This window comes from Salvelinus alpinus, chromosome 28 (genome assembly GCF_045679555.1).
Source record: "Salvelinus alpinus chromosome 28, SLU_Salpinus.1, whole genome shotgun sequence".
Lineage (NCBI taxonomy): Eukaryota > Metazoa > Chordata > Actinopteri > Salmoniformes > Salmonidae > Salvelinus > Salvelinus alpinus.
Genome location: NC_092113.1, coordinates 10,590,868 through 10,706,191, shown reverse-complemented (window position 1 = coordinate 10,706,191; position 115,324 = coordinate 10,590,868). Strand labels below are relative to the sequence as shown.

General features: G+C 43.6%; 3 protein-coding genes across 8 annotated transcripts; all 3 read left to right on the top strand.

The window, feature by feature from the left end:
• Positions 1 to 2,500: 2,500 nt before the first annotated feature.
• Positions 2,501 to 15,535, top strand: brpf3b (bromodomain and PHD finger containing, 3b). Of its 2 annotated transcripts, none has more exons than XM_071371587.1 (13): positions 2,501 to 3,095; positions 4,182 to 5,768; positions 6,057 to 6,213; positions 6,693 to 6,824; positions 7,071 to 7,199; positions 8,684 to 8,996; positions 9,721 to 9,987; positions 10,569 to 11,117; positions 11,374 to 11,455; positions 11,610 to 11,701; positions 12,641 to 12,738; positions 13,159 to 13,313; positions 14,088 to 15,535. In XM_071371587.1, exons 2-13 carry the CDS (start codon positions 4,216 to 4,218, stop codon positions 14,269 to 14,271), a joined length of 3,711 nt encoding a protein of 1,236 aa, XP_071227688.1. In that variant the 5' UTR covers positions 2,501 to 3,095; positions 4,182 to 4,215; the 3' UTR covers positions 14,272 to 15,535. The 2 variants fall into 2 exon arrangements, with proteins under 2 accessions (XP_071227688.1, XP_071227687.1); XM_071371586.1 differs by having other exon boundaries at positions 2,502 to 3,095; positions 11,607 to 11,701.
• Positions 15,536 to 23,466: 7,931 nt separating this feature from the next.
• plod1a (procollagen-lysine, 2-oxoglutarate 5-dioxygenase 1a) lies at positions 23,467 to 40,899 on the top strand. Of its 3 annotated transcripts, XM_071371583.1 has the most exons (20): positions 23,497 to 23,663; positions 24,481 to 24,572; positions 24,758 to 24,888; positions 25,440 to 25,603; positions 26,416 to 26,528; positions 26,728 to 26,791; positions 28,631 to 28,728; positions 28,916 to 29,017; positions 29,906 to 30,037; positions 31,167 to 31,288; positions 31,543 to 31,647; positions 31,826 to 31,951; positions 32,231 to 32,372; positions 33,301 to 33,414; positions 35,258 to 35,323; positions 35,765 to 35,869; positions 35,986 to 36,132; positions 36,788 to 36,913; positions 37,211 to 37,336; positions 39,902 to 40,899. In XM_071371583.1, exons 1-20 carry the CDS (start codon positions 23,570 to 23,572, stop codon positions 40,055 to 40,057), a joined length of 2,325 nt encoding a protein of 774 aa, XP_071227684.1. In that variant the 5' UTR covers positions 23,497 to 23,569; the 3' UTR covers positions 40,058 to 40,899. The 3 variants fall into 3 exon arrangements, with proteins under 3 accessions (XP_071227686.1, XP_071227684.1, XP_071227685.1); XM_071371585.1 differs by lacking the exon at positions 37,211 to 37,336 and having other exon boundaries at positions 23,467 to 23,663; XM_071371584.1 differs by lacking the exon at positions 36,788 to 36,913.
• Positions 40,900 to 41,647: 748 nt separating this feature from the next.
• Positions 41,648 to 65,576, top strand: mfn2 (mitofusin 2). 3 transcript variants are annotated; one of them, XM_071371581.1, is made up of 19 exons: positions 42,545 to 42,672; positions 42,831 to 42,926; positions 46,303 to 46,481; positions 48,182 to 48,317; positions 48,527 to 48,689; positions 51,150 to 51,274; positions 52,659 to 52,767; positions 52,892 to 52,999; positions 56,362 to 56,515; positions 57,574 to 57,641; positions 57,870 to 57,991; positions 58,155 to 58,281; positions 58,377 to 58,481; positions 59,087 to 59,189; positions 59,337 to 59,560; positions 61,229 to 61,384; positions 61,605 to 61,801; positions 62,630 to 62,764; positions 63,852 to 65,576. In XM_071371581.1, exons 3-19 carry the CDS (start codon positions 46,307 to 46,309, stop codon positions 63,919 to 63,921), a joined length of 2,277 nt encoding a protein of 758 aa, XP_071227682.1. In that variant the 5' UTR covers positions 42,545 to 42,672; positions 42,831 to 42,926; positions 46,303 to 46,306; the 3' UTR covers positions 63,922 to 65,576. The 3 variants fall into 3 exon arrangements, with proteins under 3 accessions (XP_071227681.1, XP_071227682.1, XP_071227683.1); XM_071371580.1 differs by lacking the exons at positions 42,545 to 42,672; positions 42,831 to 42,926 and adding an exon at positions 41,648 to 41,852; XM_071371582.1 differs by lacking the exon at positions 42,831 to 42,926 and having other exon boundaries at positions 42,556 to 42,672.
• Positions 65,577 to 115,324: the final 49,748 nt, after the last annotated feature.

The following is a 115,324-nucleotide window of genomic DNA, read 5'->3' as shown; positions in this document are numbered from 1 at the left end:
GCTGTTTGGACCTAGACTGGGCCCTACAGTACCGCTTGCCGTTGCTGTAGCATAGAGAACAGTCTATGACTAGGGTGGGTGGAGTCTTTGACCATTTTTTAGGGCCTTCCGCCTGGTATAGAGGTCCTGGATGGCAGGAAGGGTGGCTCCAGCGATGTCCTGGGCCGTTCGCACTACCCTCTGTAGTGCCTTGTGGTCGGAGGCAGAGTAGTTGCCATACCAGGCAGTGATGCAACCTGTCAGGATGCTCTCGATGGTGCAGCTGTAGAACCTTTTGAGGATCTGAGGACCCATGCCAAATCTTCCTGAGGGGGAATAGGTTTTGTTGTGCCCTCTTCATGACTGTCTTGGTGTGCTTGGACCATGATAGTTTGTTGGTGATGTGGACACCAAGGAACTTGAAGCTCTCAATCTGCTCCACTGCAGCACCGTCGATGAGAATGGGGGCGTACTTGGCCATCTTTTTCCTGTAGTCCACAATCACTCTCTTTATCTTGATCACTTTGAGGGAGAGGTTGTTGTCCTGGCACCACACGGCCAGGTCTCTGACGGCCTATAGGCTGTCTCGTCATTGTCGGTGATCAGGCCTACCACTGTTGTGTCATCGACAAACTTAATGATGGCGTTGGAGTCGTGCCTGGCCGTGCAGTCATGAGTGAACAGGGAGTACAGGAGGGGACTGAGCACGCACGCTGAGGGGCCCATGTGTTGAGGATCAGAGTGGCAGATGTGTTGTTACCTACCCTTACCACCTGGGGGTGGCCCGTCAGGAAGTCCAGGATCCAGTTGCAGAGGGAGGTGTTTAGTCCCAGAGTCCTTAGCTTATTGATGAGCTTTGAGGGCACTATGGTGTTGAATGCTGAGCTTTAGTCAATGAATAGCATTCTCACATAGGTGTTCCTTTTGTCCAGGTGGGAAAGGGCAGTGTGGAGTGCAATAGAGATTGCATCATCTGTGGATCTGTTGGGGAAGTATGCAAATTGGAGTGTGGCTAGGATTTCTGGAATAATGGTGTTGATGTGAGCCATGACCAGCCTTTCAAAGCACTTCATGGCTACAGACGTTAGTGCTATGGGTCAGTAGTCATTTAGGCAGGTTAACTTAGTGTTCTTGGGCACAGGCACTATGGTAGTCTGCTTAAAACATGTTGGTATTTCGGACAGGGAGAGGTTGAAATTGTCATTGAAGACACTTGCCAGTTGGTCACCGCATGCTCGCAGTACACGTCCTGGTAATCTGTCTGGACCTGCGGCCTTGTGAATGTTGACCTGTTTAAAGGTCTTACTCACATCGGCTGCATAGAGCATGATCACACAGTCTTCCAGAACAGCTGGTGCTCTCATGCATGTTTCAATGTTATTTGCCTCAAAGCGAGCATAGAAGTAGTTTAGGTCGTCTGGTAGGCTCGCGTCACTGGGCAGCTCTCGGCTGTGCTTCCCTTTGTAGTCTGTAATGGTTTGCAAGCCCTGCCACAGCCGATGAGTGCCAGAGCCGGTGTACTACGATTCGATCTTAGTCCTGTATTGAAACTTTGCCTGTTTGATGGTTCGTCAGAGGGCATAGCGGGATTTCTTTTAAACTTCCGGGTTAGAGTCCTGCACCTTGAAAGCAGCAGCTCTAGCCTTAGCTCAGTGCGGATGTTGCCTGTAATCCATGGCTTCTGGTTGGGGTGTATATGGTCACTGTGGGGACGACATCATCGATGCACTTATTGATGAAGCCAATGACTGATGTGGTGTATCCTCAATGGGAGGAATCTCGTAACATATTCCAGTCTGTGCTAGAAAAACAGTCCTGTAGCTTAGCATCTGCTTCATCTGACTACTTTTTTATTGATCTAGTCACTTGTGCTTCCTGCTTAAATTTTTGCTTGTAAGCAGGAATCAGGATGATAGAATTATGGTCAGATTTGCCAAATGGGGGGCGAGGGAGAGCTTTGTATGCGTCTCTGTGTGTGGGGTAAAGGTGGTCCAGAGTTTTTTTCCCACTCAGGTTGCACATTTAACATGCTAATAGAAATTTGGTAAAAACGGATTTAAGTTTCCCTGCATTAATTAAAGTCCCCGGCTACTAGGAGCGCCGCCTCTGGGTGAGCGTTTTCTTGTTTGCTTATGGCAGAATAATGCTGTCACAGCCTCAGTCTGTGGTGGTATGTAAACAGTTACGAGAAATACAGAAACTTTATGTAGATAGTATTCTCTAACTAAGAATCAGTTGAAATAGAAGTAGGCTAATTCAAAGAGGACTATTCAAACAGGCTAAAATAATTTATTTGCCCATTATTGTTTCTGTTTATTGTTCATGTTTAAATCTCGGCCAGCTAAACTGTTAATTTTCCATTCCATGTTTGTTTGAAAAGCAAGCAAATATTTCATTTACTAAACTTTAAACGAATTTGTTTGCACATCATGCTCATTGCCCTGTCATACTTTTTAGGCTCATTATTTTGCATAGGTTTTAGGCCTGGCTGCTACCGTATGTTATTTTGCGTCAAACTGCTCAAAGTGTTTCCGAGACTCGTTTGTGTAGCGCGCTGTTGCAACCGGATCTGCAATGATATATTACTATTAGCTCTTTCGTACCATGTTGCACTTGCGGGGCAAAGTTGGGGCATTGCAACGACTGTTTCAATTGTATTGATACATATCAATACACATTATTAGCTAAATCAAAAGCCATAAGTGTCGCTTCAAAGTGTTAAATTCTTAAATTAAATGTGTAGCCGGCGCGCGAAACCATAACCTCCGGATGGCCTGCTTTGGTCAAGGGGCGTGTTTTAGCCTCGCTTTCCCTACTCGGTACCGCACATCCGAGGTTGCGGCTAGCTAGGAAATGCTATTCTCCTTGTCAAAACTGGGTCGACAACTTACTCGCTTCTATACTAGGATAATAAATTAGCTAGCTATGTTTAATGTCAGTATTTGGAAACGATTGGGCGTGTATTTAAGGGAGGACTGAGGCAACAGACGTTTTATCAACGAAATATACTGTACTGGCTTTTGGTGTAGGTGTTGCAGGGTGAGCTAACGTTAGCTAGCTAAACTAGCCAACGATAAACCTGTGTTTCATTCCCGGTTGCCGAACTGCCAGTGAAGGTAAGATACCATCGTTGTTACAGTTTTCAACGACGAGGATTAGCTGGTTCATATCATACACATCTATATGTTAGGGACTGCATTTGTCTTCCCAGTAACGTTAGCTAGCCTGTAGTAGCGGCTACACATTAGTAGGTTGGTAAAAGAAGCGCGAGCTAAAGAGCTAAGGTAACTTAGCTAGCTATCCTGTAAGCCAAAGCCAGCTCATTTGGAGCAACTAGTTAGCTACCAGCGCTATCTAAAGTTGTTCCATTAGCTAGTTAATGTTAGTTCGTGCACTTAGCTAACTTAGTTAGCAAGTGTTGCACTTTTTGGGTCAGATCTCATATAGCTTCATTTTGTCTAACAGTCGTAACTAGCTAGCTAACGTTAGATAGCACGTTCAATTTACGTTCGTCAGCTCTATAATGTTTAATGATTTGGGTTTGTGTGTTGTATTCAATTTGTTTAAAACAAATGGCGGACATTTTTATCTGGAAAAGGGCACTTGTCATAAGTTCGCTGAGGCACACTAGGCACTTGATTGGCTTTGAGGTTGCTTGATCCAAATAACGGGGGAAATGATTGGCTGTGTAGCTATTGTAGGGCTGACAAAACGCTGCTGTTGGTAGTTTCTGTCTGTGTAATGACATAACGCAAAGGATAACGTACAGAAACATCTACTCGTGATTTACTGGCTGTGGAGAGTACTGTAGTAGACCACAGCTAGTTTATTATGTGTTGACTGCGGTGTGCAATCCACTATTTGACACTAGGGCACCTTTCAACCCATTTGAGTATAGCCATAGCTCCTATACTATCAGTTATGCCGTAACTCCTCCCCAATGACCTGCCAAAATAAAAATGCTGCATGGTTACTTTGTTCAGATTCAGTCTGTGTGTCACTGTCAATGATGGTTGAAATGTTGTGTACATGTGGTTAGATGGCTATTGTTGGCCAACTAAACATAATTTGTGCACACATTGAGTGGCATAACATTTAGAAGGCAATGTTTGGCCTTTGCTGTCCATCTGTTAAAAATTCTTAGCTAGCCATTTCCAGTTTTGAGTTAATGACGGTATGTTCTTGCCTTCATCTGATTGCAGCAGTGGGTGTCGGGCGCTGCGTGGTAGGAGGCCCATGAGGAAGCCACGGCGGAGGGGCCACCTGGCCGGGGGAGGGGATGCAGGTGGGAGAAAGTCTTACCAAGCTGGTAGGGGACGAGGTGGGGCCCGGCAGCGCTCCCCTTCACCCTACAGCCTCAAGGTGTCCCCAACCAGAGAGACACTGACTTATTCCCAGGCCCAGAAAGTGGTGGAAGTAGACTTGGATGGCAGGCTCCACCGGATCTCCATCGTGGACCCTCTGACGGTCATCACAGAGAACGAGATGACGGCCCAGGACATCACTGAGTGCAACAGCAACAAAGAGAACAGCGAACAGCCCGTCGCACCCGCCAGTGCCAACCCCGGACGCAAGCCGCCCGCCATGCCCAGAGGCCGAAAGAAAGACTCCAAACATTCCTGCTCCACATCATCGTCCTCTTCCTCCACACCTCAGAACCACTGCCCCAACTCTCACTCACAACCTCACAACAACAAGACTAACTCCTCACACAACCATCATCAGACCCCCCTTCCCGAGCCCACCTTCCGGATGCTGGAGTCCTTCAGCCCCTGTGCGGCGCCCTCTCTGCCCACGGCCTACTACCGCTACATAGAGCGCTCGGCAGAGGAGCAGGAGGCGGAGGCAGAGTATGACATGGACGAGGAGGACACGGCCTGGCTGGAGATGGTGAACGCCAGGCGGGCGTCAGACGGCCACGCCACAGTCTCCCCTGACACTTTCGAGCTGCTGGTGGACCGCCTGGAGGAGGAGTCTTACCGGGAGGCTCGCAGCCGGGCGCCCTCTCAGAGCGCCATTGACGACGATGCCTTCTGCTGCGTGTGCCTGGACGACGAGTGCCTCAACAGCAACGTCATCCTCTTCTGTGACGCCTGCAACCTGGCTGTGCACCAGGAGTGCTACGGCGTGCCCTACATCCCAGAGGGCCAGTGGCTGTGCCGCTGCTGCCTGCAGTCGCCCCAGCGGCCTGTGGATTGTGTGCTATGCCCCAACCGGGGTGGCGCCTTCAAGCAGACCAGTGACGGGCGCTGGGCCCACGTGGTGTGTGCCATCTGGATCCCCGAGGTGTGCTTCGCCAACACTGTTTTCCTGGAACCCGTGGAAGGGGTGGACAACATCCCGCCTGCCCGCTGGAAGCTCACCTGCTACCTTTGCAAGCAGAAGGGTCGTGGCGCTGCCATCCAGTGCCACAAGGCCAACTGCTACACAGCCTTCCATGTTACGTGCGCCCAGCGCGCCGGGCTCTTCATGAAGATTGACCCTGTGCGGGAGACCAACGTCAACGGCACCACCTTCTCGGTGAAGAAGACAGCCTTCTGTGAGGCGCACTCGCCGCCGGGCCAGGAGGGGGGAGCGGGGGGGTCGGACGAGGAGGATCCCACAGGGAGGGCCGTGGGGGGCCGGGCCAGCCGGGGGCGCAGTGCATACACAGAGGCCCCACAGGTGCAGAAGCGGAGCAAGAAGGAGGGCAAGCACGGGAAGAGGAAGGGGAAGAAGGGTCCGGATGTGGCTGCCAACCGCGCCACCACTACGCCGATGGTCGCAGTTCCACAGATCCCCACTCAAAGGTCTGTGTTCACCAGCCTCCTCTTGTTGTTAGTGGCGCTTTAGCCGGCAGGATTCTACCTATACTGTCATGCTGCATTTGGCTCATAGGTATATATTAGTGTGTAAGATGCTTAAACGTCCATGGGGCCTCATCCTAACTCCAGATGCACGTTGACAATGTGCAAAGTTTCTTGTAGCCCATACGGAATCTTAATTTAGGATCTGGCCCATTGTGTGAACGACAAGAATACCTTTCAAATGATGTAGTAATGAATAGTGTGTGTTAAACTCCTCCCGATGCCACACAGGTTGAACACCATCTGCAAAGGGATTCTGGTCCAGAGGAAGAACCAGTTCATGCAAAGGCTGCACAACTATTGGCTCCTGAAACGCCAGTCACGGAACGGTGTCGCGCTCATTCGTCGTCTGCACTCCCATGTCCAATCACAGAGGCACATTGAACAGGTCAGAGGTCATTGGGCACTCTAAGTTCTAAGGGACTGTTAACATCAGGGGGTTATTCTGTCGAATGCCACAATAGAGTGCAGATGTCTGTAGAAATATACAATCTGAAGAAATATCATCGGAAGTGCTGGCTGGCTCAATTTAAAATGGCATGTTTTTGGAATCGTGTATAATACATTTCTATGTGTTATATTGAATATTCTCCTCGGAGTATCCTATAACAATGATGTTCAGTAATTCAAATCCCCGGGTGCATCTCTACAATATTATGTAGAGTCCTCTTCTCCCTCCATCTTCACTGTATAAATAGTACAAAATGGACAGGTGAAAGCAAAATGGTGGATCTTTACCAGGAGTTTCCCATCATGGCAGATGAAGGGAATGAGAAGACAAGTGGAAGCCACACCTCATACAATTGAAGCACCCCCTACATTGTGTGTTGGGGAGTTGTTTGAATTAATATCTCTGTGTGTTTGCAGCCGGAGCCCGATGAGAAGGTGTGTGCTGTGAGGGAGGAGCTGAAGTACTGGCAGAAGTTGCGACAGGACCTGGAAAGAGCCCGGCTGTTGGTGGAGCTCATCCGCAAGCGGGAGAAACTGAAGAGAGAGCAGGTATGGAGACTAGACTGTCTGTTTATGCATTTTCTCCATATCACGGTCTGTCCATGCTTTGACAATTCAGGTTGTTACTGAAAAAAGACAACTTATTCTGTGTTTTCCCCACTTAAATAAGAGGTTAAGATACTTAATTAAAAATATCATACAGTACCTTCATTTAGTCTGCTGAGAAATTTAGATTTATTTGTGAGTTGCTGGCCTCCCGAACTCCATCCCATCTCTCTCTCACCCTCCCCAAAGGTCAAGGTTCACCAGGCGGCCCTGGAGCTACAGCTGACCCCAATGCAGGTGCTGCTGCGCTCCACACTGGACCAGCTGCAGGAGAAAGATGCAGGCCAGATCTTTGTACAGCCCGTCAACCTCAAGGAGGTCAGTCACCATGCTAATACTGTAGAACCTCAGGGATACGGACCTCGGAGTAACTGACCAGTCAACCGAATGAGAAATATCAAACCTGTTATTAAATGCAAAAAACGTAACTTGTGTATGCTACAGACAAATGTAAATGTTGCTTACATGTGTTAAAAACATATTTACAGTACCTGGCTAAATGGTTTGAAAATCCATGGTGATTTACTTTTTATTTATTTTTTATTAAGGGTAGAAGCTGTTTTTACTTGATTTTTAAAGTCACTGACTTTTTTCTTCTTTTTTCGAATGACCTCCAGTACTGACGTGTCCGTGTCTCTGAGGATCAGGGAAAATGATGCATAGCCTGCACAGTACTGAGATCTGTTTTGCCCAATACTGGGGATTTGATTCTTTCACATGGTTTATGTCGTGTTGTAGTGGTGTAGGGACGTGTCCTGCTGCATCTGTCATGAGACTACCACGTGTTCTGTTCATCTTTGTTGGTTACTGCCGACAAGTCAATGTTAGACCCGTTGCCCGTTCATAGTCTGTTTCCCCTGCTTAGCTTAGGGTGCTTATCTTTTTTACTCGCTCCCAAATCACCCCTCATCCCAACTCCTTTGATATACAACCGATTAATGTAATAAATATGATCATGATGGCTTGGCTTTAGTCCGGGGATCTCCAACAGGTTGATCACAGGCTAGCAGTAGCTCGCAGCCCGCATTTGAGTAGCTCGCCAAATGATTTTGAAAGTACATGCCATTTTCACGCTTTCCATCGCAAACTGTCATAAATAAATCTCACAAGTATCAGCCACCGCAAGCTCCCAGCTACTATCTAACCAACGGAACGTTGACAACCCTTCTCCTGGTAAACCTAACACAATATCTGCCAATTAATTTCCAGCAATCTTGCCTGTCTGTATGTGTAGTGCGCCCGTTTGTCTATCATTCTGTGATGTGATAACGGTCTTGTTGGTTGACAGAAATAGTTTCCAAAGAACCTTTTCAATTAAATGGTAACCGCAAAGTACACTTACCTGGCAGAAGTATATCATGAGTAAGTATAACATTTGTATCTATTATTTGAAAACTTTGCCATTAAATGAACAGCAGCAGTACAGAACTATCATTAGACGGCACATTCCTCACTCATTAGATGCGCAATTAAAGGGAACACTCAAAATAAAATTGTTGGTTTTGATGTGATTATTTAAGCATTGACATGAACTCAGAACATCCAATTTTGTTTCTCTATGAACAATTGTGATTTTGAGTGGAACGACTCTAAAACCAGGAAAGCATAATGATTTTACAGGGCCCCCTTAGTTGTTTATTAACCATTATTTTACCAGGTATATTGATAGAAAACTGTGCCCTTCTTTCTATTGTACACTAAGGATCTCTCATGGGGGAAAAGGTTGAAGACCCCTGCTTTAGACTCTGTATGTGTCTGTCTCCCTGACTGTCTTTCTGCTCTTCCTCCTCTGTCCCCCCCAGGTCCCAGACTACCTGGAGTTTATCAGCCAGCCCATGGACTTCTCCACCATGCGCTCCAAGCTGGAAGCCCACAGTTACAACTCGCTGGCCCACCTGGAGGTAGACTTCAACCTGATGGTGGCCAACTGCCTGCTGTACAACGCCAAGGATACACTGTTCCACCGTGCTGCCCTGCGTCTCCGTGACCTGGGGGGTGCAATCCTCCGTCACGCCCAGCGACAGGCCCACAACACTGGCCTGGACCCGGCCACGGGCATGCATCTTGCAGAGTCGCCCCAGAAACACGACTACTACCGCTGCACCTGGGAGGACGGTGAGTGACGCTGTGGCACGGATGTTGGCTTGTTTCTGATTCTGAACCTGGGGTCACGCTCTGTAGGCGAATGTTGTGGAGCGTCATTATTAGAGCTGCCGTGATTCCTTATTCTACACATCAGAGGTACGTTTGCTCTTGTTCCATGTTGAACGTCGCCCAGGTCCCAAGTAAACCTCTAGCAACACATGTCTCTATGCTAGGCAAGTCTCTACTGCTGCTTCCTTTCTCACCCCCCCCCCCCCCCCCCTTAAAAAAACAGATCAAGGTCAAATACAAACAAATCTAACCCAGTTCTTTGTCCTTAAAAAAGGCACCAGAGATGGTCTCTCTTTTGGGGGTGATTTTCACAACAAAGCCTGGAAATGGAATTGGATATACATACTTAGTTGCTGGAATTCAAGTGAGACAGGGGAAATAAAAGTGGAATGAAAGGAGACTCGAAGCAGCGTACTCAGTGTGTGTGTCATAGAAACCGTGGCAGTTTTAAATTTAGATGAACTTCAAACCTGTGTTTGTGTAGCCTACCTGTTCTGTCCTCTGTTTGTAGCCCAGATACTTTGTTCTCATTTCTTTTGGAGTGAGCTCCAGCCTGTGGTGATATTTAGGGTAACACTTTCCCTGAGCTATTTTGAGTTGCTTTATTGTGTTGAGGAGTTTGCCGTCTTATGGGCAATGATATAGAGTCGTAAACCCATCTATGTGGCGTTCCGTCCCTGTGTAGTGGACACCCTGCTGGACCCCGAGAACCGTCTGCACATGTCTCCTGAGGAGCAGCTGAAGGAGCTGCTGGACAAGCTGGACGTGGTGGCCACCATGCGCTCCAGCGGCGCCCGCACCCGCCGCATCCGCCTCCTGCGCCGCGAGATCAACAGCATCCGGTACCGACAGGGCCAGCACCACCGCAACTCGCTCCTCAACGGAGATGTCAAAGATGAAGAGGAGGAGGGGAAAGACGCGGAGGCTGACAATGGCCTGTCTTCAGATAAAGGTGAGTGATCGAAACGTTGGCAATGTGTCGTTGTATGATAGTGACGTTTAATTACCTATAGAAACCGCCTATTTAATGATCTGCTCTGCTGAAACGAGACCGGTTGCAATCATGAGCTAACAGCAAATTATCCTCAGGTAATTGAGCCAGGGTCCCCCCACGCACCAACCCAAAGCACTTCACTGTCTGCAGTCTAGTAAGTAGGGTCCCACGTAGTGGCCTCACAACCCTCTCCAGGCGCACTCTGCGTTTCTTCTCGTCCTCTGCACCGCCACCTCATGGACTCGCCTCCATTGGCCTCATACAGTCATGTCATCCCACCTCTGACACCAATGTAGTACATTTCAGGGGGGGAACCGAGAATACTAGGCAATCGAACCTTGGTCAAGCATGCTAGTGTTTTTGCCATTTAATTAAGAAGTTGTGCTAATTCACCTATCCATTTGTTTTGCTGAGTTGTGAACTTTTGACTTTGTATTGGACGCCCTAACTAATCACAACATGATGAAAGCCAAGACTCAATCATCGAAGTATTATTTAAATGAACTGTCAGTTTGATCAGTCCCTTTCTCCGCTTTCAGAGGACCTCAAATGTACCCCTCCCCCAACGCTGGAGCCAACGTGCCTGGCACCACCCCCTCTGCAGGGAGATGCACCCCTGGAGCCTCCCACGCTGCGCCCCATGACGGGGGAGCTAAGGACCCTGGGCCATCCCAAAAAGCGCCTGAAATTGGACAGCGAGAGCTCAGATAGTGGTACTCCCACCCTTGACGCTACAAGAAACAAGAATTGCACTAAAGCAGAAGAGGCGCCCAGTTTATACTGTGGCGGGCTGGTGGTCAACGGTCTTTCCGACACCTTGTCCCCACGCCCTGCCACCGCGGGAGTAGGGCGCCGGACTTCTGTGCTTTTCAAAAAAGCAAAGAACGGAGCAAAGTTGCTTAGAGAGAAAGACAGTCTTGGCGGTAGTGTCCCCCCGACCCCCAATTCCGCTTTAAGTACCCCTTTATCTACCCCGTCTAAGATCCCCCAGCAGAGCTCATTCAGCACACCTGAACGGGGGAGCCCTAGTCAAGGTGCCATCTCAGAGGGGGAGCTGGACAAGACCCCTAACCATACACTGGAGACTAGTAAGTGGCTGAATATGCGCTTCTTTTGATTTAAGCCTAATTTATACATTTTGTATTTCAAGAACGCAATTAGCTATGCAAAATGGCTGTTGTACGTATTTGGGTAGCAGGAAAACATAAACGTGTGCGGCCCTGAAACTTGAAACTACTCAGGATTGCCATTTTGCGTAGTTAATTGTGTTGCGTACTTGCATAAGTTGTAAATTAGGCTTTATACTCAGCAAGTGTCTGACAATTGGTTTCTGTCTTCTTTCAGGACTCACCAATGGGTTCAAAAGGGACAACGATGGTGGTTCTGACTCAGACTGTAGCCCTCCACCAATCCTTCACAAAGAAATGTAAGACATACGCTAACTCCTGAGTGTTATGAATTTGTGTAGTATCATGTTATTTGGGCTGATCTCAGGTTATCATCCGATTTTCACTGGCTGCATTAACGTATCTGCAGTACAACAGCACAGCCTACTGAAATACTGTGTACCCCAACAGCAGCGCACCACCCAAACGAAGCCTTGGAAAACCTGCACTTTCCAAAGTACCTTTCTTGGAGACTGTTACCGGGGATGCAGATTACACCGCTACAGGTATGAGAATCACAGTATCATCGTTGAACAATATAAAATAATAGTCCACTTTTTAAATATATACATATAAAACTTTCTCCTCTGAACAGTTGATGTTGAGATGTGCATGTTACATGAACTTTAATGCATTTATTTGGGCTGCAATCTGAGGCTGGTAACTCTAATGAACTTCATCCTTTGCAGCAGAGGTAACTCTGGGTCTTCCTTTCCTGTGGCGGTCCTCATGAGAGCCAGTTTCATCATAGCGCTTGATGGTTTTTGCAACTACAGTTGTAGAAACTTTCCAAGTTCTTAATTTTCCCGATTGACTTACCTTCATGTCTTAAAGTAATGATGGATTGTCGTTTCTCTTTGCTTATTTGAGCTGTTCTTGCCATAATATAGACTTGGTCTTTTACCAAATAGGGCTGTCTTCTGTATACCATCCCTACCTTGTCACAACTGACTGGCTCAAACGCAGTAAGGAAAGAAATTCCACAAATGTAACTTTGAACAAGGCACACCTGTTAATTGAAATGCATTCTAGGTGACGACCTCATGAAGCTGGTTGAGAGAATGCCAGGAGTGTGCAGAGCTGTCATCAATGGCTGCTTTGAAAAATCTCACCTAAAATATATTTTGATTTGTGTAACACTTTTTTGGTTACAATATAGAGAATAGTAAAAAATTAAGAAAAATCCTGGAATGAGTAAGTGTCAACATTTGACTGGTACTGTGTTCACACAGCTTTGAGAGACTGTTGAAAAATGTTCAGCGTCTTGATTTGAACAATATGAAATTGGTCTATCCTGTTGCAGACTACTTTTTCTTGGGTGTTGATAACCACTTTCCTTTTTGGATGACAGAACTCTACCGTGTCTACCGTCCAAGATACACACCCCATTTACTGCGTATTTGTATTTAGAATCGACATTTGTCTTTTCCTGTCTGTCTCCGCAGGCAGTGGTATCCTGATGCCTTTTGAAAATGTAGTGGTGCTGGAGCCCCTGGACTTGGTCTGGGCCAAGTGTCGGGGATACCCCTCCTACCCTGCATTGGTGAGGGAATGCATTGGGCAAATATCTGCTTGCCTACACTGATACAGGTCCCAAATGAAGAGATTAGCGGTTACCTGGGCTTAGTATCATAGGGTTAACACTTGGAAATGTATTTATGGTCTGAAATGGCAGGAGATCTAAAGTTATGCCACTCTAAAAATCCACTAACACAAAGCATATTGCATTTTAGGACATATTTACTGTTCAATAGACTAACAATCTCCAAAGGTTAGTTCAGAATCACAGAAACGTCCCATATTGCTCAGTGTCTGCCTTTTTACTGTAAATTGTTTTTGTAATGTTAAGCCACCCTAAAATCCAGTGTAACACTTAATTTGGCACATATTTGCTGTATCTAATGTTAAGGGGTTTTGAATTGTCAAAATAAAACCAGTCCAATTAATCTTTTCCATTGGCCAGATCATTGACCCTGAGATGCCCCAGGAGGGCTTGTTTCACAACGGGGTCCCCATCCCCGTGCCCCCACTGGACGTCCTGCAGCTGGGGGAGCAGAGGACAGAGGAGGCTGGGGAGAAGCTCTTTCTGGTGCTCTTCTTTGACAACAAGAGGACATGGTGAGAGGAGGGTGGGGGTGTTTGGCTAGCACTTAAGTGACCACAAGCTGCTCTCTAACCTCACATTCTAGGGCTGCTTTATATCTTTGGGTTCCTAGCTTCCTTGTAGGGCAAGGGGTGTCAAACTCATTTTGTCCGGGGGCCGCATTCAGTCTTCAATGGGGTACAGAGGGCCGCACTGAGTGTGTTATTTCCTTGCCGTCAACATCGGAACAAAATTGTCCTCTATCCATCGTTTTGGGAATTTTCTATGCTCACTGACTGGTTCGGTGATTATTAGTGAGCTGGACACAGTCAAGAAACTGTATAAATGTATGTCCATTATCATTTATACACAGTTTTGATTTTGTTTTTAGTCATTTTAAAGTATACATAATTTTTTTGTATGTTTGACACCTCTGTTGTAGGGTGTACTGAAGAACATGCCCAAAAAGTTTTGCTTTTGCGTTGTCGAATGGCAATTAAATACATATATTGGAGCTCATAGGGGTCAATATCGGTTAGACAGAAATATTCCTCCGTTTATAGTGCACCTGACTTAAAAAATCTGTAAGTAGGAAGTCTGGTCTGTGAAAAAAAGAAAATGTGATTCATGTAAGAGAAAGAAGTTCACTGTATAAAAATGTGGGACTTCATTAGGTAATTTAACCTTTATCCTGAACATACACTTTAATGTCCAGTGTCTGCTCAAAGCCATTGGATGTGCATGCGTACGTCCCTCAGCTATAGATGTATTCGCTTCAACGGCCCTCCCCTCTCTTCTCCCACCTGCAGGCAGTGGCTCCCGCAGGACAAAGTGACTCCTCTGGGTGTGGATGACACGGGTGACAAGCTGCGTATGATGGAGGGCAGGAAGACCACCATCCGCAAGTCTGTGCAGGTGGCCTATGACCGCGCCATGGTCCACCAGAGCCGTGTGCGCCGGGACCAAGCTTTTGTCCCCTCAAACTACCTGTAGCGGTTGGGACCCAAATCAGCCCCTAGCCTTAAACAGTCGTCATTGGTCAGAAAGATCTGGATGGCTTTAAGCTTATCTGGACACTTCTCATAGGTCTGAACGGGTGTATTGCAAGCAGTATCCCTACTGGTTACACCTTTCTTAGTCCTTTCAGATCTATGCGGTGTCTGGGGGGGGTCAATGCACCTCATTTCCCCCCTATACCAATCTGTCAGTCTGATTTCAGGCTGTATAAGGCGGTATGGAGAGGTATCTATCCCACTTGGGGGGGAGGAGAGCATAAGGCAGCAATCCTCAATCCTGCTTCTGGGGTGCTGTAGTTCTGCAGTTTAATCCAGGTTAGTGCCACCATGACACCCGAGTCATCTAATCAACTGATCTTCAAGCCCTTGGTGAGTTGAATCAGGTGTTTCACTGCTGAGCTTGGACCTGCAATACTGTATCTCTCCTGGAGCGGGATTGGAGGTATTTATTTGTGAGCCATCTTGATGCCACCGAGAACAGATGGAGCTGCAGTAGCTGGATCAAAGTTCAATGAACACCTCCCTTTTTGTATAATGCTACTGCCAAGGAATCAAATGGTTGGAAAAGAGATTTATCATATTTATATGAACTTGAAACTGTATGAATGGATCACTGCCATTTCTTACAAACACTTTTTACATTTTAATGTTTTACAAACCACTTGTTATATATTGTAAAGACACATGTGTGTGTGTGTATATATATGTGTGCATATCATACTAAGCCTAATTTTATGTTGCTACTTTTAAATGCGAATTCAATCACCAATGGGGATGAAGAAAGGCCGTACATACTTATTGCCTTGCTACAGAGTGTATTCAGCTTCTCTTTGTGGATCTGCATAAAGGCACACAATGCAATGGCCAGTTCTTTATCAATTCTTTTTGATACAAAGAAATGTAATTTATTTATGGAAATTGGAAAGTATTGAAATGAAGTTTATATATTGGTTATAGATGGCAAATGGAATCTGTTTAAGATTATAAGATTTGCAACCAAGGTGAGTTACTGATGCAGAGGTGTTTAGATATTGCATTCAGGGGCTGATCAATCCTTAGCCCATCGTAAAGAACAGAATGTTATATTTATTATAGAATATTCATAGTATTCCAGACCGGTTTATAAAATGCAGACAAACATTGTAAGCTTGTACAAAATTGCAGATTTGACCTACTCACCAAATAACCTGTCTGAATCAGTATTTTCTCATGTGGGTAAATAAATTGTTCTATCCAATAAACTTTTGCAATTCTTTTTTTGATTGGTTGGAATCTAGGTGTGACAATAAGGTTGACACTTGGGAAAGACATCATTTTGGATGTTATCTGGTAAAAAAAATAATCCACTGAATGGTAAATAACATGCTTACTCAAACACAGTAAAACCTGTGGACAGCAGACCAGGTTTATTTCATCATGTACAATGAGGAAAATCTAAATGAGGAGCTCCAGAACCTCAAAGCGTCTATGGCCACAGTCAATGTACAGGGTATGTACGGTACAGTTGATTTTAAACTGAAAATATTGACAAATCTGAAAGGGACAATTTAATTTCAGTTAGTAATGGACATGGAGCAAAGAAGCCCTGCGCTTCTGGTAACCTCATTTTCTATATAGCTAATATCTTCTCCAGATTTGTTCACTCAATATAACAACAACCCAACAATATACAGTATGCTAATCATTTAAGCCCATTATAATCCACTGAATACCCTGTAAACTTAATACATAATGTTGTGGCAGGTGAACTGTCAGTTCTACACAGCAAATTATAAAATGCTAATCGAATTGTGTACCCTCACCCTTCCTCCAAAATTCATCTTTGAGTTTGGCTTGTTTAATGTTTGTGTTTAGGCTCCTCCATTACCCCCGCTGTATCTTGCTCTTCATCTTCGCCACAGAGACCTAATATTGATCTTAATAATTCTGCAGGTAGCCTAGTGGTTAGTGTTGGGCCAGAAAACGAAAGGTTACTGGATCGAATCCCAGAGCTGACAAGGTAAAAATCTGTCGTTCTGCTCCTGAGCAAGGCAGTTAACCCACTGTTCCCAGGGTGCCGAAGACGTGGATGTTGATTATGGCAGCCCCCCGCACCTCTGATTCAGAGGGGTTGGGTTAAATGTGGAAGACACATTTCAGCTGTACAACTGACTTGGTATCCCACTTTCCCTTTTTCTGCTTGTGCCAATGTCTTCCATTCATCAAATTCCTTCTGTTTTGCTTCTTGGTGTCTTTAATGAGGCTTCTGCCTCTTCCTGCTTGGCCATTGCCGCGTCCAGGACTTTAAGATGTTTTTGTTTCCCTTTCTCTTCTTGATTAGATTTGTATTGGTCTCTTTTCTTTTTCAGCTTGTCAAGTGTAGTTTCTGATTTACACTGCTAGTCAGTGCTCAGTTTCTGGTGTGCCAAAAAGCCCCAGTTGTCAAAGTTGTAAAGCATGTCCTGACTGATAAAGAGCTCTAAATCGGTCTTCAGCATCTCCTCTTGGTCTTCTTGTCAGTCTCTTCTTTTACTTGTGTGTCTACCTTTTGTATCATATCCACTTGCATTTAGTTTCTTTTTTATTTTCTTTCATGACTTTTCTTTGCTTGTCCCATTTACCATCTGCTCTCCTGTGCTTCATTCCCCCATCCATCCCACTTCCCAGTAGCTCTAGCTCTTGCATGAACAAATCCTCGTTGCACTCTTCTTTTGCTTGTCTACAGTCGTGGCCAAAAGTTGAGAAAGACACAAATATTAATTTTCCAAATCGATCCAAATCGATATTTTGGATCCATGGCCAGGAAACTCCCAGACCTTAATCCCATTGAAAATTTGTGGTCAATCCTCAAGAGGCGGGTGGACAAACAAAACCCCACAAATTCTGACAAACTCCAAGCATTGATTATGCAAGAATGGGCTGCCATCAGTCAGGATGTGGCCCAGAAGTTAATTGACAGCATGCCAGGGCGGAATGGAGAGTTCTTGAAAAAGAAGGGTCAACACTGCAAATAATGACTCTTTGCATCAACTTCATGTAATTGTCAATAAAAGCCTTTGACACTTATGAAATGCTTGTTATTATACTTCAGTATTCCATAGTAACATCTGACAAAAATATCTAAAGACACTGAAGCAGCAAACTTTGTGGAAATTAATATTTGTTTCATTCTCAACTTTTGGCCACGACTGTACTTTAACAACGTCTACTTTGACATTCTGTTCCTTTGGACTTTCTTGTGTGATTTTCTTTTGTTTGTCGTCCTTTTTAACTCTCACGAATTCCTTGTTCAGATCTTCAGTGTCACTTTTTCTTTTAGACATTTAAAATGTTTCATCCATCTCCCTGACCCTTTCCTGGAGGCTCTCTTCTCTCATTCTCTGCTTACTCTCCATTTTCCTCTTCTCTCTCCCTCCCCCAAAGTCTCTCTTTCATCCTCTGCTCATTTTCAATAGTTTCTCCTCTATTTTTCTCCTGTCTCCACCTCTCTTCCTCTCCCGAAGGCTCTTTCATTTTGTCATTTTCAATGGTGTTGCCTTTGTTCTCCATTTTCCTCCTCTCCGTCTTAGTTTTTATTTTCCTTCTGAACTTCCTATTTTCTCAAGATGATTTCCTCTTCATTTCTCTCACCCATCCCTTCCTTCTCTTTTTTCATAACTTCACTGTCACTTGACAAGTCTTTCCTCCATTTTATTGCTCTCACTTTTCTGTCCCATCTCTTCCTTGTGCCTTTCCAGATCTTCCATGACACTTTTCATGTCTTTTCCGGTCTGTGTGTTTTTTGGTCTTCCCTTTTCTTTTAGACATTTAGATCTCCCACTCCTGCAAGCTCTCCTTAGTCATCCTCTATCCATTCTTCATTTTCCTACTTTTTACCTTATTTTCCTTCTGAACATCTCTTTTTCCTTCTCTTTTTCCAAAATGATCTCCCGAATCTCAGAAAATGTCTCTTTCTCCCATTATCACTGATTATGACCCCTTCTGTTTGAGGTTTTTGCTTTTCTGCACCGTTTCTCTCAATCAGTTCTCTTCCTCCCTCCATTCCTTTTGTAATCTATTGACTCTTTTATCCAGTTCACTCATTACAAGAAGCTGGAGGTTATCAATTCGCTCGTCAACCCAAATCCTCTCCTGGAAAAACCTTGTCACTCATACTAGGCCTTTATTATCAGTGATAGAGGGAAACTCTAGTGATGTGCGGGTTAACTCATGACCCCGCGGGTCAAGTGGGTTAAGGTCAGAAAATATCATATTTAAGATCGGGTAGGGGGCCAGTAAAACCTTAGGTTAAAGGAAAGCAAATATATAGCCTATTCTTCAATAAATCAAATGTTATTTGTCACATGCGCCGAATAGAACAGGTGTGACCTTACTGTGAAATGCTTACTTACAAGCCCTTAACTAACAATGCAGAGTTGTTTTAAAGTAATGAAAATATATGCTAAAAGAAATTAGAAATAATAAACTAAAGTTTTTTTTAAAGTAACACAAAATAATGAGGCTATATACAGGGGGTACCGAGTCAATGTGGGATAGTAAAGGTTAGTCGAGATAATTGAGGTACGGGAACATGAAGTGTGGTAGGTAGGGGTAACGTGACTATTCATAGATAATAAACAGCGAGTAGCAGCAGAATTAAAAAGTGGGTCAATGCAAATAGTCCGGGTAGCCATTTGATTAACTGTTTAGCAGTCTTACGCCTTGGGGGTAGAAGCTGTTAATGAGCCTTTCGGACCTTAACTTCGTGTTCCGGTACCGCTTGCCGTGCGGTAGCAGAGAGAATAGTATGACTTGGGTGGCTGGAGTCTTTCATAATTTTTAGAGCCTTCCTCTGACCCCGCCTGGTATAGAGCTCATGGGTGGCAGGAAGCTTGGCCACAGTGATGTACTGGGCCGTACGCACTACCCTCTGTAGCGCCTTTTGGTCGGATGCCCAGCAGTTGCCCTACCAAGCGGTGATGCAACCAGTCAGGATGCTCTCGATGGTGCAGCTGTAGGACATTTTGAGGATCTAAGGACCCATGCCAAATCTTTTCAGTCTCTTGAGGGGGAATAGGCATTGTCGAGCCCTCTTCATGACTGTCTTGGTGTGTTTGGACCATGATAGTTTGTTAGTGATGTGGACACCAAGGCACTTGAAGCTCTCGACCCACTCCACTACAGCCGTGTCAATGTGAATGGGGGCATGCTCGGCCCTCCTTTTCCTGTAGTCCACGATCAGCTTCTTTGTCTTGCTCATATTGAGGGAGAGGTTATTTTCCTGGCCCCACACTGCCAGGTCTCTGACCTCATCACTATAGACTGTCTCATCGTTGTCGGTGATCAGGCCTACCACCGTTGTGTCGTCGGCAAACTTAATGATGGTGTTGGAGACTAGTGTGGCCACGCAGTTGTGGGTGAACAGGGAGTACTGGAAGGGATCATGGAGCAAAGAACCCTGGTGTGGCAGATGTGTTGTTGTCTACCCTTACCACCTGGGGGCGGCCTATCAGGTAGTCCAGGATCCAGTTGCAGAGGGAGGTGTGAGCTTAGTGATGCGCTTTGAGGGCACTATGGTGTTGAACACTGAGCTGTAGTCAACAAACAGCATTCTTACGTAGGTGTTCCTTTGTCCAGGTGGGAAAGGGCTGTCAATTACCCATTGGATATTTTGACAGTATGAACATCGCAACATTAAGTTGATTGTCTTTAGAATTCTACCTTACTGACATATCAAAGAGGGGAAAAAAGTCAAATATGAACAGCTATGAGAACTGTGAGTGTCCTCTGCCAGGTCCAATGGTCTGAATCAGCATCTGGGATCCCAACCACCCGTGGAATGTTTGATGTCATAGATCAACAAAGCTCTACAATGCACCCGTATTTGTAATGTCATAGACAAACAAAGATCCCCAATTAAATGTCATCCTTTTATGACATAATGCCACCTCCATCTGTCCCTCTGTCATTATTTTCCACCCCGTCCTCTGTTTATTGTTTTATTTTTTTTTACTGTTCTTTAATTTCCTCTGTATATACAGTGCCTTCAGAAATTACTCACATCCCTTGACTTTTTCCACATTATTTTGCGTTACAGCCTGAATTTAAAATTGATTAAATTGAGATTTTGTGCCAATGATCTACACACAATTTCCCACCATGTCAAAGTAGAATTACATTTTTAGAAATGTTTACAAACTAATTACATTTTTAGATTTTTTTTAAAAATGGAGTCAATTCAACCCCTTTGTTATGGCAAGCCTAAACACGTTCAGGAGTAAAAATGTGCTTAACAAGTCACATAAGTTGCAATAATAGTGGTTAATGTGGTTTTTGAATGATTACCCTATCTCTGTACCCCACACATACAATGACCTTACACAGCCTGAAGGTGTGTTTTGGGTCATTGTCCTGTTGAAAAACAAAGGATAGTCCCACTAAGCGCAAACCAGATGGTATGGCATACCGCTGCAGAATGCTGTGGTAGCCATGCTGGTTAAGTGTGCTTTGAATTCTAAATAAATTACAGACATTGTCACCACCAAAGCACCCCAACACCATCACACCTCCTCCTTCATGCTTCACAGTGGGAACCACATATGCGGAGATCATCCATTCACCTACTCTGCGTCTCACAAAGACACGGTGGTTGGAACCAAAAATCTCTCATTTGGATTCATCAGACCAAAAGACAGATTTCCCCTGGTCTAATGTCCATTGCTCGTGTTGTTTGGCCGAAGCAAGTCTCTTCTTATTATTGGTGTCCTTTAGAAGTGGTTTCTTTGCAGCAATTTGATCATCTGTACAGTTGATGTTGTCGGTTATTTGAACTCTGTGAAGCCTTTATTTGGGCTGCAAGCTGAGGTACAGTTAAATCTAATGAACTTATCCTCTGCAGCAGAGGTAACTCTGGGTCTTCCTTTCATATGGCGGTCCTCATGAGAGCCAGTTTCATCATAGCACTTGATGTTTTTTGCGACTGCAAAAAAAATTCAAAGTTCTTAATTTTCCCGATTGACTGACCTTCATATCTTAAAGTAATGTTGAACTGTCGTTTCTCTTTGCTTATTTGAGCTGTTCTTGCCATAATATGGACTTGTTTTTTTTACCAAATAGGGCTATCTTCTGTATACCACCCCTACCTTGTCACAGCACAACTGATTGGCTCAAATGCATTAAGAAGGAAAAACATTCCACAAATTAACAAGATACACCTGTCACGCCCTGGCCATAGAGAGGCTTTTATTCTCTATTTTGGTTAGGCCAGGGTGTGACTAGGGTGGGCATTCTAGTTTCTTTATTTCTATGTTTTGTATTTGGTTCTCAATCAGGGACAGCTGTCTATTGTTGTCTCTGATTGGGAATCATACTTAGGCAGCCTTTTTTCCTTTGGTGTTTGTGGGTAGTTATCTTTGTTAGTGTTTTGTTTTGTTTTGTTGGCGACATTTACAATAATAAAAGATAATATACGCTTACAACGCTGCACCTTGGTCTCCTTCTGACGACGGCTGTGACAACACCTGTCAATTGAAATGCATTCCAGGTGACTACCTCATGAAGCTGGTTGAGGGAATGCCAAGAGTGTGCAAAGCTGTCATCAAGTCAAAGGGTGGCTACTTTGAAGTATCTCAAATATAAAATATATTTTGATTTGTTTAACACTTTTTTTGGTTACGACATGATTCCATATGTGTTATTTCATAGTTTTGATGTCTTCACTATTATTCTACAATGTAGAAAATTGTAAAAAGTTAAGAAAAATCCTGGAATGAGTAGGTGCGTCCAAACTTTTGACTGGTACTGTATATACTAAGCGGTGTCAGAGGAAGGCCCAAAAAATTGTCATGTTCTCCAGTCACCCAAGTCATTCTCTCTGCTCTCTCTGCTACCGCAAGGCAAGCGATACAGAGCGCCAAGTCTAGGTCCAAGAGGCTCCTTAACAGCTTCTACCCCCAAGCCATAAAACTGCTGAACAATTAATCAAATGGCCACCCAGACTATTTACATTGACACCCCCCCCCCCCCCCCCCCCTTTGTTTTTACACTGCTGCTAGTCGCTGTTTATTATCTATGCATAGTCACTTTAACACTACCTACATGTACAAATTACCTCAACTAACCTATACCCCCGCACCCCCTGTATATAGCCTCGTCATTGTTATTTTATTTTTTACTTTAGTTTATTTAGTAAATACTTTCTTAACTCTATTTCTTGAACTGAATTTTTGGTTAAGGGCTCCTAAGTAAGCGTTTCACGGTAAGGTGTTGTATTCGGCGCATGTGACAAATGCAATTTTATTTGATTTTAATAAAAATATTCAAAAACATGCATCCTGTTTGCAATAAGGCACTAAAGTAACAATGAAAAAAATGTGACAAAGAAATTCGATTTTGTCCTGAATAGAAAGCATTATGTTTGGGGCAAATCCAATACAACACATCATTAAGTAAGGTTACCATATTTTCAAGCATTGTGGTGGCTGCATCATGTTATGGACATGCTCGTCATGTCATCAGCAAGAGAGTATTTTGGGGGGAATAACATTTTACGGAATAAGGCTAAACACTGGCAAAATCCTAGAGCAAATCTTGGTTCAGTCTGCTTTCCAACAGACATTGGGAGACAAATGTACATTTCAGCAGGACAATAAGCTAAAACTCAAGGCAAAATAGACACTGGAGTTGCATCCCAATATGACATTGTATGTTCCTGAGTGGCCTGGTTAGTTTCGACTTAAATCGGCTTTAAAATCTATGGCAAGACATGAAAATGGTTGTCTAGCAATGTTCTACTAACAACTTGACAGAGCTTGAAGAATACAAAATACAAAAAAGTGCCAATATTGTACAATCCAGGTGTCCACAGCTCTTCGTGACATACCCCTAAAGACTCGCCGGTGTAATGGCTGCCAAAGATGATTCTTAACATGTATTGACTCGGGGTTGAATACTTATCTAATCAAGATAGTGTTTTATTTTTACAGAGTAGTTTGAGTAGATCTTTTTGCTTAGCCTATTTCTTTTATTTTCATGTTTGCCTGTGCCTGGTCGGCGGAGGTCTCACTTTAAAGACTAATGGTGCAGTAAGAATCGTGCACTTGATGCAGCTGTTCTGGCATACAGTGTCAACTAAAAACCAAATCAAGCATCTCCAAAGTGGGCTTATTTTACTGGGTTGGGCGGGGTTTTGTGTCTGATTGGTCTACTAAGTGTCAATCAAATCTGGAAACACTTTAAGTACACAACTTTTTGACTAAAATCATATGATATCGCCAAGGAAGTGTTAGGCTGATGGTTGGTGAAGATTTAAACCGAAAATGAGAGCTTTTTCCTTATTAATATTGGCCTGGATGTCCTTGCTTGTGGTTTTACCAGTGATACGTTGTAAAGAACAGCGAGAACTATCCGAAGGTAGGACAGCTCAAATAGCAACTAAACTTGCATTCCAACTTTCCATTTTAAATGTTGCTGAGTAATTAGCAATCCCGCTAGATATAAAGTTGGAGTCATGGAAGTCGCTATTCAAACGTTATTACATTGTAATTTGCATGTAACTCTCTCGGACTGATAAAAAGCAATTGCATTGCAGATACAAAGTTCCACCGGGTGTTCTCGAGAGTTCCATGCCGCTGACGTGGACTGGATCGCGTCTGATTTAATTCAGACTTGTGCCTAATGTTCTATTGAAAAAAAATACATGTCAAGAAAGATGCAATATAGGCCTACAATGCTTGATAGTATATTATGGTATGTTATGCGCAAGTGGCAGAGATCAGTTAACATTAGGTTACTTAATTTTAGCCTAGTCTAATATTTTTTTTCTTGTAAGAATTTTCTAGCTACTGTACACATCCTAATGTTTTTTCTCCTTCAGTTTAGCATAATGTTTACTGAGCTATAAATCAACATTGCATGTGTGCTGGAAATCTTTTTTTATTGATAGAGATTGATGGAAAGTATCACTTCACAGTTTTAAGAAAATACTCATTAAACATACACTAATGACATACTATACAGTATGCTATCAAAAGAGAGAAGGGGGAACATTTCAATGGTCAAGTAGACACATTTATACATTCTCAGAGACCACCTCTGGATATATTATCCAATTGAGCATGGTTGGTACAGACATTTACTTCAAGTTTTATGTGATTTTACATTGCACACACACTACACGGGCCAATTCTCGCATCAATTACATACTTCTATTGTTTTTAATTTCTTTCAGGCAACCTTTTAGTTGTGACTGTTGCGACCAAAGAGACAGATGGCTTCAGGCGTTTCATGAGGTCTGCCCGGCACTTTAACTACACCATCAAGGTATGGAAAGTTCTGACAAGATAAAACTAATCCAACATTTGTGTCCAGACAATGACTGGCAACCATTCACTCTCTCCCTCTGGAAAATATCAATACCTTAGTGAGGAAACAAGCCTTTTTCAAGAAGGTATCTATCTTTTTGTTGTGGAGAATGTGGTTTGCAGTTGTTCTCTTTGGGTTTGAAGGTGCTTGGCAGAGGGGAGCCATGGAAAGGTGGGGACTATATGACCGCGCCAGGAGGGGGTCAGAAAGTGCGCCTTCTTAAAGCTGGTTTGCAGGAGATGGAGGTAGACAAGGTTGTCCTCTTCATTGACAGGTAGCCTTCAATCTGCCTTCACTCTTATCAGCATTATTGAATATATTCACACACAAAATTCAGTGTACATCAAAATTCAGCTTGCCCAACGACTGGTTCAGCACTGGTCTTACCCCACCAGACATGCCACCAGAAGTCTTTTCACAGTCCCAAGGTCCAGAACAAATTCAAGAAAACGTACAGTATTATACAGAGCTAAAGTTTTCATGGAACTCCCTTCCATCTCATTATAGGGAAAGTGAACAGCAAATTTGGTTTCAAAAAACATATAAAGCAACACCTCACGGCACACGGCCTCTTCCCCATGTGACCTACTTGTTGTGTGTACTGACATGTATGTGTAATAGATAGATGCACACACACACACTAAATGTTAATGTTTTTAAAAACATGTCAATTGTAAAGTATTTAGTCTGTAATGTCTTTTTCGTTATGTGTCGGACCCCAGGAAGACTAGCTGTCGCCATTGGCGTCGGCTAATGGGGATCCCAATAAATCCCCCCCTGAACAATGAGGCTCATAAAGGTTCTCTTTTCGCTCACTCTGACCAGCTATGATGTTGTCTTCGCCTCCGGTCCCAAAGAGCTGCTGAAGAAGTTCCAGCAGACAAGACACAAGGTGGTCTTCTCCGCAGAGACCCTCATCTGGCCCGACAGACACTTGGAGGACAAGCACCCCCACTTCCGAGAGGGAAAGAGGTTCTTGGGCTCAGGGGGTATGTAAACACACTCCTCTTGATAACCTAGCAATGGAAGGGAGCCGTTTTGTTAACCGTCAACAGCAAGTTGTTGTCAGTTTAACACTAATACTAACAAACACAGCTTTGCTTTTTAAACGTTGACATGCAACAGTCCAGTTCGAAGGTGTCTCAAGTCTCAGTCATTTTTATAAAAAGGAGGACATTGGGCCTAAGACATAGGAACTGGGCATGAATTCACCTGGCAGTTTATCCACTAAGGTTTGAGACTGTGAATGGCAGTTTTATAATCTTAATGTTTAAGTCAGCTGCTGAAAACCAGAGGGACCGAAGTCCAAACACGAATATGAAATCACACGAATTGGACCTCTATTACATTGACCATTTGTTTTAGAAATTCCGGTTCTACTGTTCAAACTTCTTTGTCAAATCAAATCAACTTTTATTTGTCACATGTGCCGAATACAACAGGTGTAGAACACACAAGCTCTTAACTAACAATGCAGTTTTAAGAAAAATAAGTGTTGAGTAAAAAATGTAAATAATTAAAGAGCAGCAGTAAAATAACATTAGCGAGGCTATATACAGGGGGTACCGGTACAGAGTCAATGTGCTGGGGCACAGGTTAGTCGAGGTAATTGAGGTAATATGTACATGTAGGTAGAGTTAAAGTGACTATCCATAGATAATAAACAGAGGAGCAACAGTGTAAAAGAGAGGGGGGAGGACAATGCAAATAGTCTGGGTAGCCATTTGATTAGCTGTTCAGGAGTCTTATGGCTTGAGGTTAGAACCCGTATCGTTCACACACGTGCTATCTTTGTCCCTAGGATTCATTGGCTATGTTCCTAACCTCAAAGAGATGGTTGCTGACTGGACAGGGGAGGACAATGACAGTGATCAACTTTTCTTCACCAAGATTTATATCAACCCAGAGAAAAGAGTAGGAATCTACCTCTATACTGATCTTGCTATGGTTCTTTAAGTGGTCTCTCTCAGAACTACCTTAGCACTTTACTATCTATGCATTTCTTCTTGGTATGAGTACTGTATGTGTATTATACTGTAACATTATATCTATGTAGTATGTTTCCTTATGCTGCTTTTGTGTTCTTAAGAAGTCATATGTTGTTTTTCTCCAGAAATCCATCAATATAACACTGGACAACAGATGCAGAATGTTTCAGAATCTTCATGGATCCCTTGGTGAGTTTTTAACAAATTGCACATCTCTTTTGGTCTTCGGGCATGTCTCGCCATTGTCTCCCACTTCACCTCTAGCCAACAAGTATACACATGTACTTCAACATTTTCGAATGAAAAGAGCACTGCACCACTGAAACCTGCTGACATCAGCTTTTAAATTCTTGATCCTCCCCCCTCCTGGGACATCAAAACGTCTGTTTCAGTTTACACTTTTTCCCGTTCTGTAAAGAGATGCTTGGAGAAGAAAAGAGGAAAGTGTGACCTCCCTCTGGTTTCACTTCCTGTCTGTGTTAGTCGTGATTGGCTGACTGAGGCTTTGATGAAGGTGTATGGGTGTGATGCAGGTTGTCATATCCTTAGGCTTTCTGGTTCAGCCGACAGACTGCTTTGAGCCTTTCTTCCCTCTCTTTTACTCTCTTTCTCGCTCCTCTCCCCCCCTCTCTTTTTCCTGTATGCCGCTGGCTGAGGCTGAGCTTGCGTTAGGAATTTATGAGTTTGTTGTGAGAGAGGGATGTGTCTGAGCTCACGTAGACCAGAGAGGGAAGGGGGAGGGGTCGGGCACAGCTCCTCCATGCTTTTTCCAGATGCTCCCAAAGCACAGGGCTGGATGTGTATAAACTTTTTAAGCAGCTGCAGTTAGGTGGGCGTGCTGAGTAAACGCTACATCCTACCAACTCTACAGCAACGGCTTCCTGTTAATAGCTATAGACTTCCCTATATTAGTCAGCTTCTTGAGAGGGACAGCAAGATCATGCTTGTTTGTGTTCATGTCTTAAAACCTACTTGAGGTGAAAAGGAGAGAGCCAAAATTGTCACAGCATCATTGTAGAACCCAGCCTCCCAGAGAGAGACATGCATTCATTCGCAAAATGTAGTGAGTGGTGACGTCACCGGTGGTTTGCCGGTTTCAACTGCAACGCCCCGCAGTTGCTAAATGTTTCTTTGGTGCAGGTCAGATTTGATTTTTTTGTTGTTGTATTTTTAACCTTCATTTAAACAGGTAAATTACATTGAGACCTAGGTGTTGTTTATAAGTGAGCCCTGAACACATTAAATACAGAGTTTGTTAGTTTTGTAACAAAATCTGTTGAATTACTGTGTAGTGGAATCCATCTCCAATACATGATGTCCTGGGTGTATTGTATGTTTCAGTACTGTGGATTGATTAGCCACTGACTAGCATTCAGTGGCATGCTTCAAGTCTCTCTTGGAAGACCCGTGGCCGGCCAACAATTGGCAGGCTTTACTGACTTTATTGTCCCCATGTGGAAAATTTGTTGCAGTGTCATGTACACGGTAATTTTTTAAAATTTAACCTTTATTTACCCAGGTAGGCCAGTTGAGAACAAGTTCTCAATTACAACTGTGACCTGGCCAAGATAAAGCAAAGCAGTGTGACAAAAACAACAACACAGAGCTATACATGGGATAAACAAAAGTACAGTCAATAACACAATCGAAAAATCTATGTAAAAATCTACACTGTGTGTAAATGTAGTAAGATTAGGGAGGTAAGGCAATAAATAGGCCATAGTGGTGAAGTAATTACAATTTAGCATTAACACTGGAGTGATAGATGTGCAGATGATGATGTGCAAGTAGAGATACTGGGGTGCAAAAGAGCATAAAAATAAAAATAACAATATGGGGATGAGGTAGTTGGGTGGGGTATTTACAGATGGGCTGTGTACAGGTACAGTGATCGGTAAGCTGCTCTGACAGCTGATGCTTAATGTTAGAGAGGGAGATATAAGTCTCCAGCTTCAGGGATTTTTGCAATTCGTTCCAGTTTTGTCGCAGGACTGGTACTGATGTTACGGTTTGTGTGTTTGCGTACAGATGAGGTGGTGTTGAAGTTTGAGGACGGGCAAGTGCGGGCCAGAAACGTGTTGTATGATACATTACCCGTCGTTGTTCATGGCAACGGGCCCACCAAGGTAACCTTCCAAACTTTTGACCCTTTGACCCCTATTGACCATTGAAATGCTATTGACCATTGAAATTCAGACACAATAAATAGAATGTAAATGTAAGACCAAAAAATCATCCAAATATTTGGACAAAAGTAGGTAAGCAACAGTATCAGGAAGTGGTAAAAATAAAATAAATGTTTTTTTGTTTTAGCTCCAGATCAACTACTTGAGCAACTACATCCCCACAGTGTGGACGTTTGAGACGGGTTGCAGTGTGTGTCTTGAGGACCTGCGGCCACTCTCAGGACTCAAGGTAGGTTGCCTGTCTGTTTATGTAAAGTATTCTGGTAATACACTCTTAGGGCGTATTCTCATTGAAGAGAGTTGTAGCAGAGGTATCGTGATGAAATTTCAATTGACCTAATATGTACATAAACTTTTCAATTGACATGAGCAACGGAATTTCATGTGCCTAGAGAACGTTCGGGGGATTGGCGATGGACATTCTTGCTTCGCAGCTTAAATTTACCGTAAATATCCCAGTATAGCCACCAGCCAGTAAGCATCCTTTTAACAAACTATTCAACTATGTAAGCAACTTCATCTTAACCAACTTTTCATCTTAAGCATATTACACTCTTGTATAATGCAACAATTCACAACCACGTGCAGAGTATTAAAGGGTTTATTTTCTTGTCTGTACACTCATTACATTTCAGGTAAAAAAAAGTCTTAAATATAAGGAACACATTTCAGCTGTTGCATTGCTCTGCCATTTAGATTTTTACTGTAGGAGCATTTAGCTTGAAGAGACCATTCTGTTGACATCTGACTGCTCAGATAGGGGTGACTTTCGAGCAAGGCTCGCCTGCGACCTCCGTAGCAGAAGTGACAAGTTTACATTACACTAAAAGGTCTAGCCGAGGTTATTTTCTCGAAACCTCTGTATCTCTCGTAGTGAGAATACACACTTAAGATGAATTGTAATACACCTGCGTCGGAAACGACACACACGGCCGACACGCAATTTATACCGGTGCGATTAATGTCGCTTGATTGCAGGTTGGGTGACAAGATTCTCTGGGGGAATTGGATGAAAAGGCATTTGATTTTTATATGCAAGGTTTTCAAGTCGACTGCAATGTACATGACAATGACATTACATGATTATTTTTAATATGAGGTCTGTTTGTCTGTACAGGAGAGCGAATACCCACGGGTGGTTATTGGGATCTTCATCCAGCAGCCCACCCCCTTTGTCAGTGTGTTCTTTGAGAGCTTGCTCAAACTGGAATACCCAAAACACCGACTCAAACTCTTCATCTACAACCAGGTGAGAGAAACACATTTTATTACATAATACCATCGATCTAACATTTAAAGGGATACTTTGGGGTTTTGTCAATGAAGCCTTTTATCTACTCCCCCCCCCCCCCCCCAGAGTCAGGTGAACCCAGGGATACCATTTTGATGTCTCTGCATCCAGTATGAAGGAAGTTACAGGTAGTTTAGCGATTGTTAGCGCAGCTAGCTGTTACCTTACCAACTTCCTTCAAACTGCACGCAGAGACATAACAATTGTATCCACGAGTTCATCAGGCTCTGGGGAAGTAGATCATTGTAAGTAGATACAAGTATCCCTTTAATAAATGTGTATAATTAAATATTTTCCCTTTTGATTTGAGTAACCGTTTGGTGCTTGTATGAATGGAACACAGTGTTAGTTACACCGTTATCTCTTGTGCATTTCTCCCTCCGAATTGTTGCCAATCCACACATGTGCTCACATGCCTCTGTGTATAGTATAACGATGACGAGGAATGTGTCGGATCTGTGCAAGTACCAGTCAAGGGTCAACCGACTTAACTTCAGGGTCCGTGCATGAGATATGTTGACATGAATCAAAGTTGTATTACAACACTTGAAATTTGTTGTTGTTAAAAGTTGATGCTTTCATAAGTTATATTCTTCCAGAATTAATGGGAATATATCAAGAATTGAAGTAGAGAGGAGATTCAGCAACTCTTAGTGGACAATGGCAGTTTGGGAAAACCCTGAAGAAGGCCAAAAGCTGGAACGCGTTGGTTTTACTTTCATTAAAAAAATACGTGTTTTTATTCACTTCCAATTTCCATCAAGAGTTGCTGAATCTCTACTTCAGTTTTGCTCCTCAATTCATAAAACCTTGGTTGGAGAGCGAGGTAGCGTCAGTATTCCCAGTGCTCCCTTCCATATTTATCAAGAATTGAAATGACAGATTTCAATGAACAGATTCCCATATCCCACATTGTAGCTCAATGGTAAGCACAAAAGGATTTGTTTAATTTCAACCTCAAACATCTGGTGGGCTGTAATGCTCTCATTGTAACTCTTTATTTTTCCTATGTGTGAATGTGACTAAGACTGTTACAGAAGCACAACAACTCTTGTCTTTGCTACTGTCCCACAATGTCCTCTTACAGGAGCAGCACCACAAGGTAGAGGTCAGCTCTTTTCTGAAGGACCATGAGAAAGAGTACCAGGATGTAAAGGTCATTGGGCCTGAGGAGAACATGGACAGGGTGGCTTCCCGCAACCTCGGCCTGTGAGTTCACCTTGGCTTTCTCTCTCACACTAGCTTTGGATGCGCACATACAACCTAGCTTGACATCATTCCCAAGTTTTTCAAAGATGTTCAGCATGTGACCTGGGGTAATTTACTGATTAGGGCCGCTGCCTTCAGCGCATACATGCACTGTATCAATCTGGGTTCAAATCCCTATGAAGAAAAAAACATGTTAGGTTTGGGACTGCCCCATAAATGTGTGTTTACTATGTTTCCTATTTTCTGGTTCCCAGTGATATGTGCCGACAGGACAAGGATTGCGAGTATTTCTTCAGCATGGATATCGAAGTGGTTCTGAAGAACAAGGACACCCTAAAGATTCTCATCGAGCAAAATGAGTAAGCAGCAATAAAATGAGCCTGTCGATTATGCCTGACCAGATTCCCGATCTTTGATGACGCATGCTATAAATGCTCTCCTAAAAATACTGGACACACGTGTATTTGGGTGGATACACTTTCGAAGCTCAGCTGGTTTTCAGTGCGACGTGATTAATCATCCCCTGTCACCCTTCAGGCCTATAATTGCACCCATGATAACCCGAGAAGGCCGCCTATGGACCAACTTCTGGGGAGCACTCAGTGCTGATGGTTACTACGCTAGGTCGGAGGACTATGTGGACATTGTGCAAGGACGCAGAGTGTAAGTTACACACACATTATTTCCCATAACTGAATATACCAATATGGTCATTATGGAACAAATGTGTGTTTTATAGAGAGCTGATGTCTGATGGGTTTTTGTTATGACTCTCCCTGGGGGGGGGGGGAGAAATGCTTGTTTCCTGCTGTAGGATCATATTTTGCTAAACTCTGCAACACTACTACAGCTTCCATGCCAGTACCATAGTCTTGTTTTAGAGAGCGCTTTCAGCACAATGTATGGGAAGCCTGTTCTAAATATCGTTTCTTGTCACTACAGTGGTGTGTGGAATGTCCCCTACCTGACCAAGGTGTACCTGGTGAAGGCCAGCCTCCTTCATGAGGAGCTCTCTGACTACGACCTCTTCAGCTCGGGCACCCTGGACCTCGACATGGCCTTCTGTCACAACGCCAGAAACAAAGTCAGTGTTGGAAAGCTATGATTGATTGGTCAAATGCTCCATTTCATTTTGGGTATAAAAAATACATGACAGGCCTCCAAGTGGCGCAGTGGTCTAAGGCACTGCATCGCGGTGCTAGCTGTGCCACTAGAGATTCTGGGTTCCAATCCAGGCTTTGTCGCAGCCGGCCGCGACCGGGAGACCAATGAGGCGGTGCACAATTGGCCCATCGTCGTTCGGGTTAGGGGAGTGTTTGGCTGGCAGGGATGTCCTTGTCCCATCGCGCACTAGCGACTCCTGTTGCGGGCCGGGCGCAGTGCACACTGACACGGTGTTTCCTCCAACACATTGGTGCGGCTGGCTTCCGGGTTAAGTGGGCATTGTGTCAAGAAGCAGTGCGGCTTGGTTGGGTTTCAGAGGACGCACGGCTCTCGACCTTTGCCTCACCCGAGTCCATACGGGAGTTGCAGCGATGAGACAAGACTGTAACTACCAATTGGATCCCACGAAATTGGGCAGAAAAAGGGGTAAAATAAAAATATAAAAAATTACTTAAGAATACTTTACTGTCCATTATCTTGCAGAGAACTTAAATGTGTCTTTATGCTCACAACATAAAGCAATGGGTCAGCTGCAGTGCAGCACCCCTTGGAGAAATTGTAGGAATTAAGTGCCTTGCTCCAGGGCGCACCGGCAGGCAATGGCATGTAGGATTCCATCGGAATTTATTCTGAAGTCTCGTCTTGCTCTCAGTCCTTCAGTGTCCAGTATCAGTCACGGGTGCTTAGGTTTCAAAAGATAGCAAAACTCTGATTAGAAGTGAGACACCCAAACAGTGTCGAACCCTTAGAAGTCCCCAAACTTAGGCCAGGTATCAAATATTTTAAAGTTATAGCTTCAAACTATATTATTTAAAAAAAAGTTAACGCCCTTTGCTTCAATTTCTCAGGGAGTCTTCATGTATGTTACGAATATGCACACCTTTGGTCGGATGCTGTCGACAGAAAACTACCAGATGAGCCATCTCCACAACGATCTGTGGCAGATCTTCGAAAACCCTAAGGTGAGAATTGGGTTGTCAAGTAGTCATTGGGGGGAAAAAACAAAGGCTCCTCTAGACTCAATTCAGGCCTAGACAGCATCATGTACCTCACAACTTTTAATGAGTTTGTTTGAAGACTAATTGCAGCACTCAGCTGCAGAAGAGCTTATTGCATGTCATTACATGCAAGTGTATGTTCTGCAGTGCTTTGCAACAGTAAGAATGCCATTGTCTTTTATATAAATCTGCTTATGTGGACACTTTGTATCTGTTCATGTGTTAACTTGTCTAATCACAATAAATATAGTAATGCATCTCTACACTGAGTATACCAAACATTAGGAGCACCTTCCTAATATTTAGTTGCACCCCCCTTTGCCCTCAGAACAGCCACAATTCGTTGAGGCATGGACTCTACAAGGTGTCGAAAGCGTTCCACAGGGATGCTGGCCCATGCTGACTCCAGTCTGATCGCCTTGAGATAGAAGCTGTTTTTCAGTCTCTCTGTCCCAGCTTTGATGCACCTGTACTGACCTCGCCTTCTGGATGATAGTGGGGTGAACAGGCAGTGGCTCGGGTGGTTGATGTCCTTGATTATCTTTTTGGCCTTCCTGTGACATTGGGTGCTGTAGGTGTCCTGGAGGGTAGGTAGTTTGCCCCCGGTGATGCATTGGGCAGACCGCACTACCCTCTGGAGAGCCCTGCGGTTGCGGGCGGTGCAGTTGCCGTACATGGCGGTGATACAGCCCGACAAGATGCTCTCAATTGTGCATCTGTAAAAGTTTGAGGGTTTTAGTGGCCAAGCCAACCTTCTTCACCACACTGTTTGTGTGGGTGGACCATTTCAAATCATCAGTGATGTGTACACCGAGGAACTCGACGCTTTCCACCTTCTCCACTGCGGTCCCGTCAATGTGGATAGGGGGGTACTTCCTCTGCTGTTTCCTGAAGTCCACGATCAGCTCCTTTGTTTTGTTGACATTGAGTAAGAGGTTATTTTCGTGGCACCACTCCCAGGGCCCTCACCCCTCCCTGTAGGCTGTCTCGTCATTGTTGGTAATCAGGCCTACTACTGTTGTGTCTTCTGCAAACTTGATGATTGAGTTGGAGGCGTGTGTGTCCCGTGGTTGTGGGTGAACAGGGAGTACAGGAGGGGGCTGAGCACGCACCCTTCTGGGGCCCCTGTGTTGAGGATCAGCGTAGTGGAGATGTTGTTTCCTACCTTCACCACTTGGGGGCGGCCCGTCAGGAAGTCCAGGACCCAGTTGCACAGGGCGGGGTTCAGACCCATGGACCTGAGCTTAATGATGAGCTTGGAGGGTACTATGGTGTTGAATGCTGGGATAGGGTGAGATTGAATATGTCTGTAAACATTCCAGCCAGCTGGTCTGCACATGCTCTGATGACGTGGCTAGGGATGCCGTCTGGGCCGGCAGCCTTGCGAGGATTAACACGCTTAAATGTCTTACTCACGTCGGCCACGGAGGATAGCCCACAGTCCTTGGTAGCGGGCCACGTCGGTGGCAATGTTTTATCCTCAAAGCTGTCGGTGTCCGCTACGTGGCTGGTTTTCCCTTTGTAGTCTGTGATTGGAGACCCTGCCACATGTGTCTCGTGTCTGAGCCGTTGAATTGCGACTCCATTTCGTCTCTGTACTGACGTTTTGCCTGTGATTGCCTTACGGAGGGAATAACTACACTGTTTGTATTCGGCCATATTCCCAGTCACCTTGCCATGGTTAAATGCGGTGGTTTGCGCTTTCAGTTTAGCTTTCACCTGGATTCAGCTGGTCAGTCCGTGTCATGGAAAGAGCAGGTGTTCTTAATGTTTTGTACACTCACTGTATATTCTTCATTTTCCTCAGGATTGGGAGGAGCGTTACATCCATGAGAACTACACAAAGATAATGAGAGACAAACTGATTGAAACAGTAAGTACTTGTTTTTCTATCAAAGTATAATATTTCAATGCTCACTCAAGATCACTGACATTGCCTATTGCTACATATAAAATGATTATGATAATGGCTAATAAAGGTGATAACCGAAGTTTATTAATATATAATAATATATACCATGTAGCAGACCCTTTTATCCTAAGCGACTTACAAATCATGTGTGCATACATTTTACGTACGGGTGGCCTCGGAAATCGAACCCACTATTTCAAGTGTCATGCTCTACCAAATTAGCTACAGAAGACTATTTCCGGGTGGTCAAAGTCCAGTTGGCTACAAATGAAGACCACAATCTGCATGCTCAAAATATTTCTAGAATTTACTGTTTATGGAGAGAGTAGAAATTCCATGCCTATCTGCTACTCTTTGAAAATGCAAGGTCACTCAATTGTACTTTTTTTTTTTTTCTTCCAGCCTTGCCCTGATGTATACTGGTTCCCGCTATTCTCTGATATCGGATGTGACCACATTGTTCAAGAAATGGAAAACTTTGGACAGTGGTCAGGTGGCCGAAATACGGTATGTATTTATACTCCTAAACCAATGTTGCCTACAATATTATCTTACCTAACAAACCTGTAAATGTAGTAACTTGAGCATTGTATCATGTTTTTATATTTTCTTATTTACTGAAGGACACAAGGATCCAGGGCGGCTATGAGAATGTCCCCACCGTTGATATCCACATGACTCAAATCAATTATGAGAAAGAGTGGCAGAAGCTTCTGTTGGATTACATAGCCCCAATCACAGAGACAATGTATCCTGGATACTACACCAAGGTATGGTTTAAAAAAAACACATTTGTACTCATTTTAGATGGATTTATGCACAGCTCAACAGAAATTCATATTTTCATTACTCTACACATTTTTCATGGATTTTAACTCCTGAATTATATCATTTGAACGTGAAGAACAATAGAGAAAATGCATAAATGATAAAGTAAAGTTTTATTTTACAATCCACGTTCAGCTGGTGGGTTGTTTGTGTGGTTATAATGGTACATCGTGGTTCTTGCTTTAGTAAGTCCCACAAAATGTAAATATTTCTGCAAATTTGTGCACCATTCTGTTACCTATCGCCACCTTGTGGCCTGATATCCGTTGATTTAGCCAAGTAGAGTTATGTTTGTTTATCTAAATATGTTTAAATGCACATCTCTCCTGTTATTTGATTAACTTTTGAATATTACTTTGTTCACAGGTTAACAATATTAATATTCTTATTTATGTTTTCAAAATGTAGAATTATACGGTATGCTGCTGATTTACAGTAGAATAGTCTACATTTATACAATTCATCATTCATTTAAGTCAAATGCAACAGACGTGTTTAGTTATATTGCAAATATTTTTTTGAATAGAATCTTATTTATAGAACGGGGTCCCTCTGTGCTACCATGTTGACCCTGACATGCGTCTCTTCTCTTATCAGTGTATCTCTTACCTCAACTTCGTAGTGAGGTACAAACCTGACGAGCAGCCCCTGCTCACCCCTCACCACGATGCATCTACTTTCACTATTAATGTAGCACTCAACAGCAAAGAAATTGACTATCAGGTAAATTGGTATTAGGTGTCCAGTCCAGTAAGACACACTAAACTGGCAGGTAACCTAGACAAATACCCCTTAAGCCCTTGTTTTAGGACAGGATGCAGGTGTTCTGTCCTCTTTCCTGTCTCTTCTCTGGGAATGTATGCAGGAATCGGAACTCGCTCTTTCTTTTTCTTAGCTGAGGTTTCAACCAGGTGGTCAAGGGGCACGCGGCCTGTCCCGGCAGCCCTCCCGGCTCGTTTGTGAATGCTGCATGACTCTTTGCATCACTCTGGTATTTTCTGTCTGTCTCTCTCTTTGCAGGCTCAGTTTGACTTGGCGTTTGTAGTTAGATATAAGCCAGACGAGCAGCCCTTTTTAAGGCCACACCATGACGCGTCCACATTTACTATAAATATTGCACTCAATCAAAAAGTGCTTGATTACCAGGTGAGTGTGTTTGTGATGATTTACACATTGACTTGGGGAGGTGGCCTCTAAAGACTGGGTTGGACCAACTTTGACATGTGAACACTTGTAGGGCTACCCCCATGGTAATTGTAACACTTCTGGATGTGCCCTGATTTGTTATACCCTCAGTAACCTCTGTAATTCAAACCCTACATTACACTATTATTAACATCTATTCAAATTGGTTAGGATAACCCAACTACTGTATACTGTCATTTAGTGTGAAATTGGAACAGAAAGATCAGTGAAGTTGTGTATTTTCCTGAAATGTTGCAATCAAGTTTGCCAGTCAACTATTTTCAAGTAGGAATGCAAGTGTATGTATGTACAGTATGTCTTCTGAAATGTTCTAAGCATGCAGACCATTAGTTGCTTTGTATGTTTTCATCACTGTTTGTTTCTATGAATACAATTATTCCAGGCTGAGTTTCCCAAAAACATCAAGATCATCTTTAGCATTAAGATACTCGTTCCTCCATTGCCCACCAATGGATTTAAGATCTTATTGCTAAAGATGGTCTTTATGTTTTTTGGGAAACTCACCCCAGATTGTTTTCATCAGAATCATTTTGGTGACTCTCATTCTTACTCCTTTGCACGTAAAAAAACGACCAACATTTGAAAGGCTTTTGAAGATGTGTTGTATTGCATCCGTGTCATTACCCTGCATCTTTCGAACTTGGACTAGAATAGGTGCATAATCTGGTTTGTTTTGAGAAGAAAGTGCTTTCCGCACAGTTACTGTTTCTCTACTGTTCACAATGTGTTATTCGCACATAGTTACAGTGGGGCAAAAAAGTATTTAGTCAGCCACCAATTGTGCACGTTCTCCCACTTAAAAAGATGAGAGCGGCCTGTCATTTTCATCATAGGTACACTTCAACTATGACAGACAAAATGAGAAGAAAAAAAATCAGAAAATCACATTGTAGGATTTTTAATGAATTTATTTGCAAATTATGGTGGAAAATAAGTATTTGGTCAATAACAAAAGTTTATCTCAATACTTTGTTATATACCCTTTGTTGGCAATGACAGAGGTCAAACGTTTTCTGTAAGTCTTCACAAGGTTTTCACACACTGTTGCTGGTATTTTGACCCATTCCTCCATGCAGATCTCCTCTAGAGCAGTGATGTTTTGGGGCTGTTGCTGGGCAACATGGACTTTCAACTCCCTCCAAAGATTTTCTATGGGGTTGAGATCTGGAGACTGGCTAGGCCACTCCAGGACCTTGAAATGCTTCTTACGAAGCCACTCCTTCGTTGCCCGGGCAGTGTGTTTGGGATCATTGTCATGCTGAAAGACCCAGCCACGTTTCATCTTCAATGCCCTTGCTGATGGAAGGAGGTTTTCACTCAATCTCACGATACATGGCCCCATTCATTCTTTCCTTTACACGGATCAGTCGTCCTGGTCCCTTTGCAGAAAAACAGCCCCAAAGCATAATGTTTCCACCCCCATGCTTCACAGTAGGTATGGTGTTCTTTGGATGCAACTCAGCATTCTTTGTCCTCCAAACACGATGAGTTGAGTTTTTACCAAAAAGTTCTATTTTGGCTTCTGACCATATGACATTCTCCCAATCTTCTTCTGGATCATCCAAATGCTCTCTAGCAAACTTCAGACGGGCCTGGACATGTACTGGCTTAAGCAGGGGGACACGTCTGGCACTGCAGGATTTGAGTCCCTGGCGGCGTAGTGTGTTACTGATGGTAGGCTTTGTTACTTTGGTCCCAGCTCTCTGCAGGTCATTCACTAGGTCCCCCCGTGTGGTTCTGGGATTTTTGCTCACCGTTCTTGTGATCATTTTGACCCCACGGGGTGAGATCTTGCGTGGAGCCCCAGATCGAGGGAGATTATCAGTGGTCTTGTATGTCTTCCATTTCCTAATAATTGCTCCCGCAGTTGATTTCTTCAAACCAAGCTGCTTACCTATTGCAGATTCAGTCTTCCCAGCCTGGTGCAGGTCTACAATTTTGTTTCTGGTGTCCTTTGACAGCTCTTTGGTCTTGGCCATAGTGGAGTTTGGAGTGTGACTATTTGAGGTTGTGGACAGGTGTCTTTTATACTGATAACAAGTTCAAACAGGTGCCATTAATACAGGTAACGAGTGGAGGACAGAGGAGCCTCTTAAAGAAGAAGTTACAGGTATGTGAGAGCCAGAAATCTTGCTTGTTTGTAGGTGACCAAATACTTATTTTCCACCATAATTTGCAAATAAATTCATTAAAAATCCTACAATGTGATTTTCTGGATTTTTTTTCTCATTTTGTCTGTCATAGTTGAAGTGTACCTATGATGAAAATTACAGGCCTCTCTCATCTTTTTAAGTGGGAGAACTTGCACAATTGGTGGCTGACTAAATACTTTTTGCCCCACTGTATGTACCTATGATGAAAGCCTTCAGTGTTCTCCTGTGCAGTATGACCTTGAGTCCTAGACAAGTTGACATTTCTCTATGTATTGAATGTGAAGTATGTGTGAATCTCCTGACTGGATATACCTTTCCTGACTTCATCTCTCTGTTTGCTTTCCCATTGAAGGGTGGGGGATGCAGGTTCATACGGTATAACTGCTCCGTCGAGGCACCCCGCAAAGGCTGGGCCCTCATGCACCCTGGACGGCTCACCCACTATCACGAGGGCCTGCGAACCACTGCAGGCACTCGATACATCGCAGTGTCATTTGTGGACCCCTGAGTGCCAATGGCAATGTGCTGCCACTTCCAGGTGTCAGCTTTTGTTTCTATGGTGCCTTTACTGAACTTTTGTTAATTCAGGAAAACTCCATTAGCCAAATCCAAGTGGGCGTTGCGGGAGACCTTTTCTCTTGAAACCCCTTTCCACTGAAAGTCATTTGAAACTTTTGTGAGACAAATGTACTGTTTTAGTATTATTATTTTAACTGTCAAAATAACTTGTTTTGTTGAATCAAGACACTCCTACATACAGTATGAGGCAATAAGAATAACTTTATTTGTAAAGTGCCCTTCATTTCCAAATACACTCCTAATACAGTATGCAATGCACCATGGTCTAGGAGATTATTAAAACATCTGTCCTATTTATTATTTTGATATTTGTATTAAAGGAATTTATTCCAAAGATTCCATGTGGCTTTTCGAATGTGTAATATCTAAAGAACACAGCTCATAACACATTCTCAGTCCCCTTGTCATTTTCATGTTGAAAACAAGTCCATGTTCAGCACCCAAACATTGTAGATGCAATGAATAGAGCCGACGTGAGTCCTTATTCTACATGTCAGACAGGCATGTTTGTTCTACATTGCCTATTTCTATCAGAATGTTCCAAAACGTTGCATCATGCTGAAAGCGCACCAGAACATATACTGTATGTTTCTCTTAAATAACTATACATTTTTTACATTCCATGACAAGTAATCGTTGAGGACAAAGTTTGACTGAATAGATCTGATGCTGCCTGGGCATACTCTGAAAAATGTTGTAAACGCTAGTAGAGATAGTTGTGAAAATTTATATTTTGGTCATTTGTCAATAAAACACTGAACCAAGCTGTGATTCCATTGTGCAACCAATCTTTTGAGTAGTTGGTACTGTATCAAAAGCCAAAATACAGTTTTTATTATGGCCCTAACAAAGAGGAATGACACAATAACAGAATGGACTGTTCAGTCAGAGGTTATTCCAATGACATGTCCTAAATAAACGTATATTCATTGATTGGTCCCAACATAGTGTATACAATACCTGCTTCTCCACAAATCTCATGGTCAAATGCCTTTACTTTGATGAATATTTAGACAGCAGCTGCTGTTTAGGCTGGGGAAGGGTGAAGTTGCCCCTAGGCTTAGATTCTGATCTTGGGACAATTTAGCATTTTCCCCACTAATGGTTAAGGTTTGGATTGGGGGAGGGGAAAATAATCCTAGATCTGTATCTTGGGGAAACCGCTTTTAGGCTGTGACTTTTCAACTGATGTGTTGTCGTTATAGTGATTACAGTTTGTTTATTGATTAATCTATTTCCATACATATTTTTGATAATATTTATTGATAGATCTTACTACCGGTAGTTAATTATTTTTATTTTACTCTAAAGCCACAAAGTATTGTCTCTCGAGATACAAGGCGTATATGGTTTCTTTATCTGGAATTATTTCAAAATGGGTTGATTTATCGATATTTTGTATTTATTTGCGTACTTTCTGTATACTCACGTTTACGTTTAATGGTTGATTTATCTATTTAGTGATTTTAGGTACTCCATAGTTACACTCCATTCCAGTAGGTGGCGATAATGTGCCTTTGCTGTAGTTAACCACCACAACTAATCAAGGAGGACGTGAAAATTACAAAATTTACTCCTTTTACATTCATTGGCTAGGTCATTTAATTGTCTAGGTCGGAGAAAACAGCTAACTAGATTTTGTAACATTTTAGTACATATTCATTGCTATAATCGAAGGACCAAGATGCAAGAAGACTGGTTATAAATCAGTCCACCCTTTCGTGGTAAGACTTCTCCAGTGATGATAACGTTCGTTGGCTAATGTTAGCTAGCTGCTAACGTTGTTACATTCACGTGAGACAACGTGAAGCATCGGAGCCTTCTAGCTTTGTAGCTAACTCTTTAGCTAGCTATGTAATGTCCAAAGTCAGAGAGAAACTTGTAAAACCAGCGCAAATGTCACTTGTAGTTAGTTAACGGCAGCTAGCTACCCGCCATTAGCCAGTCTTTGGCAAATGACAGGAGTGGGATGTTAGCTTAAAGACTGGTAACCCAGACTATACAAACGTAGCTAGCTACCCCACAATAATACCAAAGTCAATATCAGCATGTGAAATATTTAGCTAGCTATAACATTTCACAATTGTCAACGTGGTTCCAGTTTTCGCAAGGCCAACGGCCCTTTCACACAGAAACAAACAGGGCGAGTAGGACAAGACGAGAAGCGAAAATCACGTTGCGTGATGGTACTTGAAGGAAAAACTAAGCTGATTAATTTGGTCCACTGTTTCGTTTTAGCACATGTCGGTGAAATATATACTTCGTCATGACGATATACATGGTCTGTGTTCTATCTCTAGGCAAATTATCCCCTATCTCCAGTCATGAGAACGTTATCATGACGTAGCACGTTTCATTTTTAGGTTGGATTATCCCTTAGGTCACTGCGGTAACGTTAGTGTAGCTAGCTTGTCCACTGCAGCCTCAGCTGAGTCTCTTGCGAAATGTAGGTGAATGGTAACGATCAAGTTCCTGTCTAGCTAACTAGATAAAGTAACATTAGCCTAATATTTTCCCTGAAGGTTGATCTAACAAGTAGGTAAGGTAAGTGGCACCTACCCTCAGTTTTACTCAATGCTGAATCGCTTTTGATGGGAATTTTTCTACTCTTTACACAAAAGGTCAAATAGGGTCCGCTTATAGTTGTCCCTTTTCACATATGTACAAGTGTGAAATGTAAATGTATTTTTTTGCATATCCAGCTCTCCCGGAGACACCGTCGGACAGTTGGGTCACGGCCAGGGATCACAGGCAGTCATTTTTTATTTTTATTTTTTATTTTACCGTTATTTTACCAGGTAAGTTGACTGAGAACACGTTCTCATTTGCAGCAACGACCTGGGGAATAGTTACAGGGGAGAGGAGGGGGATGAATGAGCCAATTGTAAACTGGGGATTATTAGGTGACCGTGATGGTTGAGGGCCAGATTGGGAATTTAGCCAGGACACCGGGGTTAACACCCCTACTCTTACGATAAGTGCCATGGGATCTTTAATGACCTCAGAGAGTCAGGACACCCGTTTAACGTCCCATCCGAAAGACGGCACCCTACACAGAGCAGTGTCCCCAATCACTGCCCTGGGGCATTGGGATCTTTGTTTAGACCAGAGGAAAGAGTGCCTCCTACTGGCCCTCCAACACCACTTCCAGCAGCACCTGGTCTCCCATCCAGGGACTGACCAGGACCAACCCTGCTTAGCTTCAGAAGCAAGCCAGCAGTGGTATGCAGGGTGGTATGCTGCTGGCCGGGGAGTCATCCAGGGGGAGTGGTGCCTATGCACATAGTCAGGCAGTTAGCTACAGATTGTACATACACCAGATAATCTGATTGGTTCTTTTAAGACAACTAGGAATCCATTAGTTAAAATTTGCATACGCTTTTTGCATATAGCTTCCTATTAGTTGATTCTGATATTTTCCAAGTGGGAAACTGAGCACATTTTTTTTGTCTTGAAAGTGACATTAAAGGGAAAATCTACCCATAAGTCAACTGTTGATACAGTCCCAAATTGTTTTGCATGTCAGCAGTCACATTTTCAGGATATTGCATGTTTGACTGCTTAAATGCAAAACACATTTGAGATTGCAATTGAGAATTGACTGCAAAGAATAGGCTGTGGCTGAAAAAGACATCTGAATTTTACATGGGCTACAATATGCTTGCGGCTTGATCTTTGCCATTACTGACAGGGCAGTAGTCCATGTGAACCACGGCTGTCTGACAAGGGGAATGGGGACAGCTGCCAAAAGCAAATCATGCTTGTCCTTACAGTGTAGGCCTACTGAAGGTGACTCACAGAGCTGCTCTCTCTCTCTCTCTGTTGAACACTCATTGGCTGAGTCACTAGGGTTGGCTAGTTTTAGGATCATATTGAACAATAATAAATTAAGATTCTGTACTTTGAGCTCTTTACTATCATTATTAAGAGTGCATTCTAAGATCCTGTTCGCTATCATGAGTTGATGCATTGCTTGCTGATGTCAACTCTACAAAATGACAAATATAAGATTTCAGGAGTTGTAGTTAACTCACTCAGGCACTCTAATCACAGATTACCATGGAGTTTAGGTAGATTATCAGATGGAAATGTCTAAGGCTTCTCTTAGGTTGACACCTGACACTAGTAACCTGGTGCCAAGAGCTCCTGGTGACAATCAATTGGCTGTGAAGTCTGGCACTCCTGCAGAGCACGTACCAGTGCATGTGCTTTTTGGCTTAGACCTGTAGGCCTATTCTGGCTTTAGGACTACAAAAAAGCTTTGATAGAAGACACATTATCTTTTTATATCTGTCAGGAAGTCAAATGAACCCAGATGAGATGTGTTTATGATGGTTGTGTGATTGACTAGGTTACTGCATGAGTAATATAGGCTATATGACGATGTCATTAGTTTAGATTAAAACTAGGGCTGGGAATTTAACCTTTATTTAACTAGGCAAGTCAGTTAAGAACAGATTCTTATTTTCAATGACGGCCTAGGAACAGTGGGTTAACTGCCTTGTTCAGGGGCAGAACGACAGATTTTTACTTTGTCAGCTCGGGGATACGATCTAGCAACCTTTCGGTTACTGGCCCAATGCGCTAACCACTAGGCTACCTGCCGACACGACATTATCAGCATACTCAGGTGCTGATGCTATATGTAGGCCTATTGCGATTCTCAAGATTTATTGTGATTTGATGTTCCAAAAATATTGCTCACCATATGTTTGCTGCATTGGGCCAATTCCACGGTAACAAAGTGATGCTGAGACTCGCGTTATTCACTTTAAAATGTATGCCAAACAAAAACCAATGATTTCAAAGTGAAAACGACAACTCTATGCACAAGGACTAATTTAAAAAAGAAAATCCTCGAACTTTGACAAACACATTTTCCTCGAAGAACAGTGCAGATGCGAAGTTTGTTAAAATAATGACAGTTTGTGCTTTTGGTGCCGTCATTCTGTTACCAAACTTTTCATCTGCACTGATAAACATTTTAAAGTGAAAAATCTGAGTCGCGGCATCACTCTATTAATGTGGAATTGCCCACAGGGACAAGAGAGCCATGAGAAAACAACTTTTGATCCGTCATGGAAATAAAAGTGCTGAAAACAAATTCGCTCACTATTGAAAAAGATAGAGAACAAGATATGTGGGAAAAATAGTGGCGTTTTTGATGCAGTTACAGCCAACTAACACAAAAGTAATATTGCGTTATAGCGTTAAATAATATCCCCATATGTAACTATTGATTTCCCCCCCAATCACAAGTTCAAAGTCAGCTGATTGACCATTAGCCTTTTGTTTGTCAGTGTTATTTATGGTAACTAAACGGATTCTATTCAAGCTATTCTAGCTGCTTTTCATTCTGAAGTGGATTTTTCTCCTGTGTAATTGTCATCTGATAATGAGGTGTGTCGTTCAGCTCCAAAAATATTCACAATCTGTCTTGCTTGCATATGGTACCCAAATCTAAAGCAATCTCCTGAAAAAGTAAACTGTAAAAAAAAAAGTTTAGAATGGATATTAGCCTGTAGCCTAGGCTTACTAGCTGAAAAGGGATCTGGAAACATCCCGGTTTCCATTCTGTGGGATCCTAATAGGAGAGTGAATGTATTGTTTACATCCTCACCATTTTGAACAGAGCAGCATTTTTCCTATTAGCAGCTGGCATTCAAAGGACCGTTCTACTCTACATTTGACTCCCCAATGAACAATGTAGCCTATGTTTTAAGTTGGGGTCAGTTAATGAAGTTTAGTTTTTCATTGCAACGTAAGCCATTGTTATGCTACTATTTGACTAGTAAGGTGTCTTGTCATTCCTTCCGTTTTCACTGTTGAAACACTTCGAATGCCTTCTACAATTTGTATTTTAAGCAGGTAGGCTAAGAAATGTAGCCTAATCACATAACATGGTATTATCTTTTTTAAAGACCTTATCAACTGGAATATGATAAGGATTTGGCTTTGTTTTATTTTCTCCCTGGGTTTTGAACTTTGTTGGGATTAGTCGCTCGCTAAGTCTATCCTTCCAATGCCATCACCGTTTCAGAGGAAGCTAGGGCCTACGTATTAGTGACAGCCTACATTTGTAAATGATTTCATCCTTTTTCCCCCTCTTTTTATTATAATTTTTTTTACCTAGGATGATCTGTTCTCATTTTGACTCTTTGCTCTCTTTTTCAGTGCAATGTCTCTGGTTTTCACGCGGCCTAACCCCAACGCTATTGGCAAGAAAGACAAAAGACTCATGGCGGAGGTGAACGCCAGCCCGCTCAAGCACTTTGTCACGGCCAAGAAGAAAATCAACGGCATCTTCGAGCAGCTGGCCGCGTACATCAAAGAAAGCTCCTACTTTCTGGAAGGTAGCTACTAGCTTTCCACCTTACCACAAGTTGTGGTCGATAAAGCTGGCTTTCGTTTACACCAATGAAAAGCACAATGTTTTGTGGTGTGGAATTGATTGACACTTGCCTGTTCTATTGGCAGCTAGGTTTCAATTTGGTTTAAATAATGCAAAAACAAAGTGTTGGAGAAGAAAGTAAAAGTGCAATATGTGCCATGTAAAAAAGCTAATGTTTAAGTTCCTTACTCAGAACATGAGAACATATGAAAGCTGGTGGTTCCTTTTAACATGAGACTTCAATATTCCCAGGTAAGAAGTTTTAGGTTGTAGGAATTATATGACTATTTCTCTCTATACCACTTGTATTTCATATACCTTTGACTATTGGATGTTATAGGCACTTTAGTATTGCCAGTGTAACAGTATAGCTTCCATCCCTCTCCTCGCCCCTACCTGGGCGCGAACCAGGGACACATCGACAACAGCCACCCTCGAAGCATCGTTACCCATCGCTCCACAAATGCCGCGGCCCTTGCAGAGCAAGGGGAACAACTACTTCAACGTCTCAGAGCGAGTGACGTCACCGATTGAAATGCTATTAGCGCGCACCCCGCTAACTAACTAGTCATTTCACATCGGTTACACCAGCCTAATCTCGGGAGTTGATAGGCTTGAAGTCGTAAATAGCTCAATGCTTGAAGCACAGCGAAGAGCTGCTGGCAAATGCATGAAAGTGCTGTTTGAATGAATGCTTACGAGCTTGCTGCTGCCTACCACCGCTCAGACTGCTATATCAAATCATAGACTTAATTATAACATAATAACACACAGAAATACGAGCCGTAGGTCATTAATATGGTCAAATCCGAAATTATCTTTTCGAAAACCAAACGTTTATTCTTTCAGTGAAATACGGAACCGTTCCGTATTTTATCGAACGGGTGCCATCCCTAAGTTTAAATATTGCAGTTACATTCCACAACCTTCAATGTTTTGTCATAATTATGTACAATTCTGGCAAATTAATTACGGTCTTTGTTAGGAAGAAATGGTCTTCACACAGTTTGCAACGAGCCACGCGGCCCAAACTGCTGCATGTACCCTGACTGCTTGCACGGAACGCAAGAGAAGTGACACAATTTCCCTAGTTAAAAGAAATTCATGTTAGCAGGCAATATTAACTAAATATGCAGGTTTAAAAAATATATACTTGTGTATTGATTTTAAAGAAAGGCATTGATGTTTATGGTTAGGTACATATTGGTGCAACGACAGTGCTTTTTTAGCTAATGCGCTTGTTAAATCATCAACCGTTAGGCGAAGTAGGCTGTGATTCGATGAGAAATTAACAGGCACCGCATCGACTATATACAACGCAGGACAAGCTAGATAAACTAGTAATATCATCAACCATGTGTAGTTAACTAGTGGTTATGTTAAGATTGATTGTTTTTTATAAGATACATTTAATGCTAGCTAGCATCTTACCTTGGCTTCTTGCTGCACTCGCGTAACAGGTAGTCAGCCTGCCACGCAGTCTCCTCGTGGAGTGCAGGATAATCGGCCACAATCGGTGTCCAAAAATGCCGATTACCGATATTTATGAAAACTTGAAATCGGCCCCAATTAATCGGCCATTCCGATTAATCGGCCGACCTCTAGTCTAGTTCCTAGGGGTTTACAATGGTTGTGTGATTTATTTTTTTCTACCGCTCACAGACACATATAGGAATGAGGAGCTGGACCCGGTCACTACAGAGGAGCAGGTTCAGGAAGTGCACGGTTACCTGTCAAAGGTGGCAGGGATCGGAGAGGTGCTGGCACGCAGACACATGAAGTGTGTCTTCTTCGGAAGGTACGTTCCCTCCACCGCGTAATGACCACTGGCATTGCCGCCACCAGTCATTGGAGTTCGGAAGCTGCATGTTTTCCCCGCTATTCATTTTTCAATGAATCACACAATCAATTTTGTCTCTCCAAAAATGGGTCGGACTACTGCACATTTCTGGAAAATGCTCTAGACCTGTGTTAAATGTTCCTCACTCAGTGTGTTCTACTTTATAGGACAAGTAACGGGAAGAGCTCGGTGATCAACGCCATGCTGTGTGATAAGGTGCTCCCCTCTGGGATAGGACATACCACCAACTGTTTCCTGCAGGTGGAGGGGACCGACGGCAACGAGTCCTTCCTGCTCACAGAGGGATCAGAGGAGAAGAAGAGCATCAAAGTCAGTACCTCCACACGAGGTTAAAGATAAACTTTTAAAAAAGCAACAGGGACAAGTTTTTCCTTTTTGGAATAAAATTAATTGGAGGTAAAAATACAAGACGTTACTTAAAGCTCTTTAAAGTTGGATACTGCACCCTGGATGACTTCTCTGAACTCTTAGCACGCTAGCTAAGTGCACACACACCCAATAAGTTTGCGAGGCGCTGACTAATGGGGGGAAAAAACATACTTTATGAAAAATAAAGTCCCACATGTGTCCTCCCAAAAATGTATTGAAGATACAAACGTTTCGACACTGCGCCTTCCTCTGGGTTTGCTCAGCACAACACACAAATCCTTTAGAGTAAGTTTAAGATTTAAATTGAATGTAGTTTGTTGAGACAAGAACATGCTCTCAACCTTTTAATGTGTTCAAATCTCCCAAGCCCATCTTCATTTAGGCATTGTAATTACTGTGATGCAATGCCCATCTAAGTATAACAGCAGTAAACAGGATTGATATACAGGTGGCTTGTAATTGTCTGTACTGTATGAATACATTTTTGCTTGTCCTACAGAAGATGAAGTCAGATCTGTCACAGTGGCTTTCTGTTGAGCCGTTGTCTTATTCAGTAAACGGTGGGTGGCCCGGTAAACCAATAGTCCTCCGTCAAAACCATGACTCTCACTGGTTATCCAGCACCTATTTTTTTAAATTGTACACAAGCAAACCTCTACCCAGTTGCACCACAGTGTAACGAGTACCACACCTTTGTCACATGGAAAGTAGACATCTCTTAATGGAATGTTTTTTTTCTTATCAATTTTATTCTTTAAAATACCAGCATCCCGGTAACTTTTTATTGTCCCTATCGAAATGTTGGTGTAATGTATCACATAATCACCTAAAGGAGCCCAGAAATGTCCCCTTCCCTGTTGACTGTAGTTTATGACCCAGATATGGCCGCGTGCCTATGACATGCATCCCGATCAAACCTGTTACTGACCCGCGTGTCCAAACATAGCAACAGAATCAACAAAACACCAGCAACCCTGAATGCTCTCAGCCGATCTTATCATGTGTTCACATTCCAGCTGTGTAAGTCCTAACCAGATGGGATGGTGTACCGCTGTGGTAGCCATGTTGGTTAAGTGTGCCTTGAATTCTAAATAAATCAGTGTCACGGTGGGAACCACACATGCAGAGATCATCAGACCAAAGGACAGATTTCCCCTGGTCTAATGTCCATTGCTCGTATTTCTTTGGTCAAGCAAGTCTCTTCTTATTATTGGTGTCCTTTAGTAGTGGTTTCTTTGCAGCAAGTCCTGATTTTCTCGCAGTCTCCTCTGAACAGTTCATGTTGAGATGTGTCTGTTACTTGAACTCTGAAGCATTTATTTAGGCTGCAATTTCTGAGGCTGGTAAATCTAATGAACTTATCCTCTGCAGCAGAGGTAACTCTGGGTCTTCCTTTCCTGTGACGGTCCTCATGAGAGCCAGTTTCATCATAGCACTTGATGGTTTTTTGCGATTGCATTTGAAGAAACTTTCAAAGTTCATAAAATTTTCCGTATTGACAGACCTAGTCTTAAACTAGTGATGGACTGCCGTTTCTCTTTGCCTATTTGATCTGTTCTTGTCATAATATGGACTTAGCCCTATTTGTTAAAAGACCATCTGCTGTATACCACCCTACCTTGTCACAACACAACTGATTGGCTGAAATGCATTAAGAAGGAAAGAAATTTCACAAAATAACTTTTAAGAAGGCACACCTGTTAATTTAAATGCATTGCAGGTGACTACCTCATGAAGCTGGTTGACAGAATGCCAAGCGGGTGCAAAGCTGTCATCAAGGCAAAGGGTAGCTACTTTGAAGAATCTCAAATATAAAATAAACAAATCAAAATATAACACTTTTTTTGGTTACTACATGATATGTGTTATTTCATAGTTTTGATGTCTTCACTGTTATTCTACAATGTAAAAATACAACCCCTTGAATGAGAAGGTGTATCCAAACTCTTGACTGTAGTGTAGGTCTGGGTGAAGCATGCTGGCTGCTAACAGCTTTCCCAGGCCTCCTCTCTCCCCATGGGGACTAAACCCCGGAAAGCCGGTCATTTCCGCTGGCTAATGATCAACACAGATCTACGCTCTGCTCATAGGAAAAATCTCTGCCTGGCTGCTTTATTTGTTGGCACAGATGAGTAACCTTTTTGATGCAACCTTTTTCCATAGAATCTTTATCTCTATGGAAATATGTTATGTCATCGTGGTATCGTTGCTATGGGTTTAAATAGGGACACATGCCAATAGATTATAAATCTATTTCCTTCCTAGTAATCTGTCCTTTTATTACAATAACTCATACAATCAAATGTAGTCAAAGTTCAAATGTGAACACATGTTATTGCATGTTTTTGTCTCTCTCTTGCGCAATCACTTTCTATTTCTGTCTTGCTCACTGTTTCTCAGACGGTGAACCAGCTAGCCCATGCTCTACATCAGGATGAGGACCTGGATGCAGGAAGCCTGGTGTGTGTCATGTGGCCCAAAGTCAAGTGTGCCCTGCTTAGGGACGACCTGGTGCTGGTGGACAGGTGAGGGCAACACACACCACACATCTAAAAGGATCAGGTAGACCATTCCCTTCTGGCATTGTTATTTTAGCACAACCAGGGGTCCTCTGGAAGTGCTCAGAGGTTGATGTTGGAATGGGTACCACTCTTCGCCCTTAAACTTTGTATGCCTACTCCTCTTCTACAAACTACAATATCCTCATATACACTGAACAAAGATGTAAACGCAACATGTATAGTGTTGGTCCCATGTTTCATGAGCTGAAATAAAAGATTCCAGAATTGTTTCATACGCAGAAAGTGTATTTATCAAGTTTTGTGCACAAATTTGTTTACATCTCTGTTAGTGAGCATTTCTACTTTGCGAAGATGATCCATCCACCTGACAGGTGTGGCATATCAAAAAGCATGATCATTACACAGGTGCACCTTGTGCTGGGGGACAATAAAAGACCACTCTAAAATGTGCAGTTATGTCACACAACACAATGCCACAGATGTCTCAAGTTTTGAGGGAGCGTGCAATTGGCATGCTGACTGCAGGAATGTCCACCAGAGCCTTTGCCAGAATTGAATGTTAATTTCTCTACCGTAAGCCGGCTCCAACGTTGTTTTAGAGAATTTGGCAGTACGTCCAACCGGCCTCACAACCGCAGACCACGTGTATGGCGTCGTGTGGGCGAGCGGTTTGCTGATGTAAACATTGTGAACAGAGTGCCCACTGGTGGCGGTGGGGTTATGGTATGGGCAGGAATAAGCTACGGACCACAAACACAATTGCATTTTATTGATGGCAATTTGAATGCACAGAGAGGATCTCGTCACAGTATAAGGCCCATTGTTGTACCATTCATCTACAGCCATCACCCCATGTTTCAGCATTATAATGCATGTTGCAAGGATCTGTACACAATTCCTGGAAGCTGAAAATGTTCCAATTCTTCCATGGCCTGCATACTCACCAGACATGTCACCTATTTGAGCATGTTTGGGATGCTCTGGATTGACGTGTATTCCAGTTCCCTCCAATATCCAGCAACTTCGCACAGCAAGTGAAGAGGAGTGGGACAACATTCCACAGGCCACAATCAACAGCCTGATCAACTCTATGCAAAGGAGATGTGGCGCTGCATGAGGCAAATGGTGGTCACACGTGATACTGACTGGTTTTCTGATCCACGCCTCTTGTTTTTGTTTTAAGGTGTCCGACCAAGAGATGCATATCTGTATTCCCAATCATGTGAAATCCATAGATTAGGGCCTAAGTCATTTACTTCATTTGACTGATATGACCTGTAACTCAGTAAAATCTTTGAAATTGTTTCATGTTGCATTTATTTTTGTTCAGTATAGTTTCTACTGTGGCCTTGTGATCTGAAGTCATCCCATAATTCTGCTCCTACAGCCCCGGTATTGATGTCACGACAGAGCTGGACAGCTGGATCGACAAGTTCTGCCTGGACGCCGACGTCTTTGTCCTGGTGGCAAACTCTGAGTCCACTCTGATGCAGACGGTAAGAAACAGGTTTCTACTCTAGAAAGAAATCCACTCGGCCCGAACTTGCATGTTGGCCAAATGCCAGTCAAGGTGTCTGAGGGTTTATTGGATTTTGAATAGACAAATGCTACTCTTTGCAGGAGAAGTCATTCTTCCACAAGGTCAACGAGCGTCTCTCCAGTCCAAACATCTTCATCTTAAACAACCGCTGGGATGCCTCTGCCTCGGAGCCGGAGTACATGGAGGAGGTGAGTTAGCATTAGCAGTCATTTGTTACGCTGAGGTTAGTTTTAGCGTTGGCAGTCATTTGTTACGCTGAGGTTAGTTTTAGCGTTGGCAGTCATTTGTTACGCTGAGGTTAGTTTTAGCGTTGGCAGTCATTTGTTACAGTCAGGGCTAAACGTATTTTATTTTAGAACTAATCTTCCAAGAGTCTTTAACATTTACAAAACAATTTTATAATACAATCACATTTTCACAACAAAGAATACACTGACATATTGACATGTAAGAAAAACACTGGTTCATTACAGACCGCGGGCCCTGACTACTAAAAAATATATAAATAAATGTAGGAACTCGGGCGGGCTTCGACTCTTCGACTGTACTTGTTGTACAGAATTAGGATCCCAAAGCCGCCACTAACAGGTCCTGATCATCATCATAAAGGGGAAATGTTTGATAAAATACTTGCAGCATTGTTACATTAGTAGGAGGAGATATGCATCTTTCAAATGATTTGCCACGGATATAAAGCGCTCCGCACGTTATCGTTGTTAACAGTTGGAAAAATTGTCAGTGAGAAGCGCCAGCAGCTAAGTCCTGTATGGCAATACTTTGAGAAGTTTTTAAAGGAGAAGGTGGTGAAATGCAAACTTTACGAGGTGAAATTGAGCTACTGTGGCAGTACAGGTGCAATGCTGAACGGGAGGCACCGTGAGACACAACCCATTGCTTGCTGGCAGCATTGCGATAAGGGACAGACTGAGAAAATCACAACACTGATTACAGAAATGATTGCATTTGATATGCAGCCATTGTCAAAGGTAGAGCATGTCAGCTTCAATGTTGCCCTAATGGAATGTCTAGAAACATACCACAAGATGCCATGTCGAAAAATTGTGCCGGTCCGGATGGAGAAATTGTACAAAGCGCACCATACGTGGCGTTAACAGATTGCTGGACGTCTATGAACACGCTGTTACATATATCACTGCAACGATCCATCACAATGATGAGAAGTGAGAACATGGAGGAGCGGCACACAGCAGAGAATTGTTGCTGAATGGGTGGGGAACACTAAGGTGAGCGCCGTCTGGTAGGGTTTTGGACTAGATGGCACAACCACAAAGTCAAAATTGGGTATATTGTAAAGATTCATGAATTTTTGTTGCTTTTCGGTTTTAATCAAATCAAATTTTATTTGTCACATACACATGGTTAGCAGATGTTAATGCGAGTGTAGTGAAATGCTTGTGCTTCTAGTTACATTTACATTACATTTAAGTCATTTAGCAGACGCTCTTATCCAGAGCGACTTACAAATTGGTGCATTCACCTTATGATATCCAGTGGAACAACCACTTTACAATAGTGCATCTAACTCTTTTAAGGGGGGGGGGGGGGTTAGAAGGATTACTTTATCCTATCCTAGGTATTCCTAGTTACGACAATGCAGTAATGTCCAACAAGTAATCTAACCTAACAATTTCACAGCAATTACCTTATACACACAAGTGTAAAGGAATGAACAAGAATATGTACATAAAAATATATATGAATGAGTGATGGCCGACCGGCATAGGCAAGATGCAGTAGATGGTATAGAGTACAGTATATACATATGAGATGAGTAATGTAGGGTATGTACACATTATATGAAGTGGCATTTTTTAAAGTGGCTAGTGATACATTTATTACATCAATTTTTCCATTATTAAAGTGGCTGGAGTTGAGTAGGTATGTTGGCAGCAGCCACCCAATGTTAGTGATGGCTGTTTAACAGTCTGATGGCCTTGAGATAGAAGCTGTTTTTCAGTCTCTCTGTCCCTGCTTTGATGCACCTGTACTGACCTCGCCTTCTAGATAATAGCGGGGTGAACAGGCAGTGGCTCGGGTGGTTGATGTCCTTGATGATCTTTTTGGCCTTCCTGTGACATCGGGTGGTGTAGGTATCCTGGAGGGCAGGTAGTTTGCCCACGGTGATGCGTTGTAGCCAGATTCTGGGCCGTGGTTGAGCCGAGTACATGGGGTAACTACTGCCTGCAAGAGTACAGTATTAGATTCAGCAATTAAGTTAATGGTGAGGTAGGGTTGGCACTAGGGTCTGCCCAAGTGTTGATTTCAAGTATAGGGTTGCACCTCACATGGCCGTATCATGCCGGTGGTTGAGCGAGACCTTGTGGGACTGCCTGTCTTTCGGACTTGTGATACTCAACCCACCTCTCCCTGTGCTGTCCACTTCACCCAAAGAAGTGGGATGTTTCCTTATCTTGAATGTCTTCTATGGGCCAGGAGAGGTTGTAATCCCCCACAGTCTTATTAATAACTTATACATTTACATTTGAGTCATTTTAGCAGGTGCTCTTATCCAGAGAGACTTACAGAAGCAATTTGAGGTCAAAGTGCCTTGCTCAAGGGTTATGGACATTTTAGGTAACTTGGGTGAACTCCATTTTTAACAGTTATATGAGTCGTCCAACAAGGGAAACACTTCAGATGTTTGATATAATACAACCCAACACAGAATCTGAGGACACCTGGAGATTAGCCAGGAGACTGAACTGGGACTGACTGCCCTCAGTCTGGCTTTATGCCTTTGAAATAAATGTCAGGTTGAACATGAGGGCTGTAACGATGCCAGTATCACAATACTTTTTCCATGGGGAAGAATAAAAACATGAACTGGACTCTTTGGTCCTTTTTAAAACCTGCTGTACGTCTGGATGATGTTTGTTTTCAACATTAGGGCCATTTTCCTAAAGAAGTTAATACTGCTTGGCGTTTTTGTTTCCTTGGCACGACACTAACAAGTATCGCGATACTGGTAACGTCCCTGCCCTTTAGTGAACATACCATATTTTGTGACCATTTCAGGTCTGCCAATACAATTTGTTAAAGGAGGAGCATGTGCCTGTAGGCTTGGGTTTACACTAGTGTGTGTGTATGTATGTATGTGTAATTTTTCCTGCTGTGTGTGTTTGACCCTGTCATGAAAAGTTGCGTGCACATCAGAAAGAGGTTTGTTTACATGGAAGTTGGTATGACCACTTGCAACTTGAAATGGCGCTCGTGTGAGTTAACATGTAATCAGACTGTCTACATATGTCATTAGAGGTTTGATAACCTAGAAACCTACTACATGCCAGTGAGGCAAGGTACAATATCCTATATTAATAATATTGTTGAACATAGCCATTGTCTTGCATGTCCTCATGGTCCTCACTCACGCACTGCAAGTTTGTCAAGGTCCTGACATCAACGTCAGCTATCCAGCTACAGAGCTTTTTTACGTCGGGATGCGCACACATCACTCGAACATGACGTTTGATGGTAAACAGAAAATGGCTCTATTGAACCCGGTCTCCCTGTCACTCTGCCCCCCCCCCAGGTGAGGAGGCAGCACATGGACCGCTGCAGCAGTTTCCTGGTGGACGAGCTGGGTGTGGTGGACCGGGCCCAGGCCAGCGACCGCATCTTCTTTGTGTCTGCAAAGGAGGTCCTACAGGCCCGTGTTCAGAAGGCCCAGGGGATGCCAGAAGCAGGTACATACACACTGTTGTCTATGACGCTACAAGCTTGGCACACCTGTATTTGGGGAGTTTCTTACATTCTTCTCTGCAGATCCTCTCAAGCTCTGTCAGGTTGGATGGAGAGCCTCGCTGCACAGCTATTTTCAGGTCTCTCCAGAGATGTTCGATCGGGTTCAAGTCCGGGCTCTGGCTGGGCCACTCATGGACATTCAGAGACTTGTCCCGAAGCCACTCCTGCCTTCTCTTGGCTGTGCTTAGGGTCGTTGTCCTGTTGGAAGGTGAACCTTTGCCCCAACCTTCCAGAAGGACAACCATCTCCACAGAGGAACTCTGGAGCTCTGTCAGAGTGACCATCGGGTTCTTGGTTCCTCGGTTCCTCCCTGACCAAGGCTCTTCTCCCCCGATTGCTCAGTTTGGCCGGGCGGCCAGCTCAAGGAAGAGTCTTGGTGGTTCCAAACTTCTTCCATTTAAGAATTTTGGAGGTAACTGTTCTTAGGGACCTTCAATGCTGCAGAAATGTTTTGGTACCTTCCCCAGATCTGTGCCTCGACACAATCTTGTCTCTGAGCTCTACGGACAATTCCTTCGACCTCATGGCTTGTTTTTTGCTCTGACATGCACTGTCAACTGTGGGATCTTATGTAGATAGGTGTGTGCCTTTCCAAATCATGTCCAATCAATTGAATTTACCACAAGTGGACTACAATCAAGATGTAGGAACATCTCAAGGATGATCAATGGAAACAGGATGCACCTGAGCTCAATTTTGAGTCTCATAGTAAAGGGTCTGAATACTTATGTGAATAAGCATTGTCTTTTTTTATATACATTTTCAAAAATGTTTAAACCTGTTTTCGCTTTTTTCATTGTGGGGTATTCTGTGTAGATTGAGATTTATTTAATAAATTTTAGAATAAGGCTGTAACCTAACAAAATGTGGAAGAAGTCAAGGGGTCTGAATGCTTCCCGAATGCACTGTAAGCCACTCAGGTAGACATTCACAGAAAAACAACGATGTAATATCCAGGAAAAATTTCCTAAAATAATAAACACACTCCTTACTTGTTCAGGTGGTGCTCTGGCCGAGGGATTCCAGGCCAGGATGTTTGAGTTCCAGAACTTTGAGCGGCGCTTCGAGGTAAGGCTTTCTAATGAAAGAACCTCTCGGAGTGAATGGGGTATACAGTTTACAATACTTCGTCTAGGTTCCCATTAGAGATGTACCGAACTCTGCTCAAGTGCTGGTGCATGCTCTAGTTAGGAGAGCGTGAGCTCGACAGTTGAAAGCCATTGAACGTATCAGGATATTTATGCCCATTTCACTAGGCCCTCTTATGAAACGCTCTGTTTTTCCCTGTTCTTGTAGGAGTGTATCTCTCAGTCTGCGGTGAAGACCAAGTTTGAGCAGCACACTGTGAGGGCCAAGCAGATCTCGGAGACCCTACGGCTCATCATGGACTCGGTGCACGTGGCGGCTCAGGAGCAGAGGTGAGTTCTCGGGTCACGCCAAGTACCCAGGCTGCCTCAATTGTCAAAATGTCTTCCGTGTCTCCTTTCCTTCATTTGAACCGATATGATGGAAGCAATAGGGAACGGCTGCCGTGCGAGGCAACCAGTTGTGCTCCATGTTTTGTGAACCTTGTGTGTTCAGGATTCACTGCCTAGAAACCAGGGAGGAGCGCCAGGACCGCATGGAGTTCATCGACAAACAGCTGGACCTGCTGACGCTGGACTGCAAGAGCAAGATCAAGAAGATCACAGAGGAAGTAGAGCGACAGGTAGGTCACGTTTAAAACGGGCTGCCGCGCTACGATTGAATTCTAAGAATGGTCTAGTGAACGTTGTTCTTCCCTCACACCCTGTGTGTGTGTAGGTGTCCAACGCCATGGCAGAGGAGATCAGGCGACTCTTTGTGCTGGTGGATGACTTCCACATGGACTTCCATCCGTCTCAGGTGGTGCTCAAGGTGTACAAGAACGTGAGTGATTCCCTGGCCTCCAACACAAACAAGCGCTTGCTCGCACACACACCTCCTCCCACTCCTTTTGCTACCGGGTGTTTATGCTTGGTTCTACTAATCGGCTGTCATCTGGACTTTGATTAGCTGAATCGAGTGTGTTTGAGCAGGGCTGGAACAAAAACCTACATACCCAGTAGGTCTCTAGGAGGAGGATGGGCCACCGCTGCCGTAGGCCTCAATCCTTTTCAGAGTGTTAGTGGAATTCTCCCTAGGGCCTGTTTTGTCCTGGTGTCTATCTTCTCTAAGAGAACAACCCTTGCAAGGAATTACCTGAACACACCCTTTGACATTTAAGGGTGTGTTCAGATTGGCAAACTTCCATGAACATGAACTTGGATTGTTTTATATTTTAGTGTGTGTTCAGAATGTCATACTGTACAGTTTCTGTTTTCTCTCTGATCAAATGTGTTGTACTATGTACAGAATAGGGTGCCCATTTTGAAAGTGGCTGTAGTGTAAGGGACAGGCCAAAAGCAGTGCATTACATACGTAATAGGGTGTCCATTTTGGACTGAACCTTTGAGATTGTGGTGGTGATGTTGTACTGTGTGTGTTTGTTACAGGAGCTCCACAGGCACATTGAGGAGGGCCTGGGCAGGAACATGTCTGAGAGGTGTTCCACAGCCATCACCGCTGCCCTGCAGTCCACCCAGACAGAGATGATCGGTCAGTCCCGCAGCAGCGGCACTCACACAATTCCAAACCCCATCCTATTCTTAAAGGAACACTGGCCGAAATATTCCCAGTAAATTAAATTGTTGTTCAATTGTGAAACCACGTGGAGATGTTGTCAACTAGCATCCCCCCTCTCAGATGGTCTGAAGCCCCTGCTTCCGGGGCCGGTCCAGGAGCAGGTGGACAAGCTGGTGCCGCGGCAGCAGATCTTCACCCTCAGCTACGACCTGGCCTGCGACAAGTTGTGCAGTGACTTCCAGGAGGACATTGGCTTCCACTTCTCCCTGGGCTGGACCATGCTGGTCAACCGCTTTCTGGGACCCAAGAACACACGACGTGCCCTCATGGGCTACAACGACCAGGTGTGTGTGTGTGTGTGTGTGTGTTATTTCCCTAAGAAAAGGGTTAGGTAGAGTAAGCCCTTCACCACACATCTAGGATCAGGTTTACACCAGCCCCCAATCCTGACCCTAAAGGCGTCATTGTGATCGCTTCCTCAATTTTTCGACTTTTAAATGTATTTATTCTTAAAGAATATAATTTACAATGCCTCGAGTTTAGTTACATTTTCTTACCCCATCAGTACCCCCAAAATAAATATAAGCTTGTTTTACTCCTTTGTTTGTAAGTTATGTAATTGTAAGCAAACACTGATAGGCTCAAAATATGGTTAAAACTATCATTTTGATCTCATGGATGGTCATCCATAGCTCTGTCTGAGTGGTTACATTTCTCCAGCATCATCCCTCAGCTATTTAAGTCATTGGCTGGGTGACCGCTTTGTTATTGTTTGAAAAGCATATTGTCCCTGTAAAGAGAGAAGATAAAATAATACCTTTCTCAGTGGAACAAGGGGCGAATCCTCTCTGATAGCAGGCAAGCATACTCCATTCTGGGTTCTTATTCCTGTGCTTGCTCAGTGCTTTGAGATCACTCTGATGTAAAGTTAATCCCCCATGAAGCCAGTAAAAAGAGCCATGAGTTACTATTCGTACAATAAACCTAGGAACTGGTTCCCTCGTGGATGGGTTGGTTGTTTAGCAACAAAACCGACGTGTGCGCAACCATGGGGCAGAACGGACTGGGTTGGCTGAGATTGTTGACATGTAAGCTATATTCCATCTATGTTTATTGAAAACAAATACATTTGCACAATGAGCACTTGTCTCTCAAATACATTTGTTACAGTTGTTGGTTAGCTAGTGAATTTTTGCCAAAATGACGTTGACATGAAATCCAGTCAAAACGCCTCAAAACAAGACATGGTATCAAGAACAACGTGAAATGAGCTGAAACGAGCCACTTACGCTTCCCCTCATAGCAGCTTGTCATTCTTGCAGGCAATCTGGTCCTCCAGGATCACAACAGCACGCTGACTTCTGCCCCATTTGAAGGGGGCACGTCGTTTTGTGACGTTGTCAGCTAACCGTCTATAGACTGTAAACACGGAGTTCACTGGTGACCTCTTTCCATACAGCATGTCATATAGCAGCACCAGGCTGGCTGCCGGCGTTAACTACATTCATTGTCAATGCACAATATTTGTTCAACAGCTGTGAAAGGACTATTAGAAAATCCATAAGAATAGCAGTTAAATTGCACACACGTATCGCCACGTCATCCGTGCTTAATATCGCTTTGTAAGCTAGCTAGCATACAGACATTTGCTTACGTGCGTTGCTATGGTTATACCGTACCACAAGCTGTCAGGAGCAGTCTATCTCTTAAAATGGACCATAAAGTACTACACTAATAATTTCGATACTTGCATATGAAATATCTTCCCACATCGCTTGAATTGGTGCTGGCTGCATTCATATTCCGCACATTGTGGCATTGTTGACCAGTTGGTTATTTTAATGTGGGGATATCGTTTCCCCCCCCCCCCCCCCCGATTCACTTCCGTTTATCAAATCTCCAAAAGGAGGAGTATGATAATGGCGTAACGGTGGCTTTTAAAGGCTCTTATTGGTCAAGACGTAGCATCAGCTATGCCGGGTTTATATACGTCATTGGTGTCTGTCCTGTAGGTTCCTCGGCCTATGGCCCTCACCCCGGTCAGCACCAGCATGCCCCCGTTCCCCCAGAACTCCATGACCCAGGAGGAGCTGATGGTCTCCATGGTGACCGGCCTGGCCTCCCTCACCTCCCGTACATCCATGGGCATCATAGTCGTCGGCGGTGTGGTAAGGATAGAGGAAACGCACTCCGTGAAGGCTTTACAGAATGTGCAAATGGTTGTTGACAAGGCCCTAAACCAAAAGTGTCGTCTCCGAAAACAAGTTGGAAAGGAGTTGACACTTTCAGTGTTTTTCCCTGTTTAACCCAGGCATGAAATGTATTTTCTTCCTTTGCACTCAACAACGGTTCATTTGAAAATCTAAGTATTGAAAATGTGTGTGTCAGATCTGGAAGGCGGTGGGCTGGCGTCTGATTGCCCTTTCGGTCGGGTTGTACGGCCTGCTGTACGTGTACGAGCGCCTCACTTGGACCACCAAGGCCAAGGAGAGGGCCTTCAAGCGCCAGTTTGTGGACTACGCCAGCGAGAAGCTGCAGCTCATCGTCAGCTACACCGGCTCCAACTGCAGCCACCAGGTTCAGCAGTGAGTAATGGACACCCCATCTACAGCGGTCTGTTTTTGTCTGACTCACTCACTCCTTTTCTCACTACATCATCTCTCTCCATCTCTTCCTATCTATCCCTCTTTCACCTCACTTTCTCCCTCTATCCATTTGCTCTCTCCATCTATTTCTCTATCTGCCCGCTGTCCTCCTACGCCACCACAACCGAGTCTTACAAGGCCAATATAATCCCCTCAACAAAGAGATGGCATGTTTGGCAGGGCTCCACACTGCCACTCTCCGTAGTTCAGTTCTGCATGTTTGACAGCTAGTATAGAATTTGCTAAAGCCTCAGAACCACTGGCCAGTCAATCTGTCACACAACGTTATGTAAGCCTGTTTTATATAAATAGATTGTCTCCTGCAGTGTGGGAGTTGTTCTCTGAACATGACTCATAGAGGCCCTCTGGTGGTGAGAGGAGGGACTGGCAGTGGGATCCGGTTTGCCTATAAGCTACCAAGTGAGCCTATTGCTCTTTGCAGTTGTAGGTCATTCTGAAAACAAAGCTGACTTAACAGTCGTAAGTAGGACCCAAGGACTCCTGATTTACGATCAGTTTTCGTTTTTTATATCACGAGGCCTAAAATGACACGGATGGGGGAAACCGATCCTAGATGAGCACCTCTACTCAGAGATGCTCGGTACACTTATGGCCCCTGAGTCTCAGAGCGCTATTCCTCAAAATGCCTAAACGCTTGAGGACATGCTGAAGTTGACATGGCTCTATAGGAATCTTGTTCAGCGAGTTCACGAAGTAGAGTTGAGACTGCGTGGCTCTGAGCTGCTGGGTGTGTGTCTGTCTGTGCAGGGAGCTGGCCGGCACCTTTGCTCAGCTGTGTCAGCAGGTGGACGTGACGCGGCAGAACTTGGAGGATGAGATCACCGACATGAACACGAAGATAGAGCTGCTGGATGCGCTGCAGAGCAAGGCCAAACTGCTCCGGTAAGACATGACGCCCGGTAACACACTGGTTGCGTCTGAAATGGCACCCTATTCCCTATAAAACCAAGTGCCCAAAAGACTCTGGTCAGAAGTAGAGCACTGCATAGGGGATAGGGTACTATTTCGGACACTGCTCAGTCAACATTGCTCAGTGATCAAGACTCCTTGGCATTCTCAATAACCTCAACTCTCAACGGGCTCATAGTAAAGGGTAAAAAATGATTGGGCATAACTGCACTGAACCAAAATATAAACACAACATGTAAAGTGTTGGTCCCATGTTTCATGACCTGAAATAAAAGTTCCCAGAAATGTTCCATACACACAAAAAGCTTATTTCTCAAAAATTGTGCACAAATTTGTTTACTTCCCTGTTAGTGAGCAATTGATCCTTTGTCAAGATAGTCCATCCACCTGACAGGCATATCAAGAAGCTGATTTAAACAGCATGATCATTACACAGGTGCACCTTGTGCTGGGGACAATAAAAGGCCACTAAAATGTGCAGTTTTGTCACGCAACACAATTCCACAGATGTCTCAAGTTTTGAGGGAGCATGCAATTGGCATGCTGATTGCATGAATGTCCACCAGAGCTGTTACCAGAGAGAAATTATCTACCATAAGCCGCCTCCAATGTTTTAGAGAATTTGGCAATAGGTCGAACCGGCTTCACAACCGCAGACCACATGTAACTACACCAGCCCAGGACCTCTACATCCGGCTTCTTCACCTGTGGGATTGAGAGGGGAGGGGGGTGCTGAGGACTATTTCTATCTGTAATAAAGCCCTTTTGTGGGGGAAAAACTCATTCTGATTGGCTGGGCCTGGCTCCCACCCATGGCTGTGCCTCTGCCCAGTCATGTGAAATCCATAGATTAGGGCTTAATGAATACATTTCAATTGACTGATTTTACTTATATGAACTGTAACGCATTCTTTGAAATTGTTGGATGTTGCGATTTTATTTTTGTTCAGTGTGATATTAAAGTACCATCTGTTTTCATTGAAGACAAGGCACTACTACTGTCTTGATGGTGTGTACCTATCTCTGTACCTGAGTATGGTGTTGCCTTGTCCCCTGGCAGGAATAAGGCTGGCTGGCTGGACAGTGAGTTGAACATGTTCACCCAGCAGTACTTGCAGCAGGGCCGGTAGAAGTGACCACTGACCGGCCGTGAGATGAACCGTGGAGAGAACGTTGACCGCGAAAAGACCAAGACTGTCCTGTGTTAACCAGAGGGAGTCCTCGCTACCTAGACAATGGGGTCGGGTCAATTTGGTTTTCAATGTGGTCAAATCAGGAAGTGAACTGAAATTCAATGGATGAATTTGAAAATGGCATATTGTAAAAAAATATATAATAATAATACACACAAAAAAGTGGAATGGCTTGAAAATGAATTGACACCCAACCCTGCTAGACATGGACGGCCCTTCAAATCATTCACTCTCTCCTTTAGGGCATTTTAGAATATTTTTTTGCCGCTCACATTTAATTTAAAGATAACATATTTTATCAGTGCATTTTATGGAAGAGGAATTTATTTGATACCAAATACAGCCATATGATATGTTGTCATGCATTGCAGAAGAGGTTGCATATCGTTTGTGTATTTGATTTGACGCTACATGCCTTTGAACACGGAAGATGATTAAGTGCCACCCTGAAATAATGGCAATCTGAAGGTGGTCACGAAAAAAACAAAACCTTTTAGTTGTAAATACCAGGGAACATCCAAAAGTGCAGCAGAAATGCAAAAGTGATTTATTCCTATAAGCTTCCTGCACCACGGTGTGGTGGTAACTCTATATTCAGACTATGAAATGACACTGGCGATATGAAACACTGGCTATATGAAACAGTAGACTAGCATTCTAGGTGATGGAGACGTTAGTCCGTTCTGAATGCACTCTCATGCCTTGGGGTCGTGCACTGTGTTATGTCATGCTTGCTTTGATTTGTCTTCTGCTCCATGTAAATCAGTGTTGGACAGAGTGGATCACGCTCTGTCCGAGCTGTTGCTCGGAGCAATTCAGCGATCATTGTTGAGAAGTCGTAGCTGTTTAGACTGCTTGTTTAGTGCTAAGACACTAAACAACCCTTTTGGGCTTTATAATCATTTACAAACAGACTTCTATTTAAAATGACAAATGCTAATAAACTACAAGTAAGGATCTTTCTAAAAAAGGACTTGCAGTGTGTGGTCCGTGACCCTGTGCTTTTTCATCATAGCGACTCTAAAGGATCGTTATAGTGGAAACATCACCATTATTTATCGTGATCAAACCTCTGCACCCCAAAGCCTTGCTTCTTAGCAGGTGAGATTTTAGATTGCGAAAGGTACATGTACTTGCTATGTTGGCATATTCCTTTTTTTTTTCTTTTTAAAAGATATGATATTCAGGCATTAGCACTATCATTGAAAGGCCTATTTATGACTTGTAAATGTCTCTCAACCTTAATGTCTCTGTATAGTGTCACTAATGGCAGTTGTCCTTCAGGTATATGTCTGGCTGTGTGTGTGCGTTGGGTCGTGGCCAAGCCAGTTGGAAAGTGGTCTGGAAAGTTCTGAATGAAAATGTGCACTTTATACTTTGCTGCTTCTGTTTAATTTTTTGTACTTGACAATTTGGCTTTTAGTTTATTTTCACCCTAGTTACAAAGCAAATACAATGTTGGATAGATGTTTGAGGTAGATTGTAATGTGTAAACTTGCATGCAGTGACTGTTGTAATTTTGTTGTCATGTTAACCATTAATGTAAAAAGATACAGTTAAGTGCATTAAAGAAGTGTCGATGAAGAATGAAATGTGTATGGAGAAGGTGTTTATTTTGCTTAACCCTTCGAGTTGCAGGGATCTGCGTTATGGTGGAATCAGTGACTTGTATTGATTAACATTAGTTTCAGCTCGGGGAGCATAATTGAATACACAGGATAATGACATTTACAGTCCAATTAGCTCTTTTGCTTTAAGATACATTTTTATTGGCTGTAAATCACAGTAATGAGTCCCCTTGCACCTGTCAGGAGCTGGATATGGAAATATAGTGCTTAATTAAAGAACTATAGGATTTAAAGTGATTAAAGATAACTTATTTAAATTGCTGTTGAATGTAATATAGAAGAAGAAAAAAAAGTTTAACCAAATGTATAATGTTAGTATACCAGATAGAATATTCTATGGTGTGAGTACTTCATATGTACACTGAACAAAAATATAAATGCAACATGTAAAGTGTTGGTCCCTAATTTTCATGAGCTGAAATAAAAGATCCCAGAAATGGTCCATATGCACAAAAAGATTCATTTTGTGCACAAATTTGTTTTCATCCCTGTTAGTGAGCATTTCTACTTTGCCACGATAATCCATCCACCTGACAGGTGTGGCATATCAAAAAGCATGATCATTACACAGGTGCACCTTGTGCTGGGGAGGGTAAAAGGCCACTAAAATGTGCAGTTTTGTCACACAACACAATGCCACAGATGTCTCAAGTTTTGAGGGAGCGTGCAATTGGCATGCTGACTACAATAATGTCCCCCATAGCTGTTGCCAGTGAATTGAATGTTCAATTCTCTACCGTAAACCGCCTCCAACGTTGTTTTAGAGAATTTGGCGGTACATCCAACCTGCCTCGCAACCGCAGACCACATGTAACCATGCCAGCCCAGGACCTCCACATCCGGCTTCTTCACCTGTGGGATCGTCTGAGAGCAGCCACCCAGACAGCTGATGAAACTGAGTAGTATTACTGTCTGTAATGATGCCCTTTTGTGGCAAAAACAAAATTTGATTGGCTGGGCCTAGCTCCCCAGTGGGTGGGCCTATGCCCACCAATGGCTGTGCCCCTGCTCAGTCATGTGAAATCCATAGATTAAGGCATAATTAATTTATTACAATTGACTGATTTCCTTATGAACTGTAACTCAGTAATATCATTGAAATTATTGCATGTTACGTTTATATTTTTGTTCAGTATAAATTCTAGGACTGACTGGCCATTCACTAGAGCACCTAATAAATGAACATTAACTTTGTCTCATCAAACATCAGTATAGCTGTCACTTTGCAGAATCTCTTAGTTGCTCTAATGATTAGTTCAAACATTGTAATAACCACTGTCTACTTCACCTTTACAGTATATCAAGCTAAGTAAGTAAAGCGCTCAATGGCTGTGGCATCAGTTCGCTGGGGCACCAACACCAGAGCATTTCTCTAGGTGTCATAACCCTAATTATTGTCCTGCCCATTATCTGAAATGCTCCCATTTATAACCATGATATTCCACTGTTCAAACAGTAATTAAGTCAGTAATGAACAGAGAACCACTGTGCCTCCTTTATGATCCCCAGACTCATTTGCATGTTAATTATCATTAGTGGTGGGGGAAACAAGCCCTATCAGCCAAATTAGCAATTTAATAATTCTCTCCACCAACATTTCTCTCAGATTTGAAGTGTTTGCTGTAAGCCCCGGGAATGTATTAAATCAGATTAGGGTTTTGCTACCTTTGTTGCCATTGTTTTGGATGGCTCCGAGGTCAACATTATTACATGTAATTTCCCCATAATTCATTCTCTATAAGCTATATCTCTTAATTGTGCTTTGATGCAAATCACCTTTAATGTATTTCAATGAAAAGACTCACAAATTTGCATTTAAGTAGTGGTAGTCTGAGAATAAAGAATACAGCATATACTACAGCATATACTGTCTCTATTATATCTAAGCCAACAAAGTCTGAGTGTGTGGAAAGTCATAGAACATAGGACTCTTTTTTTTTTAAATGTCTGTATATGTAAAAGTGTAAAATAGTATGCATATTACTGTACAACCCTTCAGTTTCTGTCTTTATTTTTTACAATTTATTTGCTATGCTCTGTGGTGATGCGTGGCCCACACTTACCAGAGGAGGGCGACAAAATCTAGTTTTTGGCCACTAGACTTCCTCCGTCTGAGAGAGGAGCAATATGTGTCCAACTGAAACAAACCTATATTTAAGAAGATGAACGACTTACATTTTAATGTCGTATAATAATGCTTTTTATTATGGTAATCATCAATATAACGTTTGCGTAGAGCAGGTTACTCTTTTTAGGATTAAAACCTAACTTTCAAAGTACAGATATTTCAAATAGCATGAGAGGCATTACATTTACATTTACATTTAAGTCATTTAGCAGACGCTCTTATCCAGAGCGACTTACAAGTTGGTGCATTCACCTTATGATATCCAAAATTGTTTATAAGATTAAATGTAATCTGTCAAATATATTTATATTTATTGAATATTATATTAATAGGCTATTCGTATTTTTTATTTAAGGACGCATACCTGAATTAATCGTGCGTAATGACGTTAAACAGGTAATAATATTTTAGTTAAACAGGCGAGCATTGAGGAGGAACCACGACAATAGCAACATTTTATCAACGGGCTATTTGAACGATCCAAAACCATTAAATTACAAATGTCTGTTTACAACTCAGTGACCGTAGTAGTAGGTAATTTATTCAATCTCGGTGGATTTGTGGGGACTGGGGATAATTGAAGTTTCCAATTAATGAAAAGACGCTTAAATGACAACGAAAACCCTTTGCGCGAGACCGAATCGACAAGCACCAGACAGGGTGAGTAATGATTTTTATTTTATCATTAGATTGAATTTTGGTGTAATTTCGAAACCTAAATTGAAATAGTTTTTTTTTTGTTGCTAATTCCATTTTCTTAACTCTGCTTATATTGGATAGTTCAGTCAGGTCGTTATCCCTTCAATTGTATTAGGCCTAGTCTGGTTTTATGGGACCTTTTTAGGCCTATTCACCAAATGTTCACCCTCCTGGATTATAGATAAGAACAATTATGCTATCAATATGACAATTCACACAGATTGTAGAGGATGAGTTTCTCCCATTCACTTTTGTTGAGTGGCCCAGGTACAACCCCATAACACCTGGGGTCTAGGCCTATTCATTAGTCAGATTCCGTTGCAAAACGTTTTATGTTTACCGTTTACTCTAGGAATCAAATTGAAGCAAACCAAGTAAGCGAAACGGGGCAAGACCTACCTGAATTTGTCCAATAGAAACTCGCGTTTTTGTGGCAAAGCGTTTTCCAAATGTACCTATTGTCCCTCGTTTCGTCCGTTTGCTTCCGTTTAAGAGACGTTTTGCAACAGAATCGATGTAATGAATACACCCTTGATAGGTCTCGTTCAGTTTGATTCCGTTTGAGTAATGGTAAACAGTTTTTGCAACGGAAATCGTTTACTCCAAACACCAGAGTTTCTATTGTACAATGTAGGTAGGTGCAAAACGTTTTGCATCGGGAATCCAATTAATGAATACACCCATATATAAACCTTGTTTATTTACTGTAGGGCTAGGCCCTACTTTAAAGGGACAATCTGTGAGTGCTACATGCATTTTTGGACTTATAAATGAATGATTCGTAGCAATTGATTCTTGAAGTATATAACTTATAAAAATGCCACATAAGTTTAGTTCAACTGTTGTACCCCATCAGAACTCAAATATAAGCTTTGTTTTACTCTGTTTGTGAACAAAGCAAATGTAAACAAACACTGTATAGCCTCTGCATTATTACAACTATCATTTTGATACACTACATGGCCAAATGTATGTGGACACCCTTTCAAATTTGTGGATACGGCTATTTGAGCCATACCTGTTGCTGACAGGCGTATAAAATCAAACACACAGCCATGCAATCTCCATAGACAATTATTGGGGCAGCGGGTAGCCTAGTGGTTAGTGTTGGATCAGTAACTGAAATATCAAATCCCCGAGCTGACAAGGTAAAAATCTGTCGTTTGGCCACTGAACAAGGCAGTTAACGCACTGTTCCTAGGCCGTCATTGTAAATAAGAATTTGTTCTTAACTGACTTGCCTAGTTAAATAAAGGTTAAATAAAAAGATTGGCAGCAGAATAGTCTGTACTGAAGTGCTCAGTGACTTTCAATGTGGCACCGTCATAGGATGCCACCTTTCCAACAAGTCAGTTCATCAAGTTTCAACTCTGCTGGAGCTGCCCCGGTCAACTGTAAGTACTGTTATTGTGAAGTGGAAACGTGTGCATGACAATGCCCCTGTGCACAAAGCGAGGTCCATACAGAAATGGCTTGTTGAGATCGGTTTGGAAGAACTTTACTGGCCTGCACAGAGCCCTGACCTCAACCCCATCGAACACCTTGATGTATTGCAACGCCGACTGCAAGCCTGGCTTAATCGACCAACATCAGTGCCCGACCTCACTAAATGCTCATGTGGCTGGATGGAAGCAAGTCCCTGCAGAAATGTTCCAACATCTAGTGGAAAGCCTTCCCAGAAGAGTGGAGGCTGTTATAGCAGCAAAGGGTGGACCAACTCCATATTAATACCCATGATTTTGGAATGAGACGTTCAACGAGCAGGCATCCACATACTTTTGGCCATGAAGTGTATCATGGATGCTCTGTCCTTGTATCCATTGAACTGCCCCATCTCTCAACTTTTATACCGAAACAGTGGCGGGGAAACACTATTGTTTCAGCTGCAGATTATCCCTGTGAATCTGACTTTATAGTAGATTGCATGTTATGGCATGAAAGTGAAACCAATGTAATGACGCATGTGAACTTTACACATGCACACTTATCACATCACAGACATTTCAGCTGCCTGTGTTCACATGTCAGCAGATAAGAAGCTTTGAGGGTGATAAAACAGAAACATTTCAATTTTATTCACATTCATGTTTGATTTGTGAGATCTGTCAACGAAAGCAACTGCACAGATGTCACGCTGAATACATGAAAATCTAATGCTTTTCCAGAAGCTTTGAGCTCTGTGTTGATATTATGCGCTTTCCCTCCGAGGCGAAGTCTCAAGTAATAACAATGGCATAGCTTTGGACACCGGCAGGTGTGAGGCTAAACCTTACATGCAGTAATGTTCGAACAAATGCCACCTTTCGGCTTCTCCCAAGCTGAGCGGAGATGTTTTTGACCCACTCCTCTCTTCGTGCTGCAGAATTCCTGTGTCTCTGCTACTCTACTCTGACCTGGCTCCATCTGTTGGCGTGTTCAGGGGTTGGAGGGCAGAGTGTGTGTCACATGTTTTTGGCCTGGTTAGATGATGCCTCCCATCACATGGAGACGGTTCCATGGAGAAAGTGATATGGACATGGTGAAGGACTATGTGGGTACTGGCCTAGGTAGACATGTATGTCTGCCCATCAACCAAGTGGTTTAACCTATACTATGTGGCGTATCAAAGTACCAGCATCAGAAACTCTGCAAGGTTTATTTTATTGGTGTAAAATATTCCCTATCAATTGATACAATATCTGGATCATGGTGTGGTATCATAACCATGGACAGCAACTTTCAGTAAGAGGTGAAATCCCCGTCCATTATCAGTATTCGCTGCAACTCAATGCAATAGCAAGTAGCCTTACAGGTGTCACAGGGTGCTCTCGATTGGACTGAACCGAGTATCAGCCGTCATGTGACCAGCAGGGATGCAGCTGAGAAATGGAGTTTGAATGTGATGCCGTTAGTAGTGGTGTGCGGGTCAGTTGTTTGTTCAACCGTACCTGCCCACACTGGCTAACAACCAACCCATCCGCAACCGCCCGACTATATGTGAAAATCTGAAGCTACAGTCAGACAGCGGAACAATTTTCCGACAGGGGGTGCAGATTTTTTAGGGAGTGATTTTAGATAAGAAGTAGCAAAAATTCGATCTATTTTTCACTTCAGTTTATTTTAGTAAATACTTTCTTAACACTTTTTTTCTTAACTGCATTGTTGGTTAAGGGCTTGTAAGTAAGCATTTCACAGTAAGGTCTAAACCTGTTGTATTCGGCGCATGTGACAAAACAAATTTGATTTGATGTTGCCCTAGAAGACAAAATAAACCCTTACTCACCAGAATATCATAAATCAGTAGGAATGCTTCAATGAATGCTGGTTGAAATACTATCAGCTTTTATGATGTTGATGAAGATGGAACCTCTACAGATGGTATCTAACTGCCATTTGCATTCTCTCAAGATGCTGAAAGAAAGCAATCATATTTCTCCACTACAGTTCCCGAGTAAAAATGTAGCTCACAATTGGTGTATCATTTTACTGCAAGAACTGCTTAATTCTGCAGGAGTTAATATTAAGGCTATGTGAGAGGTTATAGACCTACAGTCAGTGTCCAGATTTCACTTTCCATTTAAGCTATCTGAACAGTAGGCTACAGTTCCCTTGACGTGCCATAGGTCTATTTGAATTTCCCGTCTTGTGACTGTTGAATTTGGATAGCATCCTCACAATCACACATAACACAGCCAGCACTGCTATAATCCTATTTTACCACTTCATGAACTCTTTCCCAAACATTACTTTTCTGGCCCTTCCTTCTCTTTAATTTTCAACTCTACATTTCACAGCTTTTCTCTTATTGAATTAAACTCTGATGTTGCCCTTTTTGCCTCCGTGGATCAACGTAAACTTCTTCTGCCTGTTCCCAAAAGCGTTTGGCGATTGGCGTGTAGGCTATTTGGCGAGCGTAGGCTACAGTTAGGCCAGGGTTTCCCCAAACTCGGTCCTGGGGACCTCAAGGGGTGCACGTTTTGGTTATTGCCTTAGCACCACACAGCTGATTCAAATAATCAACTAATCACCAAGCTTTGATTATCTGAATCAGCTGTTAAACCCTAAAGCTTAGATTTACGCACTAATGCCAGGTAGCCACCCACACAATATTTCATGGCCCTAAACATGCCCTCCCCGCCGATATAACCGGGTGGACGGTGGGTTACGAGTCAACCTGTGCATCACTAGCCGTTACAGCAGCTGTGTCAATGCATGTGAATGATTCTTTTTGAGCCATGGAGAGGTGCTGAGAAACATGACAGGAGTGACGTCGTGCCAGGCCTGGCCCCCTTTCCCCCTGCACCCCTGGGTGTGCTAGTCACCTGCTCTCATCATCATCAGCTCATTCACTTTACACCTTTTTGAATGAATGGAGCCACGTTGGTCATGTTTTGCTGGTCACATTGAATACTTGTCTCTTGAAGTTGTGCCGTTTTTCTCGCAGTATATTGGCTGTTGCGATCCCATTGTTATAATTTGGTAATTTGTCATTCCCCTTGTAGTTTTATTTGGCTTTTACATGCGCATATGTAATTCAATTTTTTAAAGTTCTTGTTTCATTATTTTTTTATACGACCCTACCGCTCAGTACGTCTGATCTTTATTCGTTTCAGTCCGGAGCACTTGGCTCTCCGCAGCATTCTGCTGTTCTCACTTTGATCCAATGATCCATCTGTCATAGAGCAGGGGTTTGGTAGCTTGTGCTCAGTCCTTTTTACAACCATTACCTGGTGCAGCAGGGGCAGCAGCAGACACACTTCCCTTAACATCACCTCACTGGAAATGGACACATCAGCACACAGACGTCAGTCAGACAAAGGAAAAAGGGGAGGAATTATGGGAATACGAGGGGCACGGCACTAACACACTCACTCTGATAGGCGGGTGAAAAAGGCTTTATCGTCGTGGGCCTCGCCAGCACGGGCTGCTGATGTCATCATGGCCCAGTGTGTGTGTGATGGGGCGGACTTCTTCCCGTGTGGGCACCAGGGACAAAGTGCCCTTTATGCGGTGTGCCGAGCTCCAAGGCAGACACATTGTTCAGCAGTAAAACATTCTGTAACCAAAACCACATGTTCCAGAGTGGAGGACAGACGGACAGACGCAGGCAGGCCCCTGCAGTATACTCCACAGAGCAGGGGGGAGCTGTTGTCCTGTCTGGGACTGTGGCGCTCTCTGACTCCAGTGCCACACTCTTGTTAGACGTTGTGCATTTCATGTGGATCAGGAAACCAAAATGAAGACCCGGTTGTCTCACCATCAATGATGTGCAGACAAAAAGCACATTTGGCTCAATGCATTTGAACCACAGTTGAACATGTCGTTTACCGCTGAATGTTTTGACGTTGTAAAATATATATTATTTTTTAACAGAAGCCTGCCATTTTTACCACGATGAGTTTGGATTATTAACAGAATGGAACACTTCCTAGACTGTCCTATTTTCTGAGGCTGTAAACCTCAGAAAGTGTTGCTGGTGCTGCAGATGCGTCTCTTGTACATGAACACGTAATGTTATTTCCAGTGAAACCAATGTAATGATGCATGTAAACTTTTCACATGCACACGCAGCAAGGCCATGCCCCTTGGTCTGGCCAAATGTGGCAAATCAAATCGTGTCGATTTACAAGCGACGATCTCAATGCCACATTACATCTCGTAGTGTAAACGACCTTGTGACCTTTTGTATTCCCTGATGCACTTCCCAGCTCAAGCCAAATCAAAACACTTCCTGTAATTCACCAAAATACCATTCGACAACAGTCCATTTGACCAACAGAAAGAATTGAAGTGGGCAAGATAATTTGGCTTCAATGTACAACTTTTTAAGCAAATCGTCAATGTCAGCTGGCATATTGATTTGACCAATGCATAGAAAATCATGCACTAGCCGTTTTTAAAGTCAAAGTTAACACAACAAAAGTGTATATAGGGCATCACCCATCACTTGTAACAGTTTTAAATGGCCTGGTTTGAGACTAGACAAAATTCCTAAGTGCTTGGGATCAACAGGGCAAGGTATATTATGTAGAGGTAGTCATCTGTCCTCTGGGAACAAGCCTGCAGTTTCTGTTGAAGCACGAGCTTCACTGCTTGACATCCCCTGTTCCCGCTCACTTCCCCTGTTCAGATCTGAGGTCAGAGGCAATTAGCCTAAATGCTAATTTTTTTATTTTAAATTCCTACCTCTTTTTTTTTTTTGTCTTCTTACTGTTCACATAAAGTATATGTAGGCAATTTACGGAGGCCTGAATATTTGACCTATTCAATAATGTTGGATGTTAGTAGATTAAACTGGAATTTATTGATCAGAATCTTAATGTAAGTTCATTTTAAATGTCCTTCATTTAGTTCAGCTATTCCACCCATCCTCTCAAAGTTTCTCAGTGGTCATACCATCTTAGCTGTTGTAGGCTGTCTTGGCCTGAAGAGTGATCCCGATCTCCTCTCTCCCTGTCTCATAAGCTGTGCCATTACCAGGTCACCAGAATTGCGGATTATTAGCAGAGCTGCTGCTTGTGCTTAACGGCCGCTGTCTTAACAACCAGCACAATTCTGCTTGTGCTCTTTTTCCTCGTAAAAGTGACGTGCTGAGAAATCCCTAAAAGCGAATGGTTAGCTGCTGTTCCATGATGTGCTCAGTCAAATAAAGGGTTTTTACAATGATTCCCCTCACAGAGGGTTGCCTGACCAGGTAGATGCACAATATGCAGATGAACAACTTAAATCCAAGTGTTGGGTAAATTCGAAGCGGCCCCTGTTCTCAAGATGCCCGGCTGTAAAACGCCAGTGACTCTACAGGAGGTCAGCCCTAATTAAAGGGACAGCGCGCCACATTAGTCATGCATGGAGTTACAGTCAAGCAGGTAACAGAATTTAGATCAGTCTGGCCCCGGGCGGCGGCTGAACCCCTGACCCCCTTTTTGCGGCCCACTTGTGTTTACCTTAGTTGAGCTGCCTGCCTGCCTGCTTTCGCTTGAGCAGGGGACTAAACAGTTTCTCATTTCCTCGTTCCCCCCCCCCCCTCTCTCTCTCCACAGTGAAACAGGCTCTCTGAGCTCTATCTGTTCTCAGAGGGCACCACCCCAACAGGCCTGCCTGCAAAATAACGACGACAGAAATCACTGAGCTTCCTCTTCTTTGACATGGCAGTGCACCTCTGAGGAGGAGGGGAGACAAGGGTAGGTCTTCCAGTGCATGTATACACTGTGTTATGGGGAGAGAGGGAGTGTCTACCGGTATTTTTGTTTGGATGTCCGATTATTTGCTTGTGGATACTGGATAGTTACAGGATTGTTAATGACCCCCCCCGCACCAATTAACACCTGCACCAATCCTTGGGGATTGGTATTGAGATTCTTGCAGTAGTGCAGGTGTCTGTACTCCAGCTTTGACAACAATCTAATTCCAGCCCTAAACCAATTCTGTGACACTTTAGCATCTGGGAATGACAATGAAAATTCAGGTTTAATTTGAACTTGTGTTATGGAGTTCAGCAGTGTTTTGACAGAAGATGACCTTGATATGTACGGTAGATGTGTGTGCAGTAAACATATCTTTATCTTGTGTGGTCTGAACGATAGTTCTACAGCTCTGGTCCCTGTTTAGAAAAATCTGATACTGGAATCAACCTCCAAATAAACACTCTTGGAAACGTTGGCTTGAGTTGTGTGATATCCTCATCACTGATATCCATCTAGGAAGAACATGCAGGTCCACTAGTCCTGTACTATATGTGCTGGAGCCAATTCAAAAATCCAATCAAATTGTATTCGTCACATGCGCGAATACAACAGGTGTTGTATTACCGTGAAATGCTTACTTACGAGCCCTTAACCAACAATGCAGTTCAAGAAATAGTTAAGAAAATATTTACTAAATGAACTAAAGTAAAAAATATATATAGTAATAATAATCAAAAAGTAACACGAGAATTACATAACAATAACTAGGCTATTTACAGGGGGTACCGAGTCAATGTGCGGGGGGTACAGGTTAGTTGAGTTAATTTGTAAAGTGACTATGCATAGATAATAAACAGTGAGAAGCAGCAGTGTAAAAACAAAGAGGGGGGAGTGGGTTTGTCAATGTAAATAGTCCGGGTGTCCATTTGAATAATTGTTCAGCAGTCATATGGCTTGGGGGTCCTAGACTTGGTGCTCCGGTACCGCTTGCCGTGCGGTAGCAGAGAGAACAGTCTATGACTTGCGTGACTGGATTCTTCCTCTGGGACCCATGACAAATCTTTTTGTGTTGTCGTGCCCTCTTCACAACTGTCTTGGTGTGTTTGGACCATAACAGTTTGTTAGTGATGTACAGTAGACACCAAGGAACTTGAAAATCTCAACCCACTCCACTTCAGCCCCGTCTATGTTAATGGGGGCCTGTTCAGCCCTCCTTTTCCTATAGTCCACGATCAGCTCCTTTGTCTTGCTCACATTGAGGGAGAGGTTGTTGTCGTGGCAGTCTGACCTCCTCCCTATAGGCTGTCTCATCGTTGTCAGTGATCAGGCCTACCACTGTTGTGTCGTCAGCAAACTTAATGATGGTGTTGGAGTCGTGCTTGGCCACGCAGTCCTGGGTGAACAGGGAGTACAGGAGGGGACTAAGCACTCACCCCTGAGGGGCCCCAGTGTTGAAGATCAGTGTGGCAGATGTGTTGTTACCTACCCTCACCACCTGGAGGCGGCCCGACAGGAAGTCCAGGATCCAGTTGCGGAGGGAGGTGTTTAGTCCCAGGGTCCTTAGCTTAGTGATGAGCTTTGTGGAAACTATGGTGTTGAACGCTGGGCTGTAGTCAATGAACAGCATTCTCACATAGGTGTTCCTTTTGTCCAGGTGGGAAAGTGTGTCATCTGTGGTTCTGATGGGGCAGTATGTGAATTGGAGTGGGTCTAGGGTTTTCGGCATGATGGTGTTGATGCGAGCCATAACTAACCTTTCAAAGCACTTCATGGCTACTGACATGAGTGCTATGGGGCGGTAATCATTTAGGCAGGTTACCTTCACTTTCTTGGGCACAGGGAGTATGGTGGTCTGTTTGAAACATGTAGGTGTTACAGACTTGGTCAGGGAGAGGTTGAAAATGTCAGTAAAGACACTTGCCATTTGGTCTGCGCATGCTTTGAGTACACATCCTAGTAATCCATCTGGCCCTGTGGCTTTGTGAATGTTGACCTGTTTTAAAGATCTTGCTCACATCGACTATGGAGAGCGTGATCACACAGTCATCCGGAACAGCTGGTGCTCTTGTGCATGCTTCAGTATTGCTTGTCTCGAGGTGAGCATAAAAGTCTTAAAGGTACCCAAAGCACACACATCCCAGTTTGCTGCAACAAACAAGCTGCTACAAACACTCAAACTGGACAATTTTATCTCAGTCTCTTCATTCAAAGACTCAATCATGGACACTCTTACTGACAGTTGTGGCTGCTTTGTGTGATGTATTGTTGTCTCTAGCTTCTTTCCCTTTGTGCTGTTGTTTGTGCCCAATTATGTTTCTACCATGTTTTGTGCTGCTACCATGTTGTGCTGCTGCCATGTTGTGTTGCTACCATGTTGTTATGTTGTGTTGCTACCATGCTCTGTTGTCATGTGCTGCTGCCTTGCTATGTTGTTGTCTTATGTCTCTCTTTTATATAGTGTTATGTTGTCTCTTGTCGTGATGTGTGTTTTGTCCTTTATTCTTTTTTTGTTTATCCCAGCCCCCGTCCCCGCAGGAGCCTTTTGCCTTTTGGTAGGCCGTCATTGTAAATAAGAATTTGTTCTTAACTGACTTTAATAGTTAAATAAAGTTGATTAATTAAAAAAAATAAAAAGGCATTTGGCCCGTCTGGTAGGCTCACGTCACTGGGCAGCTTGCGGTTGCGTTTACCTTTGTAGTCCGTAATAGATTGCAAGCCCTGCCACATCCGACGAGCGTCAGAGCCGCTGTAGTAGGATTCAATCTTAGTCCGGTATTGACGCTTTGCCTGTTTGATGGTTCGTCTGAGGGCATAGCGGGATTTCATATAAACTTCCAGATTAGTGTCCTGCTCCTTGAAAGCGGCAGCTCTAGCCTTTAGCTCGGTGTGGATGTTTCCTCTCATCCATGCCTTCTGGTTTCAATATGTAAATACAGTCACTGTCAGGACGACGTCGTCGATGCACTTATTGATGAAGCCGGTGACTGAGGTGGTATACGTCCTCAATGCCATTGGATGAATCCCGGAAAATATTCCAGTCTGTGCTAGCAAAACAGTCCTGTAGCGTAGCATCTGCGTCATCTGAATCAGGAGGATAGAATTATGGTCAGATTTGCCAAATGGAGGGCGAGGGAGAGCTTTGTTTGCGTCTCTGTGTGTGGAGTGAAGGTGGTCTAGAGCTTATTTTAATTTTTGTGTGTGTTTTTTCCCCCCCTCTGGTTACACATGTGACATGCTGGTAGAAATGAGGTAAAACAGTATAGGATGAGGCTAGGTCTAGGAACAGACTAGTTGAAACTCAGTCAAAGGTAGGTGTGTGTGTGTGTGTGTGTGTGTGTTATCTGTGATCTAGCCTGACAGAATACTCTCCATCCCTAATGAATGTTTGGTTATCACTGTGCATTTTGAAGCTCTTTGACTTAGACGGTCTGTTTGTGTTGTTCAGATCATCTGAGAGCCCATTGTTTGGAGACCTCACAGGTTCCTACTAATCCAATCTCAGATGGCTGTCTCAGCTCAGGACCTTTAGCCATGCTCTGGGGATTGACAGGGGCTGGCCGGGGGTTGAAAAGTCACAGCCTTGTTTCATTACAAGGGGAATGCACGGCTATCACCGGCGATATATCCCGATGTCCGACCCCTGCCCGCTCCGTCTTTGGAATCCAGATATTCAAATCCCCACCAGAAGGAATCTCTATCCAAATAGAAAATGGATTTGGGTCTCTTCTCCCTCTCGTCCCAAAGCCCTTAAGCGCTTTCTCCCTCTCGTGTGTTTCTCCTTCATTTTGCCAGTGACATACCTCCCAGCCGGTTCTCCGTCCAACCTAAACACGAGAGATCCTCTCCTGCTATTACTTACACCGCACTGCAGCCTCCCTCCTCAAACCAGCCCCCCTCCACCCCTGCTGCCCCAAACCCCACTTCCATATTCCGAATTGCCAATCCCAATCTAATTTCTGGAATATTTTGGAGGTAACTGTATATGGTGGCGATAACATCTCCAGGCCCCCGTGACGGACAGGAACTAGGCAGCGTGCGGTTAATAACATAAACTGCTGAAAAAGGGCCCAGGCCGGTGCGCTAGCTGGCAGAGCAGCAGGCTGGAGCAGGAGGGGAGAGAGGGAGAGGGTACTGCGGAGGAGAACCAGTGTGCTGGGGTAATTGAGACCATGTGAGCCTCCCCCAGTGGAAGGATTAAAGAAGAAACGGAACTCTCTCAGCCCAGAGATGGCTTTCAATTAGATGCGCCCAGGGCAAGGGAGGTTTTTGGAGAAGGGGAAACCTGGCCAAAGATTGGAGAGAGGAGTGAGAGGTGAAAGAGGGAGGGCATGTCGCCCCCCCCTACCTGACAACCACCGCACCAGACTGATGGCAAGTGAGTGGAAGGAAGTTGTGAGGCCAAAAACATATCCATTTAAAGAGCGTGCCTTTATAAAAGGCTCTGTATGCTTTTGGAGCAGGTGGAGGGGGAGGCTAGGACTAATGGATACGAGCTTGTGTCAGTGTGGCTTCACATGGCCCACTTAAACATAATCAGTGATGGCACATTCACATTTGTGCTGGGTTTCCATGCCAGCCTTATGATGCCGTTTTCAATCTGAAAACCAAGAATAGAACGAACGTGGGTTGGAGCCAATGGAACATTTCACTAATGTCACTTAGGCATGTTACAGGCAAGCTGACCAATGTACAATCTCTACCTCTAGTGCTAGGGAGACTCCAAAAGATCAGAATGTCCTGTACATCTGTCGTATGTTCACACTTTAGGTGTCTGCCGTATGACACCTTTTACGTTGACATTTGTACCACAATAGTTTACGTTCCTCATTAACTTCTGGAACAGAACCATTTACTGTAGTAGTTGTACAAGACGGGTCATTCATTCAAAAAGTAAAATAATTGGGTATGATGATGACCCCACCCTGCTTTAAACCAAAGCAGTTGGAACAACGTAGCCAGAGAATGCAGGGCCTGGGTAAACATTTCAATGTTGAATGTGGCCATGGGAAGTGATGCGTGGCCTTTTTTTTTTTTACACACGAAAAAAACAAAACATGGGACAAATTAAATCGTGTGTTACCTAGCGAGTCAGTCGCAGCAACAGATCATCGGTTATAGCGTCTCACATGGATGATTGATATGTATGGAACCCTCCTATGGATGGCGTAAACCCAGCTTCACAAAGAATCACTTCATTCTGCCCAGACATATCCAGTGGGGGACATTTTGTACATGCCACTACGCGGACCCCTCCGGTGTTTAGGTTCTTGTTGGTCAGCGAAGCAAAATACCTAATTGTTTAGACTTCGCTGTTTTATTTTTACATTTAAAAAAAAAACCTATCCATTAAAAATAGAGAAATCTCACTGTTATGCTTTCAGCGTCATTTAGCTTAAACCGTGGGGTTATTGTATGCATGTGGCTTAATTCCTGTAGTGGACCCCGAGTTTATACACTGACACAGGTAGGCATGTTGTGTATTACCTCATTTTCGAAAGGTCATAAACTTACAAAAGCCCATTCTCTAAATATGGGTTTGGGTATTTAAAAGCCCATATTTAATGGTCATATTTGCCCTAAACCTAATTTCTTTAAACGTAGATGACATGTTAATAAAGGCACAATCTGTCGATTCAACAGCCTGACCCTGCCACTTTGGTTAGCCGAGGGATGGGGCTGGGGAAATGTAACCACTCTCAAACTTGGACAAATATGACAGTCTATGCACTACATAATAGTTGATGTATTAAGCAATGATTGTGTTGCGAAACAGCCGTGAATGCACTGCCTTAATGTAAGCTGCTCTGTACAAGAACATCTGCTAAATAACTTAAATGTACATAAGTTACATTCTTCAAGAATCAATGGGTGTCTATCATTACCTGGAAAGACCCATTGAACAGAAATGTTATCATCAAATTTGATTTGTCACATGCGCCGAATACAACAGGTGTGGACCTTACAGTGAAATGCTTACTTACAAGCCCTTATCGAACAATGCAGTTTTAAGAAATATAAGTGCTAAGTAAAAAATAGATAAGTAAAAAAATATTTTATGAGCAGTAGTAAAATAACAGTAGCAAGGCTATATACAAAGTCAATGTGGGGGCACAGGTTAGTTGAGGTTAAATGTAGGTAGAGTTAAAGTGACTATGCATAGATAATAAACAGAGTAGCAGCCGCATAAAAAGGGGGGGACAATGAAAATAGCCTGGAGTCTTTGACAATTATTAGGGCCTTCCTCTGACACCGCATGGTATAGAGGTCCTGGATGACAGGAACCTTGGCCCCAGTGATGTACTGGGCCGTACACACTACCCTCTGTAGTGCCTTGCGGTCGGAGGCCGAGCAGTTGCCATACCAGGCGGTGATGCACCCAGTCAGGATGCTCTCGATGGTGCAGCTGTAGAACCTTTTGAGGATCTGAGGACACATGCCAAATCTTTTCAGTCTCCTGAAGGGGAATAGGCTTTGTCGTGCCCTCTTCACGACTGTCTTGATGTGTTTGGACCATTCTAGTTTGTTGGTGATGTGGACACCAAGGAACTTGAATCTCTCAACCTGCTCCACTACAGCCCTGTCGATGAGAATGGGGACATGCTCGGCCCTCAGTTTATTTTGTTGGATCAAAGTAAAGGCATGTACGATATTACACTCTGCAACACACTGACATCTGTCATATTGACACTGTATTACATTTTTACACTACAGTTATCAGTACCAAATGTAATTTACTGTATGTATGTTCAAGTCACCCCCTACACTCCCCGAGCTAAAATAAGAAGTATGGTGTTGTAAGTGTACTGGGTGAAAGGGCAGAGTCATTGCCAACCCCTATGAGGTAATTATGTCTTTGTGTTTATAGAATGTTGACTCCCTATACTTTCTCTCTCTTTCTTGCACTCCATCTCTCCCTCCCTCCCTCTCTACCACTCTCCCTCTCCCTCCTCCCTTTCCCCCTTCTGTTCTTCGCACCAGCCGTCTCCCTCTGGGAAGAGCTGCCTGAGATGTTGGCTTGGCCATACATCTCTGTCAAAATCTCTATGAATAAATTAACCTTTTAAAGATTAGTGCACCCTAATACCTCAGGGTTTTTGCACACAGAACAAACACGGAGAAAGGTTTTTTTTTTCTCTAAGCGTCACCAAGTTGGTGTGTACCATGAATTGAGAATTTAAGGCACAATCCCCTTTTATTTTTTTTATTTTTTTGTTGTGCATTTGTATGGTGCCTTCGGAAAGTATTCATACTCCTTGACTTGTTCCAAATGTATTACATTTTATATTTGTTTCTCAACCATCTACACACAATACCCAATAATGACAAAGTGAAAACATGTTTTTAGACGTTTTTCCAAATGTATTGAGAATTAAATCCTGATATCTCATTTACATAAGTATTCACACCCCTGAGTCAACTTTTTCAGAACACGTTTGGTGGCGATTACAGCTTTGAGTTGTCTTTGGTACGTCTGTATCAGCTTTGCACCTCTGGATTTGGGGATTTTCTCCCATTCTTCCTTGCAGCTCTGTTAAGTTGGATGGGGAACGGCGGTGAACAGCAATCTTCAAGTCTTTCCTCGGATTTTCAATGGGATTCAAGTCTGGGCTTTGTCTGGGACTTTCAAGGACTTTCAAGGACTTTCAAGGACTTTCACATTCTTGTTCTGAAGCCATTCCAGTGTTGCTTTGGCTGTATGTTTGGGGTCATTGTGCTTTTGGAACATAACTCTCCAGCCCAGTCTAAGGCCGTTTGTACTCTGAAACAGGTTCTCATCAAGCATTTGGCTCCATTCATTGTTCACTCTATCCTTACCAGTCGCTCAGTCCCTGCCTTTGAAAAGCATCCCCATAGCTTGATGCTGCCACCACCATGCTTCACAGTAGGGATGGTGTTAGATGGGTGATGAGCTGTGCCTGGTTTTCTGGTCTCATCAGACCACAGAATCTTTTGCCTTATGCTATGTCTTTCACATGCCTTTTTGCAAACTCCAGGTGTGCTGTCGTGTCTTTTTCTCTGGAGTGGCTTCTGTCTGGCCCCTCTCCCATAAAGCCCAGATTGGTTGAGTGCTGTAGAGACTGTTGTTCTTCGGGCAGGTTCTCTAATCTTAGCCAAGGAACTCTGTAGTTCTGTCAGTGGTCATTGGGTTCTTGGTCACCTCCCTGACTAAGGTCCTTCTTGCCCGGTTGCTCAGTTTGGTCGGACTGCCAGCTCCAGGCCGAGTCTGGGTAGTTCCATATTTTTTCCATTTCCCAATGGTGGATAACATTGTGCTCTTGGAAACTTTCAACACTCTAGAAATTGTTATATACACTTCCCCAGATATCACAATTCTCTGAGATCTACAGACAGTTCCTTGGACTTCATGGTATAGTTTCTGCTCTGACATGCACTGTCAACTGTGGGACCTTATATAGACCGGTGCAGACAGTGACAACTATGATAACAATTTAGTCCAATCAATTAAGATTAATATGATATGGCTGTCCATGGTACTGATTTCTGTGTGTGGATGCGTGCAAGTATATATTTTTGGGGGGACTTACCCAGAAATGCAAATGCCATCATTTGCTCTTTCATAGGCTACCTGGCTAAAATGCTTGCTAGCATAACTTCCTTTCATGGGCAATGATGCTCCAGGCCAGCTACTGTAGTTAACATTATCCTACTACATCGAGCTACATATTGAACTTCCATCCTCTCAGGCCAGGGGCACAATGTATGAATTAATGGTTGGATCAGAATAGCCGTTACAATCATTTGCCAGTACGGAGAATTAAGTAGAAACCACAAGTCCAAATCCCTATCTCCATCCATGGCTAATTTAGGAAAGGGACGATTTTAGCTAGCTAGCTAGCCAGTAGAGGACAACGCCATAACGAGATGCAACAATTCATTTTTTTCTGTACATGATGTTTGGCTTGTGATTGGTGTGAAGCCAAAACCCAACCTGGACTTTTTTTTGTTGGTGCGCCAGGACCATTCACAGTTGAGCTTACTCAACCAATCAGCGTTGAGCTAAGCTATTATTCAATTTTTTTCTATCAAAGGAAGCCGAGTGCTCGCTGGCTTCCCTTGCATTCAGGGAATGCATCAGATAGATGACCTAAACATACTGAGACAGAGGAGCGCTGTCTCGCTCGCTCGGATACTTTCTCTGGTGAGATACATTCAGCCTCTTGCGACTTGAAGGAAAATGATAAAACACAAAGATAATTGTAGTTTTTCTGGGGGAGGGGGGAGTCTGACTTCCCTTGGCATCCATGAATACATGCCACTGGTACATTTGCTAACAATTTTCAAACATGTTTTCACTTTGTCATTATGGGGTATTGTGTGTAGATGGGTGAGGAAAATAAATCTATTTAATCTATTTTGAATTCAGGCTGTAACACAACAAAATGTGGAGTAAGTCGAGGGGTATGAATATTTTCTTAGTGCACTGTATATGGACATAGTTGTTTACTTTCACACTTCAGACAATTAAACATGGGATGAGGTTGGTAAATTACGGCTAAACTGAATGTTAGAGTTTTGTACCTTTTAAAAAAAAAAATATATTATGGTTTAATGCTTTTGCATTGTACATTTTTAAATATAATAGTGGAAGAAAATGGCTAATTATACCTAATATTTAACAGAAACAAAGTAAAGAATGTTTCTGTAGAAATATTGCCTTTCTGTGAGGGTTCACTGTAAAGTTAAAGCATTTTTACATCTAACAGCAGTGACAACTATTAAGTGCATTGCATCATTTCAATCTGTGATCCCCCTCCTTTGCATAATTTGACCCTATACCACTACCTTCCATTTTCCAATTTCCATTCGTTCTTGAAATAGGCCAAAACCAGATTGAGATCGGGTTTAAAACTCTTGTCAGACCCACTGCACTGTTAGACCATATGTTTTTTATTTTTTTATTAGGGGATTACATGAATGGGGGGGGGGGACCTAACCATTCATTCTAGTGATGTGCAGGTTATTCATAACCTGCAGTCCTCCCGGTTCTATCTATGGGGCGGACGGTTTTAGGGTCATTAAGTATTATGGGATGAAGGGTGTGGTGTTGGTGGGTGGGTTGACTAAAGAGAAAAGGATCGTTTTAAAAATGTATCATTCTAGTGCAATTTATATCTATAGTCTAATTGAGCTTTTTCTTTCATTGTTTTAGGCTATCTGGCATTGGTGTGTAAGCCTAAACTTTAGGGTCTAACTGTACGCGTGCCAAATAGCCTACAAGCCAATCGCCAAATGCTTTTGGGAACGGGCAGAACAAGTTAATGTCGATCCACAGAAGAAAAAACAACAATGTCGGCTTTTAATTCAATAAGAGAAAAGCTGTGAAATGTAGAGTTGAAAATTAAAGCGAAGGAAGGGCCAGAAAAGTCATGTTTGGGAAAGAGTTCATGAAGTGGTAAAATAGGATTATAGCAGTGCTGGCTGTGTTATGTGTGATTGTGAGGATGCTATCCAAATTCAACAGTCACAAGACGGGGACTTCAAATAGACCTATGGCACGTCAAGGGAACTGTAGCCTACTGTTCAGATAGCTTAAATGGAAAGTGAAATGTGGACACTGACTGTAGGTCTATAACCTCTCACATAGCCTTAATATTAACTCCTGCAGAATTAAGCAGTTCTTGCAGTAAAATGATACACCAATTGTGAGCTACATTTTTACTCGGGAACTGTAGTGGAGAAATATGATTGCTTTCTTTCAGCATCTTGAGAGAATGCAAATGGCAGTTAGATACCATCTGTAGAGGTGCTATCTTCATCAACATCATAAAAGCTGATGGTATTTCAACCACGTGCAATACGCAGTCCGAGCCAAAGTGACATTTTACGGGAAACATGTTGGGTCGTTTTCACAGCGTTCTATTTCCTTATAGACATGTTGACTAACAAATAGCCTATCAAAATGTCTGAAATGATAAACTGAAACATATCTAAATGAGGCCAAAACAAATCCTCCACCCCCTGTCAATTTGTTTTCGTTGTCTCTGACCACAGTGCATTTTCTATATTAGCGGGTTAGGGTCTGGTGCGGGCCTCATTTTCACTTTATCCCGTATAGTCAGGCGCTTGTGGATGTGTCATTAGCAATTGCGGGCGGGTGCTGGTGAACAAACAGTTGACCCGCGCCACTAATTCATTAATCGAAAGAATTATGCTAAAAAAAATGACATGGCTAAAGCCACGTCTTTTCAATTAGTTTTTTGATGAAAAGCCATATGTAGGTGTAGGCCTACTCACTGTTGCACTGTTATTGGGTATTGGGTTTACAATGGACTCCACAATCTATGTGAAAAATTTGAATCAAGCTGGTCTGGGAATTACTTTTACTTACTTATGCATTCCATTTACACCATACGAAGCAGGTAATTATTGGCAGCTTGACAAAGTATCAGTGATTCTTTGGCAGAAAAAAGGCCACTTTTGCTTGTGTGTTAAAAAAAATCAAAATAAAGGGAGGAATCAGATTTTATAGACAATTTAAACCTTTCAGTTGTACCAGTTTAAACATGTTTCCTACAATCTGTTTCAACACAGCTCTGGGAGATTGTCCAGCTTTAAGATGGAGAGTTTCTTGTTGTTCCTTTTATAAAAACCTGCCTAAAGCAGGGAGCATTTGGACTGAAGCCTTTTCCAATGACTGGGGTTTTAGATAAAGAACTGCACCTGGAGCTTCTCCAAGCACCCTTAGACGCAAAGACTGAATATACTGTATGTGACTGTGTCTGCTTTTATGGCTCGGTGCAGAAGATGGACTACATATGTTTTCGTCATTGTTTTAGGAACGTGAAAGATAGGAACGTGAAGAAGTCTTGTTGAACACTTTTTTATTTTTGTGTGTGTGTGTGTGTGTGTGTGTGTGTGTGTGTGTATGTATCTTTTTCCCCCAGACAACAGTGCTCTCTTGTTGGTGATTGGACCAGGACTATCCACCTTGTTTTTTCAAACAAATCAGGATAATTATGAAGAGCAGGTTTTAGGTTGAAATTCCTTCTTGAAAAAGAAACTGTTCATGACTGGGAGAATATGACATGTATTGGCTATGTCACTGGTTTTGGGTTTCACTCTTAGAGCAGGCAGAGGCGTCTCCTGGACTTCCTGACTCCTAGCTGGTGCCAACTCATGTACTGGAGGTTTTTCCCTTTACATTTTTTTGTGTGTGGGGGGGGAGGTTTCAGAGGAGGGGGTTGGGATTTAAACGAGAGGTTTTCACTCCCGCCAGTCCCCCTGGTCCCGATTCTCCCCTGTTCGACCTCATCGCTCAATCTTCGTTTAGCCCTGACATGTTTTAGCCAAGAACTCCCGGGCTAATTTATGTCTGTAAAGACACGTTTGGCAAAGGGGAGCTTCCAGTAAAGGCCACTGCCTGAGCCACTGACCCATCCTGCGGGGGAGAGTGGCTAATTTGATTTATTTTAGAAGACTGAGGAAGCAGCGCTGTTTGCATTACTGCAGAACTCTCCACTGTGCTGTGCCATCTTGGAGAAATTGGGATTTTCAAAATGTTTTTGGGGATGTTTTTCAGAAGCTGTTGAACTTTCGAGGGCGGCAGTTTGGTAGTTTTTGACCTTTTTATAATAATCATAATCCCTGACGGCAGACCAAAATGTGGCTCCGTTGCATAGTGGAACATCCTCTTATGTCATAAAGCCTGACACTGCGGTGCACTGTGCAATTATCAGAGCTGGCCCCCAGACAAGCTCTCGGTGCCCTTATAGATTTATGTGAAGAATTCACATGCATAATGGTGAAGTCGAAGTCATTAAACTGTCAAAGTTCAGCAGCAGAGAGTTAGTCGGTCTCACACACCACAGTCCCCCTTGCTCCCTGGGTCTGCAGAAGCTTAGCTGAGATACCTTATTAACTGTGGCCGCCTCAGTGCTGGTGAGAGCAGAGGGTTGAGGCTGGGAGGGGTTAGCTGGCCCTGTAGAGCCACAGTCACCACTTGTGTACAGTGTACAATGTACACAAGTGGTGACTGTAATAATGTACACAAGTGGTGACTGTAATACAGTAATAAAATGTTCTGGATCAAGACAATAATTAGTCATACTATGTATGTAGCTCTTGCTGGAGTTGTTGTTGAAAGATTTCTGACCCTGTCTGAGACCTCCATGCAGTGTCCTCTTCCAGATAGTCAGGGCTGAGGCACTTACCCTTCTGTCTCAATAGGAGGCTCCAGAGCCCACTGAAAGCCCTCCTCGCCCCAAACGGTGACTGTTGCTCGCCTGTCGGACAACCCAGTGCAGCAGCAGCCAACACATGGAAATGCTTGATTTGATATAGTGTCATTTTACATTGTAGAAATGAGTGCATGTATCCCTCTCCCCCTCCACCCTGACCCACGGAGTGTGAAATGCGATGCAGGGCTACTACCAGGGTTACTACCAGGGTTACTACCAGGGTTACTACCAGGGTTACTACCAGGGTTACTACCAGGGTTACTACCAGGGTTACTACCAGGTTTTTAAAAAACTAACTAACAGACTTCTTATTAAACTGTTATCTACTGACACAAGGAGGTTGTGGAGGTCTGGAGTATGTGGTCTTAAACCATAAGTTCCCCCGTCCCCCGTCCCCCGTCCCCTGTCCCCCGTCTCGGTGAACATGTTGCCACGCTGATAAGACAGCTGGAATGTTCTCATGTCTTGTATGCTTTTACATAGAGCAGAGGTGAAGGATGTGTCCTGCCCGTTCTCGGTACATTGTGTGTAGTGTCTCCAAGACTCTTACTAGCACAGGATGTATGCTGACACTGGAGAGATGTGGTATTTGTTGTCAGTTAGGGGAAGTCAGAAAACCATTTACACCCACACTGTTACATCGCTGACTTAGCATTTTACGTTTTTGAATTGTCTAATCTAACTAGTTAAACATTTTTAACTCAACTTAATTCTCCGAGTAGATTAACATAACAGAAGTTAAAAATTGAGTCAATTGAAATAAATGTTTTAATTGTAATCTATAGCCTATTGAAACTCCAAATGAGATTCTCCTCAGCTCTTCCTTGGTTTTTTCTCTCCTAGCATTCATCCTCTGACTCTCCATGTGGTGTGTAGGGGAGCAGAGCTGAAAAGCTAAGAACTACAAGGCTTTGACAGATTGTGAAAAGGGCTGTTCTGGGTTGTAAAGTAAAGGCTGCAAGCAGAGGGAGTGCTTGGGAGTGATCCAGGACTGTCGAGCACCCCCAGCCAAAGACCAGAGGAGAGGAGGTCCACTGTTATGATGTAGGTCATCAAACCTTCAAAATAACAGTGCCAGTTGTGATTTCCTGAAATTTAGCAGGGATTTTTTTTATTTTCTCATTGTGCAGAGGAGAAAGTGCTGGGAGTATTCAGCGCTGAATGTGAGTGTATGTACAGCGCCTCTGCAGAAATATTGTCGTCGTTTGGCCTACAGCTGCTGCCGAAGCCTGTGTGGAAAAAGCTCCCCAGCCAAGTGGTCAAACAGCTCCAGCTCTGAGCTTCTGTTCACCGCCTGGCCTCCAGGCAGCCCACAGAGATTTAAGCAAACAAAACACCACCAAGCTCAAGAACCAAACCAGCCCCCATACAACGCTTATTTCTATCCCAAATGACTTTTCTCTTTAGGACAAGACTTGGAGTTACAGTACATTTAGTTGAAGAATAATGGAGAGAACTTGAAATACTCAAAATGTTCATAAGAACTTAAGAGAGAAGTTAGATTTTTTTTAAATCCTCTTCTTTTAAAAGGAATGAATCATTTGTAGTCATAGTTATAATCGTACTATTTAATATAAAAAAATGGTTAATCATATCTGAGGCCTGTGTCCACTGAGAGGATTGTCAGTGTAAGATGTCGGTGGGAAAGTGAACAGAACCCATATGTGTTCCCCGTTACAAAGAGACCAGAGTCTCTCTTAACTGAACAAATGAACCTGTTTGTGCAGGGGGGGACAAAGCGTTCTCACTTTCACACCTACACACCGCTGCCGCCCTAGCTCTACTCTCAACTACCGCCTGAAGAACAGTAAAACTGTTCAAATGCTTCCTTGGCCCCGAAGTCTGCACTAGTTCCCCTAATCTCTCCGCTAGTCAAGAACCTGGAGAGGGCTGTCACCTTTCCTGTCACGCTCTGCTGCCCGCAGCCCATTGGCCAGCGGCAGATTTATTTCTCCCTGTCACAGCCAATAGTGTGGCGGCGTGGCTCAGCCCACTGTTTAGTTACAGTGACAAACATGCTGATTAGAGAGGCCCAGATGATGGATGGCCCCTCGCCAGAGAGCAGCAAGAGTTTTTATCGGGTCATAATGGACCTGACACTGCACAGCCCTCTCTCTCCGTCCTCGACGGTGGAGCCCCGCCCCCACGGGTCACGCTCAAAAGGTCACGAGTTAACAGGCCAGCCTTTACTGAGCCCGCCATCTCCAAAATGACTTGTTTTGAGTCATATTTGCAGTCACTCCATCATCATCACCGCTACGACTCCTCTATTCCCCATTTCACCCGTGGCCCCTTTCTCTCCGGTGACCGGCTCCCATCGTTGGTCAAATGGGAGAGTATGAAACCCTGTTTTGTTATTTAAGCAGTGCATTGGCCCTCTCTTTCACTCTCCCTATCCTCTTCTTGCTGCATTATAGTGGATTCATTTCGGCCAATTCAACAGAGAATGAGGCTCGTGGACTGTGTCGGGTTTTGTATTGAGTCATGCTTGAGAAGCTGCCCAATCTGAAAACTATACCTGTTAATCCACTCTTGAGTTGTGCAGTATGTAGACCTTTGCCGATGGCACTCAAGCCCGTTGGGATTTTTTTCTACGGCTGAATTGGTCAGCTGACCTTGACAGTTTCAGTTTGTGTCGCTGTGCTTTTCTTGATTCATGTTCATTGATTAATCATAATGCAATGACAGACCTCTGACATTTTCAGAACGGCTGTTAAGACGAGCATGCACAACGTACCGATTGCTGTGATTTTTTTGAAACTTCAAGTCAGTAGGAGCTCATAAGTGCAATGCTTGAAGGACCAGACTTGAGCCCGAGTGGTGTCCACCACCGCTGCGTCTATATGCCTTGGTTCAGATGCTCAATGGAGATTGATGAGGCTTAGCACTGCGGCCCTGAGTCCTGGGGCCCACAGCTCTCGCAACACACCAGGACATGGATGCCTGGAGGCAGAGCGCGAGAGGGAGTGGGAGGAAAGGAGCAGGGAACAGCATCTCATTTTGTATTCTTTTGGAAACGGATGCTTGCCTGCATTAATGACTCCTAACTAAAACATTCATAAAGTGTTATTGGATTTTAAATACCGGGGTTAAGAACTGTGACCTTGGAGGTCTCAAGGTTACCATTTTCTTCACCTCCATACCCAAACCTCTTTTCCCCTCTCGCTCTCCTTTTCCCTCTCTTTCTTTCTGTCTTTCCTGGCCCCCATTCTTCCTTTTGGTTCTGGACGGTCTGCTTACATCACGGGGTGCTGCTCCAAATTGGATGCAGAGAGTGAGAAGTTCACCAGTAGCCCAGGGCAGCGAATATTTTTCCATTTATTTAGAAGAGTGGGGAGAAAAGGGAGAGGGGGGGGAGCAGGACATGCAGACAAAGGGGCCGAACACATTACAGGTTAAGTAATGAGTAATCAACAACGGTTCCTTCTGTGTACACCCCTCCTCTCAATCTCATGGTTAAGTGAGCCACGGCAGGGAACTAGGACAGAGTCCCCCTTGGACACCTTATTGTAGGGGAGAAAAGAGAGACAGACATGGGGTCGAATTCAATCAATCCCACACTGCATTAAATCCACAGTAAGGATTCACGCAATCCCACTGCCACTTGCTGCTGAAACAACATGCTTTTGTTCGATAATGATTTTTTTCCTCAAGTGTAAGTTTCTCAGGGTTGATTTTAAATTCCAGTTATACACATACTGTGCTTCTCTGTGGTGCAGTACAGGAAATAGACCAGTCAGAGTATCACCTCATCCCTCTGCCTGTCCCTGTGCTGAGTACGTGTGCTAGTGTGTGGGGGAGAGAGGGGCTCGGAGAGAAATCCAGGAAATCCTGGGCTCAGGTCCTAGTGTGTGTTGAGTGTGCGTGTGTGTGTGTGCGTGAGCGAGCTGCAGCTCAGGCCTCTAGGAAAGCCTACACACACTTGCAGTCACACACAATGTATATCACATTTCGTAGTCGACTCTCCCAGAGTCAAACTCGCACTCGTGTCGCACTTATGGTTCTAATCATCAGATCGTTCTCTGCATTAACGCCGCACCTTCCAAATGAATTGCAGTCGCGTTAAATAAAAAATAGTATCTGGCTGACTGAGCCACCTGGTCCACGGTGACGATAATGACGTTGATTCCCGCGTTCTCTCATACCGGTTCGTATTCTAACCCATTGATATCTGGCCAAACGGATTGGACATTGACTTGGTAAATCAGTATGAAGGACAAGGCCCTTAAAGCACTGCAACTGTAATCTGGTGAAAGAGCAAGTGCTAAGCCACCATGAAATAGACGTTGGAGTTTGGTGCCGGGCCCAGTTTGTTTTGTCACCCTGCCAAACCATGTGTATGGACCAGAGGGAACCTCGAGACGTTTTTACAGTGCAGCCGTACAATTCCAATCCATTTTACGCTAATGTTGTGGAGGCGGTACTCAATAGTCTCTCAATTGCTCAAGTTCAAGACCTGGACTTTTTACTGGTCGGTGTCTTCTATGTCATCATCGCTGAAATCCACGAAGCAGAGTCCGTCATTTCAGCCATCTTGAGCAGTTGTTAATGGCTTAATTATAGCCTAGTCATTCTGCGCCTTGGACTGTGCTGGAACGATCCCATTTGGTACGTGACTAGACATGGTCCAAGGGCAGCCTGTTAAACTGGCCACCATGCAATAAACACAGTCAATAAACCACATTTCAATAGCATGCCTTTGCTCCACCAGTTTACTTTTTTTTTTCAGTAATGACGCCCAGCTAGAGATGAAGTTGATAGCTCTTAATAGTGTCTGCCTTGGTTACAATGCAGGCAATATTTTATTAGTCTGTTTGAGTCAGACCACAGAGCTGTTAAAGGTCCAAAATAGCCCATAAAAGTTGTGCCAAATCTGATTTTTGTGTCAGCCTTGTAATATCACACTGAACACAAATATAAACGCAACATACAACAATTTCAAAGATTTTACTGAGTTACAGTTCATATGAGGAAATCAGTCAATTGAAATAAATTAATTAGGCCCTAATCTATGGATCTCACATGACTGGGAATACAGATATGCATCTGTTGGTAACAGACACCTTAAAAACAAGTCAGCGGTGTGGATCAGAAAACCAGTCAGTATCTGGTGTGACCACCATTTGCCTCATGCAGCACGACCTCTCCTTTGCATAGAGTTGATCAGGCTGTTGATTGTGGACTATGGAATGTTGTTCCACTCCACTTCAATGGTTGTGTGAAGTCCTGGATATTAGTGGGAACTGGAACACATTGTCGTACAAGTTAATCCAGAGCATCCCGAACATGCTCAATGGGCGACATGTCTGGTGAGCATGCAGGCCATAAAATAACTGGGACATTTTCAGCTTCCAGGAATTGTGTACAGATCCTTGCGACATGGGGCAGTGCATTATCATGCTGAAACATGAGGTGATGGCGGCGGATGAATGGCACGAATGAATGGCGGCGGATGAATGGGCCTCAGGATCTCGTCACGGAATCTCTGTGCATTCAAATTGCCATCAATAAAATTAAATTGTGTTCATTGTCCGTAGCTTATGCCTGCCCATACCATAACCTCACCGCCACCACGGGGCACTCTGTTCACAACGTTGACCATGGGGCACTCTGTCTACACAACGCCATCTGACCGGTACAGTTGAAACAGGGGTTCGTCCGTGAAGAGCACACTTCTCCAGTGTGCCAGTGGCCATCGATGGAGAGCATTTTCCCTCTGAAGTCAGTTACGACGCCAAACTGCAGTCAGGTCAAGACCTTGTTGAGGACAACGAGCACGCAGATGAGCTTCCCTGAGATGGTTTCTGACAGTTTATGCAGAAATTCTTTGGTTGATCAAACCCACAGGTTCATCAGCTGTCCGGGTGCCTGGTCTCAGGCGATCCTGCAGGTGAAGAAACTAGATGTGGAGGTCCTGGACGGGCGTGATTACACGTGGTTTGCGGTTGTGAGGCCGGTTGGACATGCTGTAAATTCTCGAAACAACTTTGGAGGCGGCTTATGGTAGAGAAATTAACATTACATTATTCGGCAACATCTCTGGTGGACATTCCTGCAGTCAGTATGCCAATTGCACGCTTCCTCAACTTGAGACATCTGTGGCATTGTCATGTGACAAAACTGCACATTTTAGAGTGGCCTTTTTATTGTCCCCCGCACAAGGTGCACCTGTGTAATCATCATGCTGTTTAATCAGCTTCTTGATATGCCTGTCAGATGAAGATATTTCTGCGTATGGAACATTTCTGGTATCTTTTATTTCAGCTCATGAAACATGGGACCAACACTTTACATGTTGCGTTTTTATATTCTTTGTTCAGTATAGATATTTGTGATTGGGAATTAGTCATTTCTCGCGTAAGCAGGCAATATCAATATGTTTAGTTTCAGAGCTAATCCAGTCAATCAATGGTCAGCATCTCTAAAACGTCTCATTCCCAAGACCTACACAAATTATTGGTTCCCTTTTTAGTATCTTCCAACTCTAATGGTCCAGCTTGCCCCATCCATATGTCAATGGTATTTCCTATTCAGGCAGCTGAACTTTATTCCACTTTAGCGTTACACGCTTGGCCGTGGAATGATTAGCATAATTGCTTGTGTTCACATATGGCTCATATCGACAGAAATGCATATCAAGGAGGTCTCCATAATCACCATAATTATAATGGAGGATGCAATTATTATTATTATTGCCTTATTAGTGTTGATTTTGTTTTGCACACTTATTATAGCTGGCTTGTAAAAGACACACACAAGAAAGAAAACTAAGGGAGCAATTTCATCCTTAAACCATTGGCCCTCCAGGCGTTAATTCTTAACCTCCTCCGACACGGCTTCCTCAGGCTCGTCCCCAAGGTTAACATATCTTTAATAAAAGTTAATAAGTGGAAATGCAGCGGGCTAAATCTGTCCGTCGACCTCGGAGTAATCGGCCCGGTCCGGGGCTCTCGGACGTGACTAAATTGGACTTTCACCGCCCCCCTTTTTTGTTTTTTGCTCCCCTTCGTATTATTTTGTGTGTGTCGTTTGGGAGTAAATTGCTTTCTTATGTGCTGTGTGCGTTTCTGGACGGCCTTCTGTTACTTATCTGATTTGGGTTTGCTTGGAAATGTAGCAAAGCCGAGAGGGCTGGTCGAAACCGCTCTGTCAAATGAAGCTTGTGCAACCCTCCAGATTTATACAGAGAGCTGTTCTGTTGTTGGACACACACAGTACCTCCCCTGCCTGCCCAGGGAGTTGGCGCGTGTGTGTTTTTGCCAGCCTGAGGTAGATTTTTACCACTTCAATCCTCTTTAAAGTCCCAATTAGCCTCATTTAGCCAGTCTGGACTGCCCCTGAACAATAGACAGAGTTGAGCCGTTTGGTAGTTTCAACCAGGAATAATTCTGTTGATCTCCGACCATCGGCATCAGATGTCAAGAACATGGCTGCCATGAAATTGTCTCCCGGGCAATATTGACAAATTGCAACTGGAGTCTGCGACCTGTTGTCCAACTCTGAAGTTGACCAATCTTCCTTTAGTTGTATATGACACTGAACAGTGAAGCATATTTTTACCTTGCTGCTCAGTAGGTGATCTAGTGCCTCAGCCCAAGTGATGCACCTTCAGAGGAATTTACAGTATTGTACAGAAAAGCCAGAACAAATAGAACACGTGACGAATTCAAATCTACAAACTTCCTCATCATTTCTACCGCATGCCATTCTGCTCGAGACAATCATTTACAATGTCTGCAAATGCGTTTCTGTTGTCGTAAAGACAATGTTATTCCCACTCCTTTCGAGGGACACGATGGCATTTACTGCATCCTATCCCCTTTCATTTTCTCTCATGCCCTTGGGGTATGGAAGATGATGATGGGTGTGTGTGTGTGTGTGTGTGTGTGTGTGTGTGTGTGTGTGTGTGTGTGTGTGTGTGTGTGTGTGTGTGTGTGTGTGTGTGTGTGTGTGTGTGTGTGTGCGTGTGTGTGTGTGCGTGTGCGTGTGCGTGTGTGTGTGCGTGTGCGCGCAGGCGCGCATAATGTGTTTTCATACTGTGTGCATGACCATGTGTGTGTGGAAGTGTTGGTGGTGTGTCCATGCACAGACACCTGGAGCATATAGGGGCGTGTAAGACCAAGGCCCCTGGCCCCTGTTTGCACTGGCTGACAACACTCCTTTATCCTCCTTTCTTTCCCCATGTTTTGATTTCTACTTAAAGTTTTATGTCACTGCCCCCCACTCCCCTCAAGGGGGCCATTATCTTGTATGTTAATAGAGCTATGCATATTCTATTAGTGCTGTCAGGGCAAGATAAGGGACACATTCAGCGAAGGAGCACTTAGGGGCCAATGAGCTCAGCAAGGGGTCCCGCTGTTCCTGCATTATCAGTCATCTTCACATCTGAATGGAGCTTGCTTATGTGCACTCCTCCCAGCATTGACTCAGGACTGTCCTCCATAATACTCAGTCACTGAGAAGCCGCCGATCGCTATCACACACACGTACGCATGCATGAACACATACACACACACTGCCACAGAAGCCATATCAGCCAACTGCAAAGAACTGTCAAGATATACACTGAGTGTACAAAACATTAGGAACACCTTCCTAATATTGAGTTGCACCCCCTTTTGCCCTCAACAGTCTCAGTTCGTCGGGGCATGGACTTTGCAAGGTGTCGAAAGCGTTCCACAGGGATGCTGGCCCATGTTGACTCCAATGCTTCCCACAGTTGTTTCCACACTGGAAACTGTTGAGCATGGAAAAACCCAACAGCGTTGCAGTTCTTGACACAAACCGGTGCGCCTGGCACCTACTACCATACAACGTTCAAAGGCACTTACATTTATTCTCTTGCCCAAACACCCTCTGAATGGCACACATACATAATCCATGTCTCAATCAACTCAGGGCTTAGAAATCCTTCTTTAACCTGTCTCCTCCCCTTCATCTACACTGATTGAAGTGGAGTTAACAAGTGACCTCCATAAGGGAGCTTTCTCCTGGTCAGTCTGTCATGGAAAGAGCAGGTGTCCTTAATGTTTTGTCCACTCAGTTTAGATTTGTTGAATCGATCTTTATATTCAAACTGATTTAGTCCTATTTTCTGCATGATGGTAATGAAGCCACATGGTATGTGGGACTGGATCACTAACAAATGTTCTGTCTTCTGCTTTTCTTTTTTGCTCTCTCTCTCTCTCTCCCTTGTCGCGGTAAAGCCGCCCTCCAAATTGGAAAAGCATGTTGACTAGGAGTGCACACCTCATTTCTACATTTAAATTTAAAAGCCAGTCAAGCTCATATGGCATTCTTAGAAGGGGAGGGGGAATCTGTTCAGCTGTGTACAATCTTCCTGTCTACAGCTGCACCATTGAGAGCATCTTGACTGGCTGCATAACCGCCTGGTACGGCAACTGCAAGGCACCCGACCGCAAGGCGCTACAGAGAGTGGTGAGTACGGCCTGCTGCTACTGTCTATTATCTATCCTGTTGCCTAGTCACTTTACCCCTACCTATATGTACATAGCTACCTCAATTACCTCGTACCCCTGCACATCAACTCGGTACTGGTACTCCCTGTATATAGCCATGTTATTTTTACTCATGTAATGTGATTTGTTGGTTCTTTTTGGTGACACCTTTTCCTGTCACCTGGTTTTCCTGTCACCTGGCTCCACACCTAAGGCCCCTTAAAAAATAGTGTTTTTTTATATCTGTTTGCTGGTTTTAGGTAACAAGATGTTAATGGTGTGTTAAACAGTTCTCTTGCCACGGTGCGTTTGTTGGAGGTTTGCACCTTGCCACAGTGGAGCGTACACCTTTGACTGCACCTCTACCGTACCATAGACTGACCACTCTAACAATGGAAACGCATGTCCTGAAGTTGGAAGGCAGGCGGAAGTATGGGAGAACAGGTGGGACCATTCTGGCCAATGAGAGGGGAGATATGCTCGGGAACAACGGGCACAACTCCGATATAAAGTTGTCCCCCCCCCAAAGTTGTCGAAATGCCACGTGCATCCACTTATATCACTGCATTTGTAACAACTTAACCATTACGAAACTTCTATTCGATCAAATAAGCCTCACTTAGCAAATTAGCGATTTTTTAAATTTTTATTGACCATATTTGACACACTCACATTGACCTTCATACAAAAATTCCTCACTTCGTGTTCTTATTTTTGTGGACAGATTTTGGATGGAGTAATCCCTCTCTTTTCGCCTCTTCCTCTCTCCTCTTCCATACTCTCCATTTCTAATGAAAAGATAAATCACACTGTAAGATAAAAAGACAAGCAAATTATGTTCAGTATGAAGAAGAAAAAGTCTCATTTTGTTTCTACTTAAAACAGATGAACCTTTTATGGAAATGTGGAAGCGATTAGTTTAAGGGTTGTCTTTCAGAGTAATTCCCAAATGAAACTAGCAGGCCCGTATTTATGAACCCCATAGCAAAGGGTCTTAATGAGGCAATTAAGCAAAGGGGTCGACGGACTTTGATCTAAACGTGGTGATTTTTACCCAAACATCGCACAGTGATAGATGCTCATAACTCAGAGGGCTTAATTGTGCTTAATTTGTTTGGAATAGGAATGTGCTTTCAATTAGAGCGTGGATTTCGGCCTGCATGTTTAAAGGAGGCTGTCAGGGAAAATTAAGAAGCCGCTTGCTTTCGGAGTTACTGTTCTTTCTCACAGGGCGAACGAGAGCCACAAACAGAAGGCAGAGGATCATTAGGAGGCAAACAGAGGGCCCTGGAGGAGGGGGAGAGAGAGGAGAATGAAGGGGGGAGAAAAATGAATGTGGGGCAGAGCGGGTGAATAAAAATGGGCCTAAACACCAGTGCTCGGGATGTCTGGCACAACATCACTGGCTTTACTGGCTGCCAGTTACACATACACACACACACACACACACACACACACACACACACACACACACACACACACACACACACACACACACACACACACACACACACACACACACACACACACACACACACACACACACACACACACACACACACACACACACACACACACACACACACACACACACACACACACTGTTGAGAATGCTATCAATCTCAAAGGTGGATGCTGCTCATCCAAGAGCATTGTGGGATTTGTGATAAAGCTCCATATTGTGATCGACTCCATAGTTCTATTGCAAGTTGACATTTGGCTGTGATTTCCGCACATGCTCAAAAGTGTTGCGTGTAAGGTTTCACAATACACTTAAGAGGTGTGTGTGTTGTGTAATGTAGCGTGTTTGAGTGTGACGGACCCCATGGTGCTGCCAGGTCTGGGCTTGGTCAACAGCTGCAGCTCAAATCACCTCGACATGGCAATGAGTGGGCCCCCAACAGTTGCTGATCAGGTGTGTGTGTGTGTGTGTGTGTGTGTGTGTGTGTGTGTGTGTGTGTGTGTGTGTGTGTGTGTGTGTGTGTGTGTGTGTGTGTGTGTGTGTGTGTGTGTGTGTGTGTGTGTGTGTGTGTGTGTGTGTGTGTGTGCACGCCCCATTCTATCCGTTTGACTTTGAGATGCTTTTGTGCTCTTTAAGCGTTCTGCCTGTATGAAACTTCAGCTAGAGCTACCAGACAAGATGCATTATGCGGTTAACTCATTGTATGACTTAAGGCTCATAAATGTCCATAAGGCATTATATCTGTTGACTTAAAAGCTAGAATCCTTAATTGGTGAAACTGCCAAGTCCGTTTGGGATTTTACAATAACAAAGAAGTTACTGCAAACAACGAACACCGTTTTCTTCCCCTTGGACGTCATTTCAGGCAGAACAGCACTATGTATTGTTTTATCACGCTGCTAGACGCTCGACTCCTCCGTTTCATCAACGAAACATAACAAAGGCGCTGGGGTGAACAGTGGCGCTGTTTCCCTAAATGTGGATTCAATCTTTAAGTAAAGGGTTATTGAAGTCACCTCGTCTTTCTCCTCCTCCTCCTCAATCGTCCCTCTCCTCTGCTCCTCTTGGCTGCACAGTGGGATCAGTATCAGCTCTCCTCTCCACCAGACTCTACAGCCAGCCAAATCAGACATAGAAAGTCATGTATGTTTTCCGCCTGACACACACACACACTGGAAGCACTCCCCCGTCAGACTAAACACAATTAAGATATTGTGCTGAGTGAGACTCAAGCAGTCTCACTCTATCTCTGACTTTCTGTCTGAGGAGCCAATCAGGCCTGTGTAAAACTCTTTTTTTCACAGAAACCGCTGCACTTTTGGTTGATGTTAGCCTATTGCCAACAAGTGGTTGATGGTTATTGTAAGGATTCTTCCAGTCATTCTCTCTCTCTCTCTCTCTCTCTGCCGCAGTGGTGTGTGTGTGTGTGTGTGTGTGTGTGTGTGTGTGTGTGTGTGTGTGTGTGTGTGTGTGTGTGTGTGTGTGTGTGTGTGTGTGTGTGTGTGTGTGTGTGTGTGTGTGTGTGTGTGTGTGTGTGTGTGTGTGTGTACGGCAGTGTGTTTGAGACAGAGAGCATGACCAGAGCAGACAGGCAGATGCTCTCTGTGGCTGTCTCCTGAGGTCTTCCACTTCACGGGCCATTAGAGGCGTCTCTTCCCATCAGCCATCCGCCTGTCACTCACGCCATCCAGCCCCAGAGAGAGACTGCCGTCCCCCCCTCTCTCCCAAGCTGCATGTCTGCCTTGTAGGCTGCATGGCGCGTGTCAGATGTCAGGTGCAATCCTGAGTGATATGTGGTGGCGTGTGTGAGTGTAAAACCTGTGACGTGATGTTCTCCTCTCCCCTCCCTCCACCTTCTCTCTCTCTCTCTCTGGGACGATACGTCTCTCTCACTACTGTGCCCTCTGCTCACTGAACAGCCAACTGCCTTTGTTCACCAAGGTGCTTTTAGGTGAAATCCCACTGCAGAGATGTACTGGGCAGTTTATTTACCACCGTAAGGGGCACTATCTAACAATTTCCCTCGGTTGTTAACATTGACGTCGAGGAGTAGCAGACTCAGTTTCACGCCTTTGGTGGATTCTTTGATTGATTGGCTGATTTTGGTTTATTGATTTGAGTACACATACTGCCTGTCATTTATTCACTGAATACACATACTGCCTTTTATTCATTCATTCAGTAGGGCCTGTAAGGATGATCATTTCTATGGTTGAAGGAACATCAGCTAGTAAATGGTCCAATAATGGCTTACAATCACCAATAATATGCTTTTACTCAAATTAGCGTTTCTTTTTTTTCTGGGCCAGGTGTGGAGAGAGCAGTGAGGGCATGAATAGATGTGGCCTAATGTGATTAACACGCATGTAACCGAAGATTGCGTTGAGCAACGGATTAAATGAGGTTGCTGCAATAGCACACAAAGTAACAAAACACACATTCATATCCCTTCTAGGATATTGCCGGCTCTGCAAACCCGCTAAGCTGTTCCTTGTTCCTTTTTTTGCCTTTGTTCTGGACTAAAAAAACCTGGCCCCAAAAATGACTTAATTAGCTTGAATAATAGCCAAGCATGTGTGGACTTAATCCCTTGGCTGAAGCCTTGGCGTTAATGGTTTCCTTGTCATTCACCGGCACCATAAGAAAACATGTTCCTCTTTTCACGTCTGCTCGCTGTGCAGAATGAACCTATGGAATGAGCGCTACCCGCCGCATCGACCCATTGCCACAGACCCCTCCTTCTCTTTTGATGGCCAAAGGGAATTATGATGAATCCACTCTTCATCTGGCATCACGTCGGCCCTCTCCGCATCCCTAACGATAGAACAAATTGCTCACTTCCTTCATTCATATGAACTACAGGACAGCCTTGCTTCGTACAAACTGGGCACTGTGTGCGTTCGAAAACAGTTGTTTTGTTCGTGATTTTGAGATATTCATGATTTAAAAATATATATATTCTCATTCTACAAACGGAAAGGTCTGTAAAACAGCTGTGTGGTCACAAAGTCACCGATGGGGTAATTACATGAACAAACTTCCAATCTGGTCACGTGTTCTCTGACTGATATTGTCTACTTGAATGTCACATCTGCTCTTCTGATGTATTCTGGGATTGATCGGCTCTTGGACTTTGGTCACTTCGCTGAATGGATTGTACTGAAACGGGGGACTTCCTATAGTTTGGGTCTAATTTTCAACTCCGTTTTACTTGTGTAGGTTTTATGGCATGATGGTTGGATGTCACCGAAGCAGAGCCCAGGCCTGAATGTCCTTATGAAGACTGCTCTAACTTCCATTTGGGTTAATACAACCAAAACCCTCATTTCAAGATGGAAAATGAAAAATCCCATAATGGCTGCCTCAAAAAGTGTAACAAGGACTATCGCCCACTCGACTCTGCTTTCACTCCCCACCCGTGACAGCAAAGGTGAGCGAGAAAAGGGGGATCAGAAAACAACTGGAATGAAGCAGGAAGCAGGAGCAAAAAAAATGGATTGGAGATGTAAATGAATAAATGGAACCGGGGCAATCCATTCTCATTGTTGTGGGACAGTTTGGCCCGACTGAGCATGACCCCCTCCAGCGGGAACTAACCACGCTTGGCTCAGCAGCCTCCAACCGGAATGAAATGGATTCTGAAGGAGGTCGTCCAGTATAGCGCTCTTTCTCTCTCAATGCCGAGGGGCTGAGCCAGGCTAGATTTGACATTCACATACAATAAATGGCCCCTGACATCTCTTCCAGGGGAAAGTCGTTTCCCGAACAATTCTAATGGACCAGTATAAATCTTTTAAATTATAAATCAATAAATAGTTAATACAATAATAGCAATCTTTATAAATATTTAAGTGAGTGAATAGAGAGTGGTGTGTGGGGGGGGGTGTATGGTTGTGTGCCTGTAAACCCAAACACATGCACGCACGTGACACACACAAAGCATTTTAACTCCTTACAGTTAACATCATACTTAGAGTAATCCATTCCAGATTTGTATTCATGGTGTGTGTGTGTGTGTGTGTGTGTGTGTGTGTGTGTGTGTGTGTGTGTGTGTGTGTGCGTGCGTGCGCATGTTAGCCTACTGGATGTGAATTTGTTTGTGTGAGAGCACGTCTCCGCTCCTTAGATAACCATTTGTTGTGTGTACACAATGTCATTATTAATTACGGTTGCCTTTGACACATGAAGTGCTGATTGTGGGTTTTATGGTTGAAAAAAGACTTGGCATCATGGCCTCTTTATCTGACCATGGTTCTCTTATTTCAAGACCATCAACACCAGAACCGCAACCTCATGTTTCTGTAAACGCATACATAACAATTTGAGCTATGCTAAAATGGTATGATCATGAGCCAAATGTCATGACAAATATCCTCTTGACAAAACACAAGGTGTTTTTAAACCACACGACACACATTGACATGGCAGATCTCTTTATCGAAACGCATGAAGCTGCCTTTTTTCTCCACGCCTGTTTATCCTCCCATCCCTCCATCTCTCCGTAATGTCTTCCTCCCTCTCCCCCCCCCCACACACCCCCACGTTAGGAGTTAATTCTGTGGAACATTCCCTGCTGCTGCGTGCGATCACCCTGTGAATACCCCTCTCTCTGTCATCCGCCCGGCAGGGAAATGACACTGAGGGTGACAGTCCAATTTGCCCTTAACGGATGGCTGCTATCACAGCGCGCCGCCGCGCCATCGTTCGCTGGTGACTTTTATTTTGCTTTCTGCCAAGAGAAATGGAGGAGGCCCGGAGTTGCAGCCTCCCCGACCCTCGGAAGAATGAACGCCAGCCACCAGAGCACGCTGCCATCTCATCTGCAGCTCAGGGGAGAGAGATGCTGCCGCTCGTTTGTCTGCCTCCGCTGTCAGAGGCCCCCACCGTACTAATCAGGCAAATGATCCCCCTTCCATCCCTTTAAAGCAGTTATTGATCTATATCTTCCATTTCGCCGCGACTCTGGTTGTTGTTGTTCCCCTTTTTATGATTGATATCTCCCTCTAAATGATCTCCCCTTCATCGCCCCACCCTCTCCGTTATTAGCTCCATCAAATGCTAATTATCGCTTCCCCCCACCCTCTTTTTGCCCCATCTTTCTTCTCCGGTATCTATTTTTTTTTCTCACAATTTATATTTCTCACACACACACACACACACACACACACACACACACACACACACACACACACACACACACACACACACACACACACACACACACACACACACACACACACACACACACACACACTCTCTCTTTCTATCATTCTGTGTGTCATCCTCTCTCTGCGGCTGCTTCAAGGAGACCCGAGACCACCTCTCTCATCCCTGGCTGTCAGCCTTGGGAGGACATGGGTCGGGAGGACATGGGTCGGGTGCTGTTCATTACCCTCCTGTCCCCTCCTCTCATCTCGTAATGAGCCACGCTCTCATAATGAATATAATTAAGGAGGGGGCTCTGACACCACACACACATTCCTTACCGAGGTGCCAGGCAATTAGGCCTGGCGCTGCCGCCGCTGCCGCTTTGTCATAGCCAGCGCATAACATCCTGAGAGCACGCCCGGAGATGACAACCAGATTAGTTTTAACATCTCCGTCCTGCCACCGCCTCCCTCCCCGGCTCAATGACTGCCAAATGAACTTGAAGTCTGGCCTTGTGATCTATCGCTGTCATACACAGGGATTCGCAGGCGTTGCTTTGTCATTGAGCAAAGACGTGCAGTAAGAGAGGCCGTTCATGGCTAATGTCACTTCTTTCCTGGTGAGTGTAGGCACTAGTCACACGTGACAAATGCAAGACACTGGTTAGTGAGTTCACCTATGGGCTGGGAGACCAAGGTTTGAGACCCACAAGGGCTGTGCACTCACCTTCTGCTACAATATAACAAATCATCGAACAATTAAAATATTGTAGAACAACTCAAATGAAATGGCGCGACAAGTAAGCTGCCTCCTCGGACCGAAGTAAGTAGTCTACGATCCAGTGTCGAACAGCGACGCAAGGTTATTGCACAACAAAAATCCCTCTCGTCCCAAAGCATGTGCCGACCCAGACAGTAGCCTGTTGAATTGGACTCGCACTGATATACGATACAGTATCAATACCAGGCTGTTTCCTGTAGCCCGTTACAGCTTTGCTCCTCGTTCTTATAGCGTGTTAATCACCCGGATGACTCCTTAGGGGGCAACACATTAGTCATTGTTGGCATCGCGGGGCATATCAGCCCACGAGGGACTCCAACACAACACCACAGCCACACTGTATTTAAATACACCACCAACAACACTTACTGGGGCAAACCAACTGCGTTGATGTGGCGTGGTGCAGCCAAACTGTGGTAACTTCCACACAGCAATTGTTACTTGCACTCTGGACAAAACGGACACATAGCAAACGTGCGTTCACTTGCATTGAATGACCATGGGGTAACTCCTGCAATTACTGTGCAATGAAATCTGAGATCTCCCCACAACAGAACACTCAATATGGCGAATATATCTTTACCTGTTTTTGTCACAGCGTGGCAGTTTTATAGAACTTCGTATGAAATAGAAATTTCATATGGAACTGATTAAGGCTTTGTTAGACAATTCATCTTGATGTTGAAAACAACTGGTCTGTGGGGTTGTCCTTCTGTTATTATGCATGTTTAAGGATGTAAGTGTTTTGCTTTAGACTTACATTGTTTAATACTGGATGGTGTTTGGATGGAAGTGTGTGTGTGTGTGTGTGTGTGTGTGTGTGTGTGTGTGTGTGTGTGTGTGTGTGTGTGTGTGTGTGTGTGTGTGTGTGTGTGTGTGTGTGTGTGTGTGTGTGTGTGTGTGTCTGCGCGCCCCCTATTATCAGCCTACTGAGAGAACGTAAAATCCACACTCAGCACTGCCATTCCTCAAACTGCAGTCGAAGCACTGTGCCGCTGCGATGGGAGGTAGCCAGAAATAAGGTGAATTTTCTGCAGATTTTAAGATTTTAGGCAAAACAACCCCCCCCAACACTTCCTTTGTCAGGTCTGTCAAAGCAGCACGGGTGGCATATCCTGACGAGGTGGCCATTTTAAATCTTGAAGCAGAGAGTGGGAGAAAATGTGTCCCATACAAAGCAGTGGTTAATGATTAAAGAGAAAATAATGGAAATGCAAGACTGGAAAACACAAAAGAGGGTGAAAATGTGTTTTATTACCAGGGAATATGGTTAAATAATATATTAGATGCGCATGTTTTACAATGGGTTTCTCATTGTGAATACTAAATCACGTGGATAGGTGGGGATGTATATTAGACTGTGACAACCAACAAACAACGTGTTTTAATGGAGGGGCTGTGTTGAATATGTTAGTGAGATCTATTAATACATGGGTATCTGGACAAAAGGAAATGTGACAGGTTTGCTCACTAAGATAAAAAAAAACAAAAAATTGCGGGGAGGTTGCCTAAAACCTCGAAACACTATATTTCCTATGCTCTCACAGGTAGCTGAAGTCTTGTGTGAAATGGCATCGATTAGATATTCATGTGCTGCATGGTTTTAAATATAGAGTGCTAAGACAAACCCACTTTACCTCCAAAGGATTGTACCACACAAGTTATGTTGTCCTATAAAATGTCACTCAAAACAATAGTTTCTCAAAAATCTGAAGGCCACCCTTATTCTTTTTGTTATTCTCAGTTTGATTCCTTTTCCATCCAACTCATGACCTTAGCTTAAAATTCAGGTGCACTGTTTTGTTCCGTCCCAACGAAGCGTAACCAAGATTTAACATACATGATAAGTATTCAGCAGCACTGTCAGTGAGGAACTTTTAGGGAGGTCAAACCCTTCACGCTGCCTGGAGGATAACACTAAAGTCACTGGACCTTGTTTTAGTGTCTGGACAGTTAGCCAAATTGTGACCCAGGGCAGTGGTATTGAGGACAAGCCCTCTCCTCTATGATCAGTGAAACGGATGAGAGGTCAGTGGCTTTATAGGACAGTGTTGTCTAACTCAGGGAGTAACCTCCATTTCCACTCTTAACATAACAGTCCTGTTTTTAATATTTTGGAAACAATTCTCTGACTTGTGAGACTATGCTGTTTGGGTATAGGCCAGCTTTCTCAAACCACAACCCGAAAGCTCCAAATGACTGTTTTCTTTATGTGCGTTTTGTTTTTAAATGTATTTATTTTTGTCTGACTTTAATTCAATGTTAAATATAATTATTATTCTACTTCTATAGAACACCAAACGTTCACTCAGCACTGGCAGCCAGGAGTGGAGTTTGAGGCCCCGACACTAGGGGGAGCTAGTCAATAAGAGCTGTCTGGAGGAGCCTGCTGTGGGGAGTCGAGTCAGAGGGGTCGGGATACCATAGTCTAGTCGGCACAGAATCGATGTGATCAAAGTAATAGGCCAACCCATTTTGGTGACTCTTTGTTTTTACAGTTTTTAGCTTGACATGTTATTGCCTTGGCATCAAATGCACTGCATACTAGCAGTTATTTGGAAGCAAATCTTTTTGTCTACAAACTACCACAATCAAGCACTCCTCCTACTATGGCCAGTAATTGAATTAAAAACAGGCAGTGTGTGTGTGTATGAAAGAGCCAACCTAGCCAAGCTGTGTTTCAGGACGTTCAGTGCTGACCAAAGGAGAAAGCAGACCTCCTATTTGGCTGCCATGATTAACTCTGTCTGGAAAGGGCTAAAAAATAAGTTCAGCACTCCAAAAACGTGTCAAGAAAGGAATGAAACAAACCAAGGACAGTTTTAAACTTTTTAGTTCTTTTGATAGTTTGTAATTAGTTTTGCTTATATTGCAAAGAAAACACTATGCCATGTTTGTTAAACCATCCCTCCAATTAGTCCATGACAACGGAAAACACCAAAGGCAATACGACATTTATGTGTTGGCTAATACAAGGTCGTGGCTTTCGTTCACCGCACATTCCTCCGGTTTGCCTGGCCAGGCCTTCTCTGAGATTCTTCTCCTGTCGTCACGTGGAGCATTAGCGTTCCAGCACCAGCTTTATATCCTGTTTCACCTAGTGATTGTATTAGACTCTATTGTGCAGGAATCGTTTTGTACAGTAGCTAGGCTACCCTGTCTGAGGTACCAGTGAATGTATAACTCCCACGAGAGACAACATGCTACTCTGACTCACTATTAAGAGTTTTATTGCAGTGGGTTTTTTCTGTTATTGGTCACATACTACCAGCCTCTGGGTTTGACTCTGAGAGAGCAAGAAAGAGGATGCATGTGTATTTTGGAGGTCCTCCCTCCGCCTACGGGGCAACATGTGTTTGTAATTTGAATGAGGAAGGGAAGGTGTTCCTCAGGTGGAGCTGACGGGGTCCCATTTGGCTGGGGTGCTAAGATTCGTACCCCCCCCCCCCCAGGCCTCATTATGCAGAATTACCCTCACACTGCGAATGGGAGATCACAGGGTGCACACGTTGGAGCAGTTCACCTGTGGCGTCTGATAAAAATCTGCTTGGCTAATTGACAAGCATCCAAAGGGTAACGGGCCAAACATCTTTCCGTCAGATGCCCTGGCTGCCTCACTCGCAGAGAAATGCTTAGCAACAAGACCAAACACAAAGCTGCAATCGTTCGACAAAAGGCCTCAGCGTTTCCGTATCCACCAAGTCTCTAGCACCTCTCAACCCCACGTGATTTGCATAAACGTCTCCCTCTCATCTTTTTTTTCTTCTTCTTCATTTTGCCTCCCGGTGACTCTTGCTTGGTTGTACATTTTAACTGCTGGCTGACTGGTAAGGTTCATTGGAGTGTCAAAGAAACTCACGGATGTTTAAACAGGAGCCAATAATGAGAGGACTTCAAAGCCACTGCCACCGTGACCCTCTGGTGACAATAGCCCAGGGACCTGTGTCATTGGGCCCAATAGTTGATCTATCAGTAGTACTGCGGTTTCCCCCGATCCACTCTGTTGGGCCCCTTTGCATCTTGCTTTAACTGATCAAGAGGATAAAAATGCAGCAGAGCCTGGTTGAAAGCCAGTGTCTGACACACTCCACTGATCCCCCTTCCCTTTGATCTCTATTTGTTCTCCTTTTTCCCCTTAAGACTGAAAGGTGTTTTATTAACTTGGAAATTTGATTTGAGAAAAAACTTGCCAAATCAATAGAGAACCTGCAATTGAAAGATCCAGCAATTGATCTCGCTTTGGCCGTTGTTCATCTTAAATGGGCAGAATGTTGGAATGTATTGTTACTTTCAGTGAGTTTTGTTGTTGAGAGGATCTGCTGACCTGCTAAACACAATCTACAGTCTGGTATAATATTCTCTGGTGCAGCACTTAACTGTGCCACACCCATGTTTTCTAATGTGTTTGCATGGGAAACTACAAACGTTCTATTTAGAGGCATCTATCTAAATCCCATTTTTGTGTAAGTGCAAGCAGATCAATGTGGGAAGTGAAACCTAATCACTAAAAGGAAGGTTTAGTACTTCCTTTCTCTTCCTGTTACTCAGGAAACTTGAATCAGTGTATTCATATAGAGGTCTATGCAATTGTCTGTTTTTAATGTGAGTTGGCCATAGCGATTTGTTTTATTTTATGCACTTTGAGATTTTTCTGTATTATGAAAAGCACTTTACAAATGTCATTTATTGTTGTTGTTATTATAGCTTTTGCTCATGCTTTTTAGGGGCAGTTTAACCACCTCATCTAGTGTCAGGACAAGGGACTCTAATAGAGACAGATGAAGCCTGTCCCTCCAGAGTTTGAGTTGTGTTGATGGGAGACCCTCGCAGGTGGTCTAGCCTAGCAAAAACACCAGTGAACGATCCCCTCGGCTGAGGACCAGTAAAAGTACTACATTATGGCGTTTTGGCCTGTGCTGTAAATTCTCCAGGACAGCCAGATGGATAACCAGGCTTAGGTGTGGTCTTGGATGGGTAGCGTTTAACTAGTCCTCTGTTTCCCTGGCTTGGCTGGTCTGGAATGACTAAAGCAGTTATAGTTATTTATCGTTTGGACCACTGTGGTGAACTTTTACAAATATTTTTCAAAGGTGCTCAATTTAGCGAAAGATAATTGCATCGTGGTTTTTGACGAATACGAATAAGAACCTAGGTGGTATTAACAGGGACTAATCTCGTTCTCAGACAATACGTTGAAATGCGCGAAGTCTAGTAGACCAACGTGTCAAATTTGGCCTTCGTCAGCCAATATAGAAAGATTGTGAGAAACTCCCGACGCGTAGGCATTGGCTTAATCTACCAACAAATCATCTCCCACAACACCTTCCCCCTAACCCTCCCCAGTGTGTGATTCGCTAAAATTAAATGATAAATACTTTACTCGATAAAGTCACTCGCATGGAATTATATGGTCACTCCCACTAAAACCAATTTTGAATCGTGGCTGTCCCTGGATTATATGCGCTGTGCGCAATAGCATGGGGACGAGGCCTGACTGGCATCAACCTGTTTGTGTCTTGGCTATAGCCTAGCCTAGAAATTAAATCCATGGAATGTGTTACAAACTATTAACTTTATACTGCGTTATATACAATCTTAACAAAATACTGTATAATAAATATTAAAATATTAGCAGTACATGAAAAAATATATCACTCAATGATGTGTTTTATCAAACTGCTAACCATTACATTTTGGTAAATATCTGAGCAGTTGTTTGACTTGGCCCCTACACATCCTGTAGGATTGTGCTGAATCCTTTGCCCTGTGGCCCAGTCATCTTGGCTTTCTGTAACACATTGTTGATCCGCTTGGCAGTGTTTTCATAGAGCTCCATACAGAAAAGGCTGGTCACTTTTTGTGTGCGAAAGCTCTGACAATGGCTTGAACAACTATTGATAAATAATATGATGTAGAATATTTATAATATTTTGTAGAATTAAATAAACATTATACTGGGGAACAGCAACACAATAATGGCTCTCACAGTTTTTGAATTTATAAAAATGTGTTCTGTGCCTCTCTAACCAAAATCTCTTCAGAGTGGAATTAAACCAGGCTTTGGCGCAGTGCTGTAATTTAAGTCAACACAAGGTAAATCATTTTTGTGGCCACAATAAAAATTTCCCCCCGCGCTGTAAAATGTCCACAATATTATGTTCTTATGGAGGCTGTGAGATAAATCCACGCTGTCTGCCCCAATTCACTACGCCACATTTTTTTTCTTCTATCAATTAAACTTATCAGCTCAGTTTACAAGCCACCAGTCTTAATGCTGGCTCCCTCACTCCAAAGCAAGGGAATACTCTTACAGGGAGCTGTGACACCGCTAGAATTTATTGAGCCATTGCCAAATGAACTGGCGAGGGGGAAGGAAATGCATGAATTTGTCATAACTCAGCCTTTTTGCATTTGCAGGGTGGTTAGATCACCCTACATCGGATTAACCCGACTTCCTTCATCTCGGAAACCGGTGCAATTCACTGTTGTTCCAAACAATGTCACAGGCAATGTTTTTGTTGTTTTCCATTTAACGCTTTTTGTGTAAACTGTTGACCGCACACCACCTCCTTCACTGGGTCTGTTAGAAGCCACGCTCCTCTGTTGCCACTGTTTTAAGCCACCGTGTTCATTTGCTACTTTAACATAAACAAAGTGGACATCCATGCACCGCCAAAGGCGTGACTGTACAGTCAGTCTTGGCCCTCTTAAGGGACCCAGTTGCTGTGCATAGTTGTCTTTCTGCTTGTCTGAATATTTCCTTTTATATTTTTGGAATGCGTGATAAGAAGGATGGTCTTAGAGGGTATAGCAGGTGGACTTGGCTTGGCTAAGTTTCAGAGCCTTTGGGAGTTTTGGTTCCTCCCATGGCATAAGCAACACACTGATAAACTCACCACTTTGATTAGCTCTAACTTGAGTTTTTATACCTCACTCATCCAGTCAAATGATATCTGCTAGCCTTGCAACCTCTTCTTAGAATCCCATCCTACTTTTTCAACCCGTTTTAGACCTAGGCTCTCACTGCAATCTGTTTTAAACAAAGATGGCACCTATGCTAAAAGTACATCATTGGAACTGTTTGATGTCATTGGTTGTCATTGGTCTGGTGAGAATGTGCAGCTTCCACTGCCGGTGGAAACCATTTGAGCCATCCCATGCCGTATGGAAATCTCAGTGGAGGCTTCATTTGAATACTTCTCTCATCTTTGTGCCATTGTTGTCTCTGATAGTACACACCCAATACTGCTTGTGAGATAGGCCTACTGTACGTCTACCCTAGACGGCAAGATCTCCGAAAATGTGAAATCTTTCCTAGACTTCACTGTTGCTTTGTTTTATTTCAGACTCTATACCCTTGAACAGCATGTTGTGTATGCACCACACCACTGCCGTGGTGTTTGTTCAAACTATAAAGGTCATTCTCGCTCTTAGTTTTTGCCCTTAGTTATTATTCACATTCACAGACTATTAAACATTTAACAAGCTGTAGGCTGAGTCCAAATATCAATTATTTCATAATAGAGAATGGGTGCAAAATATAATTACACAGGCTATTGTTGTTAATAAAGTAAATTGGGCCAGGTATGTTCATAAACATGTCAACATATCACACTTTTTGGGGGTTACTTTAAAATGAATATCTTTCATTTCCCTCCCTCTTGGGACTTAAAGAGTTAAGACCGTGTTTAGGCCGACTGAGTAAATTCACTTTATGACACCGCTGTGACATGTGCATCTGTGATTTCACACCCTTAATGTAAAATTTACAGTTGCGGTATTGAATGACACCCGGGGCCGGGGGTAACTGGAGCCCCCAGAGAACAAAGCGTGCGTGTTCGGTGAGCCCCCGCGCATGTCTCCCGGCTCGCCACCCCACCCCTACCCCTCCTCTCCCCCCATTTACAGCCTCAGAGGTGTGATCCGAGCACGACGGCCAGCGTTATAACTGTTAAATGAGCGCCACGGTGGTTCTAATGGCAAAAGGAGCGTAATGAGGAAAACACATGGAGCTGGGGGGCGGGGGCGGGGGTGCTTTTCTCAGAGATCGGGGGTGGGAGGGCGGGAGAATGGGGAACCCCATCACCCAGGCAATCGGCACTGACCACAGCTTAGCACGGCTTTGGCCTCTTGAAGTGGTCACATTAGAGAGGGTCTCCGTTGCTCCCAGTTCAGAGATTTTTCACGCTCGCCCCGGTGTCATGTTAAAGCCTCCCCTGGAAACTGACCCCCCCCCATTATTGTTTTTTGTTAAGATATATCAGCCATGGTAGATTTCTAACACACATTTTTTGGGGAACCTATGACCTGGGAGGTTATGACTCCTACAGTACCTACAGTAAGATGGGTGACTATCCTGAAGGCCTTAGCCATTTCAACCATGCTCCTTACTACACTGCATCCACTGTTTCTGTCCTATCCATCACTTAGCTGGCTGAGGAAAGTGCAAGGAACATCCTCAGAGCACAATCCATGCCCTGTGCTCCACGTGTTGCTCTGGGCTCAAGCAGGCGAGACAGAAGAGAGAGTATAGAGTAGATCCTGTTTATTCTCCTCCGGCCCCTATGTAGTCCCAGTATGTTTCCCAAATAGCACCCTATTCCCTATATAGTGCCCTATGGCGCTTGTCAAAATAAGTGCACTATATAGGGAATAGGGTGCCATTTGGGACAAATACACCAGTCCCCAGTGCACCACTCGGCCTCCTAACTCCCTGGCTCACAGGCTCTATACCTCAGCAAAGACGCTGCTGTTATTCCACCACCAAGTTGTAAACGTGCAATAAAAACCTGCCGCGGGCCATGTGCAGTATGGGTAATGCTCCATATACTTTAATGATACACCGGACCAGGCCATATATTTTAAAACATTTTTCTCTCCTGTGATTCATCAGAGAGAGAAAAAAATATTTTGGGTAACCTGGTTTTGTGAATGTTGGGTCTTCAGCATCAGAGGTATGCACGTTCTACTGAGCGAGAGCAATGAGGGGTATCCTACGAAGCAAGCTAGATCTAATCAGGGTTTTCTAAAGCTAACCAGCTTCAGTTAGCTTCACATTCCAGGTCAGGCTTCATCCGCACTACGATGGTGGATATTGCTCATCCACCTGCCGCTAACTCTAGCTGGTTTGTAACTGCGCGTGCATGTCGCACAAGACTAGTCGAACGCCAAACTCTTCATTGAGACAATGCTGAAACATTAATCCACGGGCGAGTCGGTGCCACAAATTGTGCCAAAATCAAAATGAAAGAAAATGATCTTGCAAATTCAGCAGGCTATGGTGTGAAATAGGCTTTTAGAAGTGCCGTCTTTATTTTATTACTTATCATTTATGCCGTCTTTGGTGTGCTTATCAATGCACAAGCGCTTTTTCCCCCCACTCCTATCGATACAAATAAAGTCATACAAAAGTTTTATTGTGCGTGAACTTTCAAATGCATCATGTCATTACTTAATGCGTAATGTGATAGGTATTTTTTATATTAATATTTTGTTTAAAAAAAACGATTGAATAAAATAGTATTATCAGTCATGTTCCTCAAATTAAGGTTACGATGATGATGCAATCTTTGCGGGAGGGAGGGAATCTGATTTCATTGGTCCTCAACTCGTGAGTTAGCCTGCCTCGGAGCAGGTTCGTTCTGAAGGATTCGTTGCCATAGAAATTGACCTGGC

Bases quoted from the DNA above. Each gene is read 5' to 3' on its own strand.
- brpf3b (XM_071371586.1), top strand. From the start codon at position 4,216: ATGAGGAAGCCACGGCGGAGGGGCCACCTGGCCGGGGGAGGGGATGCA. The intron at 8,997-9,720 runs GTGAGTGACGCT...GTCCCTGTGTAG, and splicing joins CCGCTGCACCTGGGAGGACG to TGGACACCCTGCTGGACCCC. The intron at 11,456-11,606 runs GTAAGACATACG...GTACCCCAACAG, and splicing joins CCAATCCTTCACAAAGAAAT to CAGCGCACCACCCAAACGAA.
- plod1a (XM_071371583.1), top strand. From the start codon at position 23,570: ATGAGAGCTTTTTCCTTATTAATATTGGCCTGGATGTCCTTGCTTGTG. The intron at 24,573-24,757 runs GTATGGAAAGTT...TTGGGTTTGAAG, and splicing joins ACTTTAACTACACCATCAAG to GTGCTTGGCAGAGGGGAGCC. The intron at 35,870-35,985 runs GTATGTATTTAT...TATTTACTGAAG, and splicing joins GGTCAGGTGGCCGAAATACG to GACACAAGGATCCAGGGCGG.
- mfn2 (XM_071371580.1), top strand. From the start codon at position 46,307: ATGTCTCTGGTTTTCACGCGGCCTAACCCCAACGCTATTGGCAAGAAA. The intron at 48,690-51,149 runs GTCAGTACCTCC...ACTGTTTCTCAG, and splicing joins AGGAGAAGAAGAGCATCAAA to ACGGTGAACCAGCTAGCCCA. The intron at 51,275-52,658 runs GTGAGGGCAACA...CTGCTCCTACAG, and splicing joins GACCTGGTGCTGGTGGACAG to CCCCGGTATTGATGTCACGA.